The sequence below is a fragment of the Clupea harengus genome, chromosome 4 (genome assembly GCF_900700415.2).
Source record: "Clupea harengus chromosome 4, Ch_v2.0.2, whole genome shotgun sequence".
Lineage (NCBI taxonomy): Eukaryota > Metazoa > Chordata > Actinopteri > Clupeiformes > Clupeidae > Clupea > Clupea harengus.
The window spans coordinates 19131578-19243099 of NC_045155.1; the positions used below are offsets into that span (position 1 = coordinate 19131578).

At 41.9% G+C, this 111522-nt stretch overlaps 7 protein-coding genes across 15 annotated transcripts; 3 read left to right on the forward strand and 4 right to left on the reverse strand.

Annotated features, from left to right (window-relative positions):
• The first annotated feature begins 9357 nt into the window (after window positions 1-9357).
• On the forward strand, window positions 9358-18650 carry hmga1b (high mobility group AT-hook 1b). 6 transcript variants are annotated; one of them, XM_031566587.2, is made up of 5 exons: window positions 9358-9485; window positions 10649-10755; window positions 13072-13158; window positions 14239-14295; window positions 16854-18650. In XM_031566587.2, exons 2-5 carry the CDS (start codon window positions 10666-10668, stop codon window positions 16917-16919), a joined length of 300 nt encoding a protein of 99 aa, XP_031422447.1. In that variant the 5' UTR covers window positions 9358-9485; window positions 10649-10665; the 3' UTR covers window positions 16920-18650. The 6 variants fall into 6 exon arrangements, with proteins under 6 accessions (XP_031422447.1, XP_012676298.1, XP_031422449.1 ...); XM_012820844.3 differs by lacking the exon at window positions 9358-9485 and adding an exon at window positions 9496-9627; XM_031566589.2 differs by lacking the exon at window positions 9358-9485 and adding an exon at window positions 9682-10125 and having other exon boundaries at window positions 16857-18650.
• Window positions 18651-19390: 740 nt separating this feature from the next.
• Window positions 19391-25667, reverse strand: smim29 (small integral membrane protein 29). 3 transcript variants are annotated; one of them, XM_031566584.2, is made up of 5 exons: window positions 25646-25667; window positions 24474-24788; window positions 23711-23736; window positions 23482-23587; window positions 19391-21787 (listed from the first exon to the last, which is right to left on the reverse strand). In XM_031566584.2, exons 2-5 carry the CDS (start codon window positions 24579-24581, stop codon window positions 21719-21721), a joined length of 309 nt encoding a protein of 102 aa, XP_031422444.1. In that variant the 5' UTR covers window positions 24582-24788; window positions 25646-25667; the 3' UTR covers window positions 19391-21718. The 3 variants fall into 3 exon arrangements, with proteins under 3 accessions (XP_031422444.1, XP_031422443.1, XP_012676295.1); XM_031566583.2 differs by lacking the exon at window positions 25646-25667 and adding an exon at window positions 25323-25616; XM_012820841.3 differs by lacking the exon at window positions 25646-25667 and adding an exon at window positions 25153-25616.
• A 7781-nt stretch (window positions 25668-33448) lies between these two features.
• LOC105894268 (suppressor of cytokine signaling 2-like) lies at window positions 33449-38047 on the reverse strand. Its single transcript, XM_012820747.3, has 3 exons — window positions 36968-38047; window positions 36157-36434; window positions 33449-35858 (listed from the first exon to the last, which is right to left on the reverse strand). The coding sequence occupies exons 2-3, from the start codon at window positions 36425-36427 to the stop codon at window positions 35362-35364; spliced, it is 768 nt and encodes a 255-aa protein (XP_012676201.1). The 5' UTR covers window positions 36428-36434; window positions 36968-38047; the 3' UTR covers window positions 33449-35361.
• Window positions 38048-41745: 3698 nt separating this feature from the next.
• LOC105894319 (diphosphoinositol polyphosphate phosphohydrolase 1) lies at window positions 41746-54116 on the forward strand. The gene is made up of 5 exons (XM_012820820.3): window positions 41746-42226; window positions 43011-43121; window positions 48161-48205; window positions 48564-48648; window positions 48951-54116. The coding sequence occupies exons 1-5, from the start codon at window positions 42128-42130 to the stop codon at window positions 49121-49123; spliced, it is 513 nt and encodes a 170-aa protein (XP_012676274.1). The 5' UTR covers window positions 41746-42127; the 3' UTR covers window positions 49124-54116.
• Window positions 54117-55377: 1261 nt separating this feature from the next.
• On the reverse strand, window positions 55378-58607 carry rps10 (ribosomal protein S10). The gene is made up of 6 exons (XM_012820861.2): window positions 58499-58607; window positions 57608-57757; window positions 57024-57198; window positions 56239-56319; window positions 55893-55948; window positions 55378-55460 (listed from the first exon to the last, which is right to left on the reverse strand). Exons 1-6 carry the CDS (start codon window positions 58541-58543, stop codon window positions 55416-55418), a joined length of 552 nt encoding a protein of 183 aa, XP_012676315.1. The 5' UTR covers window positions 58544-58607; the 3' UTR covers window positions 55378-55415.
• Window positions 58608-62581: 3974 nt separating this feature from the next.
• On the forward strand, window positions 62582-97571 carry LOC105894204 (protein kinase C and casein kinase substrate in neurons protein 1). Of its 2 annotated transcripts, XM_031566599.2 has the most exons (11): window positions 62582-62774; window positions 69680-69753; window positions 85425-85551; window positions 87466-87622; window positions 87945-88180; window positions 89164-89319; window positions 90847-91022; window positions 92833-92953; window positions 93191-93306; window positions 95130-95404; window positions 96313-97571. In XM_031566599.2, exons 3-11 carry the CDS (start codon window positions 85492-85494, stop codon window positions 96420-96422), a joined length of 1407 nt encoding a protein of 468 aa, XP_031422459.1. In that variant the 5' UTR covers window positions 62582-62774; window positions 69680-69753; window positions 85425-85491; the 3' UTR covers window positions 96423-97571. The 2 variants fall into 2 exon arrangements, with proteins under 2 accessions (XP_031422459.1, XP_031422458.1); XM_031566598.2 differs by lacking the exons at window positions 62582-62774; window positions 69680-69753 and adding an exon at window positions 79869-80165.
• Window positions 97572-103266: 5695 nt separating this feature from the next.
• On the reverse strand, window positions 103267-111117 carry LOC105894205 (SAM pointed domain-containing Ets transcription factor). The gene is made up of 6 exons (XM_012820685.3): window positions 110698-111117; window positions 107693-108160; window positions 106378-106575; window positions 106166-106207; window positions 104624-104758; window positions 103267-104136 (listed from the first exon to the last, which is right to left on the reverse strand). Exons 2-6 carry the CDS (start codon window positions 108144-108146, stop codon window positions 103958-103960), a joined length of 1008 nt encoding a protein of 335 aa, XP_012676139.1. The 5' UTR covers window positions 108147-108160; window positions 110698-111117; the 3' UTR covers window positions 103267-103957.
• Window positions 111118-111522: the final 405 nt, after the last annotated feature.

A 111522-nucleotide genomic window follows, 5' to 3' on the forward strand; every position in this document is an offset into this window, starting at 1 on the left:
AGACCGTAGGTCATCAGGGAGAGTGCACATGTTGCAGTCAACATAGATGATAGAATGGTGGAGTTGGTTACTTACATATAAGTCTTCATTATTTTGTGCTATATGGTTTTATTTATTCATGAACTTGATACAAAATGTAAGAGAAACACACATACAGAGAGAGAGAGAGAGAGAGAGAGAGAGAGTCATTCTTTTGTGTTTGCTAAAGACATCCTATTCAGAGGCCAGTAATCAGGTTCCTATTTGCAGACATTCTGACTGTGAGTTAGAAATGTCAGAAATGACTTGGCTGATGAGAACAAAACCAACATAGTGTTGCAAAACTGAAAGGACAAAAACACTATTGAGATTAGCCTGCTAGCACACTAGCTAATAACATTTAAAATTCTCCTTGAGGTGGCAGCTGTATGTGTTTTAATTCTTCAATTACTAGATAAGAAACCTCAGGGTGGGTTTTTGTGACTATGCTTTCCCGTAGCCTCTGCCGTCGTTATCAGTAGGTGCAGTTGGTCTCTCAGCGGAAAGTAAAACAAACTGTATGGTAGTGGTACATTGTGTGAAACAAATCCAATTTTTGACATTTGTGCCGTGGCAATGAATCCATTGTTATAGCTACCCTGGGTACTGGAGAACTAAACCTCAAAAGACCGTGTGAGAGGAAATAACAGCGTTACAATCAAATTACACAAATGTAGCACCGTGTGCTGCTATGATCTTCCTGATGTTGGCTAATCACTGCTTGATTTAGCTGATAAAGACAGCATGCTAAGAAAGCCAGATAAGCCGGCGCTTAATCAAGGACAACGTCACACCACATGTTCACGCATTCTGAGGATGTTTTGTAATATCTAATTAGCCATGTACTTCATTGCTGGATGAACACACTTGAAAATATATTTACCTTTGCATGTCTCTCTACCTATTTTCCCTTCCCTGTCTCAGAGCAATATCCATGACCTTTCCATGGCTACAGCTGCTGTCTTCAAATCCTTTGAAAGGAGAGGGGGAGTTGATAGATATATGGGAGTCATTATAAAATACAAGTTCGAAGGGGCCTGTAATCTCAGACAAAACAAAGGGCCTCGCCAGCTCTTCCTGAAGGCAGCTTCATTAAGGCCGATCTTAATTGGTTCCTGTGGTCTGTCGAGCCCTTGACATGAAGACTTGAGGTGACACTTACAGTATGGCAAGTCTTCCTGTGATGTTTGCCCTTTGTTCAAGTCCCATTAACCTTTCCGTTCCACTTCATTCCTCAGCTTTTTATGTTCAATTAAAGTCTGTATTACAATGAGAAGAAATGGAGAAAGAAAATTGACAGGTTAGCCATGGATCCTGGGAAGAGAATGAGAAGAATGAGTCTGGTGGGTCTGCATGAGTATGATACCCCGTGGGGCTCAACCGGAGCCCACTGCCTTCTGGGTAGATAAATACATTAGCAGTGAAATGATTGCAGAGGTGGAATGTTACAAATTGTAAAGATGCCATGAGACTTATGGTCAGGATGCAACCACTGCCAACCCCTCCTTTTGGCTAGATCTGATTGTCTATTGTGTTTTAATTGTTACTATAAATTAAAGCCAAACTCAGTCTAGAGGGCAAAGGGAAACTCATTTGATTTGATAAATCTGCACTGTGATAATGTGTGCCACACAGTGTCCTGAGAGCAGGAAAGTACAAATATCAGGCCACTTGAGTGTTAAATGAAAGTGCAAAAAGAAAAACTTTATAGAACAGCATTATTCTCTTTTAGTGGTATAGCACTTTTGTGGCATTTCCATATCTCTTTAAGGTTGTTTTCATTCAGGTGACTCCAAATTACCAGTTTGGCATTTATCAAAATGTCAAACTGTGCGGAAAATTGACTCTTTAGTTTTTCTGTGCCAAGTGGGTATATTGTGTCTGCACACTGCCTTTAAGTTTACAGGCAGATAACACATTAGAAGAGTGATCTCCATCAACTAGTCTGTAGTGTAAATGTGTTGAACTCTGTGTGTGTGTGTGTGTGTGTGTGTGTGTGTGTGTGTGTGTGTGTGTGTGTGTGTGTGTGTGTGTGTGTGTGTGTGTGTGTGTGTGTGTGTGTGTGTGTGTGTGTGTGTGTGTGTGTGTGTGTGTGTGCGTGCTGATGGGCTGTAAATGTACGTGTCCCGCCACCTTTTTGCCATGTATATTTGGTGCACAGCAACAAGATGGATATGTGAAGACAAAGTGAAGCGATAGTTTTAGCATTGCCCTTTGCCTTTGCATTTTAGAGTAATTAATCATGGGCACTAAATGCATTCAGAGGTTCTTCCCTGTGGTTAATTGGGCTTCAACTGCAAAATGGATTAATGGGATGATTTATTCAGAAGGAAACTCTAATGCCATACAGCCCCCGTGCCAGTCCCTAAGTGCCACTTGGATGAATGACTTCCTCGTGTACCCCCAGCCTCGACCTGTCTACACCGGGCCTCTCCACAGAAAGGTCACTCTTCACCATAGTGACAGGATGGGGAAGGTAGCAAGGATGGGTCGGCATAGCAGCACTTTCAGGTGAAACATTTCAAAGAGCAGAATTACTTTTGAGTTAACTTTAAAGAATGTATCCAGTGGCCAAAGCATTTATCTGGACTGCATTGGAAGGTTATCACCCCGCTACATGGAGATGTGGGCGGGCGGCTCAGTGTTGGGTCCCACTCAGCCCCTGCTTTTCAAGGTGTGGAAGAGAAATAAGGTCTTTATTATGCACTGCCTTTTCTACAATGAAACTGCATTTATCATTAAGTATTGCAAATGCGATTGTTAGCCGCAAGTCATGCAAATACATCACTGTAATAATGATATTATAAACACAAACAACAAAGTGACAAAAAGACAGGCAGGTGGCATTTGCTGGACCCAGGGTTGTACACTTCCCGAGGAGGGGAGGGTTTTCTTTTTTCAAACGATGGAGTGCCATTACCCGCAGATAACCACACGTTAATAGTTAATGCTGCTGAGGGGCTTTCTGAATTACTAATGGGCTAATCCATCTACCCAACAGCCCTTGAGGCCCAGCTACCTCAAGCCGTCTTCAGCAATCCTACACATTTATCAATATACTGCCATTCGACACCCAGTGTCCAGCTGATACGATGTGGTCTCAAGTCTGGACAGAGCATGGTTTCTCTGAGTGGCTGGTATAGTAGCAGTTTAGTGTGGAGAGGCTAGATGCAGTTTGTGAATATTGGCTACTATTAGTCTATAAGGTTGTTGTGTTATATGCAGGGGCTTGGATGGAAAGAGGGCAACTATTTTAACCTGTATGTTACTGGATGATTAAACTCAAGTCAACTTCCTCTACAGGGAAATGTTTTCACTGCGTAATTAATGTCACCACCAGTGTATTATTATTAGTTTATCAGCCTTACAAATTGATGTATCATTTTCTATCTAGAATAGTTATTTGAAAACCAGATGCAGGCGAAGACTCTCAGAGGCTGAAGAGTAATTAAGCTTTGAGCGCATAGTTAGTGCACCATCCCCAAACTATTTACTGATGCATGACCTGCATTATGAACTTCCTCATCATAACTAACTTGCATAATACTGTGAACGAATCGAAAGTCTCTCCACACGATTGGTCAGAGGTCTCAGACTCCATAATTCCCAGGATGTGAATTATAAGCCAAGGCAAGCATGTACACATTTTTCTAATCAGAAACATCTTTCGACATAATTTCTTTTTAATAATTATAAAGTGGGACATATATATGATGTTATTATAGTCTTTTATAGGGTCTCTACAGAGACAGCCTTGCAAAGGTGGCATGTGTACATGTCTCCATCGGCATTGACACCGACAGGGGCTAGACAGGCTCAGGAATGGGTTAAGAGTAGGCAGAGGGGCACCCACTCGCTTCAGATCAATCAAAGCACACACCGGATGGAGGGGCTCTACACCAGATGCCCCATCACCAAGGTCATTTTCATTGATTACAGCACAGAAGCCCCGAGACCCCCAGACACACTCAAGGTAACATTCACCTGTCAAAGTGTCTTCTTTGATTCTCTGGCTCGTAATGTGGAACAGATGGGATGTCAGGCACCACATATCAAGAGTGGAATTTTTGAGAGATTTGCCGAGTTTGTTGAAACAGGGGAGTTGTTGAAGTTCAAGGAAATAAACTACTGTCCTCCCTTTCTCTCTCTATCTCTTTCTTTTGCTTTATTTTTTCCTTTTTTTGTATCATATCGCCAATAAATACATAGCCACAAGAACAACTAAATAATTCATGTTTGTTGTAATACAGTATACCTGCTATCCAAGTGCAATGGAGACCTGTCTAGCCTATCCAGTCTCCAACACACTGCTGGCCCAAAATTTGATGTGACACTAATGGACAGTTCAAATTCACAAACACACCCAATTTCAATAGGCTACAGGTGTATTCACATCTTTACAACTCACTAAATTAATGTATTACTATATCCCATTTAAAACGTGGTCAGATCTGCCCGTTTTTTGGTATACAGTGCCATCTGTTGGACCTCTTGAGAAGAGCAATCCTATTTCTCTGTGGCTGACATTAGAGACGAGAATCTCCTGAAGAGAATGGGTTTCCGTGGCAACAGTGAAGAGCTGCTCTTCTTTGGTTTCTTTGTGAGCGTGCATTCTTCTTGTCCAGAAGGGCATGTGAAAGGACATTTGTGCACAATGAACTTCATTAGCAGTATCCGAGTTTGAAAAAAGGACACCTCTGAACTAACCTTATGAACAAGCTTAGAAAACAAACGCTTATCTGCAGTACAAGCTAGAACTGGAAACAGTTAGCCAACCATAAATAAATGCCTCTTATTATCCTACAAATAACGTTGGCATTAACATAATGATTGCCCCTCGGCACTTTGCCCTACCAACCAACTTGCCCAGATAGATAAGAGCAATTAATTGTGCATGTGTATCGGGACGCTAGTAGAGAGGGGGGTGCCCCTAATACATGTTGCTGTTTACTGTTGAATAAAGACACGAATATATCTAAGTCCCAAAGATGTATGAATCTGTTGTTCAATTGACATGAAATACCAGATGTGGAGGTTCTATAAATCAGGGCTGTTCAATGTGCTTCAATAAATCATGTTAATATGGTATTAACATTGCAACGCGCGAAAAGTAAACCGCATCGTGTCATGTGACATAAGCTTCCATCATTTGTATTTCATTTCCCTATATACTCCACTAGATGTCGCCAGCTGAAAAGAACGTGAAATGGAGCTGTTGTTCATACTGGCAATGTTTCCCCATTCTTATCATCATTAACGCGAAGACCACCAAGTCGGCAAATAATTACGACCAGGGTATATAAAAAGGGGTTCTTCAACTTAGATCTCGGTGATTAAGTAGGCTAATATCCAAATTAACCGTAACATTATCTGATTACAAATAGAGCTTTGCTAAACTGAATTAGCATATTGCATGTATTTTCTTAGAATGACTACTTAGCATGGCATTCACTGGTGATGAGAGTATACTGACTCAATAATTTATCAGGCTCCTCCACACTGAAAATATTTGTTTCTAATGCCAGGTGGGGTCACAGGTGGGTCAGCAAACTGACAAAGTATTTCTTTCACATTTGAGAAACACAAGCCACATTAGATTAGGAAGGGGAATTTCCCTCTCCCGTTGCTCACAGTGTTGTCTCATCTCTACACCGGTGTAGTATATGACAATCCAAGGCCATGTGTTATTAAAAACACATTGTAAAGTATGTTCTTCCATCTAAACTGAACCTAGACCTATGCATCTATCTGAATCTATCTATCTATAGATAGTCTATCTATTGTTGCATTACAGGTATAACGGTTTCTAGGGATATGTCATAGCAACTGTGATTTAGATATGTTTGTTACTGGCCAGTTTGTGTGGTAGTTTGTCTATGTGTCGTCTTGTGTTACCTACCTACTTAATTAGTTTAACACTCCAGAAAACAATAGCGAATAAGCAACAGCAACATCAAGGTCGTGGGTTGAGTCCAGAGAGCATCCACATACTTATAAAGTGTGGACCTTTGCTATATGGCACAATAAAGTGATAAATATAGCAGATAAAAGTGTCTTATTCATGACTGCATGAAGGACATACAGAGAAATTGTCATGATAGTCTATAACTATATACTACGTTCACTTGGAGTAAAGAAGTTTGTAATTCCAAATCATGTTAGCCACAAAGTGCATAATGAGCAATGAGATGGCATTATTTCACCAACTTTCATCTGGGATAAGAAAATGATTGGCAGTATTGCTCACCAAGTACTCTACCTTGTTTTTCACTGCCATTATGGAATTCAGAATGTAATTGTAATTGCAGTTAGAATGCATTTTGGTTTGTTTTGTTTTGTTTTCTGCCAAGCTGACCACATCCTTATTCAAATCACAGATGGAAACACTTGTATCAGGTGACCTGACTCGATGCGGACGCTGGTGTTGATCCCATACATCCACGCGGAAGAAACTTTTTGCCCAAGTGATGCATCACAGCTAAGTGAGGGAGTGTTTGACTTTGCTGCTGCATGCGTATCGGTTTCAAACACACACGCACACGCAGGCTCAGTTTGTTGAACCGTCCGCACACACACACACACACACACACACGCCACTTCCTGTGTTTGTGTGAGTCAGAGAGGAGTCATGTGCGAGAGCGGTGAATCAGCCTAAAAAAATTGTAGGCCTGTCCCTGTCCCCCAATCCACCAGACCCTCCCCACCATCCACCCCCTAAAGGAAAAGAAAGGAGGGAAAAAAGGCCAGTGTTCCACCCCCACCCTCCTCCTCAAGTGTGACTCTGATTGCCCTTCCTTCTTTTAGCTATGCCTGTCTGGCAGCTCTCTCTCCCTCCGTCTCTCTCTCTCGCGCTCTCTCTCTCCCTCCCTCCCTCCCTCTCTCTCCCAGGCTGTGTGTGTATTTGAGTCATTTCCACTTCCAGGGGCCAGAGCCAGATACTACGCACAGGGAAGGGGGAAACCCAAGCACGGTGCAGGAATAGGATGTTTTTGACCAGCATCTGTTAGTTGGTTTGGCTGCAAAAGCTCTGTGGTTAGGAAACGGCCTAAAAATGGACAGGCAGAATGGCTTGAGGAAAGTGTTAGAGGAACAGCAACGGTGGAAGTATAGAGGGGGGTAAAAAAAGTCGGAGGGAGAAAGGGAGGGGTGCGGAGGGGAGCGGAGGGGTGGTGGGGGTGGAGTGGGTGTTCTCATGCCACAGTGGGCCAAGACCACCCCAAAGTTTAATGGGATTCCCACACCCCAAAAGCTGCTGCAGATAGACAAGCCAAAAGAGATATCTTCAATACAGGCTAGAGGGAGCTTGCTTTGTAAGGCCTGCTGTCTTTCTAAGGAGATGGTTTCATTAAGTATTTTTCTATTGAGTATTTATTTATTTTGTAGCAGGTAACAGGGGTAAATAATCTTCCAAATTTCTGGAATAGGTTTTCTTTTACTTTGGAACAGGGGTAGAATGACTTAGTACTACATTTTTAAACAAACACTCATATTTATTGGAATGCAGAAAAAAGAGAGTTAATGCATGTCCTGTAAACTAAAGAAAATTATATATTTTGGCCATGTTGTCATAGCTGTAGAAATTTGGCACCTATGTGGGAATAAATTACTTTCATTTAACATTAAAAATACATATATTTTCCACATAAATAAGTCCTGTTTATTTTCAATAATAGTCTTATCTATTATACAGACTAATTTGTTTTCTACAGTTAGAGGTGACATTCCATGGCCGTTTCAGTAAGCAGGCCGAATTCCACACAGAGGAAGGAATATGGCAAGATGGGGGATGGGGGATGGGGAAGCGCAGAGCAAGAAAGGAAGGAAGTCTGTGGAGTAAGAGAGAGAGAGAGAGAGAGAGAGAGAGAAAGGCGGAGTGAGGAGCAGAGGGAGAGAAGTGCAGGCTTACCATGTGAGCACATGCTGGGTAGAACATTTGACTCATTGAGAAAAAAAGTGTGCAGCTCTTCATTCATGCTGTGGTCTCTCTCTCTCTCTCTGAAGCAGCCCCCAAGAGACACACTCACCTGTTAGTGAATTGCATAAATATATTTTCTTAGGAACATAAGGTCTGAGTTCATTTCAACTCCAATACCATAGGTACTCAAGTGTACCAAAGGCAAGGTCAAATCAAGGTGAAGTTGTTAATGCTGAAAAACCTCATTGAATTGTTGAAAAAAAAGTGTTGAATAATACAGTATACTGCAATAAGGAAATAAATCTTACACAAAGGTTGTGCAAGCTTCACTTTTTAATTGTGTTTTAAGATGATGATTAAAAGGTTGAAAGTTTGCCAAGTAAAGGAACACAGGAATGCATTTAAAATTGTACATGAAAAATAAATTAAAAAAATATATTGCCCAGTTTTATTTACACACCTGTGACATAACATTCAGATATGACAGCTTCATGTAGGCAACTAAGTATGTTTCATGGATGTTGAACATGACAACAAATACCTGTCTTTCCTGACTCAGTTTTACTTGTTCTTTGGCTCTCTTGGGGGGGGGGGGTAACATACTGAAGAGCACACTGGTAACATACTCAAAAGGTACAGTAGTAGTAGATAGCAAATGTTAGTTCATTGTTTCTGAAATTGAAATACTTACTTACGGAAGTAGACTATAACTTCATGATGTGAAGGTCATGCAGGTTGATCGATACAGGTTTTCAAAATGAATTCATTTCGTTAATAAACTTAAAAAAGTTGTGTGGGGGTAGCTAAACATATGACGGAGGTTTGAGCACCACCTCAATCGTCTCAAATGTCTTGCGTATATCAACACATTGACATTGTCATGAGAGGGGCTGATAAGCATCAACCTGTAAAGAATGTCACAGAGGTGTGACATTTCCCAGTTTCTCCCTAATCTCAACCCACTGAGCTGAATTGAAGTGTAAATTCACACTGATTTCTGGGCATTGACCTCCAATCTAGGGATGTCTGTCTGCATCTGTTCGTCTGTTAAAAAAAACAGGGTTACAATATATCTGATTTAAAACACATTCCAGATTAGGCCTATGTACATGATGATATATGAACACCGGGGAACAATGAATTTGTGGTAAATTATGTAGTAAGAGAACAAAAGTATTCATGACATCTGATGTTAATTCAGCATAAATACGGAACAGGTAAGCAGTGTATAGGTTCAACCCTGACATCTCCGAACACAACATAACGTTAACTGTTTAAACACGATGGTCCGTTTTTGTACCACGGGCCATGTATTTACATGTTAGAGCACCGGAGAATTTGGCGGGGAAATGAAAACATAGTGAGAAGAGCTCAGAAAGACCTGCCTACTTATCATATCTCCGCCTACCGTTGTTCTATTTCCCGTGTGGAAGCCCCCTTAAATTGCTCTAAAACTCCCTCAGGCAGCCGCCTTTTTCTTTCATTCGGAGGACACAGTGCTCTATTTTTAGCACAGTTTGGATTGTCTCCAGGACCGGGTGCATTTTATTTGGTAATTTATTTATTTCATACTTTCTGTGACCCTCTCTCCTTTATTTCCCCTCCCAATGCAAAGGGATTTAAAGGGCTGGGTTATGTAGCTTTCTTATATTTTCAGTCCCAAAGACGTGAGCATTAGGTCAAGACCAACCCGGGTAAGGCACTGGCACCCTTTCGATTAAATCTGATCAGAAAGTATTAGCTAATTTGGATATGATAGGGATTATGAGGTCTGACTTTGCACTGGCATATTGGAGAATTCGACATAGGCCTATTAACGCATCAGTCGATGTCTAAGGCGACCTTGCTTTTGTAAAAAACAAATTATTACCTTTCTTTCCATTTTGCGAGGAATTACCAAAGCTATCGCAACATTGTTGCACAAACATGTTAAGGAATGCAACATCTCAATATTAAGCAGATTTTGTCGTGTTGTTACTTAAAAGTAGCGGAAACAGAGCGCGTATGAGCTTCCCCGGCACGAATTTAAAGGGACAAGAATCTTCGCCTAGTGATTGTGCGTATTGTACTTGTACTGTGTTTTCGATTGCGTATTCCGGTCCGCGCTGGAACTGCGAGGCATCCGTAGCAACTGATTTCCAAGCATTGGTGGAGCTAGCTCACCAGCGAGGATTTTTTTTCTCTGCGGAAAGGTAGGGTAGATTTAATCTTTGTCTGATCGATAATTGTATTCGTACGTAATTATGTATTGCAGCACTTTTATACTAAAGTGTCAAGGTTCTTCTCTCCTGTGTCGTTTTGTCGGGCTGTACCCCTTAACTATATTGTCAACATTGAGAAAGCCGGTAGCTACATGGCTCACCTGACATCCAGCTCTTGACTAGAGCCCCGTCTTCAGCAGCGACAGCTATTTACGTCAAGGCTATTTAAGTGCAGCCGCTCAGATTATGTAGGCTACTCGAATGAATAAACCGTAGGCTACGACAGCCTACATTTCATCTCTCCAAGTCGCACGTATGTCACTGAATTGCTTCTGGCTAACTTAGTGTAAGGCATTTGTCGCTGGAATAGTAGGGTTGACCATGTGATCGTCAATACAATAGCTTTTTTGTTTTCTTTAGTTTGTGCGCTCTGCGTGTAGTGTTCGCTGGCTTTTGTATCAAACATATTATGATGCATATGTATTGAAGCAATTGTTAAACCTTTTTCTTGTAGTTTTATAATACGACACCATGAGTGATTCCGCCAAGGATACAGTGTCTCCGAAGGAGAAGGATGGAGCCGAGAAGAGGGGACGCGGGAGACCAAGAAAACATCCACAGGTGAGGAGCAATTCACAATCACATTTTGCATAGCTGTTGGCATGAGTATGCCGTGGCCGGCGAACAAGTAATCACTTAACTGTTTACTAATATCACCCTTTTATGTCTTTTAATTATAATTTATTGTAATGAGTAGGTCAGGGTGTGATTAGTTGTTAAAGGTTGTCGTCAGGTAGTTGCTATGCACGATACAGAAATCCCTTTTTCCCTAGTCTGTCATGTCAACCTACTTAAATCCCAGGGCTGACTTTATTTTGTTGTGTTTCTGGTGGGATCACCCTACACATTTTCCCATGGGGAATTCCCCGTGTAGGCATACTGAGCTCTACACCTTTACAAGTGTTATCCATATAGTCGGTTCATAAGTACTTATTGTGTAAGGGTGTATGTGTGTTAATGTTGGACATCCTGCCCCATCCCCAGCCCACATGCGCACTCACACACCCACCCACACACCCATCCTCCTCCTGCATATTTGTAACGATCATCCCGCCTGGCAGGTTGACTGGCATGCAACCCGAACCGTTCAAACCTACACTAACGCACTAGTGTTTCGGCTGCATAGGCATTGGTTGGTCACTGGTGCTCACACTGTGGCTGGGCCGTGACTCTGTCACTAACAGAGGTTAATGCTGGTGTTGGGTTGCAGGACTGTTAATGGCTGTCCACTTTAGTCAGTCTGGGAAGGGAATAAAAGCCTCTTCTACCGTGAGCTATATCTGAATCAATTAATTAACTTTAAAATAATATTTTCTGTGTAAAACCTCACGCTGATACTATCCCTAGTATTTTTAACCTCAGACTGTTTGGGAAATACCACAGTGACGTTGTCAGTTACACGTTATTTTTTGAGCAGAACAACCAGCCCGGTTCTCCAAAACAACAAAGAAATTAGTTTGTCCCAAAGCTCTGTGTACATTCTTTCAAACGGAAATGCAAAATCTGTGGTAAAGCTTTGTTTCTCCACTCCATTCATCAACTGAAAGCTCTTATAAGTCATGTTTGCACATGCCATGCTTTTATAAACCGACTTGCCAAACGGGAGTCTCCGCCCCAGCACCTTCACAAGTGTCCACCCCCAGCGTGCTCTGACTCCGCTGCCCTGTGTGTTCGCTCCCATTACATGCCTCCTGCATCAACATGGGTGGCCAGTGCTTCCACCTCCTTTTGTTCTCCGCAACAAGCCCCCACCCTGCTGTCCGTCAGTCGCTCTCTGCTCTTACAGCAGCGAGCAGTTAATAAAGGTTTTTTTATGTGCGCATAGTTTTTTTTATATATATATTTTTTTTACAAATATTATAATTTTTTTGCAGTCCTGTCTCAATTTCTGGTCTCAACTTGGCCTCAGCCCCCTTACAAAGTGCTTGATACACTTCATGGAACTTGGCAACCCATGACTGTGTACCACCTGTTGGTCTTAAAGTAGCAACGGGTGTCAGTTGCACTGACCTTGAACAGGGCTTTCTTTGTGTTGCAACAAGGTTGTCTGCCAAAGAAACTGCATATTGTGACCCACGTTTGACTCCCGGACCTGGCTGAAGAATACTGGCTCAGATCCTTTTATTTTATATAGCCTACATGACATGTCAGACAAGTGTTAAGTTAAACTGGTGTTAGAGTGCTAAGTAGTCAACTTTTAAAATTCTACTTCTGTTCACATAACATGATGTAAAATTATGTATGAAAAAATATGTCTCGCTGAAGAGTCCCAGTGTAACAAATGAGTAACGTTAATAATTCTGCTAATCTTCAACACTGCATGCATCGCTGCATTACTGCATTACAGTCCTCGAAAGATATTAACCTGGATGCAGTTTTGGGAAGCCACAGATTATTCACACCTCTGCCTCTAACACTGCGTCAACTAAGAATGCAACCACTGCCATCAGCACCAGTATCTAGATCGATCTGTCCTGTCGCATTACTCATCGTGCATGGAGTGCAATAATGGGATCCACCTCTGTGGCCTAGTTAAAGCTGTGCTGTGGTTGCCTCTGCATTTTCCGTTGCATACGAGACAGGCGGGTAGCCAGAGTTTGTTCGTCTGAGCCACAGGTCATGGAGCTGGGGCAAGAAGACACCGCCAATCTCACTGAAATATTCAGACCACGTCCAACCGTGGGACTAAAACACACACACACACACACACACACACACACACACACACACACACACACACACACACCGTGTGTCCATAGACATCAACACCTCTCTGCAGGATGACATGATGCATTTGTCCCATTTTGTGGTTGGCTTGCAACGTGTTTTTGGTTACAACGTGAGGTTTCTCATCTTCATCTTGTCTTTCTTTTCCAGGAGCCCAGTGGGTCTCCGACTCCAAAGAGGCCCAGAGGGAGGCCAAAGGGCAGCAAGAACAAGACCTCCTCTTCCTCCAAGGGCAAAGTAAGTCCAAGCCGCCAGTCTGTCTAAGGAGATCATGTGCACGGGGCCGGGTTGAGTTGGTTTCTGTAATATAGGCTTAGCAGCTACCTTTCAGACATCCAATTAAGACCAGGTATTTTGATCCAGTAGAACCCGGTTAAATACAGGTCACATTAGCAGATATAACTCAAGCTGATGGCAGCAGGTGATGCATGGAATGCTGCAAGCAATTCACGTCCTGTTTTTTTTCTGAATTTGAGCTTTGAAATGTATGTTTTGAGAACAGTACACTTTGGCTGTAAAGGTTTTTCTTTTTCTTCCCCTACACTGGTTTTTAAGGGATGTTGTGGGTTAACTGTCATTATGTCTCTCACCTAAGCTGACGAAGAAATTATACAGTCAGGAGTTTCCTTTTGTCAGAAATTGTCTTACCGATAGCTCTTCAGATGAAATCGAAACACTCCAACTCTGGTTTATTCTCTCTATCTTTCTGCCCTTGAGTTTCCTGCTGGCAGTGTGTGTGCATGTGTGTATATGTGCATGTGTGTGTCTGTGTGTGTGTGTGCATGTGTGTGTTTTGTGCTGCAGGTGCACAGCCAGTAAGACTGTTTCCAAGTTGACAGCCCCCACCTCTCCACATGCGCTCCTCTCCTCCCTCTCCCCACCACTCGTTCTTTTCCATTTACTGTTGTCATGACAACAGCTAACCCCCCCCCACACACACACACACACACACACTCACACCCACACTTCCAGAGCGATATGTCCTGTATACTATATTGTAGTGCAGCGTGTGTGTGTGTGTGTGTGTGTGTGTGTGTGTATGAGTGTGTGTAAGTAAGGGTCTGTTGGCTGACGCTGGTGGTCGAGCTCGCCCAGTCCCACCAGCTGTCTCTGAACCCCAGACCAGGTGGCCAGCGAACTGGAGTGCCCCGCGAACAGTTCCTGTCCTTTCCAAGATAAAAGCCGATGAACTCGATGCCCTCAGGCCATCTGCCGGCAAATATAAATACCAGCTCCCTCTAGTGTCTGTCTGTGAGACTGCCATTTGTCAGTGGAGCTGATTCCTCTCTCTCCTTCTCCTTTCTTTTGCTCTCACAGAAAGCTACGGCACCAGCATCTGCAGGGATGAAACGCAGAGGAAGACCCAAGAAGGTGGTAAGGACTTGAACTTTTCCTCTCACAGCAAAAAAAAAGAAAAGAAAAAATGTCAACTGCCATGCACTCCCTTTTCATCGAACCGCCCGCTAAACAGGTCGCCTGTGCTGCCAAGCCGTTTATGGCTGGAAGGTGTGTTTGTGTGTAGAGGTTCTGTTGCCCATGGTAATGGATGAAAACATTTGCATTTGGAGAGATTTCACCCCAGCCTCCCCTTTGCGCGCACACACACACACACACACGTACGTATACGGTACACTAACAGACATGAGTCACCGGATGACTAATTATCTCTTTAATGAGATATATTGCATATCCATTTTGGACACCTGGAGCTGGATGCATGGCATTTTTAGGTAAATGATAATAAAGCACAGTTAGCAAAGGTACCTTATTTTTTATTGCAAGGTAATGGTGTACTGCTAAATGTTTAAATGAAATACTAAGCAGTGGTTGAGGTGTCTCAATTTGTACATTATTGAGTGCACTGAGTAGCTTTAGCAGTTCGTGCGATTAATCGTTGAGTTATTATGTTGACAGATGGGTAGTGTGTGCTCTAAGAGGCCTTTTACGATTAATCTCTTTGTGTTTGTGTTGCCTGTGAAATCATTTTAGGAAGCATACAACTCAACTACAGTTTTTATCCCCTCTCCTTTGTCATCCCTTTCCTCGAAGACTCATTCTTTAGTCATCAATAGCTTTCCTTTTCAACAAATTCCTGTCGCATGAAACTAAATACTGCCCCCCCCCCCCTTCCTTCCGACTCTCCCACATGTTTAAACTCATTTAGAAAGTGCCCATAGAAATCCTTTTGCCTTGAGTCACGGGCTGTTCTGCCAAACTGAGTCACCCTGGAGAAGCAGGTCTCCACTTCCTGTTTCCCCTTCCAGCTTCCAGGTCATTTACTGTCCAGAACAGAGTTTTAGATTTTCCAGAGCTCTATTTTAGATGATTTTGCTAATGCATTATCCAACTAATTCGGTGAGATTAGTTATGTATTTGGCTGTGGTAACACTCACGTCTGCAATCCAGTAAACCCATTTGTAAGTGTTCCATTCAGTAATACTTAGTTCAGAAGTCCTTGCCAGCTGAATGATCTGATTTCTTACCACAGTACTGACCGCATATGTTCAGCTTAAATCCAATGCGTTGCGATGAACCCTGGGGCAGGATCTCTCTCTGTGTACACAAGGCTGAAAACGGAGCGCTGCCCTCCTGCACGTTTCCACTCCTTATTGAAGGAGCACACAGCAGCTCGCGTCCAGCTGTCTGGGGGCCGTGCCAAGGCCCGCTTTAGTCACCGAGTGGAATGACCCCTGGCTACCCACGAAACTGGGCACTGGTTTTTATGAATGAAAGGTAGCAGCCCCAGCGGGGGAGGAGGCAAACGAGAGGCAAGCGGGTGGGCGGTGGAAGGAAGAGTGGGTAGGTGGTGGGAGGTGTGTGTGTGTGCGACAGCTCAGCCTGACTCACTACATGACTCATGTGGGATCCATTAAGCCAACAGTTCACAGGAAGCATTCATTAAGGTTTTTTTTTATTTGTTTTGGTGTAGGAAATGAATAGTTGATTTTAGTTGCTTTTGAGTACGTTTTAATAGCAGAGCACTTAACAACCGTTTATAGATGAAGATCGACACTGATATATAAAGGAACCTGTATAAGTGACAACACTACATTGTAACAGTGTAACACTGTGTATTAAGTGTTACGATGTAGATTCCTTGACCCACAGTCGGAAGCGATCACCTTTGATTATGCATTATGCATTATGTTAGCTTAAAATACATGCTTTTCTGTAGGATGTCAAAAACGTATCTTCCTGGCGTTATGTGGTTTTTAAATGCTCTAGAAGACTTTCTAAGTGCTGCTACCATCATAATTGTGTTTTGCTGTGTTTGGTTGGTCAATGGGGAAGTGTGCATTACATCTAGTTACAGCTAAGTTTGTTGAACACGTGTATCAGTTGGGTTATTTGATTGGGCCCATAGATGGCTGTTGGTAACAATGTGAAATGCACTGGAATGTATGTTTTGGGTGTCATCCGTGGACATCAACTTAGCAAAGTAGCCTGTGCACAGGTGATGGGTGTGTCGCTTGCTATGCAGTTTTATAAACGTGTACCCAGTCACTGGACTCGAACCCGTACCTTCGGACACTGGGGTTGGGGGTGCTAATGATTACGCTACAACCCCTGGGGATTAAACATCTGTCTATAGTTTCATGGAATTATGTTCTCACACTGGAGTTCTGTATCCGCTGTCCATGAATTGATAGGTGCTGCACACCACTTGTTTTAGTTTTAAAGCCCCACACCAACCCGGTAGGACCAACCTATGAATTTTGGTGCATTTGTAATTCGGGCAAGCTCAATGTAATAACGCAGACGCAGTGACGGGTGGGATCATGTCATGTGCCATCCATGTCCCCAGCACATTACAAACCAAAACAACATCAACGGTAAGGGTGTGTCTGTTAGACTCACAGCCTCCAGTTAATGAATGTTAACGATTCTAAGCCGTTTCTTTTTTTCTGTTTTTGTTTTTTTTTTTTGTCCAGGAGAAAGAGGAACAGGCCTCCAAGGAATCCTCTGAGGAGGAGGAGGAAGAAGAGGAAGAACAGTAACCGTGCAACTTATGCTACCTCACAATTCAATATGACGGCTTCCTGCCAGCCAGATCTGGACTGAAACTCTTACCCCAGAGCCACCCTAACCTCTCTCCTGTCGCTAACCTCTGTCTTCTCTCACTCCCGTACTCCAATGGGGGGTTCGCACAGAACTCATGCATTTGACTTTTTTCCTCTGCGACACCACTGGAAGACACAACTAGGCTATGTATATCCATACATATATCACGGCTTCCATGTGTATATGTATATGGGAGTTCTGTTCACTCTGGGTTATCAGCTTATATCAAATGTTATTGTCTGTGTACCTGGCGACGGTTCTGTTCCGTTGAGTCTTTTAGGCCTAAATGATTACTGTTATAGGATATTTTGCATTTGACAGTTTTAGAAGCGACAGATCGCAGGACAGCTTTTCTGCTTTCTGCTTATTTTCTCTGTACTCCTTCTACATCTATCTGAATCCGAGCTGGTTGGTTTGGGTGTGTGAACCATTAATGTCATTTTATACTGGACAAAGGTGAATTTACCTACTCTTTGTTTTTAATTTGATGTGTGTTTGTGGTGTAGTTATTCAAAATAATATTCACCTATCACTTTATCTTCTTCGTGGAAGAGCAAAGTTTTTGCGCATATTGTAGTTTGGTTTGTTTGTTTGTTTGTTTGTTTTTTTTGCCTCATTCTCAGTGCAACCTTTTATAAACCCTGACCAGTTTTCCACTGTTTTAATGCCCAGGTGTCAATTCAAGCCATCTTTCATCTAATTACACATAATCGCTTATGAAAAAGCCTAGAGGTAGACCCTGCACTCGAGAACGCTTGTACAGACTGATGTGAGGCTCTACGCTTTGTTGTGGACCTGTTTCGACAACTAGTGGGTGTCTGTTCATGAGTCGCCACAGCGACACCTGGCTTGTAACAGGCCTTCGTGTCACTGCCCTTTATAGCTTCTGTGATTCGCACTGTCTTACTGTGTAGTGTGGCGTTTCATTACTTTAATGCAGCCCAGAGCTATGGTACGTCTCTCACACGATTAAAAAAACACACACAGAAACATGCTTACAGACATGCAACTGGTCAGCAAGACCATCCTAGTGCAGGGGCTGAAGAGGTTCATGTCCATCCACATTCTGTTGGCACCTGACCCCTGCTGTCGTGTTGGCAAGCTGTGTGTTTACTTTTTTCTCGACTTGACTGTTCTTGAGTAGCTGATGTCATGGTTTTTTGACTAGGTGTGAAATGGTGGACCATTCCATGTCTTGCAACTCCTTACCTGCTTTAGACGTCCTCTTAAGTGTTGGCCACGGTGTACAAGAAGTGGATGTTCTGGTTTTTCCACAAGAAGGCAGCATTTTGGGCTGTATCTCATGTTTGTGAAATGTCCTGCCTGCTCTTGGTAAAAGGCTTGGTATATTTTTTTTGTAGTGCTTCTGGAAAGGTTTTTCTTCTCCGTGTCAGGGAAAAGGGATCACAGTCCAGTGATCTCTCCACAGAACTTATGCTGCTACAAACTCGGACATAAAAACCCAGAATACTGCAATGGGACCTAGTGCTCTCTGGCGCTGGTCTGCAAACTCATACCTCACTTGACAACAGCTTACTTATACCATATTAGTTTCAGCTGGTCTTAGAGCAGCCTGGCTGAGGAGCGTGCGATGATTCAAGTACAACGTCTGTATTATTGTGTTTTTAGTTTTAGTTCAATTTTTTTTTTGTCTAACATTTTTGGACTTTAATATGCTAAGCTTTTTCAAAAAAACAATAAAAACAAAACAAAACAGAAAGTGCACAAGCACATTCTTTCAGCTTTTCATGATTGGTCTGTGGAAATAACACACACCGTAAATGACTGCATCATGTCTGTAAGACAAATCTTTTTTTTTTTTTTTTTTTTTGGGCTAAATATGTTCACAGATTGTGGTAGTTTAGCGGTTTTGTGTTTTTAGTTTTATAATTAGATACTGTGGTGCACTGAAACGCAGCTTTGGTTTGGATTATCATGGATTAATGGTTTTACAATGTAGTGACAACGGGCCATGGTCTCAATTTTGGAAAATTGTCCCAGTGTGGTCGGGCACCAGCCATCTTTCAAGTGTATGCGGTACTGTGGCCGTTGACTTGCCATTGAAAGGAATTGTCCTTGTGCACCGACTCCATCCATGCGTAGAGTACACATGCACAAAAAAAAACTGTTTGGGATCAGTCTTTTCATTGTATAAACTGTATTTTTTATTGTGGCCTGCAAGTTTGTATTCCAAAATGGTAATAAAAGTTAAAAGTTTTTAATTCCTTTCACTGGCCCTTTGTGCTTTTGTGCTGTTGCTGTACTATATTTATTTTCAAAATAAATTGTGTTATATAAAACTGACAATTTACTCGAATGCAACTAGATGAATTTAGCCAAACAAAACAGATAGATCTTCAGAAGGAAAATAGAGAAATTTCACAAGAAAATTGCAGCATAGCAAGACTTTCTAAAAACAGTTTCTTTTATTTATTTGTTTTACATACATTTCCACTCATAAAAATTCAACTGTCATATGCTATAGAAGGGCCTGGATTCACTGAACCAAGATTATCCAGATACCTGGGTAGTCATGTTTGATTTTATGTAGTTTTCTGTTCAATTGCATTGGCATGACATTCCCATTAAGATGTATTGTGACCATTCATCTCACAGTCTCTAAATTACTTTGGCACAATTATTGTCAACACTGCTGAAAATGTAATGTAAAATGTCTTAAAACCTTTCCACCATTATTGTGTACATTTATGCAACATGGGCAGAAACACTTATCCAAAATGTGGTATACTGGCTTCATGCAACCTACCTAAAATGAGAAAGACCAATAAGCACAACTGGACACATCATCCCAGTGTGAGACCTAGACTTCACAATGCATGATTCTACATAACACGAGTCTGTTTTTGAGGAAAAACGATTAACCGGTAAAATAGTTGCATCCCTACAAAATGGTACTCAGTTGCAGAAAACAAAAAAATATGATTGAGTCTGGTTTTCAGAATATTAAATATGTTTCACAATGTGCCAAAGCAATTCAGACAAACTGTACTGAGTATGTGTTGGAAACAGACTTTAGAATGTCTAGTCTCAAATTATGAAGAATTACAAGGGGAGTCCCAAGCAATCTTTTCTTCAGAGCTCTTGAATTAGCTCAAATATTGCATGCGAGATGGCAAATACAGTTCTGCTCAAAAATCCTTAACCAGTTTGCTTGTCGGAGCTCTAATCCCATAAGACTGTAAACTGTTACATTACAGTATCTTACACTGTTTCATTTGTAGATTCTTCCCATTAAATCGAAATCAAGACCAATCACATTCCAAGGCCTTTTTATTGGTTCCTGTGTATCCAGGCCCTCGGGTGCATGTCTGTCATGGACTGCAGTGCAAAGCTGAGATGAGTCTTCCTGTTCACTCAGCAGAAGAATCCAGTATGAGAGACATACGGCAGTTTCCTTAAATAGCTTTAGCTTTAACTTTCTTCCAGCAATTTCCATGGGGTATCATACGCAGATGCCTGCACCTGTATGTTTGTTAGCAACAGTCTTTTTGGTGCAGGTCTATTTAGTATCTGACCCCCATGGCAGCCAAAAGAACATTCTTCTCCTTTCACAAATTAGCATACCAAGCATGTTCGTTCTTTGTGGGGAAGGGGGGGGGGGGGGGGCGGCAAAGCCGAAGCATGCTTTTGAACAAGGTGAGCCACTTGATTGCGATTTATTTTTTTCCTGGTGGTGTTCTTCGTGCCGCGCAGAAGGACTTTTCCTGATGGCTGAGCCCACTCAGGCCAGTGGTATGCCACAGAGCGGATGCTGCAGCCATCCTTATGAGGCTCTAAGTGCCGTGCCCCTCAGCAGGACATTCTTCCACAGCTAGTCACCGCGGCACTCAAACGGGATATGGTGGATAGACACGGCAGGGAAGGACAGAGCCAGACACGGAGGGTGGATAGACATACGGAAGGACAGAGATAGAGACAGCCCACCCACCCTCTTCTGGGATACAGGCCCATTTCTCCCCAGGCAGCACCCAGACCCAACTCAGCATCAGCCTCCCTCAAAGACTCCTCCAAGATCACTAAACCTCCATAACGCAGTCCTAGGGGAAATACAACTTCTAGCATCTAACTATTTTAATGCGGAATTAAAAAGTCTATAGTTTAATTGCACTCAAAAGGCTCAGACAAGTCACCTCAGTCATATTTGCAGAGAAGTCCTTTCGCGCACACACGCTGCCTGAGGAGGGGTAGATAAAGGATTAAGTCTTCACATAATGACTTTGTCCAAGCGCTCAGAATCAGTCGGAGTACACTACCTAACCGCGCCTATGCTTGAATGGGTTCTCCCAGGTTTCAGTAGTCAACAACACACATTAACACATGATAAAAATATTCCATAAATAAACATGTAACAAACAAACAAACAAACCAACACAATGCAAGTAAAATCCTCTCAACACACAGCAACAAGGTAAATGTGGCACTAACAGAAAGTTCTAACCATATACAAGAACGTGTAACAGCAGTGGTTATTTGCCTCCCATGAAGAGACGCGGTTGAAATGAGGACGGGAGATGGGGGGGGGACGGGGACGTGGTGAGGATTTAGTGGGGTAAAGAAAAACACACAGGGCGGTGATCAGGCAAAAGTGCCCTCAATGCAACAACATTCCTGCCCTTCAACAGATACCTGGGACCCTCCCTGATCGCGGCGGCCGGGGCATGTCGCCGCCTAGAGTGTGCAGTTGGCATGATGGCGACGGATGCCGGCCGCCCCCTCATCCTTGAGCTTCTTTCATCAACAGAGGGCGCTCTTGTTGGTAGTTTCTCACCCAGCTCTGCACTACCTGAGCACACAGGAAGTGTTGGAAAGGACATGAGGGTTAATGTTAGAGTCTTTGTCTCTCCAGCCTCCTGTCTCTCCGCCGATGAAGCGGAGATAAACCAGTAAGACCAGGATACAGCTATAAACGCATCATTGAAATATCTCCATTTTCTTTGCAATGGCAGTCAGTATTTAAACATGACAAGGTCATGAGCATAAAAGGCAATCTTCAGTCTACCCATCAGTATAAAAGGTGCATCTACAAAGCCTTTTTTGCATACACAACACATAAACCAAAGGCAGTTGATTTAGTCTAATTATACATCAACCTCCAATAGCTTTCACAATGCAAAATTTCAGGGATACATGACACATTGAAAATAAAGGATTATATGTATGAATAGAGCAAATCACTTCATGAAAATGTGTGGTAAATAAAGTAGCAATTCTGGATAGAGAAAAAAAAAAAAAAAAAGACTGCCCTGGAAAGTACAGTGCCACACTGCCACTTGCTGCACGCATGGAAAATAGCTTTTTCCATGCACTCCATGCACCCCTGCTCCAAACTGCACTCCATGCACCCCCGCTCCAAACTGCACTCCATGCACCCCCGCTCCAAACTGCTGGTCCCATGTTGCACAAGAGTCTATTTCAAAAGATTGATAACATGCAAAAACCGCATTGCTTGGATAGGCCATATTCAAACTAAACAATGTTTCAACCCTCTCAGAATCCTCAGCATCTCCACTCTGAGCTTCGCCACCACATCCTCTGGCTTTTCTTTCCCGAGCAGTAAAGGGCACTCATTATGGATCTAATCCATCACGGAGGAACTTCTAAATCATCTTGTTGCCTGGCAACTTTAAGTAGGTCTGATAGGAGTTACAATATGCCCACTGTGCCGCTTTGAGTATTGCAGCACTTAAATAGAAAGAGGTCCAGATTCAGCCAATATGATTTCACCAGACACAATCTGTCTTTTCATGCAGCATGATATGAATCAATGTGCGACTGCACATGAAGACTGCATGTAGTGGTGCATTTTGGCAACACAGCGGTTCTGTCTTAAGCTGATCGTGGTTTCAAATTTCAATTTCAAATTCACAATTCCAACACATTTCTGAAGCTGTATATTGCTTTGAAGACTATGTGGTTTGTTCATGTTCCTTCAGTGACCAACAGAATGGGGTATGGGGGGGGCATAAAAAGACAGAAAAAGACTGAAAGACAAAAGACATTGGTACATATTTTTATAACTAAAATGAGCCAACATCTAAGCGGTACCTAGGTACTATATGTAGTTTTTAGTCGACTAGAGCACAGTATAGCTCAAAATCATTGATACCAACACACTTTGCAGTAAGATTCTGAGCAAGCAAGGTAACAACTGCATTATTAGGGCCTGCTTCTACTTCCATGCCAATCAAATGGAGGAGTATTTAAATGTCTGGTCATTTTCCTGTTGACTGGATCTAAACAATGAAGCCTTGCATTGTAACCAACTCTAAAATATAGGGGTCCTTTACTGCTGCCATCATGGAGCTCAACTCCCTGCAGCTAATGATGATGGCGATGACGATGAGTATCCACCCGTGCTTTAGCCTGAGTATGCTAGTCTCCGTGCCAAGTTCAACAACCCTGCTTGCACATTAGTTATGCCAGTGTTACGCTGTTTTGGACAACACACCTATTTCACGACAAATGTTAGGCACCCACCTTAGTATCCTCCTCCCTCCAGAGCATTTCCTGTTCGGCTTCGTTGACTTCCTCTGAGGGGTCATATGTGTAAACTGGAAGCAGCTGGTGGCGGAGCCGGTCGAGCCTTTAACAGAAACAATCAAAGTCAATATGACATCCAATCTACATCTGCGGTGTGTCATTACAGTAACAATATGGACCACTGCAATGGTGGAATGAACATGAGGTTAATAGAGGGGAAATTCACCTTCGCTTCCTCCTTATGTAGAGCACCTGCAATCAAAGCAGAAGTCACTTTAAATGTTTCTGTTCTCTAAATACCAGCTTGCTCAGTGGAATCAATGTGACAATTTGATATCGTAGCTACATTATCTGACATGTTAAGTCAACTGGGTTAGTTTGAGATTTAAAGACAGTTTGCCCACTCCACCCTTCCCACCAATCAACATGCTTGTGTTTGACTGGCACTCTGAGTGTCCAATCCCTGCCTCCAGGCCCCTCTCGGGTTTTGGACCGGTTAAGGCCTGAGCCTTGCTGTCTAACTTTAGGGCAGAACATCTCTGGAATGTTCAGTGTTCAACGCACCTAGTTTACAAAAGAACGCTTGTCTGCATTTTAAGATATGATTTTGAGCACATCCCTAACAGAAAACAAAGCGTGCATAGATTGAATTTAATGCTCAAGCTAGCTTTCCTGCTGCAAACTACAATAATGAATGGTTGTGTGTGCACCTCATTACAGGCTAACTCATTTGAGTCATTTCCATCATGTGATTCAGCATTCTTCGCTCAAGTCTCCGACTGCCACACAGCCACGCAAACACACACATACACACACACACACACACACACACACACACACACACACACACACACACACACACACACACACACACACACACACACACCTCCTTTTAGTAAAACCGTCAGCTCAATGACTCATATATACTCTACACATACAGCAAGCCCTCCATACAGCTGTCAGCTAGCCCCTCAGCTGAGCCCCCTTACCACTGCAGTCACAATCCCGATGATGGTGACGAGGAAGAAGGGAACCAGCACATAGCCCACCGCCACGTCTTTGTCTGCGATGGAGGGAGGTTGTGTGGTAGAGTTCATGGTGCGATCCGAGGGGGGTAGGAGGAAGGGGAGGAGGGAAGGGGGGTGCACCCCTGGTTTTAGCAGTGGTGAGCCTCGTCCCCCTCACTAGTGGAGCATTTGTGAGGCAGCGCGCTCCTCAGGTTTCCTCCCTGTTGTTTACGCCTCATCGTTGGGATTCATGTGACTTCCACATGGTCTGAGCCCTCTCACTAATCAGTGTGAAATCTGTTTTAAAGGGAGGAGGAGGGGGTGGGGAGAAAGTACAGAGGGAGAAGGACATGTAGAGAATGACTGTTGGACTGGTTGGTCATGGTGGGGGGAGTCTGTTATTTGCATGACTGGAAAATGGGGTATGGAATTAAAGCTGATGTAATAATTTCTTGGTCTGCTATCTTTAAAAACAAAGTGCTAAAGGATTGCTAGAAAATCACATGGCACATATCTTAAATTACCATTTGAGTTATCATTAAAAACAACTAAACCTCTACAAACTAAATAAACACCAATCAAATAAAAACACATTTAGGTCATACTTAAAACTATGAAGTGAGTTTGCATTAATTGAATAACTGTAAATAAGCTTCATTACCTTAAATTGCAATTGGGTTTACCGTAAATGAATCTTAAATAATCTTCGAAATTATATTAGTGGCTAGGTATCCACAAACAGCTAAAGTTATGAACTAGCATACGTCCGTTCGTTTTGGCCTGTGAGGTTGGATTATATTGTTGATTATATTATATTTTGAGTTGATTTACCTAGTCAACAAACCTTCTATATCGTTAATTTGCCTTGTTTCTGCTTAGAAGTTAACAGGCAGACATCAATGAAACTGACCAGGCTTACTGGTCTTTACAGCAAAGATCCAATGTCATCTGACTAGATTGATTTAGCTTTAGCGTTAACGACAACACAATTCCGCAGTCACAGCCTAACTGAATTCCTTGTGCGACCTATAGTTACCAACAACATATTCCTGAGTATTGGTCACTTATGCTGCAAATGCCTGTGTCGTTCATCTTTATTCATACCGCCAAAGGAAGAAAAAAACGAAAGAGGCAGGAATCATACGGGCACTCACCTGATTGCGTTTCTTGAAACCAGGAAGAAAAACACGAGAGAGAAATAAGAGAAGTGGGCGTTGACAGAATCTTGCGACCAATAGGAGCGATCTGTCAAATCTAATGCTTACGTCGCATGTTGTGAAGGTTGTTTTCGCCAGGTGTCGCCAAAGGCCATCTGGTTTGCTCTAACCTGCTGTTGTGAAACTGAAGTGATTAACATTGGTATAAGATGTCCTCCCAGTGTTCTAGGCTTGACGTACAAGGATTTGTGAGTGTAGTCGTCTGTTAAAACAATACAATATTGAGGGAATTATATAATTATTGGTATATTTTGTTTCTATGGATTAAAGAAAGCTTTTTTGAAGAGGCACTGCACACTTCAATGTATTTTTTGAGCTGTAAACTAGATATGACTGTGCTATGATGAAATACAAAAATGCTGGTGTTAATATTGACAACATTTAAAAAATATATATAAAAATTAGTTAAAAATAGCTCAACACGCCATCTACTGTTCATCATCCTGAACCTTGCGAGGCTGATGCTGACATGTAGTCGACCGTTTGGGACTTACCTACGTCATGAAATTGGCGGCCCAACTTCCCCTAGCCCTCAGCGTGTGTGTGAATCTCATTTTTTATCATTCACACGAATTTGCATCCCCCTTTGCCCACTTTCTAGCGTTTTTGTTTTTTTTCATTTTTCAAAATGATGCAGTGGGTAGCCTTAGGCTCAGGGCTGGAGGTGAAGTAACACATTATATAGGCCTAATGCCCCTTACAAAGGGCTCTGTGCACAGGAGAATCATATATGTGGATTTCATTGGTTGCATCAGGTGACTGCTTATTGAATGTCATAGTTGTCATACAACTGTATAGGGTTTTAAAGTACTTATTATAGCTCATAAGGATTTTCTTTAGGTTAGTGAGATTAACCTAGTGGCATAGATCAATATAGAGACATTAAGATATCCTAAAATAAGAATATGACTTTTTTAAGACTATAAACATTGATTTGATAATTGAGTCTAACTACATCTGTTATTCATTTGATGAGGAAATTTGAAATTCAAGACTAGACAGATGCCAAATAGTACAAGTCCACGTCTGCCAAAGGTACAGGAGTGAGGCATCCCGAAAAACTGAACAGTAGGTTTCTTAAGGTTTCTTAAGACTTTCAGGGATGTTTTTGTTAGTCAGTTTACACAATTAAACTTTTCAAGGAGGGCCTTTTAATGCTGTGTTCCATTCACCAAGAAAACGTAATATCAAACCTTCAGTTTAAACAACCTGACTTACAGAATTATTCAAAGCAGAAATGACATGTACAAATGATATTATCAGTGATAGTTTGCACAAACTATTGGATTACTTGATGAACCAAATACCCAAACCACTAGTCGATGTTTTCAGCTTTATGGCACCTCATGAAGCTGTCTTACTCTGGCTCGATAACCCTGCGTGTCTATCAGAGCAATTTCACTGCCTATCAAAGTTCATGTTTGGTGAACTTTAACCTACAAATTGACAAAACTCAAATACGTTTTCACAATTGCAGAGCTGAACTCACAACTCGGACTCCTGAGCAGGAAAAAACAAGCTATTGACTCACTTTAACGTCCACATTCACTGCAGGACCTGAATGACTGTACACACTGGGAGTTTAATTTTAATAATTTGTTTTTGCATGCCTTCCCTGATGTTATAAAGTTTGCTAAGGTTTGCTAAGATAATTAGTACTATGGCGTGTGAGGTCAAAGTGCTATACAGTGCAACACAATGTAGGTTAATTGAACACAAACAGAAAATAATCTTTCCGAATGTTACATAATTTCACATATCTGACAGTGTGAATGAATCTATCCAAGAGAAATTGGTATTCACACAGTAAAGGGTGATTTGAAGTTTTGGTCAGTGACAGAAAGTTAATGTTGCTTTTCAGGTACCTGCAGACTCGAGGATGAGTAGAAAGACAGAAATATGTGACAGTATTGACAAGGTTTCCCTTGGAAACTTGAGACTAAACTGAAACTATTGTGGCATGGTAGAACCTTGGCGCCACTGACTGCACTCTGTGTGATATCTGATCTGTTATAACTGGATAGACAAGGGAGGCATGTATATTAATCTAGTTTGTTTGTATTTCTGTCAATCTACTCTTTAATCTCAGTGGACATCTTAATGGAGTTTTTAGCCTGAGCCCTATTTTCCCATCTTTTTAGGTCCTATTTTTTAGTAGGGACAAAAACTATGTCTGTCCATCTCTACCTGCAAAACAACTATACAATGTAATCCCATGGGACAAAATAAACTGATTGTTTTCGCCTCTGACAGGCTCATAATGTCATTATAAGTGTCTGACAGAGAGAGAGAGATGTCTGACAGAAAGAGAGACCTGTGTGTGTTTACCTCAATAGTTGTAAAGAAACAGACTATGAAAATGACTATTTCTACAGTTTGTAGTCTATAGTCATTTGTCATTTTCTACAGTTTATTTACAGTTATTGAGGTAAACAGACACAGGTATATCTTTATAGGGATCCTTTAAATGTTGTCAGACACTTATAATATTGTTTCTACAGTCATTAGCCATTTTCTACAGTTCAGTAAGTTACCAGTATCTGGCATTCTCAGAATTACTGGATTTTGCTATTTTAACAAGAAATCTTCCACAAATGTACAACTCATCTGAAGTTCGCCTCTTATGAGGGATGTATTCAGTAATTACATCACAATAAGATTATTTCTGTTGCATTGTAACTTTTTAAATCGAATAATGACTTCCAGACCCATGTGTGAAATATTAAGTATTTCAAACATCTATGTATACATCTAAGAAATATCAAATGTATTTATTCTTATTCATCCTTAAAACCTTTGTGTTGAATTGTATTCACATTTCCAATACAAGAAACAAAGACTAAGAATATCAGTGACCTTCTTACTACACTGGGACTAATCAGGTGCTTCTGCGTGTCTTGCCGTACTTACAGATGGCTACTCTGAGCGGCCCTTATGGAGGAAGTCTTTCTCTCACTTCCTGGCAGTCTCACTGTACTGCATTACCACGTGACCATGGCCAAGGTCATGGGGTTTATAGGGTGGTCCACACAGTGAGAAGAGAGGAAAAAAGAAAGAAGAAAAAAAAAGCAGAATGTCTCCCAGAAGCATTTCTCCCCCATTCCCAGAAAAAGAATACACAGAAGGGTAAGGCAGGCTCCCCTCCTTCTCCACCCTCCACCCCCCACCCCACCCACCCCTCACCAGCTGTGAGTTCCCCCTCCCTTCACCCCCCTCCAGCTCTTGCCCCCGCATGGGATATAGAGCAGGGTCTCTGGGTAAACAGATGGCCCTCTGTCATATCAGCCTGCCATTGGGATCATTTTACTCTGCAGTGAGGGGGAAAAGAGCAGGACATGAGAAAGGGGACCAGAGTAAGGACAACTGATCATGTGAGGTGGATGTTTTGATGAACCATGTTTAAAAGCATACACCAGTCAGGAGAAGGGAGAGATTAGGTATGCGTTGTGAATACTTCAGGTGAACATTTCATTGACTCTTTGGCTGTGTTTTTGTGTTGTGCTTTTTTCCTGTTTTCCTTTTATCCTCTCGATACATCGCCTTTCTTGGTTATTTCTGAATGAAGCTTTCAGTAGTTCCCAGAGTCTGTTTATGGCTTTACTGCATAGCTATTTGTAGGTTCGGAAATCCTTAAGGTTCTTACTTGTGATTTCACAACAGAGGCAAAGATGAGATCATATTTACCCAGAATAGCATACCATGAAAAACACTAGCTGTTCCAAGTAAGGTCTTAGTAGATGCTTACTGTGTGGATTCTGGCCATGGGGGCAACACTTTTCCCACAAACAAAACTATCGATTGCACAAAGTACAAAAATAGTATTTTTTTAATTTTTTTATAATGAAGTCAGTGTGGTAACCTGAAGTAGTTATTTACTATAAAATATAGTATTCGTGGGACTGATACGACAATTTGTACTTTTAACCAGTTAAAAGTAAATAAATCCTATTTTTTGCCTCTCTGTCTCAAGTCTTTCTGCTCTGCTCTGTTTCTCCAGTAGGCCCATTTCTTCATGATAAATGAGCAGTCCCATCCTTAGGAAAGCCAGTAATGCAAAGAGTTTAACAGGGTTCGTTCTTGAACCTGCGGATGGTGATCGTCCCTAAGCCCACACCATTCCTGGCTACTGGTTATGAACAAGAATAGAATCATCAAGTCTGCTGCATTGAGCAAAAACACTGTGAATCACAATAACACCATTTCAACCTCGAAAAACCACCCCCAATAAAATAACCCAGTTGAATGCAATTGAAATAGGACTGGCAATTCACATTAAAGAGGTCAAAATGATAACACGAGTATACAGTATTTTTCAAGTGGTGCAGTGGAACTTGAGCTTTAGGAACATTTTAAATGGTAACAATTGTAAAAGAAAGTGTCAAAGAAAAGATGGTCTTCAAATGTCATCATTCAGTAGCACAATTTTGTAATCATTTATGAGTCCTCAGTAAAGTGCCAGCCCTCTCCACATACATTGTTTATACATCTGTGGGAAAAAAGCATGCTCTGCACAAGATAAGATAAAAGGCCTTCTCATGTATCAAAAAGAAACTGCTTGCCTTTTTCTCCTTCTCTTTGCTGTCTCTCTTTCCTTTGTGTGTCTGCGTGTGTGTGTGTGTGTGTCTCTCTCCCTCGCTCTCTGAGCTGTGTGTATGTCTCTCCCTCGCTCTCTGAGCTGTGTGTGTGTGTCTCTCTCCCTCGCTCTCTGAGCTGTGAGTGTGTGTGTGTGTGTGTGTGTGTGTGTGTGTGTGTCTCCCTCGCTCTCTGAGCTGTGTGTGTGTGTGTCTCTCTCCCTCGCTCTCTGAGCTGTGAGTGCTGAAGACCTTTTAGACGGAATCAGGTGGGGGGCGGAAGGGGGGGGGGGGGCTGCTCTCAGAATCCTTCTTCCAGGAAAGGAGTGTGTCAGGAGTACACAGTAGCATGTGTGCACAATCTCACACACACACGGCACACACATCCATTGCCGCTGCCTTCTTGCCCTCTGTTGGTGTCAGGTAAATTGTCTTGCCGTTCAGTAAGACGTTGTTAATAGAAATGGTTTGGGACACACGTAAAAAAAATACACAACTTTAGTAAGGTGTACCTTTAGTCTCTTTGTTAAACACTAAGAGACACCATCACTGGGAAACGCACGCCAGTACGGTAACAGCCTGTATCCTGAAATGACACAATCATCCTATTACTTACAATGGATAACCCACTTAATTTGCATGTGGTTTTCCTCACAAACTTCTGTTGTGATTTTTCTCTATGAGAAGGCTGTTACACATTAGACTACCAAATTAGGTACTTCTGTGAAGAAACATTTGAATCTCTTGTCACCTTTCACAGATGAACATTCTCTCTGGATTGCATTCAGACTGTGCTCTACATTATGTTTGTGTGTTAGGTAAAAGTCAAACTGTAAGACAATAGCATGTTTCAAGACAACTTGAACTTGAGTTCTCACAAACTAGGTTTTCACAAGTTCAAAGTTCAGTACCATGACGTGAAATTTAACTCAAAAGGAATTAAAACTTTCTTTTACAACCTTCTGAAGTTTCATTCATCATGATATTTTATTTTCTGGCACAAAACATAAAATTTGAGTGCACTCTTGTATTGTTTTATTATCATTACTTCATGGCTTTTAAGGAAATAATGGAAAATGGAACAATATGTCCTCATCATGCAGAATTTCTTTTTGTGGAAATCGGATGGTGAACACGAAATCAGACTTTTTCATTACTCTCAGAGCACATAACACCCCTCCTCTCTTCCTTTTTCCTAGAAAGCATTGTGAGTCTGGGCAGCCATTCAGACAGTGCAGTAATCATGAGATTAAGCTCTATTATCCTCCAAAGCTCGGCTGGGCTGTAGGTACAGTGTTCTTTGTATCCAGTGAAAAAATAATAATAAAAAACGACGGGCTGGACGACAAGCAAGTGAGTGACAGAGAAAAACCTAAAATGGGTTCCATTAAAGTGTACCTCTTGTTCTTCTTTGTGAATTATGCAGCATCTGAGGGTAAACATACCCTCTAAGAATAGGTCAGAAATGTTGAACCCAATAGTATTAAACTAGATACACAGTTTGGGAATAGGGCCATTCTGATCCTCCTTCAATCTGTAATTAGCCTAATACTTGCCTAATACATGAACCTAATGTTACAAAACATATACCACCTAAATGTCAATATAAATAGAGAATACCTAATTAAACTCATAGTTAATTACCATTTTATTTTATTTTGTTTTGCTTTGTTTTCTTGTGCTGGGCAGTATCCCATTCAGGATTACTATTTAATTTCATATTTGTTAAATAGTATTAATGAAATTATAATTACATGTGTCAAAACTGTTGTTTCACAGCTTTGTAAAGTGATACACTGAGGGAAAACAACTGATGTCATTCTTTCAATGGCAATGAAATTCAATACTTGACAGCGCTTGGACTGGGTGGTATCTTAGGGAGATATGTATATGCAGTGTATCATATAAATTAAGGTAAACACATTGATATGCAGCCCTCCATATAGATTCAGGTATCTACATACTGTAATACTGCATGTATATATATATATATATACACTCATTTCACAAACTGCTGATATACTGGGATTTTCACACAACATCATCTCTAGGCTTACAGAGAATGGTCCGAAAAAGAAAACAAATCCAGTGAGCGGCACTTCACTGAAAAATGCCTTGTTGATGCCAGAGGTCAGAGGAGAATGGCCAGACTGGTTCAAGATGATAGAAAGGCAAGAGTAACTGAAATAACCACTTGTTACAACCAAGGTATGCAGATGAGCATCTCTGAACGCACAACACGTCGAACCTTGAAGCAGATGAGCTACAGCAGCAGAAGACCACACCAGGTGCCCCTCCTGTCAGCTACAAAAAGGAAATAGAGTCTCGATTTCTGCTGTGACATTCAGATGATAGGATCAGAATTTGGCGTAAACAACATGAAAGCATGGATCCATTCTGCCTTGTACCAATGATTAAGGCTGGTGGTGGTGCTGTAATGGTGTGGGGAATATTTTCTTGGCACCCTTTAGGCTGCTAAGTACCAATTGAGCATCGTTTAAATGCCACAACCTGCCTGAGTATTGTTGCTGACCATGTCCATCCCTTTATGACCACATTGTAGCGTGACAAAGCACAAATCATCTCAAACTGGTTTCTGGAACATGATAATGAGTTCACTGTACTCCAGTGGCCTCCACAATCACCAGATCGCAATCCAATAGAACACCTTTGGGATGTGGTGAAATGGGAGATTTGCATCATGGATGTGCAGCCGACAAATCTGCAGCAACCGCGGTCCGCGTGATGCTCTGATGACAATATGAAAAAGTACAGAAAATCTATGATGTTTCCAGCGCCTTGTTGAATCTATGCCACAAATAATTAAGGTAGTTCTGGAGACAAATGGAGGTCCAACCTGGTACTAGCAAGGTGTACCTAATTCAGTGGCCTGTGAGTGTATATATGCAATGCTGTGTTTTATAAATATGCTTCAATGCATTATGTTATGTAGACTAATATGTTTGATAAGATTTTATATCCTGAGTCATAAATGTTTCATGCCTAGTTTTGTGTAGGAATAGGAAAATGTAGAGTTACTTACTAATGTAATTAGTCACTGAAAAGGCAGTGCATATTACTACAATTACATCATTGGGAGGGTTAATAAGGCCACAGTGCAGAGTTTTGGGTTTGTTTTTTTTGTTAAAAAAAGACAAATAAACACTCATTCCAAAGAATCTATCTGACAGACGTCAGGTTTATTTAATGAGCTGCACATCAGCGTATTTCAGAGGCACTTCATTTACAGTTTGATTGTTTGTGGCCTGTTGGTCATTCTTCTTTCGGTATGTAGTCGTTTCACATTTGTAAAATGTCTCCAATGCCCACTTACTGAAAACATCCATGGTTGTATGACCAATTGCATCTAGTAATATACATAAGAAGTTACTATGATACACATCAATCTCACTAGGTCAATCGTTCATGCCCAAGCGATGCAAATGTGTGATGAATATAACTGTACAAGAACATTTCAGGTTTTTCAAAAATGTCAAAAGCAAAAGAGAGTTGTAAAAAACTGTGCAGTTGAATACAACCTTCTTACTTTACCTTCTCATAATTTTAACTCAATGATTCCTTAAGGATCTTGGTAGCTTACCATTTTAAGGCAAATCTATCAGAAAAAGGTAATGACAAAAATTATGACAATTCTTAAAATAATTTCTCAAACAAAAACTCATGTTGAAGACAGTACAACACAAGTTAAGAGAGAAAGTTGAGTCTCTTCAAACTCTCAACTGATAACACTCAGGATTGGTCTACCAAACCATCTGTCTTTGGCTACTTCAGGAGCGGGATACTTAACACCAGGACAGGCCGTCAAAGTTCAAATCTGGAAGCATGACAAGACACCACCTTTGACCTTAACCCACATCATGAACATTCCGAGCGTGCACTGATTTGATACCTGCACTCCCTTCTACACAAGTCTGATCACAGTTCGTACAAATCTACATAGAACTGAAGTTGATATCATTATATTGTGTACTGGTTGGAAACACATCTCAATGATAGGCATTCATATCAAGGATTCTTGTTTTATTCAAATGTTTTTTTCCCAGCTCATATACCAACAGGTGAAATGGAGACTACGACCTTGCAATCTTAATATTGTCACACATACACTATTGTTCATAAGTAGGTATCAGATCACTGCTGTATTGGAGTTTGCATTCAGTCAGAGCAGAACTATTCGAAGTTCTCTTGTGTGTATAAGTCATGTTATGTTTGATGCAAAATCATTTTGAGCATTTAAAGATACAGACCATGATTCAGTCTTGATTTTGCAAAAGGTTGCTGATATTTCAACAGCCAATTAAATGACACCCCTCCTTTCATGCACCTGAAGCACTGTGTTGATTGGCTGGGATTGTTTATGGCTTGGTCCGGACAACTATGTTTATTTTCCCATTTACAGAGCCAGAAGTGTGTATGAGCACCAGAGATTTTTTGAGCACAAACATTGGACAGACAGCTGGAGGACTGTGAGAAGCAATTCACAGAACTTGAAAAAAATGTGTGGGATTAGAATCACGGACTGTACCTTTAATACAGTTTTGCTCTGAAACCATCACATTAAGAAATTCAGTCCATTCTGAAACTGTGTATGCAACTAATGATGACTAGCTAATCATCTCTACCCTAATCTAAATTACTGCTTAATTGTTTTGCATGAACACTGCAACTATGGTCCAGTACTGGTAGGCTACAATACAGATATAACTGTCTTATGAACATGTATGTCAGATGGCAAATCATAATCTTTCACTTCAGGTCGGTAGTAAAGTGTACATACTTTTGGTATCTGCAATAAGTAAATGCAGTAAACTGCAATGTGGTTAACTACACTATGAGTACTCCTATTGGTCAAGCATTGTTCATTATACTGACAGTAGCACTGAACCACTCTGAGCAATAGGGATCTAACAAGACATAAATGAAGAATTTGCAGTTAGCCTTTTTTTGTTTTAAACAAACCACCAAGAGCACTCCTATTTGTACAGAAATAATGGTTCTGACAAACCTGATTTGTTTGAGGCATCAAGGCCATTTTCTGAGGGCTGCCAATGGTTTGTGGTCCTACAACAGAAATGGATACTCCAAAAGGAAATCCTTTAACCTTTCAGGCAGGGGCAAGTCCTTGTGACTGTGTGAATATTGGTTAATGGCCTTACGGCAAAGATGTTGGAGACTGCTAGGCTTTTTGTGGAGAGGTCTGGTGAGCTTGAGTTGCAAGGTCTCAGATGCCACTGGCAAGGCATTCTCCTCTGCCTCCTCAGCAGGCCTTGTCTCCTCTTTGGGGTTGGCTGTCCTCTGGTAAGCCAGGGCATAGTGCTGCACCAGTTCCACAGCACCTTTGAACTGCTTAAGCTGAGGACGAGCCATTGCCACTGAGTCAAAGCCAAAATTTCCATTCACATACTCAATGCGCAGGTGTGTGGGTCCGACACTGGTCCTTACAGAAAGGGTAAGCAGGTAGGCAGGGTTAGAGCTCTTTCGCAACAAGAAAGTGCCTTCAAGGGCTTCATCAAGAACTTGCTTTGCCTCTGCAGCGGTTAGAGATCCCCAGTACCAGCCTACAAAAAAATGCAAAAAAAGGTTAAAAAGTAAAGATTTGGTTCATAAATGTCAAGGACATTATAATCAATTTTAAAACACAGGATGTCTGCTATTACGGTTATATTCTCACATTGTCTTCTTTCAAAACCAATTTCTGACTGTCTATATGTCAACTAGCCTACATGCTTAATGCTGAGGGATTTCATGAAGGTTGCAAAGGAGGTCAGAATGCTCCTGAACCAAAATAAGGGAATTCTATTTTTGAGACCGCAGCAGCTGTTCTGTAACTACCAAAAACACCACATAGCACCGTACCGGAGTCGTTCAAGTGCAGCATTGCTTTCTCAAATCCCTCGGCATCCACGGTTGGTTCAAGTTGGCGACGCTCCAGTTGATTTTTTGGCCGCACGGCTGTTAAGGACTCATCGGATGCTGAGTTTGGAATAATCATAAGAGCCGTTGGTGATGATACACCTCTGCGTCCCAATGTTTGTCGGGCAAAGGGTCTGAGCTTCCTTCGCCAGTCTCTCCAACGCGTCGCTGGTTCAGTCTCGGCGGACTTACTCACGCATTGTGTATGCCCCATCCAAAATCTTTAAGAAACAAACAAATCATTAGGGCCTATTAGTTTATATCGGAGGAAATACTTTTTCTTTTCATGTAGACTTACGAAGCCACAAATTCGTAAATATGTGACAGATTCTAACGTCGCCGTAATTAAACAGGGTTAGTTTGGGGAAAAGTAATTCACAGAAATTTGGAAAGATCTGCAGTAAAAGGAGTAATTAGCCATTTTTTGTCCACTGGTAGACTACATAAGACAGACAAATGTTAATGAGACTATCAGAAGAAAATAACCTTACCCCACGGTTTAGATTTAGCATCAGGTGCGTCATGATAAGTAGGCTTGCGTTACATTTACTTTCAAGTCTACTTCGATTAAAAATAATTTCCAATCGAATACACAACACATCTCAAGCTCAGACAAATTGTCTTTTTGAGCTTGAGCAAATTTGGAAACTTGAAACTTTTATTTGCTCTATTTTTTTTACAACTAACTAAATTATAAGGAGAAATATAGGCAACAAAAGCGTTGAGGTTAATAATTTAGGCCTAGGCTACTCACCTATTCAATTCCTTGACTCCTCGAAATAAACCAAATCACTGCTTGTGACTTTAAAACCTTTCGGAGGTGTATCCTTTTACCGATTATGTCTCACAATTGTGTTTTATAAGTAAGCTTTGAGTTTCTCGACATACGATGAAAAATATTTTGTGAAGTAGTCTGTTAAAAACAAGTCAAAGCATCTGGTTTTCTTCTCTCAGGCAAGTCATTTGCTCTCGGTTCGTTACAGAATCACGTAAATGTGCGACTGGGGTGGAGTGCATCTTTTGGCTTGAGAACGATAAGGCGTGGAAGTGCAGAAGGATATAAGGTCGACCAGTCCTAGCCCAGTCGATCGTTTTTTCAAACTTCGCATAGTCGAGGCAAGCGAAATAATAGATATGTAACCTAATAGTTCGCATATGAAAGAGATTGGCAATTTCGTTAATCTGTTAACAATGGAATCGTTAGTCATATACGCACTACCCAAAACAGATTTATATTTCCGTTGTCACATATCCTCTGTAATATTGATAGGAGTTATCGCTGTCCGTGTAAGCCATTTTAAACAATGTTTTCCTTGTGTTCGGGCAGCGCTACACTTTCCAGGAACATTCTGAGAAAGGCTGGTCACGTGTGCATGATCTGATTTGGCTGAACTCCACCAATCCGGTCCCTAAGCGATGAAGTCACCAAATACATTTGGCGAGCGCGTATAACTGCAGCACTGCTCTCTTACCTGTATAAATGTGACAGAAAATACATATTTATTCAGTGAAATGAAATTATGTTATGGGTATCAAGACAGAATGTATCTAGTAGGCCTTTATTATTGCAAAATGAAACCTGGCTTGCCTACAGTGTTTATTATTAGTCTATCACCAACACATGCAGTATATACATGCACGTAGAGCCCTCCCTGACTTTGCAAAATACCACTTGTCATAAGAAGCTAAGGCCAAGTGCCATGTGGGTGTGGCCTTTACTTACCTTTCCAAGAACTTCAGTGTGGCTAAGACAAAAGCCTTCTCAATTAGATAGAGTCGATTTACATCGAAAAAACGTGTCAGTGGTTTCCTAACCACAAGCATTAACTACAGCGTTTACTAAGTGAAGTTAAGTGAGTGCTCCTCTTCATCAGCTTCAACACCATTTCCTAAAAGTGATATTTGTTACACAATAGGTAAATGTTTGCTATTCTTCTTCCTCTAATAGTAATAATAATGATAATGTTTAATAATAATACAACAATAATAACTATACGTTTATGGTTGTTATTGTTTATAATATTAATAATATATTAAAACTCAAAAGATTAACAGGTGGTAGGTGTAACATGAGTGTGTGTGCGTGTCAGCTTGGTGAGAGCCGCAGAGTGGTCATTCACCTGGTGGCTTGGTTGCACTCCCTGCCCAATAACTCTCCCTACAACTGGTCCTCGACCAACCCAAACATTGGTCCGTTTATAGGTCAGGGATTCTTTATTTCGTGGTGTAAATGTGGCCATGTTTTCATTCGAACAAAGTTACATGGAAGGACCAGTGGTAGCAGATGCAATGGTAACAGGCAATGCCATCCGACCTACCATGTGCATAGGATTGAAACAAACGTTAGGCTTCAGGAGAGAGATTTAACAGTTGGAAATGCCAATGACATTGGACCCATGTAATACACACATGTAACTCAAAATATACACCGGAAACACCATTACTACAGGTGAACAGGAACACACCAGTAGGAGACGCCAATGCCTGTGCACACCAATACCTCTAACAGGGTGCAATACAAAAGGTTGAAGTATATAAAGTAGCAAAATACTCTGTGGTTATCAATGTATCTGTGGCTACACAGGCTACACTATATAACATTCATTTTACCCAAAGGCAAAAGACAAAAGGTTGAAAGAGGCAGATGTGGCCATATTGTGAGATGCTGCCATATTTCACAAGTTATTAATGTTGGGATGGAGGTTTTCACAAAAGGAACATTTTTACTTTTTAGTCTATACTGTGATGGCAGAAGAGCTCATCGCGCAGCTACAGTGGGAGGGAGCACGGCCGAAGGCTCATATTCCAAGTGCCTTCATGAGACTACACAAGGCTATGCTCCCTCCAGGGGGAAGCTGCAAACAGAGCCAGCATTCCCCACCCAGGCTGCAGAGGGAGCACCCGATCACCAGCCGTGCTGGGTACCTTGGGACCGGCCACCGACCTGCCACCGACTTCATCCAGGAGCTGACCCTGTGGTGTCAGGAGCACCTCAGCGGGGAACGATGAAGCTGCCTTACTACAACTGGGAGGGGCCACTCAAGGCATACCTCATTCAAGTACAGCTGGTGGCCCAACTCAACGCGTGGTTGGTGGAGGAGACAGGGGTCCAGGATGCAAAGCCCTGCAGGTTCTTATCAACCTCCAGCCGGTGGAGTGGTCCAGCTGGCCAGCCATCGACAGAGCGCTGCTGCTCTGGTTCGGCTGACAGATCAGGGACAAGCTGTTTGCAGGAGTGGGGTGGGAGGTCTGGTTGCCACGCACCCAACCCCAACCTCCACCTCTACGACCAGCATGGGTATCCCACCTTAATGCTACAACGCAGGAGGAGTTTGCTCTCCAAGTCTTCTGCCACGGGCTCCAGCCGGGGTGACCCCGGAAGCACATCAGCCGAGGTGGGAGGCCACGGTGGATGTGCCCAGAGCCACGCTCTATTTGGGTGCTGAAGCTGTGGCACTGTATGCTGCTAGCAAAGGGGGCTGCAACTGACCTCTTCAGCGCCGCTACCAGCAGGAGGATCCACCACCCCGCCACCACTAGCCCAGGGCTCCTCCACATCACCGTTGTAAGCCCAGGGGTCCGCCACGCCATCACCAGCCCAAAGATCTTCCACATCCCCACCGCCAGAACAGGCACCCTATGCATCGCTGCTGCCAGCCCAGGGGGATCCTCCACACTGCCACTACTGTCATCCAGAAGCGCTGCTACCAGCCAGAGTAACCTCCACATCGTTGTCGAAAATCAGCAGGTCCGCCATGCCGTCAGCTAAAGGGCCCCCTGTACCTCTGCTGTCGGCCAGAGGGCTTCCACATAGTTCCACACCGCCTGCATGTTCCAAAACCTCGAGCAAGTGAGAAAGTTAATTATTTAAAAATTTAAATCATTATGTACTTAAAAAAGATTCTCTATCACAGAAATTAAAGTTCCAAATCATCAAACAGCTGTAAAAGGGCATAATACATAGTACACACATACAGTTACTGCCAACAAGCTTTGATCTTCGCACAGCGATACCTCTGATGCATATATGTATACGTACTTCATTGTGTGAACTGTGTGATTCATGTGACTGAGACCGACATATTAGCTGGGTTTCCATTTAACTTTTAAATATTCTTTTTGACCATTCGAATGAGAAATCATGACTGCAAACCCTTGAAATTTGCATAGAATATAATATACAGTACCAGTCAAAAGTTTGGACACACCTTACATTTTTTTGAGAAGTGTTTTCTTTACTTTTATTATTTTCTAAATTGTAGATTAATACTGAAGAAATTTAAACTACAAAAAAAACACATATGGAATGATGTACTAAACAAAAAAAGTGTTATCTACCATGTAGAAAATAATAAAAGTAAAGAAAAAACTTCTCCGAAAATGAGAAGGTGTGTCCAAACTTTTGACTGGTACTATACATTCAGATTTGTTGCAATTTTATCAGGTGTTTCCATTAAAGTTGCCCTGACAACCTTACATTTTGACCCCACAGCTGTTCTCAACTTCTCCCTTGATTAGGATCCGCATAGCTGACGGTAACGTGCATCGATCAACATTTTGTTTAGCCGAATTTTCATCAATGCGCATTAAAAGATGGGAATGAATGAGTTGGATGGAATAGCATACTGCATTAATTCTGTCACTTCACACACACACTCTCACATACATACACTCTCATACACGCACACGCACGCGCACACACACACACACACACACACACACACACACACACACACACACACACACACACGCTCATACACACACACACACACACACATACACACACACACATATATATACAATACAAACTGTTATTGGGTGGAAATGAATACTGTCTTGTTTGTTTAGAGTCCTATGGGAAGAGCCGGCCTGAGGATGTTTGGCTTAAGTGCCACTCATACACACACATGCACACCACACACATATATCAAACTGTTATTTGGTTAAAAATTATCCATCAATTCTCTTGAATATTAATGATTTCAGGTTCTGGTTTGAATTAAATGCTCAAGTTACAAGAGCACAACATGAGTTTTATCACGGATAAATATAAGGAACCGTTTGTGAACATTAAATGTATCTGTTTTGTAGCTGAGGTATTAATCCTTCTCTTGGCACTAGTTAGACTATTTTAACATATGGCATGAGTGAGAAATATGACAGTGTGCCAACCAACCCCACTTTCCTCTACAGTGGGCTGCAGTCACTAGCAGTTAATCACATAGATACTAGTATATTAATCACATAGATATAGTAGATTGTCATTACATCATGGAAGAAGCTCACTAGAAATTTATAGTGAAAAATTAAACATAAAAAAAAGCCTCATGCCATTTAAAAATGTACGGACACAAACACTTTCATTCTCACGGCCTTATTGTCAGTGTGAGTGTCTATTCCATTCCTATTGTGTCGATTTCAAAGTTTTTGTATGTGTTTTCCTTCTTGTGGCTGCTTCATAATAAAAGGCTTACGGCTAAGAGGGGCTACGTCAGTGTCGTCATTCAAGGGACAGCTCCAGAACGCCACATACAATTTTCTGGCTGCTAATGTAGAATTAACCGCCTCCAACATTGTGAATTCTTCGTAATTCTAACCTGTTCTGACTGATTTTTCTGGAGAGGTAAAGTAAGCCTATATAGTTCTCCGTTTAGTGTCGCCATATTGTATTCACAAAACCAGAACGTTAATGCCAATGCCATTGAAGTTTCAGGACTACTACGCACTTTACGTAACTAGACAGTACTCACAGTAATGGCGTCTGTGCTAGAGAAGCTCTGTGGTCTATCAACATGAAGCGAAGGAGGGGTTCCTTATAGCAATTTCAAGCCTTTCCCAAGGTTTCTTTGAGCAGGCTATATAACAATAGCATCGGCCTTCTCAAGTGATTCGAATTTTAATTTTCTCGTACGAAATGATGAAGTTGAAGTCGAACCAGACTCGCACCTACGACGGAGATGGCTACAAGAAACGCGCCGCCTGTTTGTGCTTCAGAAGTGAGAGTGAGGAGGAGGTAAGGCCGAGGTTGTGGGGTGGGTCTGGGCCGCAGTTTGTGGTTATTGGCAGTCAGATGGGGCTCCCTTGTTGTGTTAAGTGGTTGACTATGGGGGGGGATTACCGTCACAATGAGTTAAATAATGGTTAAAACTAGAGGCTTCAGAAAAGAGTCTCGACAACATATAGTAAGCTTTGTTTTAGTATTCTGCTTAGTCGTAGCCTCCCAACAAGGGTGAACGTCCAACTGTAGCTAGCTATGTCGCTGGGTATGCTAGCGGATGCTCCAAATTGGACCAGCATCAGTGTTTTAAGCCAGCATCGTGGACTTCGCTTAAGTTCCTGGGATTGTTTTACGTATAAGACATGATGAATACATGTAGTTATCATAGGCAGTCACATTTGAAGGTGCTGAGCGTGAATGTTTTTTTTTGTTTGTAGTTAGCTTTAGCTAGGTAGATCATCTATGATCGAGTTGGCTAATAACCGTTAGCCGGCGAGTCTCCATGCTAGCTATATGATAATGTGCCAGACCTCCAATTCATTGACAATGTCGCTTTGTTCAGTATATCAGAAGCTGTATGTATCCTAGCCAGTTAGCTGACTGATGATCTAGGATGCGTTGTAACAATATGTCTAAGACCTCCGATGAGGAGTAACGTAAGCCTCCACAATCCGCTGATTCGGGCTTAAAAGCAATAACAGTAAAATCTACGTGCTGGATCGCACACCCACAGTGACAGCTCCAGGTCGGGTCTGTGATCGATGTCTTTGTCTCACTGTAGATTGGTTCTCATTTGCAGGTGTTGTTGGTGAGCAGCAGCCGACATCCAGACAAGTGGATTGTCCCTGGCGGGGGAATGGAACCTGAGGAAGAACCTAGTGTTGCTGCAGTTCGGGAAGTGTGTGAGGAGGTAAGTCACAAGCTTTCTTGACGCATTCATTCAAAACCCCAGGGATCCCACTGTTATCCAAACAACTGCAAAATACTTAACACAAATTGCAGACTGTCTGAAAGCACATATGCTGTATATATATATATATATGTATATGTAATTAAAATATAATGCTTAGTTACAACATGGTATTGCAGTGGTACCCATCAATATTGGTCTATACAGAAACTTAACATTCAGTCACCAGAAGATCGTCATCAGTATGACAAAGTTTAGTTGCAAATTTCTGATGGACAATTGTTGAATGGTCTGATCATGTCCAATTGTGTAATGTATGTATAAAAGAATGAATAAGGACAATCAAATTGTGTTTCAAATGCTGTGAATTTGAGCTGCCAAAAATAAGTTTTCTTTCTTTATCATTAATTAATTGATTCTGTTGCTGTTAATTGGTTGTCATTTGCTCACATGAACATATTTTTGCTCCCCGCTGACACGTTTCAGCCCTTCGGCAATGTATTACCAGAGTTCCCCAGACAAATGTACTGGTTGAGAGCCTCTCATGTGTCCTTTCTTGCTGTAATGTGTCAGTAAGTTTTCTGCGAAAACGTATCAACACAAAGTGAATCGTCTTTCTGTAATACATAGGTACGCTGCCTGAATCCACAGAATATTTAAGTACACTATCTGAAGAGTATGTATGAGCCAAGGGACTATACTTGTTCACACACTTGCTTAAAACTGGAGGTGGGAGAAAAAATCCGTACAGTGCAGCATCACATTTTTTTTTTTTGGCACAATATTATATTAATATAGCTAAATGCTAAATATTGAGATATGATTGAAATTTGATTTTGGTACATATGTCTACTCTGATAAGGTTACTTCTGAAGACAATACTTTATGAAGCGTAATATATGGGAGAAATAAATTGCAATGTATTGCATAATCGAATTGTAATACTTGTATCGTGAAATTTAAAGCATTGCAATAATATATCATGGCCCAAATATTGTGACAGGATTGTAGTATTGTCTCTGTGGCAGTTCACCCCTACCTGAAACTGCATTCAGCTCTTCAGAAATAGATTTAGAAACCCACTTGTTGATGAGGCCTTGGGTAGTGAACAAGTTACTGTTAGATGTTTATATTAATCAAACTACATAAAATAACGGAAAACTTTTAACATAGTGTGGCAGCCTGTAAGCCCGTATTGTTCAGTAATGTTCAGCCTTGTAAAGTTCAGTGAGTGAGTCAAAGCCGGTTTGATAAATAGGACATTTCTGAGAATGTGTTAACCTCTGGGTGAATGAGCATATGATTGGTTTCTTGTTCTCTTTTTAATGGGCCTACGGCTTTGGCAGTTAATGATTAACTGTCATTTACAGCTTTGTAGTACAAGTCCAAGATGGCTGTCACCAAGTCAAACCTTGGTGTGGTCTGGTCCAGTTCATTTTCATAGGCGTTTTCATAAGTCATGAAAAAATGTGTTAGACTGTGACTAAAACTACATGAGGTGTGTGGGCACATATTTAGTATTGTACCATCAGGCCCAGTACACTTGAATGACTTCCCCGTAACATGGGCATGCATAAAACAAAACCAAAGGAGAGGGAAGCAACATTTGTTCTCTGGGCATCTATTAGACTTAGAGGATGATCCCTGTATGGAAACTAAGTAGAAAATCAATGTTAATTTGAATTAATTTGAACAATCAGTGTAATTGTAGCTTATGGTAGCATATTATGGTGTGCAGCTAATTTCAAGTTATTGATATTTTTATAGCATTTGCACAAAATTGTATTTGTACACTCGCATTTATTGAGGTCTTTCTAGTTTGTGCCTGTGGCAACAGGGACGAAGGAAATGTTCAACAAGGAGCAACAGTGTGGGCAGACCCCTATTTGTGGGGGTACTTAAGTGCCTCTCCTTCCACATATGTCATGGCTTTGGCAGTGCTTGTTGGCTTTGGAAGCTTCTCCTGCATTTCTGGGAAATGTATGACGTTGTCGTACTCCTGATTCAAAAACAAGGATTACGTTAACACATTTGTCATTTTGCGTTTGGAACATAGCCTGTCTAGGTGTGTTACATTTCTGACTTAAAAAAATATTGCGCCAATTGTGCTCTTTGAGGAAGATGCATTACCTGTGGTGGCCATTGGCAGAATTGTAGTCGTCAGGATTGCATTGACAAGTGTTCACCCAGTTTGCTTGGGCTGCTGTTGTGTCCATACTCCTCCCATTCTTGCATCAGAAACAGGGGATTTTACAGAAGCATTACTTGGAGAAGGGTTAGACGAGTGACATTGTCCTAGTTATTTATTAGTGTAGTGGTTTTTGTGTCACTCTGAACTTTATGAGCATAAACCTGTTTGTTGGGCACCCTTTGGCACCAGACAGAAGTGGGCTAGTGAGACTAAGCCTCCCTCTAGTTTGCCAGAACATAACTGTTAGATTCCCTCCCTTTTGCATTGGGTTAGAACTTTAATTCTCAATCTTATGGTAATGTCCACACCTGTATTGTAATACTTATCAACTCTAAGCTGTTGGTTCAGTCAGTCATATCTGCTTCTTATTCAAGTTCAACAGCCCACCCATTTAGGGCTAGATTATTGTGCATGTTTTGTCCCCAAATCCAGTATGGAAATGAAAAATCTTAACAACGAGGAGAGAATAGGCTATGTGATGTGAGAAGGCTGGGGCTGAAACAGAGACAGACAGCTTAAGGTTATTTCAATGGGTCTAATTCTTATTGCTGTAATGTAATCAAAATAGCCTCCTTTCCCTGGATTTGTCAGGTCAACAAGTTTGAATTTTGCAGAGGACCCAGATTGGATATTTGTTTTTGTAGGCTGACTCCTTTGATGTCAAGGTTTTGAAGAAATTCTGTTTCCTTCCAACATAGGCCATTTATTTCAGCTATTGCAATTCATTCATTTATTTTCAGCAGGCCTAAAATTCAGAAATGGAAAATACTTGGCAAATGGCAAATACAAAATCCTACTGTTTGTTTGTGATATTTGAATAGCCAATGCTTACTCCTTATGCAGCCAATAAGTCCCTGAGGTCTAAATCAATCTTATAATCTTGATTCTGCCCCTTAGTTTAAGGCAACTGGAATTTAAAGCAACTTATTGGAAACTATGTGGTAACAGTGTGAGCACAGTTCGGAGCTGTCAGAGTCGTGATGAAGTATACCTGTCAGGGGTTGTTGGTGTGGGAGGTTGCATGTGGTTATGTAGGGCACATTTGCCCTCCCTCCTACAGCCAGAGCTCAGTGCTGAGCACGTCCAACTTTATTCTATCAAACCACTTGAGGTGGTTTGAGACTCATTGTACCTGGAGGTTGTGAAGTCGTAAATGTACCTGTCTTTCCGCATTGCACATGTCAACTTGACTCTTCCCAGATAAAACTATATGATTACTCTTAAGTATGTTATTATTGCTAGTATTGTATTGTTTGAATATATTCAGTATTTCCCTACCAGGTTTTTCATAATACCTATGGTTATAGGAGTAGCACCTTATGATATACAGTACATATAAGAGGATGCCGCTAGATTAGTATCTGGCTAAATAGGATGCATTTGTAAGACCAGGTGTAAATATGATGTGGATAAATCATGGTTTGATGTTATCTGGATGAAAAGTGTATGAAATGAAATGTGTAAGTGGGCTCTTTCATTACCGCAAGGCTAAACTCATTTGGGACAGATTCCTTGCAAAGTGGACCCTGAAGGAAACTGAACAGAGACTCTTTTCACAGTCCTCTCGAGATCCTCTTAGATTGGTATGTGGTGTTTAATCTCAAATGAGAGAAACGTTTATCTCTAAGAAGACACCCCCCTCTCTTTGACTGCTTAAATGTGTATTAGCTTTGCCTAATTCTGTTTAGTGCTGCCTGTTACTATCTTGTGATATTAATCATCTCCATTTTTTTTTTTTCCATGAACGTGTGCTTCCACAGAACTGAAATAAAGCAAGTGTCTCAAAATATACTGGGTGCACTAAATGGACTGATGCCATTATGGGTTGTATGTGAAGTGTAATTGGTCTTCACTGTATGTTATGTTGCGAGCTGTGAATCATTGAATCGCTACTGACGGTCACATGGGGAGGTGGAATTGGGTTGTAATTTTACTCGAGTGGCCTTCAGAATTCTTCACAGAGAAGTTCATGGTAGTGGTGCCTGCTTTCCTTGAATGATTAGTGTTTCTGATTTAGTGAGAGTCTCCAACCCCCCCCCCCCCCGATTTTGCAGAATAGGAAAACCTCCGGGAATCAGACAGCGTGTGTGTTTTTTGTTAACCACCGTTTTGCCGACGGATTTCCTAGAAATCTGATTCCGACTAATCCTATATTGACCTTGCGTTCTTATGCGGATGATGCAGACCCTTTTTGAGCCATCTGTACGGGGGGGATAAACAAACGCTCTTTTCCCTAAACACTTTTAAAGTGTGTCTGAACTTCCACATCACTTGGGTGGAAGAACCCACTACTAACAGTTTAAAAATCAATAACAATAATAATATTTGAACCATTTGCTACTAATATTGTCCAGAAGCATGTGATTGCCATTTTCTCCAGTTATATGAGTAGCTGTATAAATAGGCTAATGTGAAACCGTAACCCCAAGGAGCGGATACATAAGTGACGGCGCCACTGGAAGCTAATCCTGGCCCTGTGCATTCCTGATGCCATTCATATGAGGATGGGGGCCGTCTCAGATTTCAGAATCAAACATTGGTTGACATGGAAAACCTGCCCCTAGTTGTTGCTAATTTGACAGTGTTTGTTGATTCTGATACAGGAACTTGCCATTTCGTTTTATTCACACCTTAGGGTACCAGCGTAGTTTTGCATGCACGCACGCACGCGCACAACTGTTAAATGACTAAATGTAAAATGTAACAACTGCCTTTTGGAAAAGGAGAACTTGTCATAAACGTTCAAAACTACATTTAATGCTAATTGGGTGACATTCCACTTTTGTATGTTAACTAGCGTGTCCCTGTTTATTTCGAATGTTTGCTAAACCCTCTGTTTCCCAACTAGGCTGGAGTCAAGGGGACGTTAGGCAGATTAGTAGGAATTTTTGAGGTAAGGTCCATTTGTTTATCTTGTTTTTTGTTGTTGTTTGTTTACTATTAAGTAAAATAGACTAGGTTTAAGATTGGAGGGTAGAACAAAAATACAGATTGGAATTGCATTCTTGGACTACCCTAAAGGTTTTATACTTTTTCTGCTGTCATATGGACAATAGTAGGTTGCCAAAATTAAAGATGGTGAATTGTTAACTGAAGCCCCAGTCAAACATGTACATAAGACATATTTAATACAGTCCTAGACGACTCTAGTGTGCCATTGAACATTTTCTGTTATTAGCTTCCCTTTTTTCAGAGCATCCTCTTTTTTTAGTAAGATCGTTTCATGACACTCCTCCTACTTTTCTGTCCAGAACAGAGACAGGAAGCACAGAACATATGTCTACGTCCTCATCGTCACAGAGGTCTTGGAGGACTGGGAGGACTCTTTGAATATCGGTACGTGTCACTCACTCATCATAAAAATCTGTGGCGTGTAAATGTAGAGTGAAGATGGAGATCTTCAATTTGTTTTCTCTGTTGTTTGTACCTCAAACTGAGCTGAAATATACATCTTAACTAATATGATGATACACAAATCACCTGTCAGACCTTGTATCATTTACAATGATTGCCAGATATGAATGAATGACAAGACCCCATGTACTGTGGATTTTATTTTGGCCTGTAAGACAAAAAGCAGTGAACTGGCACAGCCACTGTGTAGAGTCTATGAGCCTCACTAGTGTTTGCGTCCACAGGGAGAAAAAGGGAATGGTTTAAAACAGACGACGCACGGCGTGTGCTGCAGTGCCACAAGCCTGTGCAGGCCTCCTACTTTGAGGGCCTCCAGCAAGACTGCCTGACCAGCAATGGGACAACCCTCGTAGCCACCTACAACATCAATCAGAGCTCCCTCTCGGGTATCAGATAACTAGTACAACTACAACAAGCACAATAGCAAACAACTAAACAACAACAAGAAAACTTCTGGAAAGGCCTCCAATTCTCTACTCTTTTTTTTCTTACTTAGCCCAGTTCCTCTCTCTCTCCTCCTCTTCTTCTTCATTCTTCCGCTACTCTTCGTACTACTAGTACTACTTCCTATTCTGTTTCTTAAAAAAAAGAGAAGAAAAAAAAAACTGCAAGTACACACTGAGTACAACACAACAGCAAAAGATGTTTGCCTTGCCAGCCTACTGGTGCCAGCGTGAACGTACTGACTTCGTGCTGGACGAAGACGTTATTACTTTGTAAATGGAATGTTAAGCATTTTTTTCTTGCCCTTTTTCTCCTTATGAATAATTGCATGAAATGACTCCCTAACACCCTCTTTAAGCCCCCCGCCCCATGTCCCAAACGCAAGGTTTGTTGAATGCAACTTCTGTGTTACTGTCGTGTTATAAAGTAGTGGTATGAACCTAATGCGTTATGAACAGACTTTTATAGGGTCTTTTAAGAATTTCATGTTCTGTTTTTTTCTTTTTCTTTTTTTTTGTCTTGTTTATTTTTTCCCTCCAATCTCCTGTAGATATGCTCTTCGTATGTACGAGTGAATGGGTTCCTGGGGAAGTGATTGCTTTTTTGTTTGTTTGTTTTGTTTTGTTGTTGTTGTTGTTGCATGAGCACGGGTATTCAATTGTCTTACTATAAAAAGCAAGTCTTATATTTGCAGTATGTGATTGGAGAGCAAATAAGATTGTTGTGCACATCTAAGTCCTCTGACGCTAACTGGACATTTAGAATTGGATTGAAGGTAGTAGAGGGTCATTTTTTTTTTGTTGTTGTTGTTCTAAACCCTCTCCAAATTTCTTGCTGGCTCTTAACTTGGCTTTTGCCATAAATCAGTCCCAAACATCTGATCCATGCCACTGGTTTGGTCAGTTTCGGTTCAGTCCCTCTCTTTAGTTGCCTCTTACAGTATTATTCAATCACAGTGTACACTTTTGTATTGAGGAGGGTGCAAAGAAATTGTTCATTAAATGATATCAATATTTATTTAGCTGTGAAGGGTTTCAGAATGCCACGCACCCAAATACAAGATGTCCACAGTGGTATTACTAAGGTTCTTCGTTGTGTGTAATCCTAGGTTTTTCATTACTCAATTTGATGGCATTTGGTTGAAAATGGATGTGGGGAAGAAAAAAACATTACTGGAGTAATGAGTCAATTTAGTACGGATACACAATTTCATCCCTGACCATTTATGTCATCAGCAATTAGCTGGCTTAAACCCATTTCTTAATCCTGCTCACTTGACATAATTGACATGCATTCTTCATTCATTATTTTCTTGACCTAATTACTTTTAGGTTCTTATTCCTAAAAGCAGAAATGCACACCATGACCGCCATTGCTTTGTTCTAGAATCTGTTTTTTTGACTGAAGTAGTTATATTCAACCGGCAATCCTATTCAGATTCTAAATCATTTTGAGGACAACAAAAAACAAACAAACAACAACAACAACAACAACAACAAAGTACATCGATAGCGATGAGCCTTATGTATCTTTCAGATCCATTGATTGGTTAGGTCCTTTTTCTACCCCCTGTGCGGGCAGGACGTAGGAGGTGCTGGGCTTGCGCGGTATGTTTGTTGCACGGTAGGTGCTGCATCTTCAACTTGCACCCGCAAAAAAAACAATGCCTCTGCACAATCTACACAGTCTTGGTCCTCACTTGAAACCTCCACCCCTCCACATTTAACTCATGTACTTATCTGTAGCATAATTATTTATTTATTTTATTAGTATTACAATGATTATGGCAGATGATGAAGATTTACTTGTCTACTATTACGTGACCACTTGGAGCATGTGTGTGTGTGTGTGTGTGTTTGATGGTATTTGTGTGTGTGATCGTGTGTGTGTGTCTGTGTGTGTGGCTTGGAGAGGTGTATGTTGGTTATGTGTGCTCATGCCAGGGAAACGGGTGAGAGGGCAGTGGACTCGCTGCGGGGTTAAAGCACTCGGCTGTGTTTTAGTCTTCTCACTTGGCACATGATGGGAATATACACAGTTTGCTTTTTACGTGGTTTCAGCCATTTTGATATTCAAATCAAATGTTTACACTGTGATTGTAGTAGTCTCCCATCGAACACTGGATATCTCTGGTTATTTTGACTAGATACATTTGATCTCTTGGAAGGCACTTTTCTTATTTTTGTCTTAAAAGCATTTCTATTATTTTGTTTTTAATTTACTTTTCTTGATGGATCAAATGCTTATGTGGATGCCCTCCTCAAACATAAACTGATTTTTGAATTTGACTTTTCTCCACATCTTAACCATATTACATATGGTTTATTGCGTCAAATTGTTAATTTGATTTTAGCCTGTCTGTTCTGAAGTCGAAAGGAATGAAGATTAACATGAGCTTGTAAAATAATAGCCCAACTAAATTTTGTTTGTCACCGCTTATGCAGTTATAACTGCCCTATATAGTCCAACTGCTGCGTAGAGTGTAACAGTCCCAACATATTATCAACTTGTGAAGGAGACTTGTCTTGCTAAGTTTGGCACTACCTATACTGATAAAGACAAGCCCATGCCATGTCTGAAGGCAGGCCTGTAATTCCATTGCATTCAAGTTGCAGCTGTACCATCTCCTATCCACTGCAGTCGATGCAGTCAGGCTGTTGTGAACCGTTCCCAACCACCCACTTATGTTTCTCAAGAACGTTTTATTTAAATGAGCTGAAAATAAATAAATAAAACAAGACGGCACAGAAAAGAACATTTAAATGATCACTTGACATCTGTTTGTGTTAAAATGTAGTTTTACATTTCAATATAGAGTCAGCAAAGATTTTTAAAGGGGTAAATTGATCTTGTACCATAGGTTTCAAGCACATTTCATACCCAGGCGCAAAAAGACTATTCCTATTTAGTGAGGAAATATGATGGAGGCAATACACTAAACCATTGTCTCTCTCTAATGGTTCCATACAAATATTGCCATGGCGGGGTGCTGGTGAGATCTGTAATCTACTTCACCTTGAGATCCAAATATCCCTTTGGCTCCCTTATTGTTGGTCCAGTATTTCAAAAGATGGGAAATATGTAAGCTGAATTATGACCGCTGTAATCAATGTCATGCAACATCTTGACAGAGGAGACATTCTTCAAATGTTTTACCTCAAGACAAGTCATTTTAAAAACAAAGCATTCAGCATAGCAATGGGAAATAGTGTTTTTTATTTTCTTCAGTCCATTATTCCATCCATCATTTACTCATCCCAGTAGAGCCCAGTATACGCTTTCTGTTGTCAATTACCTACAAACAAAATGCAAAACACAATCGATTGTTAGTGCACCTTTCCTTCCTACTAGCCGTAGAATTTAATGGTGACCAACTCAATCCTCAGTTTGTGCTGAATTGACCAGCAGAATCCATTTATGAGTAACCAGGGGTCTGAGGTTTAGTAGATGTTCATTTCTGATTTTTTATTTTTTGTATTCACCATTCTTTAATACAAAGTATTGGACGTTACTTTAACATAGACATTTTAATATAATGATAAGTAATGTATCTAATCAACTGTGAAACATACCATCCGAGGTTTTTAACTTGACATCACATTCAGTTGAATCAAATTAAGAGCAGTATAAAATACTGACATCTACAGGAATACAGTGGACAGTGCATAGTATATATTGAAGGAGCCACTTCATTCAAATCAACTAAGATACAAATGTGCCAATAAGCCCCTTATTTGTAAGCACTCAGAAGCAGAGCAGTTCTGTTTCATACTGGCGTGGTAAACCAGACCTACTCATAAAATTCCTTTTTTTCACCCTTCTCATCTGTTTCGCCAGAACACCACCCTGAGGGATTCTAATGAAGCCTGCTTTTAGGAGTCCCTTGTTTTGCATATTTTTTCTGAAATCCATGTGGTCTTTCTCCTGAACAGGTTGCACTGTTTCAAAAGTGACCAGATATAACAAGGAGTTTGTAAAATAGAACGCTTGAATCTCGTCAAGAATGTGAAGTCATTGGTTGCTCCAATCAGATAACAATGAGGTTATTTTAAGAAATTCCACCTGTGTTGCAGGTTTTTGCTTAATTTGGCAAGCATAATCCAGGATTCAGCAAGTTTCAGTTTATTGGTTGATCATAAGAAGCAGTATGACGACCTCAGTTGCAAAACTTGAATACACCGCAAACATCTGACGCACACGTGTCAAAATGACAAAAGTAGCATTTTGTAACATTGCAGATTGTCAACTATCAGAATATGAATTATTGTGGTTGTAATCCACCTTTTCCCATCACATTAAATGCTGGGTCAATATACCAACAAAATATACTCCCTTTGCGCCAGTCAGAGTGACTGAACACATTGTACAGTCTGTATAAACTGGGTCCTCCATTGTTGACCTAAATAAAAATGGTCATCCGCAAAACCATAGCTGTCACACACTGATCACACAGCTGTCCTCATAGCCCGTCTGCCTTTGTGAGCACCATGTCGGAAATGAAGTGACAGTCAAAAAGACCTGTCCTACCTGCAGTTGTGTTGCCATCCTTGTTAGCAGCTGTGCTGTGCTGTAGACTCTTTGGGAGAGGAACTTCAATTGAATGGTGACAAAAGGCCCCTTTAAAAACTGATTCAGTGATGCAGGGTGACCTTAGGACCTTGGCTTTCTCAGTTTGGATAAAGTGGTACCACACCCCCATTTAGGGATTAGAAAATTGAGTAATTTGTTCATCCTGAAGCAATTTTCTCTCCTAATTCACTGTTGTGTTGCCCTGTTGCCAGCTAATCTGGCTGAAGGACAAGTTTGACATATCCATGAATTATTTCACTGAATTAGTTCAAGTACCCTTTCAACAACAATCTGTCAGCTGGAAAATGTAATAATTGCAGAACTCCTAATCCCTTTTTTATTATTATTGTAGATTACAGATCAAACTGTTATGAAAAGACAAAAGATTGTACAATAGCTGTGCCAACAAATAAAAGAAACAGTATTTCACAAGCCTTCTGTGTTTATTTTAGAACCAGGATTCCTGTAATTCATTGCCAATTACATGCTTGACAGGATAATACTTCAATGATCTTGACCGAAAACTAAAGCGTTCTAAAGATAAAGATAGTATGGTCTTGGAGAGTAAAAGGACTACTTACACTGCACAGGCAAATGCACATTGAATGCATTGAAAGCAGCTAAAGAGCCAGTTGGAAATGCGGAAAATGTTTCTATCATAGATGTGGCATTTACACCAACATGTAGAAACAAAGCATAATCTTTTCTGGATCAAGCACTTTTCATTTGGAGGATCACTTCAGGCTTTGTTTGACAGCACCGGCGTAGGCCACTTTTAAGAGTGAACTAAATGGGGACACCACACCACCTGTCTTCAACACTGCCATGGAATTCAAGAATATTGCAGTGATCGATGGGATCTATGCGCCGCTAGCGTCTAGTTAAGTATCAACTTGGTGGGTACATCCTAATGAAGGGGAGAAATGTCAGCTTTGCAAGAGAACCAAGATACAATAAAAGTTGGGACACCAAAATACTGTACACACTGATAAATCCAGTGTCCTCAATGAACAATGATTTGCTGGTATTGTATCCGTCAGACTCAAATTAAGATGGGGCAATCTGGAGAAAAAGGAGGGCGTGTCAGCAACAAGTTCTACATTCTGTCAAAAACAGTTCTCAGGCGTCCTCTTTGGATCTCCCCACCTTGTAAAGCTTCCATCTAAAACAGTTCCAGGATTACCCCATTATAGTCAGTAGTTATAATGCTTTCAATTAGGTACGTCAAGGAACTAAGCAATAGCCCACATATTAAAAAGGGCTGCCAACAGACGGGTGTTCGGAGCAGGATTAAGAATCACGTCTAACCGTGACATAAGTACCGTTTTGTCCCCAAATTAAAATGGCCGACAAGCACACTACACAAAAATGAAAGTTCGAGACCAATCCTTTAGAGTATGTACTGTAAGCGTCTCTAAGCAATGGACACTGTCAGATTCAGTGGCATATACTCAGAGTCCACATCCAGGGGTCAGTATACCCAACACCCACCTTCCACAACAGTAGATGGCAGTATAGACCTCCAGTGTGGTCACAAAGGTAATGACTTACACTTTTATTTCCTCTTGCTCATGGGGGGAAAAAACATTTACCCCAAAGCACATGCCTTCACAATAATCAATAAAATACTGAGACGTGTCAAAGTTCAGTTTTTATTTTACAGAAACACAGTGGATTTACTGTGGAGGCTGCTGTCCTCTTCCACGGCCAAATCCTCCTCTCTGTAGACCACAAAAAGGAGTCATTACAAAACTACACTTAAATAAATGAACATCCACATAAATACACTAAAGTCGCCCAGTTCATTTCATGCTAAAGGGAAAGTGAAATACCCAGTAAACATTAGCTGAGGTTGTCTTAGTTTAAAGTCACATTTCCAGCCACTAATTCCATTGTAATAAATACAGAACACGTTTGTCTTTACAACTATGACACACTTGATTCAAACTTAACCGACATATCCCCCATTTCCCACTGAACTCCCCATGTTCATATGTTCAAACCAACTCAAATATTTGCCATTGGAGTGAGGAAACCCTTTTCACCAAACTTTGGAAAACATATTCTATAGAAATATTTACTACACAATTCAGTTGTGTGGAGATCATGCTCCACTATGTTAAGTACAGGATTAACAAAGGGAGATGACTTACAAACTGGAATTCTGTGGCAGCACCAGCACCAGCCTCAGCCTTCTTGTCAGCACCAGCTAAAACACAAGACATTAATTACTCAACAGAACAGGCCCGCCACTCTACTATTTATCCCACATTTCAAGACGTAATTCCAACAATCAGTTTTCCAATAGCTATATAAAAGAAAAGCAATGAATCATAGGCTTTCTGTACCAGCGTACAAGACACCTAGCTAGAAATGAGCAGTGACAACACAGCTCACTTATACACCCAGCTTAACTTTAGTGTGTTCTAGAAAGGTGGCCTATTTGGTTAAACAGTTGCAAAGAATCACATTTTCCAGTAGTATACAAAAGGCACTTACGGGGTGCTGCAGAACGTCTGTACGAGTCTCTGTCGGCTTCACCACCGCGTGCCAGGCGAGCAGGCCTCTCACCCTCCATACCTAAGGAAAACACAACATTCATTTTACAATTGAAATCAAAGAAACCAAGGCAAGCAGTCAGCTGTTGCAGTTAAGACAGATTTCACAACATAAACACACTAGATCCTACTGTTGAGTGAACAGTAGGATCACACAGGTTACACACTAGTATAACAATCTACTTTTAGACCACCCATAGTATGGGTGCCATTCATTGTCACTTAAAACCATTTACTTTGAACAGGCCTTTTGACGGATGCTAAACCAGCCACATTCATTTGTGTGTCATTTATGGATGGCCACTTCTGAGAGAAAATGTCAAAGGATGTGGTTACGCTTTGGTCCCAATGCACTCTTTTACACTGCAGTGCAATGTGCTAGTTGCATTCCATCTTTGTAAGCGTTCCCAAGAGTACGGAATCCATGGTTGCATCTCGGTCCTTGGTCATCAATGCTCATCTTAAAGTGAGTGCAACTAACAATGGCCTGATAAGCTTTTACTGCCTTGGAACTAGTAGTTGTATTGCTGCCAACAAACCAGCACCAGTGTAGCCACCTTTGTGTAGATTAAAAAGCCAACAAGTCTGCTCAATTTCCCCCGCAGGGGCATCCAAGTCTGAAACTAGCTGTACCCAAAAGTTTGTGAAAAACCACCCCTGACAGAATGTTAAATCTTGAGTAACATTTTGATTAAAAATTAACAAACAATCAAAGTTTTCGGTTACCTTTAGGTCTGGGACGGGCAGTCTCAGGGCGAGTCTGCCTGCGGAGGGTGGCTGGCACAATCTCTGGGGGCAGATGCAGGAAGTCCCTCAGATACTGGATGCCCTCGTTGGTCAGGTACCAGTAAAAGTGCCGCCAAGCAAACTGCTCCTTGACGTACCCACAGGACTTGAGGGACTATGGAGGAAAATTAGCCAAGTTAGCACTATGTAGTAACTCAATGAGGAGTTCAGTCGCCCGTTGTAATGTTCTTTAATATCTTCCTGATGAATGACAATCACTGCTGTGCTCTTACTAGTTCCAAAGACTAGCCCAGTCACTGGATGGCAGACAAGATCATTTGATGCAGGAGACTACCGAGGTGAAGATATAAAGGCCATCGTAGTGTGTTGCAGTCAGTCGTTTGTGCAATAAAAAAAAAACTGACAGCAGTCAGCCTTGTTTGTATTCCTTGAGTAAACACAGTCCATAGCCATGTCTATGGCTACAAAAGTTATGACTGTTCTGCCCAGTAAATATCCTTAGCTGCCATCGATATGAAAACTATCACAAATCCAATCAAGTAACCATTCAATCGTTAACTGACCTGCATGGCCTTCATAACGTGCAAGTTGGGCACGTTTTTGTCAGCCAGCTCTGGGTGCTTGGCCAGATGAACATCCTTCTTGGCCACCATGACACCCTCCTTAAAGAGGAGCTCGTAAATGGCAATACGGTTCTTCTTGGGCATCAACATCTGTGAAAAAAAATACACGCTGTTATTGCAGCCTAAAACTGAACGATTTGTTTGTTTTAATGTACAAATCAAGGACAGGTTCCATGCTCCGGAGAGCAAACTACCCCAATCATGACCCGGAAGTCATAAGTAGGTTGGTTAGCAAGCAAGCTAGCCATTCCACAAAGTAACCTGGCTAAATAGGCACCCGTTCACAGATTTCAAGAGCCTTGAATGCTCACGCCACTGAAAATGCAAGTACATTGCAAGTACTTCGCCAACTTACTTCACAACGCAAGAGTAACCATACCAGCAAACATCACGTACGTTTTAGCTACGATACCGGCAACACTTCATAGCTTAACTAGATAGCATGGTTAGCCAATAGCGTCTACTGAATCAGTAAGTCACACCGATTTTTCCAAAAGCAACGATATGTTGAAATCCAAATAAGATACTCAACCGTGCTACACAATACAATTCAGACGTCAGTGACTTTTTAAAACCATAATCATGGACCACTATAATGAGGCAAGGAAGCTCATGAGGACACTCAAAAAGGACCATTCTGCCCACTTCCATTAGCCACCATGTCGAGGCAGCGCGAAATAAGTTATTTCTCATCATACCAAAACCACCGACGAAAATGACGGAACATATCATTTCTGTATTGAACGATCTAAAGTAATATGACAAAAAAAACCTTCCAAAGTAAAAGATGCAAGAGATTTATGAAGATTTGTCTGGCACCATTTCGCCTACCTTGTCGCTCTGTTGTGATACCGGAGCAGAAAAGGGGTTGCGCATGCGCAGAGCGCCACTTTATCTGCCCAAATGGTGTCCTAACGGTGCCAGTACTACCAATGATTATTAACATTGCACATGAACAAACTAACTGGCGGGTGGAAACTGTATTCATTTTTGAAAAAAATACACCATGACACTAAATGAAACACACTAGATCTTCTCATTTTATTGTGGTTAAAAAGGCTTTTTGATCAGTCATAATCCGTGAATCTTAACTATGCACAGCCCTGTCAATGGGCATCAGGTAGCCAATATGGAAGCATTGTTCTGATAAAGACTGTCAACTAAATGGAGAATTCTTCGCTAATTTGATGAGAAATAAAACTAAGTATAAAACATAGAAAGATGTGACTTTAGCGGCTCACTCAACTGTAAAAAAAACAATGATGTACCACTACTTACATTGAAAGATTATTTTAATTTCAATTTTGTCCAATGTAATTTTTGTTGCATAGTATACTGTAGTTAAGATTTAGTGTACTTTCAGTCTGTTCTGGTTCAATAACTTTGAATGATGTGTCTATTTGTTCTATGTAAGCTATATGAATAGGTTGGCTAGTCAGCAGTCTGCTTCACTGTGTGCCTGGTTGAGGATGATTGTTAAAGCATTGGCATGTTGGTTTGTACTGATGGAGAATGAAAATTATTTCAGTTAAATGCTAGAAAAATTATTTCTATGCTATTCACATGTAAATCATGTGGCTGCCATCAATTTGTTTTCAATTCATGTGTTCATTTCTTTCCATTGCATGTCTGTCATATAAATAATTCATGGCAGCTTCGGTTTCAAGGTGGTTGTGAGCCACTTTCTTTGGAAAGTATCCCCTGAACCAACTCCTAAACCATCATGATGTGTTAATGCTATGAAATATTATAATGTACAATGACATGCTTTTCAGATATACTGATGATTTCTGAACGAACTCTTCTAAGTCTGTAGGAGGGAGGCTGAGGAAGGTAAAGGGAATATGTTGAGGCCCATGGAAGAACATCTTTAAAATTGGAACTTGCCATCAGATGTGGGAAACTGATGACAAACTTAATTAAAAAATCTAAATTATAAATGCAGATTGTAGTTTCATCCTTAGCAAGTCAACTTATCAAAGCTAAATAGATTTTGTGTAAGAGCATCAATGATACAACAAAACACAGGCATCAACATAGTAAAACGCTGGTGAAGCTAAGAAAATTATGTTTTTATATCATTCACTAACTTTAAATTAGTGGATCATTTATTTCATTTGCCACCAAATAAACTAAACTAAACACGACCTAATTAGGTCTAGAAATGGCCTTCTTCTGTATACAAACAGGTTTTTCTTATTAGACTATAAGGGACAGGAGGGTGTGTGCCTAGATAGAACACCCACTGTTCCACTGACTGATAATTTGTAAAAAAAAAAATTATTACTAAAATCTTTTAAAAATGGCACAATGTGCCCCTCAAACTGTAGGTGCAGATCCCCTCACTGGCAGTGGGGATTTCTAGGCCTAATACGCAATTCATACTAGACTACAACACTCAAGTTTATACAGTAGGCTACATGAATCATATATAAAATAATATGTACATATTATTTGGATGGCATACTAATATTCAATTATTATTAGTAGTAGTAGTAGTAGTAGAAGTAGTAATAGCAGTCAGAATCAGAATCAGAATCAGAATTCTTTTAATGGCCAAGTATATTTACATATACAGGAAATTATCTTGGTGGTTGGTGCATAGGACATAAAACACATAACATAACAACAAAATAGCAAAAACACAACAGTAATTTGTAAATGTATATAATTTGTAACAGTAGTAGTACTAGTAGTTGTTGTTTTTGTTGTATAGTAGTGTACAATGCTGTGTAGTCTGTGCGGCTGTGTGTAAGTCTTTTGGAAAAAAACACAACAAATGTACAAAGACTGGCCTACTAAAATATATGGAATTTTAATTAGTCAGCAAATGCAATGTTATAAATCACAAAGAAAAATTAAAACAAATGAAAAATTATTCTTGTGTTTTGGCTTTTCCCATAGCAAAGGTGATTTTCTCATATAATAGCTATCATTCTGATAATTGGTTCGCTAGCTCAGACTTTTTGTGACCGTTTTCATTAACTGCTGTGGCAGTATGAGAGGTGTTCAGCGCTGAGACGATTCAGGGAGACTTCAAAACAGAGAATATGGTGCAGAAGTGGTCAATTATGAATGAAGGCATACCATCTGTATTCAAGTTAGTTGAAACACCTCACAGTGTGTTTCATGGTGAAAGCCACAGATAGTTTGCCCAGATCATTTTTTAATTGTTTGGTCATTAAATAAATGTAGGTGAATAATTGTTAGTGTTTTTTTAAGGGTATGTTTTTGCCTCATAAAGCTACAAAATGGCACCTAGCTCCAGCTGTACTTCATTAGGTACTACTTTTGTACCTTTCCAATGGGTACATTTTTGTACCAGGACATAGACGTACATTTCTTTTCCTAGGGACGCAGAAATGTTCTTTTTGGGTACACACAAGAAGGTACAAAAATGTATGATAAAGGTACAGTGCTTGCACCCTGGTAGGGTACAGCTGGAGCGACAAAGCACTTGTACCTTTTTAAGTCCATGCCTGTACTTGACTTATTTCTTCGTGTTTTCCATCACATTGTACCTGATGTCTCATTACCTGAATCTGGCCAAAAATGGTTTCTATGCTTTTCACATGTAAATCATGTGGCTGCCATGAATTTGTTCTCAATGAATGTGTTCATTTCTGTCCTTTGCATGTCTGTCATATAAATAATTCATAGCAGCTTTGGTTTCAAGGTGGTTATGTTTCACAAAGAACTGTTATGTACAGACTACAGTTTCTGAGAGGTTGTGAGCCACTTTCTTTGGAAAGTATCCCCTGGACCCACTTCTAATCATGATGTGTTAATGCTATGAAATATTATAATGTACACTGACATGCTTTTCAGATATGCTGATGATTTCTGAATGAACTCAGAAGTCTGTAGGAGGGATGCTGAGGAAGGTATAGGGAATATGTTGAGGCCCATGGAAGAACAACTTTAAAATTGGAACTTGCCATCAGATGTGGGAAACTGATGACAAACTTAACTAAAAAGTCTCAATAAGTTTCATCATCAGCAAGTCAAGTTATCAAGGCTGAATAGCCGTTGTGTAAGAGCATCTTTTATACAGGACATTTGTTATGATACAACAAAACACGGGCATCAACATAGTGAAACGCTGGTGAAACAGTACAATTACTGGCAGAATAAGCTAAGAAAATGTTGATTTAATATCACTCACTAACTTTGAATTAGTGGGTCATTGATTTAATTTACTACCAAACAAACTAAACTAAACACGACCTTATTAGGTCTAGAAAGGGCCTTCTTCTGTGTACAAACAGGTTTCTCTTAGTAGACTATAAAAAAGACTATATATAAGTTATGTAAAATAAATCTTTTAAAAATGACACAATGTCATTGGCTCCCACAACAAATGGCCAGTTCCAATGCAGTTTTAGTGGAAAGATTACCTAGAGATTGCGCCCCTCAGTGCAGATCCCCTCACTGGGGATTAATAGGCCTAATCCGTGAGAACGCCATTCATACTAGACTACCACACTCAATTACAGTTTCTACAGTAGGCTACATGAATCATGCATAAAATAACATGTACATATTTAATGATTCAATATTCAATTATTGATATTACAATTATTGTTATTATTATTAGTAGTAGGAGGAGTTGTAGTAGTAGTAGTAGTTGTTGTTGTTGTTGTAGCATAGTAGTACATAATGCTGTATAGTGCTTTTGAAAATAACACAAACAATGTACAAGACTGGCCTATTACAGTATATGGGATTTTAATTTTAAGTAGTTTTCATGTCGAGCTACTGCAGTGCAATTGTCAATTTTATTTCTCCTTGTTTCATTCTGCATCCACAATTTTCAAGAGAAATGTAAAATTCATGGCTGAGATACAATAGGCTTACCACTTAGACGGCCTTAAAATGTGGTGTTCCCCTTCAGTTCGTCATCATTTACAGCAAGTAACGACAGCCATGAGTTGAACCATCCCCCATCTACGAAGTGTGCCTGAAAGCATCGCAGCTCCCCCTTGCTGCATACATCGTGATCTGTGGATGCTGTGAGACTCGCAGGAGCAGGGTCACCTTCGGTCTTTGCGTCGGAGAGAGGACAATCCTTCAGAATACGAAATTGAAATTTAACATCACATTCCTGGTAAGCGGCTAATGATTGGAAGTCAGTTTACAGTTCCATCGTATCATTTGTTTAACAGGCATGTCATAACTCAGGTGTAAGGGGTTGCTTGTTTTCGACCCCATCTTGTGCATTTGTTATTGTATTTCATGGCAGCGTCAGATTCAGTGCACCAAAAGCAAATGGCTAAGTGTCAGGTTTTGCTCTTAGCTGATTACTGGCCTTTAGTAGCCTAATATGATCTCTGGCCACCCTTTGTAAATAGCATACATTATGTGATTTTGTTACGCATATGACAGATGCAAGGGTCGCCTACCCACTATTGCATTCAAATGTCTGTCATTGCGTACGGACTTTCAATGGCTAAGTGTCATTTTCTCAGTATATAGTATTGCATAATTTACATGAAATACTACGCGCTCCTTTTAGTTGTATTCTGGTTGAGTTCGTAGGTTGGTAACAATGAAGCAAAATCATCTCAGGGTAAATGTGATGAAGTGCGACTCTTGAGTTCAGAATATTATGTCATGGTTCTCAATATCTCCTTGCTTTTTTTCAGCCAATAAGGCTACTGGATGTTTACGACTACCGCGATGGTGTCTTTTTAACACAATTGAGAGCCCAAGGTTGTGGGATTGCCATTTGCTGCCCTTGGCTGGAGAATGATAAACAATGCCTTTGACGATGAAATAAGCCTAAACATTGAACGAATGGTTAAAAGAAGAAAATCTTCCATTTTGCTACAAGCATAGAGCAAACACGACGATTTGAATACCAATGAGGGCTTTCCGTTTCTCGTTATGTAACAGCTTGTCATAAAACACATGGCTGTCAATGCATTCCAATGGCTGGTATGGCGCCCAAAGACCCGATGTTCTTTAATCAGTTCTTGTGATGCAGAGGAGAATAATAGGGTGCTTCGGTTGTGATAGTGTATATTTGATAGATATTGGATAGACATAGACATGGATCATCAGCAGAAATACATTTACTGATTTAATAAGAGCATTCTTTTGCTGAGGCAGGCAATTCACATACCTTCACTTCGAAAAGAAACATTTGTAAGTCGGCTTGCAGAAAACATTGGTGATACGACATGTTAGCCTGTTTTTGCTTTGGTTCTATTGCAAATCAATATAAATGAAGTAACCTAAAGGAGTATACCCTCTTCTAATGCCACTACTAAAGACTTTCTTGGGGTTGGAGGTATACACATTAAACATTTATTTAATTTATATTGGTCAATTGAAAAAAGCCGTTTAGGTCTGATTTCAGAACGAGTAAAGTATATAGACCATGTTTGTAGATTGCGGGAGAGTATATACGTGTGCCATTTTATTGTATATCTGCTGTGAAGGCATGTGTTTCTGTTTTTGTGTGTAGTTTTGGAGCTTTCCAGTTTCCAATATAGGTGGTAGCTGTCCAGGGTGCTGAACCTAGCTTTACCACCCTCTCCTCCATCAGAATGGGTCTCTAACAGCAGTGTGGTGGTGTTCGTTTGAGAGACGGTTGCAGTGAGGGGAAGTAATGGGTTTGATCTAATTGTTGCGTGCCAACAGATGCTGTGGTCTATGTGCTTTTTATTAAACTAGCCTCATGCCTTTTAGATCATCTGGTAATAGGCGCTGCATTCAAATGGTCCTTCACATAGAGTCTTTACCTGGAGACTATTGATTGCCGAGTTCCCTGTGGTATAGATGCCATCTCTGAGACTCTTGGATCCTGTTTGCAGGATATAAATCTTTGTGTGCTTCATGAATTAGCACTGCAGGCTCTTTATAATGTTTTATCTGTTGATGGCAGACAGTGCTCTGCAAAATAGCAGAACTGATCCAGAGCTCTTGGGTTACCATTGGTCCTTTGTGTTTTGAAGAGAGACATGTCAGAATCATCATCTTTGGATGTGACAGTAGCCAGGGTTGTAACCAAGGTGACCTTGTTCCAGAAGTAGATTTGTATTGTACATTGAACCCTCACACACCCATTATAGAAGAAAAGTTGGCTTCTTTGATCTGAGTGATAGCATTGTGCTAATGGAAAAATAGTCTGAGCCAAGGGTGTTTCAGGAACAAGCTACATTCCCTGGATAATTGTAGTTTCTTTTTTGAATGGACAGGCCTTACAGGACATTGTAGTTTAAAAACTGCATAGTCCTCCCGAACATTTTTTTTAATAACATGCCACTAAATCCCTTTTCTTGATAAAACAACATATCCAGATTCAGATGCAAAGTATGTTTCCTTTTTATCATTGCTATTTTTTGAATTGCAGTGATTCACACAGTTGATGTTATCAGGGTTGATTGAATGCTCTCCATGTCTCAGGCACCTCTTCACCCACGGGGAAGCTATGGGAGAGGTTCTTTGGCTTGATTATGTCAGGCCGACAGCACTGAAAAGGGTCACTCTAGGAAGCTCCTAATCTGTCTCTGTGCACTCGTTTCCCTATGATCTGTAGTGATAATCAACGACACTAAGTGGGGGAGGGGCACTGTATGATTACTAGAGATCTGAACTGAGATAATTTACGGTTGAGCTTTTTGTTTTTGCAGAATGTTTTTAATGTTTTTTTTGTTTTTAATTTCATTTTTGCACGTTAGCTGAGAAATGTAGTGTGATCTTGAAGCCAGTGCTTTAGGCTGAAACATATATACTGCTGCAAAAGAGCCCTGTGCTCAGTCAATTTCTCCCTGAATAAACAATGATGATGATATATACACTAATTTGATTACATACACACAGCATTCATCCCTCAGCATTCCCTTAAAAAATGCATGTGTTCATGAAAAACTAGGATGTTTTTTTCTGGTGAAACAGAGGCGGTCTAGCTTAGTCTCTGGGGCTTGTTTGTGAGTGTTTTTTGTGTTTTTGTGACAGCACTCACTACCTTCCTGTTCTCTGCATGGAAGGTGCTAGTTTGTCTCATGTTTATGGATGTTTTGCCAGCAGGCTCGCTCTAAACTTTCATAGCTGTAGTGATGAAAATCAAAACATTCACATTCCATTAAACTGGGCTCTTCTGTGTCTGTTTCTATCTAATTACACCTTTAAAAAGGAGAATTACAGTATTTTTTAACCTGGGCCCTATTTTTCCATCTTGTTACTAGGGACAAAAAATGATCAAAATTGGTCCAGTATTGAGTTAGAATGCTTAAACTGGCAACCGCAAAACGTCTAAACAATATAATATTATGGGTCAAGCATCTGTGCCAAGGTAAACTACTTGTTTTTGCCACTGACAGGCTCATTATGTTATAAGTGTCTGACAACATGAAGGATCTCTACAGAGATAGACCTGTGTCTGTTTACCTCAATGAAACTGTAAAAAATTACTGTTTCTACAGTCATTAGTTCTTCTCGACCGGACTGAGAAGAGAAATGAATGATTAGAAACCATATGCCTGATACATATTTGATCCTTTCATGTTGCTCAAGTGTATAAAATGAGATGAGGTAAAAGAGTTGTCAATTATCTCGGTATCAAATCAATGCTGGAGATAGAAAGGATTCAAAACAAACTAATGACCAAAAAAAACTCAGATCCTCGAGACAGTTCTGATGGATGAGGCCCTCTGATCTAATTAACTTGCCCACTCTTTTTTCCAGCCATGCAATTTTTGCCCTGACACTGTTTATCAACACGCTTGTCTTTTATGCTTTTTATAACATGCTCGTCTCGCATTCTTTCCGGTGTTAATGCAAGGTGAAGTTTTCAAATCAGGCCGTGCCAGACACCAGCTAATAATTCATGGCTTTTACACCTGCCAGGCTGCTTAGTGATGTTATCAAATTTGTGACCATGCACCCCGTGTGGTGGGGTGAGAGAGGCAGGGTAATGAAGCATGAGTTGTCAAGCAATCACACAGCATCTGATTGCACTTTGGAGACGATGTGTGTTTACTTCCGCCCTTATTATAGATCAGCACTAACCATTATTTACTCTGCTCTTGAATAGGAACTTTTAAATTAGATCTGGGTTATATCATCATAGTATCTTCATATAGTATCATCAGTTAACTATAATCTTACACACCCAAATTAACAGACTGAATCAGTTGTCAAAGCAACTGAGGTAAAATTGAAGGCAACAGCATAGAGATAGAAAAAAGATCATGGTGTACATACTTCTGTGACACCTATCCTGTCTGAATCAACACGGGCAAACATTCCCCCGTACGAGAGGGGAAATGACGTGACAGACGATGCCTCTGATCGGAAAACTGCCGGAGAGCAGGTGTAGCTCTTTGAGCCTTGGGTCTGAACCTGGAGATGTGACCTTGATGGTACAGCATCGCAGAGTTGCCACTGTGCTTCCTCTAAACAGCGTTCAATCACACAGTTCTCTGAGGGACTCTGAGGTGTCTGACAACCTGCAAAAACGGGAGGAAGGTGAGGGCACACTGTGCCCCGCGGTTTCGCTGGTTTACCACCCGAAGCCCGAGGGAATGGGCCTCCTCCTCCTCCTCCTCACGTCTAGACCAAACACGTCCATCAAGTATTTTACATTTCAGACATTTTAGACTGGCCTAACAGGAAGATGCTAACAGGCCCTAATGTATCACTATCAGGGTATGAATATTGTCATGATTAAATGTCCTTTTAAGTTCCTCCCTGTGGAAGTACCACTCTGACTTTATGATCTAGTGAGCCACAGCCATCCCTGAGCAGAAGTGTGATTTTGGACCAGTGTAAGGGTTACAGGAAATAAAGTGCAACATCCTAACCCCCTTAAATACATCAACTACTTTGGTAAAATATAGTGCAAAAATGCACAAGAAGCAGCCAAATCTCCCAATTCCCAGATTCCCAGTTTTCCTTCCTCTCTCTCTCTGGTATTATTTTGTAAATCGAAAATGAGGAGTGAAAATGTATTTGCACTCTGGGGTGATTCTGAAGGACAGCGTGAATGGGTGAGTAATGGCGACTAGGGCTAGGCACTGGGAAAGGTAATGTAGTGCAACACACAAGCCCCAGGAAGTGAGGCAAGCATTATGTGTTTGGGTCTCGAGCATGACCAGAACCGCTTACGGGGCTGTTTGGGATTGGAGAGACACCTCCGGAGTGCGCTGTGCCTTGTTCAGTGCACCGCTGTGATCATGAGTCTGCGTGTGTGTGTGTGTGTGTGTGTGTGTGTGTGTGTGTGTGTGTGTGTGTGTGTGTGTGTGTGTGTGTGGGTGTGGGTGGGTGTGGGTGGGATATGATGATGTGCCATTCGAGGCAGACTACTAAGTGGTTATGCAGATACAGAGAGAGAGAGAGGGAGAGGGAGAGAGAGAGAGAGACAGAGAGAGAGAGAGAGAAAGAGAGAGTGAGAGAGACAGAGAAAGAGAGAGAGAGAGAGAACAAAAGCGAGAGGTTGCATTCACGCGTATGTTTGTGCATGTGTGCTCATGACTACGGTTTTAGGTATGAATGTTGGTGTCATTCTGCCCATATGCACACATGTGCATCCACACAAATACATTTTTGTGTGTCTGTTTGTCTGTTGTTGTTCACGTTATTGCATTGTGCATGCATTGTGCATGCATTTATTTGTGTTTGTGCATGTATGTATTTTTTTGCACGTGTGTGTGTGTGTGTACGTGTGCGTGTACATGCACGTGTGTGTGTGTGTGTGTGTATGTGTACTGTATGTGTAAGGGCTGTTGTGCTGGATGATTCACAGGCATGTCTCTGCTCTGCCCAACTTGCAAGGGCTGTCTGAGTCAGCATGTGTAATACCCAAAATGGCTGCCCCGATTTCCTGTCTCTTACGATCAGTCCACAATTAGTGCTTGCTTGCTAGTGCAATGTTATCGAAAATGTAGACCTTTACACTATATTGTGATCTCTTCAGTTGTTAAGAAATTGGTAAATAGACATTTAGTAGGCTAAATTCTTTGTTGCTGTGTGCCATTAGTTTATTTGATTGAAGGTCTGTCTTCATATCTACAGTCTTGTCTAGTATGTGCTTTTAATAGCCTATTAAATTATTAACCAATGTGTGAAGAGTTATTAGACCCCATTGATTATTGTAAACAAAGATCTTAAAGAGAAAGTTGTGGTTTTAGTTTTATAAATAAACATTGATAAATCAACAGTGTGCTTGCTTACAGAACCAGGGCCTAAAGATATCAGAGACATCAGATTTGAGAAAGGACTTTAGGGAGCATTATTTCATCAAATATGATTACATGTTAACCTGAAATAGCTTAACAACAGAATCGAAACATCAGTGAGCTATTCTCACCCTAGGACCTCATATATAAATCAGGCCTGCAAGCCAACAGCAGTGTGACGTCTTTGGAGTGTAATACAATCATTGTCACCTGTCATGGAGATAGGGGGTGAACTTCACTGACTTTCTGGTTTGTCATCACAGCACCAAGGCCTCAGTCTAGTGGGGGGGGGGGGGGGGGGGTCACTCTAAATGTTTAATATACTGCACCCAGTCTTACCTGGACTGAACTGCCACATTTGGAATGGCCCCAGAAATGGCTCCTGAAACATTTCCCACTGTTGTAGTTCCTCGTCAGAGTCCCTAGTGCTGCCATTGACATGCAGACTGTTTGCTTTGGTGTGTGTCGTAGATGGCTGACTAGACACTACATGTGTACTGCTTACAGATTGTAACATCTATGTGCCTCAATGGGGGGAGTTGGGGACAACGGCTGACTGAAGCACCATTACTTAGCGAGGCTAACTGACTCGTGTGTACTCCTCCATTTTAGAAAAGATATGTGGAGCTTTGACTATTAGATGATATTGTTCACAAGCTGATGTTCCTCATGAATAGATCGTTAATGAACTGTTATATGATATTGTTAATGAAGGTATTGACATTAGCTAATGGAATTCGTTTTTTTTTAAATACCTACCAATTTACCATAAATGGTCATTGAAGGGTTCTGTGTGTTTATTTGTTTATTTGTCTTCTGTCTCTTCCAGGTGGTTGTCCACAGAGCCTGAGTGCAGCCGTCCCTGGGGTGTATGGAAACCTGTTTTGTCCTCAGGTGCAGAAGGTAAGTCCTGCAGTGCCGCTGCTCCCCAACCTATCCTGCCCCTGCCTCTAAATATTTAATGAAGAGGGCCATCTCTTTCCGCTAACTAAATGCCTGTTGGCTATTCCGCTGATACTCGATCGCGTTCTCTCTGCCTCAGTGATGATGTGTGGCTTGACATAGCCTGGTCGGATAATACTGCACTTGTGAATGTTGTTTAGGCTGTGTGTGTGTGTGTGTGTGTGTGTGTGTGTGTGTGTGTGTGTGTGTGTGTGTGTGTGTGTGTTGGATCATTTTGTTTGGGGCTTCAGGAATAGGTACGATTCTGTTGGAATGCTGCAGTTTTGTATCAATATGGAGCAATTACAGCTTTTAATTGACACTGTTGGTAAGAAAATATGATACCATGGGTGATACAGATGTTGTCAATACAATGTCTTGCTGTCACTGAATCACTATATTCTCAACTGAATTCACCCAAATATTTAAAACAATTCAGAAGAACAAAGCAAACTAATGAGGGCTAGTAGACCGCCATTAGGCAGAGGATAGAAGAATCACTAAAGGTCAGCTTCATCTCCCCATCTGCTAATTGCTGCCATGTTATGTGGGTTGTCCAGAAGTGGACAGCTGCTCCAACAGATATCTAGCTTCCCCCCGCAGCACTGGTATTATAGTGATTTGCTGCCATCACTGATTTACATCTACACTGCATTTTACTTTTGTTCTGAAGCACATGTCACAAATAGGAGCGGTCGTATGCTCTCTCTTTCTCTCTCTCACTCTCTCTCTCTCTGTCTTATCGTCTGGTAAAATAGCACAGCTTTGCTCTGACATCAAAGGGAAATGATTTTGGAATAGTAATCGCTGTGCCATATTTTTATCAGTTTTTCAAAGCAGCCTGATGTGACAAGCCATTTTACCCTCCTGGGCACAGGGATTCGTTTATTTGCGTACGGGAGATGGCTGCTTGCAATAGGAACAGGCCTCAGTGTATTTCAGATCCTGCAATTTCCCATGGTGTCCCAGTTAAAACTAAAACTGGACTAGGGAAGGTGGGCAGTTAAGACAAGGGCAAGAATACAGCTGTACAGATGAAAAAGCGTAAACCATGTTGTTTTTGTTGGTGTTGTCCCCAACGTATTTGAATGATTATTTCTATTTACAGTATTTGTAGGTGGCCATGAACCATAAAAGAGCAATATGTTATTATTTTGCTTGACACACGCTAAGGCTACCAAACCAGCAGTAAAGCTAAATAAAGCAACTTTATTGTTGCCCTCCTGTGCCTCCAATGATTGTTTTACTCTGTGTTGGTGTACCACCTTATCGGTTTCTATATACCTAATGGTCTTTGTGGAGCACTTTCTAGCATGGCTCTATAAATAAAGATTATTATATATTCTCATATATACTCCGTATATGATGAAACAGATATAATGAAGGGCACTATTCTGACACCCATGGCTAAATCAGGTCTAATTAGTCCACTAACAGAAGATATAAATAAAGTGAAAGTTACCGGTACGTGTTGAACTATTTTTAAAGCATCTCTAGAATGAAGTATAAATTGGCATACATAGATTTGACCCAGCCCCTGTTCCACCACAGATTAAGTCTACTACACAGCCCAAATGACCAAAGGAAAGAATCAAGGGAAAAACACAACTAAGTTGGTGTTCATTAATGGGATCTGTTAATGGAGTTAATGCCTGTTTAACATTCATGTTTTTGGTGAGCCCTCTGGGTCTACGCTACTGAACAGAACAGAAACCTGCGAGCTCATCATTGTGAATCTGAGGAAGGCCCATTTTTCCCCGACAGAAGCAGGAGAGGCTTGAGAGCAAGTCTGAGTCATTCGTGTGATTTGCACTTCAGAGAGGCGCACGCCACTGCCGCCGCACCCCCCCCCCCCTGCCTCCTCTCCAGCCCAAAGCTTCATTACTCACGGTGCGCCTCACCTAACCTCCCACTGCTAATTATCGGGGCGCATTTGAATGATACACTTCAAGCCCAGTGGGTGAAGGCAGGGAATCAAAAAGATAGAGGTTGGGGGGAGGGGAGGGGAGGGGGGGCTGAGTTTATAGGGATGTACAAACACGCACACACACACACACACACACACACACACACACACACACACACACACACACACACACAGCCACCCACCCATACACAAACCTTCACAAACTCATACCAATCATGTGAAGCAGGCTGAAAGAATCTGGCAACACATGCACCAAAAGTGACACACACACACACACACACACACACACACACACACACACACACATATACAAAACTACACACACACACACAGCATGCACTAAGCAGTGATCAAATAATCATCATCTGCTTCTTATCTTGGTGCTATGCAGCATCAGGGAGCCAAATAGCAGGGAGGTAGTACAGCTACTGCATCCACCACCACACTCCCCTTTCTCTCTTCCATTGGCTTAGAGAGCTATGGCAGGCAGCATGAGATATGGCAACCCTGCCTCAACTCTAAATCTCCTTGCTTAGTATCAGTGGAGCATGACTAGCCATTCGATTGATGCCTCTTACACCTCCTACCTTCTTGCATGCACACTTTCTCTCTCTCTCACACACACACACACACACACACACACACACACACACACACACACACACACACACACACACACACACAGTCTTAGCATGCTCTGTCTGCTCACTCCCTCACACTGACACTCCCTCTTTTCTCTCTCTCACACACAAACACACACACACACACACACACACACACACACACACACACACACATACAGACATACACACACACACACACACAATCCCTCTCACACACAATGTCTCTCTCTAAAACTCTAGTGTCTACCCCCCCCCCCCTCCCATTCTCTCTCTCTCTCTCTGTCTTTCCCACTCTCGCTGTATGCAAGCAGATTATGTCCCTTTACTTCTCCTCTCCACCCCTCCCCCCTCCCTCCATCTCTGTCACTGTCACCAGAAGGCTCGTGGCTGGTTGCGTAACCACTGCAGTGCTCAGGACACTGTGGAACACCAGGACTCCCGTGCGTGGGGCAACACAGGAGTGTGTTTACGTTTGCGCTCCTCGATGATGCCATCAACACCGTGCTTTTCCGCTTTCTGTCATTCAGATGCTTCGGCATGAAATCTGAAGACATCGTTGTACCAACACACCCACCCCCACACTCACACACATACACATACACACACAGGTTACTCTGTTGTCTTAAAGGAAGCTTAGCAGCGTGTCACTGAAGCCTCTGACCTTTAAGTGTGTTAAGGCGTCATGCTAGATGAGTAATCCAGACAGCTGTTTTTGCCACTGTGTCAGATGCTGTGTTTCAGCCCACTGTTTGAGGCTGAGGGGGCTGATTGGCTGATTGCTTCGCAGTGGAGGCTGCTTGTGCGCCTATGGATGCTATGATGGAGAGCTAGTGACTGCAATATTTCTCTCCCTCTCCCTCTCTCTTTCCCTCTCTCCAACCTTCTCTCCTTTCCTCTCTTTCTCTCTCTCTCTCTCTCTCTCTCTCTCTCTCCTTACCTCTCCCTGGCCTCTGCACGTGAACAGCATAGATTACTCAGTTTGGCAGTGAAGTGTGGAGGCAGTTGAAGACGAGAGGAGGAATGAAAGAGGGCTATTGGGAGAGTGGCAGAGACAGAGGGGAAGTGAGAAAGATGGAGGGAAAGAGAAAAGAAGCAAGGGATAGAGAAGGAGGGAGATGTATGTGTCCCTGTGTGCTTGGCTGTGTATATTAACTGTATGTGTGGGTTACTAGGGAGGTATTCCCTGTTGCCATGGTGACACCACAAATGGTTTAGAGTCCATAGGGATGCAACAGGGAAATATGGTACCGCCAGAAATAACAATGTGTTCAGGTCTGATAGAGGGAGATCACTCTTAATGGTGTTGAATAGCACTGCCACTGTATGATGAATCAACTGATGAATGGCCACCAACCCAGACCTATTGGTCTGTTCTCTTAACCTAAACATACTGCTCTCTCTCTGTGTGTGTGTGTGTGTGTGTGTGTGTGTGTGTGTGTGTGTGTGTGTGTGTGTGTGTGTGTGTGTGTGTGTGTGTGTGTGTGCCTCAGGGCTTCCATTACCACTTAAAATGATCAATTCAAAATGTTTAGGTCAAAAGGTCTGGTTAAAATGCTCATAGCCTTCAAAACTTAAAAAGTATCCTTAAAGGCACAGTCCGCAATTCTAATCCCTCACGGTCCACGGCGAAACAAACATATTGGCTCGGACTGAGCCAATAAACAGTCCCAGCCAATCAATACGGTGCTTCAGAAACACGAAAGGGAGGGGTGTCATCTGATTGGCTGTTGAGCAAAATATCAACATGCTTTTGCAATACTGAATCATGGACTGCATCTCTAAACAGGACATTTGTGTTTTAGCCAAGCAAATAAATCAATAACGGAACTATATCTTATTGTTCATTTCTTATTTTATTGATTAATGCGAGGGCATAATCTATGAGAGACACCAGCGGCTCCCTGGGTTTGTTTGATAGCCTATGACATGGCAGGAAATGCCAGCAACCTTAAGAAGTAAGTATGCTTATTCACTTAACTGGGGCAGTTATGTTTACCTAAACCACGTTTTTGGTGACGTTGACAAATAAACGATTTATAGGATTCATCTCGTCTCATAGAACCATTGCTTTGATAATGATCTTGTCATCATGTGGCGCGTGTTGCGGCTGTCACCAGCCAGTTGTGTGTTGTTGCATCCTGCTGCTCAGGATCTATGGTTGGGCAGTTATACTTAACATTATACTTTATACAAATATATAACATTATATTTGCGTTTGAAACCTAGATTGAAACATGTGCAGGCAATCATTTATTTGCAGACACTAGTGAAAACCCTGGTGAGCCTGTGTGTGCTGAAAGAACCATCCTTTCGTATTAAAACAGTGGACAAGCCAAGTGTCCAAGCCTTAGATTTCCCCAAATTATTATTATTATTATTATTCTTTTTCAACCTGATGAGGACCTGTGATCCCACTCGACCCCCCCAGGAAAGCCTGTAGGTTATCACTGAGATGGAAATATGTCCTTCCCCTGTGCCTCAAAATAACCTTCATTTCATGAAGCCCTCACATGCTTGCAAACCTGTTGTCCTTGGTCCTTGCTTGACCACAGTGGCCGGTCGTTTCAAGACAAATATACCCGCGCCACGGAACACCTAAGAGGATCATGGCACCCGACGCTGGGGAAGGGTTCAGCAGACCTACACCTGAAACCTCTCCCACATGACCTGGTCAGTCAGCGCTTACTTGGAGCTCTCAGCGGACCGCAGGTAGTGCTGCTTTTCACAGGAATGACATCATCCAGGCATATGGGCTGGACCATTGTCAGGAGGTAGGGCGGGGGTGGGGGTGGGGGCGGGGGGAGTGGACGGAGGCCAGGGAGAGTCTTAGATCTTCGGGGTGCTGGTTTGGAGCGTGTCCCATTCTGCCAGCAGGATCTCCAGATTCCAATCGGAAGCAACATGTTCCACCATGCCAAATGCTCCGATGATAAGAGTGTTCTCAATTAGGAATCTGGAAGAGAGTGTCTGTTGGCGGACTGAAATAGTTACACATGCGCACGTGTATTTGTGTGTAGAGAGGGGAGGTTTTGCGTTTTCTTTGTTTCTTTATGTTTCATGCAGACCACAAATGTATTGAGTTTTGTGTACAGAAACCACGGAAAACAATATGAACACAGTGAATACAATCCATGCTTTACATCTGACTTTACAAGCATGTAAAATCAACCCTTATAGAGACTTGGAAGAATCATCTTAACCACCAGAAACAAGCCTCCACTTGACAGTGTGTCTGCACATGATCTTACCCTATGAACAGTGCATGATCTCAGCCTTGCTGAAACACTCTTGTTCTCTGTAATGTAAACCATATTTAGCACTTTAGCATCCAACTCACCCTGCATTCGTGTAAATGCTGCGGTGTGGTGCAGACGAGGTGCGAGGATGACAGAGGGTTTCGTGGAGGGATGGAGATAAGGAGAGGGTTTTTGCAGACAGCGTGCGCGGCAGTCCTCCTCTCTCTGAGTCCACCCGTCAGCTCCCATCATGCCTTTCACCTTCCACACCAACGAGCAGTGCAAAAAAGCCCACGGCACTGCATATCCCACATATAAACCAGGACCTTCTCTCTGTCTCTTTTTCTCTCTGTCTCTCAGGCTGTCTTTGTCTCTCTCTCTCTCTCATGCTATCACTGTCTTATTCTGCTTCATCCTCCCTTTCGTCTCACACACACTCACGACAGACCAAATGGATTCATTGTTAAAACTTCCACCCCCATCTGTTCTCCTCCTCTTCCCCTTGAGCGGGCTGCTGTCGTCCCTGGAGACGTGAGGAGGTCCTCAGATTTGATAACAAGGTGCCCTGCCTGACCGTTCCCACCACACGCCCGCCTAACCAACCACCCCACACACCCCCAACCCCCAACCCCCAACCTGCCTCCGCTTCCACTGCCTCTCTTGACTGATTAATCTGTCTAATGGCCCGCTTCCCTCAGCCATCTCAATCACATATGACCTCTCAATCCTCCAACACACATACACCCAGACTCACACACGCTCACATACACACCTGTCATGTGACTGCCTTTATCACTGTCCTGGGCCAGCAGAGAAGCTCTGATCTGGGTCTGATCTCTGTCTCCAGGCAACACTCAACAGTCTGTTGTTATTCCACTCTCTCACTCTCTCTTCCTGCGTGTGTGTTTCTCTCTCTCTCTGCTCCTCTGAATCATGCCTCTGTTCTGATGTATTTAGTAAACAGTGTGACTATGTGCTGCTCGTTCTGCCCCTGCTCTGCTCTGCTCTCTCGCTCCACAGCCTCCCACTGAGTATACACCTGCTGCATGCACTCGCTCTCTCGCTCTCTGGCCCAATCACTCTTTTCTCTCTTTCTCTCTCTCTCTCTCTCTCTCTCTCTCTCTCTCTCTCTCTATCGCTCACTTTCTCCCTCTCTCTCTATCTCTCTCTTTCTCTCTCTCTTGCTCTCTCTCTCTCTATCGCTCACTTTCTCTCTCTCCCTCTCTCTATCTCTCTCTTTCTCTCTCTCGCGCTCTCTGGCCCAATCGCTCCTTTCTCTCTCTCTCTCTCTATCGCTCACTTTCTCCCTCTCTCTCTTTCTCTCTCTCGTAGCTCTCTGGCCCAATCGCTCTTTTCTTTCTCTCTCTATTCCCCACTTTCTCCCTCCCTTTTGCTCTCTCTCTTTCTCTCTCTCTCTCTCTAACACTGTCACTCACTAACCAACACACTCTATACTGTCTCTCTCTCCCTCCCTCCCTCCCCCTCTCTCCCTCCCTCTTGCTCTCTCTCTCTCCCTCTCTCTCTCTTGTTCTCTCCCTCCCTCTCCCCCTCCCTCTCTCTCTCTCTCTCTCACACAGACACTGGCTCCCACTTATTATCTGCCTTTCTTTCTCTTCTTTAATAATTCAATCTCCAACGGCCACGGCTCCTTGAAATGCCCTCAGCGCTCTGTTTTCTAACCAGAGCTCCGTGATACTGCCTGCTCACACCGTATATCTGTGCCGCCACGTCTTTGACGGACCCTCCTAGATGTTCCTTCGACCAGTGACGCAGTATTGCCTGGGGAGTGAGAGTCTATTGCACTTAACCCCCGCTGGTCAGTGCTTCGTAAGATCCACGTCAGTGTAATTGGACCATGGGGACTGGACTGCATACATCAGTCTTGTTGAGGGGGGTGTGTCTCTCTGTGTGTGGCAAATGTGCAGGCTCTGTCTATCTTCGGTCCCTGTGCTGCAAATCTCCTTGCTTTGATAAGCTACCCGAGACATGCGTCTTTAAAAAGATGGCCGTGTCCAGGCGCAGTCACAGCAAAGAGGACGGAGGATGGAGGGGGAGGGGGAGGTGGTGGGGGAGGGGGAGATAAACTTGGAGCCTTCCTCTGAAATCTACTTACCGTAATAGGTTTACTTGCGTGTTGTGGTTTTCATTCAGCAAGGGAGAAGCCACACAAGCTTACAGATTGTGTATGTGTGTGTTTTACAAATACCACCATAATTACTTTAGTGTAGGTTTAGTCCATAGTTTTGACCGGTGAGATACATTTACAAGAGCGTGCTGGAATCACTGTGTTATGTGCAGCTTTCAGCTTTCTGGCGTCTCTTTCACCTAGAGCTGCCTGGTGCATGTGCTGAGAGGTGATGTCACTCGGTGCTAATGCCAAGCTGGGCCATCAGATCAGGATCATCAGCGGATGCGTCCACCTTCCAGTTTGAGCCTCGTGTCCTGCAGGTCTTAATCGCCCAGGACACGGACCACGGACCACGTACACTCCCCCCTCTCCACTCCTCTTTCCCCTGCACCACTGTTTGCAGACGGGCCTAAAATGCCACACCAGTTGCTGATGAGTGTTTGCAGCAGTGGTGGTGTCATTGGTTATGGTGGCAGATGGTCTCCTTTTGTTTGTGTTCTCGCCGGAGTCATATGACAGCGAGGCCCTGGCACTCTCAGTAATAACATGAGCTTAACATCTGGCACAGACAGGGGCGACCAATTGCTGTGTTGGTGTCTGAGCTGTTTGGATGATTCTTGTGGCACATTTCCACCGAGGGGTAAAACCCCGGTGTTTGGAGGAAAGCAACAGATTTTGTTTTGTTTCCATCTCTGAGGCCCAAACGGCCTCAGCTCACTCCTGGAGTGGGGCAGGGGTTGAATTAGGAACTTTTGGAATGGATTACAGCACAACAATAAAGACAGAGAGGTAGCATTAGCTTAGGTTGCCTAGCAATGGAAATCACAGGATACAGAGGCTTTTCACCAGTGCTTAAGGATCTATATTCTGTCATGTGCCAAACTCATCCATCAAGTTCACTATCATTTTGGGATGTGTCATGCCGTAACATTGTTTGCTGGTTACAGCTCTGTAACAAGCATTCTCCTCAAATACATGTACATTCATGATTAGATGTGAGCTTGATATTGGTCATAAATGGGATATTTCATGTTTTATAGAGGTTCTTTAGGATTTTGTTTCTAGGTTTATACATATTTCAGACAAACAGGCAAACTTGTCTATATTAGGAAGGACTATTGGTAGCGGTTATTTGAAGATCATTAACAAATCAAAAATGATTAACAAAACAAAATCACGTTAGGAGAGTTTGCCCCTTTTATGATGCAATGCAAACTGGTTTCTCCACACAGGCTAATTAAAAACAAGCATCTGGTCCCAGTGCTTATGTCATACAGCCTTTTAGGGAATCACTTGTTTTAGAGCGCAAGTTTCCCATCCAGACATTTTATGACAAAAGTAGATTTTGTTTTCCTTCTTTGTCTTTTAGTTTCATCATTGGTACTTCACCTGCTGCCATTTTCCTGATTTATATCATGCAATACCATTTGTCCTTCTAAGCATCACAATTCCCTTGGCATTCATGTTCAACACATCCTGCAAATTTATACCCATCTTTTGGAAAGGCACCAATTCAATTAAAGCATGCATTTCCCCTGGGCTCAATCCATTACTTTCATTGGGCTCCCCATATATTTTGGCCGAGTTTGATTTATGCTAAGTGTATTTCTTCCTTGCATGGTTCTAAATTGAAGTGACACGGGGCCCTCCCCTTCTCTTAAGCCTTCCTCATGTGATCACTTCTTTGTTATGATGTGGTTGACAATGCACTGCACTGCACCATGGCTGATGTCAAGTTTCTGCTAACAGGCAGGATGTATTTAAAGAGAGAGGGGGGGGGGGGGGGGGTCATGTTACAGTTAGCATCCGTTGCTATTTTATCATTATTTATCCTGATTGGAAAGTGTGGCTTCCTGCTAACAGCGAGCACCACTAGCATGGCATCCATTGCATGTAAACGCATGTTCAGCCTCTCACTCTCGATGCTAGCCAGGCAGCCACTTGTCACATGTTCTCAGTGTAGAGGCATTGTCTCAGACTCTCTCCAAAAACACCATACATGTCTCTCCCTCCCTCCCTCCCTCCCTCTCTCTCTCTTCCTCTCTCTCCCACCCTCTCTCTCCCTCTCTCTCTCTTTCCCTCTCTCTTCTCTGTCTCTTTCTCCCTCTCTCGCTCCTCCCTCCTCCTCCTCTCCCTTCCTTGCTTTGTATAAGCCATTCAAGTGGAACATTGGGAGATTATCCTACCAGCACTGAGAGCTAGGCTCCTGCTAATTTACCCCCATCCCTGCACTTCAGACCCAAACACAGTTGCAGACGCAGCCAGTGATCGCCAGCTCTGTTTTTATTTTGGAGTTGTTGACATGTGCGTGTGAAAAGGACACTCGGTTAACGTCGGAAAAAGGAAGACTTTTTTTTTTCTTGTGGAGAACGCTGCGAGTGGATTTTAGTTGGGAGCGTGTGGATAAAGTATTTCTTTGTAGAGGTCTTCTTTTGTCTGTCCGGATGGGTTCCCTAATGGTAAGCTGAAGGAATGTGCTGCATTGGGACAGATCACGGGACGAGGCTGGGCTTTTTATGACACTGCTCCACTGTTAGAGAGTTGGTATTGGGAAGTTTGGTCAGTTGTTTTGTCCTCTAAGGGTGGCAGTAGAAAATGCTTCCATGAGACACTGAGTGGGAGGCTGAAATGATGACACCTGCTCCACTGGCGGTTTATAGAAGCAGGATATTGTCTGGCATCACTGATTTACTAAAGTTTGGTCATTTACTAAATTGAGAAGTTTGGTTTTAGAGGGAGACTAGAAGATAAGTAAAGAGACAGTCGTTCATTGATCTGACCTATGCTGTATCTGCTTTGATACTTTGGTGCTTTGATTCATGATACTCCCCTAAGGAGCTTTTTTTAGTTCCCTTGTTTAGTCAATAATCTGTGCAAATTTGTATTGTCCTTGGTTGAGTCCTTAGAGTATGTGTGTGTGTGTGTGTCTGTACTATGCACAAAGTAAACAATCCAAGATCATCCCTGTTATGCTAATATCTGTGTATCATATCTTTCGTAACTTAAAGCAGACGGCACTTCAAGTCAAATGGCTCCAAGAATCCCTCTTTTCTTACTCACTTGCCTAATTGTTGTGCTCCTTTGGTCTTCAGATCCTTTGTCATGAGGATGCTCGCTCGCTCACTCGCATTGCATTGCCCCGGGTTGACCCAAATATCCATGTGGCATAGTCCCCTCCCCCACAATCCCAAACCCCTCTTTGTTTGGAGCCAGTCTCCCCTCACTGCCTCGTGCTATTCAAACTCACGGGGGCCCATTGCGCTGTGGAACCAGGCCCAGAATATGAGGGGGTTTAGTCTGTGGGGCTGTGATGGGCCTGCTCTCCACTGTGTGCGCTTGTCTGTGTAGTTTTGTTCCCAGCTATGCTGTTCCCATAGGATCTCTTTTTGTGTGTCTTTTTCTGTGTCAGGAGGCGTAGGCACAATGATGTAGTCCACTTTAGCATAACTACCAAACTGTTTTACAACCCACGCTTTGTTCCTGCCCTTCAAACTCACTGCTACTGTGGTTTAGCTATGGCCTGCTTGAGCAGTGATCCTGTAATGAGCACGATTTCATATAGACCAGGATTCTCAGAGACACTTGCTGTTCAAATTAATGTAAACATCAGAGTATGCATCATAGTGCTATGCACATCAAACATTATCGCAACCTTCAGTACACCCTGTACGTGAATTGAACGTACCCGGTGGTACTGTCCTGCTTATAGCTGAGTTGGAAGCCTGGGCCGAGGTCTTATTTATGGAGCCTGGCATTGGCTTAGCTGCCTATGAGAAAGCTGGCTAATTGAAGGACCAGACACGCTGACAGGTAGGGGTAGATTACTCAGATTAACAGAAGTAATAGGTGCGAAATTAGCCAGGCTTTATTTCCTCTCCTCATACTTTCTGAAAACAATGTGGTCTAACACAGCCCAAGGACTCTGGCACTCACATCGGAGTGGACGTGTGGCGGTCCAAAACAAATGTGTGCATTGTTTGCTTGCCTTCTGCAGCTGTGCTAGCCAGCAACAAAGAGGCAACAAAGGGGCTGAAGAAGTGTTTGGTCTGTAGCAAACTGCAGCAGGCACAGTGCTGCATGGCAAGTTTAAGAATTCTTCTTAAATGTCTTGCAAATCAATTCTGTCCTAAATGTTTTCCACACAACATTCTCGAAGAGTGGCACAACAAGTCTTGCCACTCGACGCATTACGAACCAAATGAAGTCACCATGCTCTCACTTCGGCACTGTTTGCTAAGCACTTTTCCTGAAGCCCTGAGAAGATGCACATTGGAATACGTTCTGTTTGTGAGGCCATCCGCAAGACAGCCCTAGAAAACTGTCCCAGTATGCAGCGTCAGGTCTCTGTGAATGCTGAGTCATTGGGTCTTGTTAGCATAACCGAAACACATCTTATTGATGTGAGCGGCTAATGAGGATACAGAGCACCATGCCCTCACAATTCAAAGGGAACTGAAAGAGTAACTGCCATCAATTATGTCTGTGATTCTTAGACTATTTATTGAGTTCAACAATAGGAACTGTCTAGGAGTCAATGGTAGATAGGGTTTGAGATGGCTTGAAGTACACCAGCCCACAAAGGTGGCTGTTATTTCAAATGATAAATTAATTAATTCAAATGATTTCAAAGGTCTGATTTAGTTTCACGGTGGATTGCATGGCCTGCATTGAGCTGCTGACGTGTCAGTCAATAGAAATCGCAGTGTCCAGATAAAAGATGTAATACAAGATGTTAGATGGCAATCACTCCCGGAACACACCAAAATAGGATGAACTCTGAACTCTGTCGGCAGATTGCTCCAGGTAATCATGTTTACTGCTATTCTTGCTCTGTCATGAGAAAAGGTCAGTCTCACAGCTGTTTGCCTGTTTGGACAATATGATCATTACAGAAGTGAATCACGGCGAGCAAAGAACAGGAACAACAGTAGGCCGAAGCCTTTTTTGTTTTTGATCAAGCGCTCCCCTGTTTGTGTGTTGTCCTGCCACCCCATCATGGTCCTTCTGCTGATGCGTGGAGACAGTGTTCTCAGTTGACAACCAGATTGGTGCGGGTGACTGTGGATGATTGGGTGTTGATCTGCCCGTGTTCCCTGCCAGAGGCTCAGAGAGTCGGCCGTTTGTCCGACAGGACAGACCACCCAGAGCTCCAGAGTGAAGACATTAAAGCATGACCCCTCGCATGAGCTGCTTTCATTTATAAACATGGCAGACAGCCTGTCGGAGAAGCCGCTGACAGACTTCAGGTGTCTGAATTGCACTGAGGAGTGGTAGACCGAGACAAACTTCTGCCTAATAAAAGCATCTTCTCAATGCTGTCCAATTGTCTGTGTATCATAAACCCTTTATTCAACATCCAGTTTCTCCCCACTTCCACCACTGGTTTATTCTGTGGTTCGACAAAGAAATACTTTGTAAGAGCCTTTCTGGTCCACTACTCACTTCACATATGAGTATAAGTAAGGTTCAGCAGCGTAGCTCACGTACACAGTGCATGTTTTGGTGGGGATTGTGCTGGCTCAGAGGAGTACCCAAGACTCTGATTGAACTCCTCACCAAGTAGGAATGACTCCAGTCATTAAAGCAAAATGGATTAAATATCCATTAAGTCTGGAGTACAAGAACAGAGCCAGCCTGTCTGTCCTATTTCTTTTACTTAGAGGGGGAAAAAAAACTATGGAATCGCTTTCACAGACGGCGATACTGATCTCTTTTTTATTTTGGGTCTTTGCAAATGCCAGAGAGATCCCACTGTGACTGTGGGCGTTCTAAAAGTAACAAATCATTTAATCACATCAAAGTTAAGAAGTATCCGATGACAACTCATGGTTTGAAGATGTGACTGTGACACCTCTAACACCTCAGAACTGAGGTGTTTGCTCTAGGCTGATGACATCAGATTTCTTATTGGTTCCCCCATCTGTAGACTCAGTGTGTTTGATGTGGCTGAAATATTCAGTCTGGATCTTTGTTGTGCCGTTTGAAGTAAAACAAAGCTTTTGAAGTTGTCAATGTTATTACTACGTTGTATTTACGTATTTACGAGTCTAATCCGGCCTTTAGTTTTACACAGTACTGAAACTCTATAGCCTGTCTACATCTACTGAAAGCAAAACTTCAGGACTTATTGATTCAATCAATTGATTCCATCATTGTGTTTCACTTAAATGACTTTAAAAGCTTTTAGACGTATGATATCTGTGACTCCGTGCAGTTCATGTGTGCTATGGACTGGCCTACTTTGTTGTGGTCCCTATTTCTTTTCCTGCTTTTAATTTCTCACCAGATTTTCATCTTCAATTTGATTTTGTCCAGAGGGCACTGTTTTGGATTAAAGACATTTGAACTCCATAATCAAATAATAAATAACAAATGAGAGATTCGGAGAGTAGAGATTGCATGATTTTTTTCAACCGTTTTAAATGAAGGTGGTTCTTGATTTTGTCAGTCACAATAGCAAGCAACATGTGGGAGTGAAGAAATGCCACCAGGGAGCACACTGGTTTGATGCTAATGCTAACAGGCCAACATGGCAGGCAATTTGTCCCACGTGTCTACGATGACAGTCATATGGCCATACATCTCTCTGTGGCATCCTAATCCTGGACATTTTCACAGACAGATATAATAGTAGCCTCCTCTGGAGGAGTGAATGGACACCGTGCAGGTGAGGCAGAGAGAGAGAGAGAGAGGGGCTATTTATGTGCCGTGATTAGACCTGTCATTGAGGCTCCTTCAGACAGATGGGCTGGCGTCTGCAGACGTTAACTGGAGGGCGTGAGGACTCAAGGGCGGGGGGGCAGGAGGTTGTTGTCTCTATTTGTGTTCCATCGACCACCCGTGATGGCAGACTGATGAGGGCGATAGCCACGGCTCTGAGCGGGCTGCCCTCCGCGCCCGGCAGTGTGTGCATACACACACATGTAAACACAGACATACATCTGCACAGACATACACATACACACAGACATACACACAGGCACAAACAAACACACACACATACACACACACAGAGACATTCACACTCAGATACAGCTGTGCCCTTACAAACACAGTCAAAACATTCCTCATCAGAATGAGTCTGATCTTTGAGATGGAACCTGAAAGATTTAAGAGTAGCAGAAAATGTTTTACACCCAACCATTACCAATTCTTTGTTTACCTGGATAGGCTTGGATTACTCTTGGATTTCAATTATACAAAGCAAATTACTGCAAAATGTGCACAATTTGAAAAACAAAATGAGGCTGTCACAGAATGCTGTGTTAAAATGGCATTCTGGTAGTGGGTGAGGTTGAGGCATACAGCGTGTTCATAAACTGCTTGGAAATTTCAGCAATCTCCAGTTGCTACACAAACAGCTTTCTCTCCCGCGATAAACAAATGATTCGTAGCGCCCAGGGGGGCAACATGTACTGTCACATTAGATTCATTTAAAACACTGATATATAAAAACAGCTCAAACTGAAATATGATACCATGATGATTATCTGATGTTTCATAAATGGAATTTTATATCAGTATTAGCAACCTCGCTGTTTCACCCCCTCAAGTGACCCTTACACCTCCCGATTGAACACTTCGTTATCCTCTGTCAGTCTCTTTATTGCTTTCCTCCTCTGTCACAATCGCTCTTTCTGTCACCTATTCATTAATGCTTTTTCTGTTCTTCTCTCTCTCTCTCTCTCTCTCTCTCTCTCTCTCTCTGGTGTATTCAGTGCATGAGGAACTTGGCCCTGCAGCCGCCACTATCAGTCTTCAGCCAGTGTCACTCCATCCAGGAAAATGTCCACTTCATACGATGAATCTGCTGCTGTTGATGAGACGATGGACAGCTTTTGGGAGGTACTGTAGCACATCACATTGACTGCACATTCACATGCCATTCAATTCAAAGGTCTTTCTTTTGTGTTTGTTGTTTTTTCTTTTTCTAATTTTTCATGGCAATAACGGATGCCAGTGCATGCAATTAGAAAATAAAGGGTGGTTCTGTTTTGGAAATCTGGAGCTGCCAGGCGGTGCACAAAGGCCTCTATTTATTCAATATTGGCTTCACACTCCATTAAGCTGTGTGCAGTGCTTGCAGAAGATGACAATTTTCTCTCAGCTCTTCAAACGGTATTTATATTTCATTCGTGTGTGTCTTTACATTCTGCGGAGGGGCCAGTTAGCGTTCCTAAGCGCTTGTTGAGGAGATTCTCTTCTGGGCAGCCATAATGAATGCATACGCAATACAAGGTCATCTTTGTGTGGCCACAGTCAGCCTGAGCAAATAACAGAACGTCTCTTTGATGAAGAGATGCAGTGACAAGGGGGTCGGTTTGTTTTCTTTCTCTTTCACACTCTCCTTCAGACTTCCTCTGGATGATCTGATAGTGATTGATGGGGGAAAAAGTGAAGGTGAACATTTGATCTACCTCAGTGTGTTCATAGCCATGCTCTTATTCACATTAGCACCTGAAGGGTTGATAAATGAGGCACTGATAGAGTATTATGGAAGCCCAAATATGCTGATAACGGATTTGATTACTGTTAAATTGCGTTATGCTAAATCGTTTAAGAACAGTTGATAAATAATGGTGCTGTTCCCACATCACAAATGCAACACAATGCCTCAAATGAATGCTGTTGTTTTTGTTAAATGTAAATGGGAACAGGGAAGCTGCTTATATAGGAGAGTTGGGAAGGTTCGTATAGTGAATGCTGTTGTTGTTTTGGTTTAATATTCTGACTGTGCGGTAGGGGTGCCCAGGTGTTGCTTTCTCTGTGGGGTCTGGCATCCTGTGCCCAAGGGGAGGGCGGGTGTTGTGGTTGGTGCAGGCAGTTAGAGAGCCTCGCCACCTGTTTTACTGCTCGTCTCGTCTGCCCCGGTCCCACCAGGGCAGCTCTCAGTCGTTACAGCACTGGAGATACAGGGGATTACGGCGGTGAAGAGCTCACACACACTCAAACACACACACACTGTACCATTACACAAGTACACACACTCTTCCATCTCACAAAGCCGCGGCCATTGCATAACTCTGCATGCTCAGGCACGAGCCACTCCGTTCTCCCTCCCCCTCCCCTCTCCTCTTCCTCCTCCTCCTCCTCCTCCTCCTCTTCCCCCTCCCTCCATCATGGGCCATTAGCTCACGCCCCCTGCAGGCTTTGGGGGTGGAGCCACAGTGTGTGTGCAGCCACTCTGAAGGTGGAACAGGACAGATCGCTGTGAGAGCACAGAGACAGAGACAGAGACAGAGAGTTTGCACTGCGCAGCCTTGCTCATCTCCAGACTGTGCAGGGGGTTTTATTACAAAGAAATGAGATCCCCTACCCACTCCAATGACAGTAAAAATCATTGCACCATATTTGTATCGTCATATAAACTCCAGCGTGGTTTGCAAGAGGAGGAACTATTCTGTGAAGATGTAGTTTCATTTACCAGTAGCCGTGGAGTGCAACATTTCTTCTTATACATTTGGATACAGTGAAGGATAGGTGTAAATATCTACGGGTCAGCTAGGATGAAAATGGAACGGGTCTGATGAACTGGAAAATGCATGCTATGAATAATAAGACTCCTATTATCCTAACTGTAGTGATCTATCATAAGACGAGAGAGACTATATCATTTTCAATCAAATAATAATAAACTGTATAGAGCCGATGACATTCTGTGCTCTCTGTCTTTTTCTGATGATTATGTACCAGTTCTACAGTGACATTAGAGAGGCCTTTTTCACAGCCCTGTATTTTGTCCCCCTCTCTGTCTCTCAGGTGGGAAACTACAAGCGCGCCGTCAAACGGATCGATGATGGCCACCGACTTTGCAATGACCTTATGGGCTGCCTTCAGGAACGTGCCAAGATTGAGAAGGCTTACAGCCAACAGCTGACCGAGTGGTCAAAGAGGTGGAGACAGCTCATTGAGAAAGGTCAGGACACTTGGTGGCGCTGTTTCCATGCCCTTACACTCACCAAGCTCAAGATGTGTGCATGAAGTTTATAATAATAAAGTTAAATGTCAACAGGCAATGCATTAAATTGCACAGCCTTGAAAATTGATGAAACAAAAGATCAGAAACTGACACATTTTAAACACAAGCTCAGTATTTACACTCTTTGATCTATTTGTTGATTGAAGGAAGTGTTTTGATCCATTTCACTGAAATGACCCATGACCCAATATGAAACTGTGCAGAGGATGTTCTGTCATGCACTGACTGAGAGGCATCCTGTGTTGTGTGGTGGTACCAGGACCTCAGTACGGTACTGTAGAGCGAGCCTGGTTGGGTGTCATGACGGAGGCAGACAAGGTTGGTGAGCTGCACCAGGAGGTGAAGAATGGCCTGCTCAACGAGGACACTGAGAAGGTCAAAAACTGGCAGAAAGACTCCTTCCACAAGCAAATGATGGGGGGTTTCAAGGAAACCAAAGAGGCAGAGGAAGGCTTCAAGAAAGCCCAGAAGCCCTGGGCCAAGAAGTTCAAAGAGGTGAGATAGGATCAGGAGGAAATCTACGCCAATGTTGAGAGTAGCATGAATCTTCCAGAGTTCATTAAGTCGTACTATCTTTTCTATATACAAAAAAGTATGATATGGTCTTTCATTTTTTTCATGATAGCAATACTGATAACTAATAATAACTAATAATCTCTGTTGAAGTCATGCCACAAATACACTTTAAATATAGGCTCATAAAATAACTTCCTCAGGTTCCCAAAACAGTCAGTGTGAATGAAATTGTGAAACGAAAGGTTGCCTTTGGTATTCGACTGTTAACTATTGTTAACAAGCATTTTATGCACTTTGAGACCACAAAACATGTGAAGGCATATGTTTTATATCTATATGTCATCGCATTATATCACAGTTGTTGACTGTAGTTGTTGAATTGATAGTTCTGGCAGCCAGTCATGTGTAAACGCATGGTGAGAGTCAGTCTGGTGAAGGGTAGGCATCCGTTGGTTAGCGTGGGGTTGCACAAGGAGAATGTGGTGACGCAGGGTGGACTGCAGCCCTGGTGCTGGAGACGAGCCTAATTGGGTTTACTGAGATAACCCTGACTCTGGCACTTCCTACTGAAATCATTGAATGAAATGAGTCATCAGCAGAGACATTAACACCAAGGTGAACCACCCAAGGGAGGGATAGAATGCAGCGGCTCCCTCTTCCTTTGTAAACTTCATTTCATGTAAAGGATCGGTGTGTCTTTTCCACCCCGGATTGAACAAAGTTGTCTTTTGAATACAGAAACTGACAAGCATGATCGTTTTAAGCTTTATAGTACCATTTAGAGTGAAATATTAAGTGCATTATAATGTTATGAGGATATATTTGATATAATCTAAATAGCAACTCAACAGAGAGTTAAAAATGACTGATTATTTAGCTGTATGATCCTGACTGGAGCCGTATTGTTCTGCTACTTGATAAGACACAGCAGGTACGGTGACCTTGTGTGTTTGTGGTCACAGATGGAGACCGCTAAGAAGACCTACCACTTGGCATGCAAGGAGGAGAAGCTGGCTGCCACCAGGGAAGCCACGGCCAAGGCTGAGGCCTCTGTCGCTCCTGATCAGCAGAAGAAGCTCCACGAGAAGGTGGAGAAGTGCAAACAGGATGCGGGGAAGGTGAGTGGAGAGGAGATCAGCGAGCGAAAGCAGACATCTTTTTTAGTTCTGTGTGGCCATTAATGAGAGAAGGAGTACACTGCAGATTCACATGTTCAGTTTGAAAATGACAAGCTTCCATCTGACAAGATTTTACCAGAGTTAACTTAGTTATGTGAGATATGTTGTTTTGCTAGATGTGAATTAGCGTGCTAGCCTGTGTCACATTCAGGCCTTTCTTGTCATAAATCAATGTGATTCGGTAGGAAAAGTTGAAGAGATAATCCCAAAGATTGCCCCCTCTATTTGAAGAGAACTGATGATGTGAGGAGCTTATTACTTTTTGCAAAGGTGTAAGAGTAAGGTGCTTACCAGGTGCTCCCTGACGCAAAGGACCTTAGGTTCTGTTAAATTTAACAAGTTTAATTTGGGTTAATCTGCCAATTTTCTTCTTTAGCACCATGTAATTATGATTATGAGAAAAAAGGGAACATATAGTTGTGAGAAATAGATTAGATATTTACACCTCACATTAAAATATAGAATACTAATGCTATTGTCTCAGCTAATCAAAACACAAGCACTTCAAAGCACTACAATTCATTTTTTGGAACTTCTGTTGTTTCTCTACTGTTTTTTGTTTATATAAAAAAACAGGAGAAAACAGAAAAGTCAACAAAATAGAGTCTGCTCTCGTGACCTCTCACCAAATGATCTGCAGGCACAGCTGCATAGCCTGTTAGCTTAGGTAAGCTGAAGCTAAACTGCTGTCAGCCATTTTAATCTCAGCTTGCCTTTAAGTGCTTATATCGTGTCCTGGGATCAATACCATTTTACACAATCGGCCTCTAAAGAGACATAGTATTCATTAACAGTGGTCTGACCGTGCATAAGTGTAATGCTCAGAAAATGATGCTGTGGCAGTATATTAATATATTTATGATTGAGGTTATCTAATCAATTGGCCCATTAAATTATTGAAACTAGTCATTAAAAAGTAATATGTTTAAATATGGCTCTTCAGTGCTGTTTTAGGTAAAAGGTAATAGATTCCTCAAACACATTAGTCATTGTAATTGTAAATCTACCTGTGTTGGTTTAATATTCAGCCCCAGCTTAAATTTGTCCTCAGGGAAATTTTGGATGAAGACTTTCACAGACTCGGTGCCTTTGGTTTTGTGATCCCTAAGTACTGGTAAAAACTACCACTGTAAATTATTCAATTAATCTTGTTAAAGCAGTGAGCTAAAATGATAATTAGTGCCGCTGTCCGTGACAGATAGTTTACAGCTTGTTTATGTGTCTTTCTCCGGATGGTTGCCTGTGGTTGTTCAACTGACAGCGACAAACACAAAGCTGGCAATCAGGTTACATGTTCATTACACTCCATGGAGGCAGGTCATGTGCATTTTGGGAAATCAGCTATGCAACCCTTGTGTCTCTATGTCTCTCTGTTTCTGTGTGTGTGTGTGTGTGTGTGTGTGTGTGTGTGTGTGTGTGTGTGTGTGTGTGTGTGTGTGTGTGTGTGTGTGTGTGTCGCTCTCCAAGGCCAAGGAGAAGTATGAGAAGTCCTTGGACGAGGTGAACAAGTGCACGCCTGTGTACATGGAGCAGATGGAGCAGGTGTTTGACCAGTGTCAGCAGCACGAGGTGAAGAGACTCAACTTCATGAAAGAGGTTCTGCTGGACATCAAGCGCCACCTCAACCTCAGCGAGAGCCAAAGGTGAGTTTCGGCCACTGCCAATCAACACCATACCACGACTAAGACCTGTGCAAATAGGTCAGATGATATCCTGTACCCTGCAAATGAATGCAAATCAGACCCATATCTCTGGAAAAGTGCTTAGTGAGAATAGCCTATGGCCATGGTCGGAGAAAAGAACATTAAAGAGGACCTATTATGCTTTTCCGTTTTTTCCTTTTCCTTTAGTGTGTTATACTGCTTTTTGGGCAGGTAATGGTTGTGCAACGGTCTGCAAAGTTACAAATCCCAAAGTACACACCAGGGGGAGTAACTCTCTCCCACAGAAACCACTTTTCTCAGCAGCCTGAAACACCTTGTTGGAATTCAAGCCCCTTTCCTTTGTTACAAGATCACACAATCTCGTAGCACAATCCTTATAGCCTGCCTAGCCGACCAATCAGAGCACACTGGGCTCATTGGGAGGGGGGTGGCTTGAGGACACAGGAGCTCTAATGGTGTGTTCCAGTTGTACTCGGAAGTCGTAATTTTCCTGTTCCAGGTCAGAAATTTCATCAGGAACGCCCCTGAATTCAGAATTCCAACTTAGAAAGGCGGACGAACCTCACCAACCCCGATTTCAAACTCCAAAAACTTTATTAGCACTTCTGTCTTATTTGTGTCTCATTAAATCAGTCGTACACACAGTACAGTCCAGCTTCTATCTGTGGACATGTTGTTACAGTATGCACAAAATACCAAGTAATGCATTGTCATCAGCTGGTTTTGCTAACATCTGCTAACAACAGTTGTGAACAGTAACAATTGGTATTGCAATTGTTTTCTGACTTGTTACTGGAATACGGTCAACTCAGTAGTGATGCTCCGAGTTCCGAGGTAAATGGAATGCACCATGACAGAGCGTTTCAGACAGAGGGGGGATAGAAATAATAAATATTACGACTTATTTGTGTACAGTTCTGAAACTTGACTCCCAACTGGATGTTTGGAATAATACCAAACGTTTTAGTGTATAAACATCACATAACCACCAACATATCACATAATGTTCTGAATATCTGTACAACTATATCTATGTCATCCACAAGGAGGTTAACAAAAAATAGAGCTACAAGCATATGACTATTGCTAAATTGTATGCAGAAATGGCATTTAACTTCCCTAGGGGTGTGGAGCCTCTGTCTGTTTTTCTTCTGTAATTAGCTGCCATGACAACTGTTATGCTAAATCTAAAATATGAAATATAATGTCAGATATTCATTGTTAGGATGCAACACTAATTTCAACACCAAATATTTGACTTAACTTCATGTAAACACGAGGGGGCCAGATGAACCACCAGTTAAACTTACCCCCAAGCCTCTTGTTAATTTTGCCCCACTGTCCTAACCTTGACCCAGAGCTAATTCACTGTTGCTAATTCACAGATGTTTACACACTAGGTCATCAACATATCTGATATAAAATGTTCATCAACATATCTTTTTGAACTGTGATGCGTTACTTTTGATGTAAGAGTGATTACCATACCTGATATGCCAAAAAAAGCCTTCAACAGACAAAAAAAAACTTCATCGACATGGTTTTCTTCCACAGCAAGATGAAAATGGAGAATGCAAACTAATTTAAGGGTCCATGACAGCAATTGTGTATGGTTGCCTAGATACAGGTGGTGGGTCAACTTACCCACTGGCCCTTCTTACCCACTCTCCCCTATGTATGTGTAACATGTCAGGAGGAGGCCATTATGAAATCTGTTGCGTGTGTTAAGCCATTCAAAACTGTAATGGTAAGATACTTACATTATTGTTGCATGCTCATCTCCCTGCAGTTATGCCACAGTGTATCGGGAGCTTGAACGCACCATACTGGCAGCAAATTCACAGGAAGACCTGAAGTGGTTCAGCAACAACCATGGCCCGGGCATGCACATGAACTGGCCAGCGTTTGAGGTATTCCACCTATACCTTTGGAATGTGTTTTTATAGGTCAAATAAGCTATGTAAAATGCACATATGACAAAAGTCAATAACAGTTTGTTTTCTTTAAAATATACTTAATTTCAGTTAAATAAGGCGAATGTATTGTGCTTAACTTTAACTTTAACAACTGAGAGCGGGGTAGTTATAGTTTGAACTGCTCCCATTCACTGCTGGTGGTGTTCTTTCCTCTGACCTGGGCCTTTGTAGGAGTACAACCCCGATGCCACGGCCGCTGTGGCCAAGAGAGAGAAGAAGAAGCCTGATGGTGTAGCCCCGGCCACCCCCAACACAGAGCACACCGGACAGCCTGGAGACCGTGGCAGGTGAGACATTACTGGCAGTGTGATACCAGAGCACACTCAGGGGAAAATGACTGCTGTTCACAATGGGTGCTGTTCTTTGGCTGGTCTATTAAGACTCTTCTTGTTATAAAGACGATCTTTTCATCAAATCATTTCAGTTTAGCCTTCTCACTACAGTTTGGACCAGATCCTTGAAATGTTTTGTACGGAATTTGAATAATGATAATGTTATAAAAAAAAACTCTGGATGCTTTAAATTAGGGCTGTCAGCGTTAACGCGTTAATCTATGCGATTAATGCGGCCCCGATTAACGCGATGAAATATTTCAACGCAGTTAACGCAACTTAAAAAAAATAATAATAATAATTTAATTTTTTTTTAAATTTTTTTTTAAACTTTAGTTTAGTTTAGTTTAGTTTAGTTTAGTTAGGGCTGTGTAGGCTACGGTTAACTCGCCTTGCTCCTATATTGATGTCAGGTGAAAACTTATGAGTGAAACAATAATACACAAGAAACAAAACACAGCAAGTTACTATTAGATTCATTACACCAAGAATCAGAGCAACAACAGATTACAACACAGCTGGCTAATAAGTGCTAACGTCTGCCACCAACTGGGTAATGATTGAATGGTGTGCTAACGGTCACATATTAGAACGTAACGTATCTAAATTAATAATAATTACATTTTACGTTACAACGAACTAACACAGTTCATAGAATTTAAACATAGGTCACTTAAACATATTCATCACAGTGTGAGACAGCTAAATAACTTAGTCATTGTTTTTCAGCGTGCAAGGGAAAGCATCATTTAATAGAGGCTTACTAGACATGTGCGTTACTAACTGTCACAGTTGTCAAAGTAAAAGTCTGTCAACAGAAATTAATACAATAGTGTGTGCGTGCAGGGATGGATTACCGAACGGGCTGAACGGGCCCAGGCCCAAGGGCCCCTGAGCTCAGGAGGGCCCTAAACCAGAGCCTCTGCGTGAAGTCGCTGTTATTAACTTTGCTTGCTGTCAATTGTTTTTAGACGTTGTATTTGTTAATATCAGAAGTGGCTTAAATGTAGCTCTTATTTGTGGTTGGAAGCGGTGTATTTTGTTACACGTCCTGACCAATGGTTTCATAATCCGTCCATGTGTGCGTGTCCATAGCAACAATACACTACAACATGAAACATTAAATCACTCCAAGCAATATACATTTGCTGACCTAAATAAGATGCTATTTGTTTTTACTTGAGGTTATTTCAATAATTGACAATTTTAAGCTTGGCCTACCATGTTATGGGAGCGATGAGGGACAGGTGGGGCTTGAAAAGCCCCCCTTGTTCAAAGTGGGGAATGACAGAAAAAGTTTGAGAACCACTGTGGTAGTTGAAGATGGAGAGCGATGAGGGATTGTTGGGCGGAAAGTCTCTGTTTAAGAGCCAAAATGACGGAACAATCGACAAAACTGAAGTTGTATGTAGCATTTGTCAAGCTGAATTTAGCTATCACAGAAGCAGCTCGTCTTAAAGTTATCACCTTAATGCAAAGCACATTAACGATCTTACGATTTACCGTCGAGGGGCACCATTGTGTTTACATTTTTTTTTTAAATACAATTAAACAACAGTGTCTAAAATTCACGCTGTATGAAGTGATTATTAGTTAATTTATAAGATGTAGTTTTAAGAAGAAAAACAAACTTTTAATCGCGATTAATCGTGCGATTAATGTGCGATTAATTAGTTAATTTTTTTGTATCTATTGACAGCCCTTCTTTAAATCCATTCTATGTATTACCCATCTCTTCTTAAATCCATTCTATGTATTCCCCATCTCTTCTCCCCCAGTGTAAGCAGCTATGACAAGAACCAGGCCTACTCGACCGAGTGGTCCGATGACGAGCAGCACACAGCGTACTCGGGCAACGAGACCAACGGAGGTGGCAACTCCTTCGAGGAGGACTCCGGCAGTGCCAAAGGTGGCGGCGGCGGCGGCAGCACCGGCGGTGGCGGCGGCGGCGGCAGCACCGGCGGTGGCAGTGGCAGTGGCAGCGGCGGGGTGCGCGTGAGAGCGCTCTACGACTACGAGGGACAAGAGCAGGACGAGCTGAGCTTTCAAGCAGGTGCGGCTCGTGAAGGCGACTCTCTCTTGAAAGACTATCAAGATGATCCTGTATCTAACCGAGTGTAGGGTGTCACTGTCGCAAGTGAGCTCAGTTCCCCTCAGACTACTAGCGCTGAGAAAATGAAACATCACTGTCTTGTGTAGTGACTGGGACCAACCATCTCTGCTACATCATTAAATGTAGATGTGGCTTGTCACTCCAAGACGATGTCATTTGAATATTGTGCCAATTCTAAGTCTGAGATAACCATGGTACCTACCAGTCAAGGGAGTGTATGAGACAGTCTCATACTCTATTCATTGGCTTGGCACACAAAGAACTGGCATAGAAATCCCCCTCAGAGAGTCCGCATGAGCAGCTGCAGTGAATTGCAGTCACGGGGCCAGGCCCATTGGGAAGTCAAATAAGCTGTTGTGCAGTATAGCACTTACAGGGCTGGCCACAAAAGGGGCTGGGAAGTGGGCACGGGAAATGACCATCCATTTCCCCTGGTTCTCCAGAATAAAACCCTCGTAGAGCGGGAAGGGAAGAGAGGGCAGAAACGGCCGTGGTTGGCCTTATTAGGCAGATCTCTCAGTGCTTGTGTCTGCCACCTGGTGCTTATTAAGCCATGTGACTTCTCTGGCTTTATCTGAAATGCATGGTAGTTTTGAGTTATGTTGCTAGTTGAGTTCTATGTTCAGTGAAAACTGGATTCATCTACTTTTCTGTTTCTTGTATCAATCACGTTGGGCAGCCTCGCTCTGAAGTACTATCCTGTGTTTATTCAGACGTGATACATGTAGAACGTGGAGCATGTCAGACATACTGTAGTCAGCATATCTCTTGAATCATACCAGTCTGATAGTAGGTAATGATGATGATGATGATGATGATGATGACACAATGCCCCTCTCTTCCCACAGGCGATGAACTCGCCAAGATTGAAGACGAGGACGACCAGGGCTGGTGCAGAGGTCGCCTGGACAGCGGCCGGACAGGCTTGTACCCAGCCAACTACGTGGAGGAGATCTAGCCGTGACTGAGGCAGTGCGAGCCACGGGGAGGCAGCTCAGATTGTCCTACTGAAGAGCACTGCGCCTAGCCAGAGACTTAGGAGAAACACATATCTTGCCCAACCAATGTGTGAAGCAGTTTCGTTCCAATTCTTAGTAACCTAAAGAAGAAAAAGTCTAACGTATCTATACAGTATATATTTATCCGCTGGGGGGAAGCGCGTGGGAATGGAGGCATTTATTCAAGTGTTCATAGCACTCACACATAAACACACACGTATTACTTCAGCAACTCCACAGTGCTGTTATATAATTCCCACTAGCTGTGTGTGTCTAGTGCACACACACAGCTGTTCCTAAGGGTTGATGCAACAGTACAATACCTTACAGGTTATGGTTAAATATCACAAGCACCAGTAAAAGTAATAGCACCCATGTAGCCTAAAGGGAGCTACAGTGGATGAATACGGATCTCTGTAATGACATATTTCTTATGCAGTCTCCATCCTTGCCCGTACAGTGGCAACCCACTTTTCATGTTTTTGTTTTTTTTCGTCTGTTCATGTGGTGTTCCCTCACTGGTGAAGTGTGTGTTACAGTGCTGTTGTCTCTTTACACTGGATTCTGGTTGCATAGTAGCATGCGCTATGCAAAAGAATTGACTTGAATCATCAGGCCATCGCTTCAGGATGCTATGCTCACCATATCCACAGATGGACAGGGGAGAGACACAAAAAAAAAAACAGACTATAACTGACCCCTGACACCTTCAGGAATTGGCAGGTGTTTCATTTCGTGGCATTTGTTTCTCTGTATCCTTTTTCTCATTTTCTATATGCATATCACAATGGTTCATGTTAAAGTATGTAAGAGTTAGCATAGTTTAAAAGAAAAAAAATGCTAACATTCCTGTATTCAACTAACAAGTGTTGGGACTACATAATATCACAAGCATCTGATCCAATGCTACTTTAAAAGATGAACTTTTGAGGCTATGAAACAGGAGTATGGATATTTAGTATGCCTTTTGCCTACTAGGCATTTATGATGTGATTGCTGACAGCAGTGCATACTGTTAATTGCATGTCGAGGTGTCAATTGCTGTTTCGAAGTGCACAGATCAAGTCGTGGCTAATTGTATTAAAGTCTTCTCCTCCCTTTTGACCTGATATGAATGTAGCCCGTTGTTGTCAGAGAGCGATGCTCCAATAGCATTCGGTACTGGTGGTGAGGGAGACAGCCCAATCCACTGGGACTGAATACTGAAAAGTCCCCCTGTGTGTGTGTGTGTGTGAGAGTGTATCATATGCAAGTGTGGCATATGGCTCCTAAGTTGGTGTCATATTTCATTCCATGTTCTCTTTTTTTTTTTTTTTTTCGTTGACCCCGTCGCGACGACAGTATTGCTGATGACTCCACCTAAGCACGTGAAACAGACCTCCAGCTGAGCCACCTTAGTTTCGTGTGTTTTTTCTACCTTTCAACTGAACAACCATATCCTTCCAGCATCAAAAAGATGACTACTGTTTGACGCGTAATGTTCAGTAGAACACAGCGACTGTGATTCAGTGCACCAGAATATAACCTGGGATTACGATTCAGATGCTCTTGTGTGTGAAAAATCTGAGCACAGCCCTGCGTATGGAAGAGTACAGTGTGTGGTGCTGTGGTATCTATATACTGTATATTGGGGCTTTAAATATCTAGTTCCCTCCGGGCACATCCAGTACCTACAGCTATAACTTAGTAGCTATGCTTCAAATGGTGACCTGCAGTGACAGGTAATGCTACTGTGACTGCGGTTGAAAAAAAAAACACAGAAGCGATCAGTTTAACTCCAACTATTCTCATTGCCAAAAGTGAGATGGATAAACTTAAACTGCAAAAGTGCGTGGCAAATGATGAGAAGTCATGCAGCCAAAAAAAAACTAAGGAAAACATGGAGAAATATAGCAAAAAACAAAACACAGAAGAAAATAAAGTGGCGTGAAGAAGAGAAGGGAGACATGAAACTTGAGAAAGGCCCATCACCAACTCCCAGGGGTATGTTTTAGGTCAAGCTGTCCAGCCGAGCAAAAAGCATCCATGGCATTTATTGTTCAAATATCTAGCGTCAGCTGCACAGTATATATAACACATGCTGAATACAAAGTAACGCGTACAGTGCTCACACATGTACAGACACACAGGCAGGCACACACACACACATACACACACAGGCAGGCACACACACACACACACATACACACACACACACACACACACACACACACACACACACACACACACACACACACACACACACACAAACTGTTTTGGGGAATATTTTTGGGATGAAAAAACATCTTTATCATGTGTGTATGAGTTGTGTTTATGTAGACATATTGAAGAAAAAAAGAAAAAAAAAGACTGTGATTGAACACAGACTAAATAAATAGTGTCATACTTGTAAATGTTATCAGAAAAATAACAGAAAAAAGGACATACTGTAACAATCAATAGGCACCATATTGTATTAATTTCATTTGGATTGGAATGGAATTGTCAATGTACCATACCTGTATAAACGCGTGTGGTTCACGCCGTCACATTTGTATATGATGATGTAATTTAAAGATTATATTCTATTGTAACTGTACAACTGTGTTGAGTAGAACATGACAACCTATGTACGTTGAAGCAGTGAAGAAAAAGTGTACATGTAAATGCTTTTTTATGTTTTTCTTCCTTATGCACACTTAAGAACAGATGACGGCTTATGTTGTGTAAACTCTATTTTAGCAGTTCTAGAAGATGTAGGTATGTTCATAGTTAGTGATGTAATTTGATCTCCTAACTGGTGTAGTGCCTGTCCATCTCAATATAACATGACGTTCATTTAAATATGCATAAAGACCATGATGATTACGATTATGATGATGATGATGTTAAGACATCGGTGATGACTATTAGAATGATGATGATGATGATGATAGTAGCGAGCAACCTGGATCTAAATTGTTGTAGTGATGTTAATATTGCAATATTGGTTTGAGAGGGGAAAACAAGTTTGTTGAGAAATCATGCCACAATCGTGTCCGGGGGTGTCTGTCATGTGTGCGATCATGTCTACATTATTAGTAAGCACTTAGTAGAACCTATTTTCAGAAACATTGCTTTTGGAAATTTCTTGGAAGTGTGGTTCAACTGTAGGTAAACTGTAATGCTTGTGCAACAGGCATCCCCCCCCCCCCCTTTACTCAACTTGGCCCAGTGCCCCTCAGTATTCCTATGGCTGAGTTACTGTCTTTGTATTTTCGGTGCTCCCAGCCATCCCTGAGGGCAACTTAATTTGGCAGTGAGACTCAATGGAAAATCTACAGTTAGAGAGGAGATTGATGTTTTGATCTACTTCTGCATTTGACCGGCTGACTGCCACAGATTCCGTTCCACTGAGAGTTCAGCCACAATTAACACATCAGATTGGCAGACGCAAAACTCCAGGAGAGGGCTTGAATTTGTAGGCGCTTGAGATGATAATGATGGTGTTTGTGTCAGTCAGTAATTGGCCACACAAATCCATGCACTCACAAACTAAGTACCTCCACACACTATCTACTGTTTAAAGTCATCATGAACCTTGCGAGACTGAGGCTGAAGTAGAATCAAGTGTTTGGGAGTTATCTATGTCATGAAATGGGCGGCCCACCTCCCCCAGCCCCGGTCTGTGTCTCATTTCCTTTTGCTGATGGAGACTCATCATTCACAGGAGTCAACACCCCCCGCCGTACACTTTGAGTTAGGCTCATGGAGGCTGAAGTTACACTTCATACTTCAGAAGGAGCGTGGAAGCAAGTTATATATTTTTTCTAACAGTCTAATATTTACCACAAGAGGGCAGCAATGAACAAAGCTGACACGAGTTGACACCATCACCACACGTGATAAAAACATGCAGAAAGATGATTTCTAAATTAAAGGGATTTATCCACACGATTTTAAGAACATGACAAACTCAACAATAACAATTTAAGTGAGCAAAGACAACCTCTAGTCTAGATAGTGTGCCGCACATCTAGCTGTGATTAAAGTATTGCTTGTACACCTGGCTGTGGGATTCTAAGAATTGAGGCTTTACAAAGTGTTAAACATACAGTATCATCTGATAAAACATGGTACACTCTTAAAAATCAACAGTCTTTGTTATTGAAAAGGAATTTTATTGCAGGAAGTATTCATGTAGACTGAGTGTGAGCAAACAGTTCTGATGCAGTAAATGGCAGAGGTGTAAAAAGTACTGAAATGTTGTACTCAAGTAAAAGTACAATTACTTTGATGAAATTTTACTTAAGTACAAGTAAAATTACCCATCTAAAAATCTACTCAAGTAAAAGTAAAAAGTAGTTCATTTAAAATGTACTTTAAGTAAAAGTTACTTAGTTACTTTCAACAACTTGATGGGGGCCGCTCCTATATAGTGCAAAAAAGGACAAGGGGTCATAAATCCAATACAAAAACTAGTTATTTTTTATTAAAGGAGAATCTTTAGAAATATAAGTGCAATGACATTAAACATGTCAAACATTAAACATGTCAACACAACATTTAAGAACTTTTGGGAGGACATGTCAAGACATGACAGCTAAAATAAAAAGTTAAAATACCGCTGCCCCACTTAAACTTTGGTTACTTTACTTGTGTCCACCTTTAGAGCATTAGTCTACAAACTTCTTGTTGAGTTTGAGCAGCAGCTGATTTTCAAGATGAGTAGAGTTCATCCGGGCTAGCTTTGCATTGAACAGCAATCCAGCACAGCTGAAGAGTCGCTCGCAGGCGGCCGAGGCAGGTAGGCCAGTATTGAGTTTCAGGGACAGTTTTTTGATATTCTGAAAGGCGTTCAGCAGATCCATATTTACTGAGACACAGGCTAGGTACCCTTCTAACTCCCCTGTACCTTCTGGACTTCATTGAGGAAAATAAATCATCTTCATCTGATGAATGTTGTCCAACTTGCTCCAGCCTCCAACATCCGGTCAAGGTGTTGTCTGACATAGACTAGACCTGTAGAATGACAAACAACATTTCTGACAATTAAGTATTGAGCTGCCATCAAGATTCAAGAGTGCATCATAACACAGAAATAGCTATAAATAGCTACTTGAGATGACAGACCTACAGTATACAGAATTATAGCATTATTTTCTATTTCTACATGCATCACAATTCATAATCCTCAATTCTTGCTAACCGGGACCCCTTAGCATGAACATGAAAGACGTGCACGTTGCAAAGCCACCACTTATCGTTATCAATATCTGACTAAACATCGTGATAAATTGCAGATAACGACATACACATTGACTTGTCCAACTGTCTGAAAACGATGGTGTGCGCATTCACATTGTTCTGTTTCAAGGCATGGGAGGCAGCCAAATGATTAGCCTAATATCAGTTTATGTGGTGTATTTCATTGCTGATGACTGATCTGCGGTTTTTAACACAATATGAGAGACTGAACATAATAATTCTATGACCTGAAACGAATGGAAGACAGGAATGGTATTATTAGTCTATGACCGCTGTCGACGTTAGCATACTCAGGTCGGTTGCAAGTGCTAGCCAAAATTAGGCTACTACCTACTAGTGCCATGAAACGCATATTTTGCTTAATGGAGCAAAGCTAACTAAATGACAAAAACGCTGTCTGAACTACTAATGGAAAGGAACAAATACTGTACTTACCAACACATGCTTGCGCAGATTTGAAGATGAATTTGTATAAGCAGAAAGTTCTGACTGACGGATTAGGCACAGTTTACACAGCATATAGCTGTTGCCTCTTTTACGTTGGAAGGCAAACTGCTTGCTGAGATGTGGCCACGGGTTTTCTTCATCTTCTTTAATTTCAATTGGCGGAAAGTTCGGTGCTTCAGCTTGTTGGTGGTCCGCAGCTTGTTGGTAGTCCGCACTATCATCTTCCTCCATATCTATCTCTCGTGACTCGGCACCGTAGGCTACTGGTGCCTTGCATCGACTCCATCATCCACTCTATGCAGCATCCACCACTGCAGTGAGCATTGTGGTGCGCGATTCCTGCCTTGAACTATGTTTTTTTTTTTTACTCAGTAACGGATGTAATTTCCAATGTAGCGAAGTACAATACTTCAGTCAAAATCTACTTAAGTAAAAGTAAAATTACCGATTTAAAAAACTACTTAAAAATTACAAAGTACACAAAAAAACTACTCAATTACAGTAACGTGAGTAAAAGTAATTCGTTACTTTACACCTCTGGTAAATGGAAGGCTCCAGGACGGATAAACAGAGCAGCAGAAAGTTTGAAACTTGAATGAAAATCAACTAGGCCTATGAACAGTTGCAATAGGTTTAATTATGACTATTGCTGGTCCAAATTGATTTCAGATTTGATATTGATCCAAGTATGTGGTTTAGTAACAAATAGGTTAACTCAAAGTGGTGAACCTCTTAATAGAAGAGCCCTATAGTTTCATTCTCTTGGGAAAACCTCTACTATAAGGTTTACCACTTAGACTACTCTGAGTTAACTTACCCAGGTTTGTCACTAAACTTGGAATTCCTCCCTGGTAGTGTTTTGCCTATTAAACAGTCAGTGGATTTACTCAGAGAAAACAACAGAGATAAGATTCTTCCTGAGGCTCATCATTTTGCATATCCTCAAGTAAACTTGACATTTGGAAAGGAGGAAACACCCTCCTTAAGGTAGGCTTCATCTATGATAAAATCAAACAAAGATTACCCATGTCCAAACTGAATGCCCACCCCCACACACACACACACACACACACACACACACACACACACACAGAGGGGGAGGGAGGGAGGAAGTAGGGGAAGAGTCAAATGTGTACCAAGACGTTTTATAATCATTCATTACGCACAAAAACTGAACCTACGAATGTTTGCACACATGCACCTTTTTCCATAATATACTTTAAGACTCTCACAGAAGCTGAATGGACGTAAGTCAGTGTTTGCTTTTCAACCAGACCGTAAAGTAACAAAAAGTCATAAACCACCCTTTAAATAAATAAACCCGGAGAAAAAAGATTGAAGGTGATCATATGGCCTAAGCCTATTTCAAACTCTGTTCTTTTCACTTTCACGCAGTTAAAGGACATAATCAGTTAATGGTCTAAAAACACAAGTGACTGAAGGGTCTCATCTACAAGCACTTTTTTAAAGGATATATTTCATAAACAAAACATTGAAATGCTAGTAGGAAGAAAAGTCTACTTAAACCCTAGAAGTAAAATACAGTAAATATAAAGGCAGGATATGCAAATTAACAGGCAGTTCTGAAATGCTACGACTGCAGCAACAGTTACCGTAGTAACCCGGCAGAAGGTTGTTCCACCTCCATCTTTGGGCTACAAGCTTCTTTAATGCTGAATATGTAACAACAGAGAAGAGGTGGCTACCCACGACATGTAATCATTCAGCATAACTATGTAAGAATTCACTCCTTCAGCACAGTTCACAGTTTGGCATCAGCACGGAGTAGCAGTGGTTTCGTCCGTGGGGGAACATGCGTCCATCATACGGGATGGACAAACTGATACACTAGTCTTTGTGACACGTCCGGTTTCTTAATAATTCCCTTCTTGTAGTACTGCCGAATGGAGCGGCTCAACTTGTCATAGTTCATCGCTGGACGGTTTTTCCTGATACCCCAGAGTTTAGCCACATGCGCCGAATCCTCTATTTTGAAGATACCTGTTGAAGACATCACCATCTTTATGTCAGTGCCCCAAAAGGGAATCAGCTAAAGAACATGGAAAGTTCGGATGACTCAGATTTTCCAACACTGGATATATTACACTGTTTTTGCATTTTTGCTATTTTTTATTATCTGGGAGTCTTTTTCACACACACACACACACACACACACACACACACACACATTCACACACCCCCACACATATTCATACAAGCCCTAGAGTCCTGTCTCTACGTCATAACTTACAGTAGAGACCAGGCAGAGTCCCATGTGGTCACCATTACATGGCAACCACATAGGAGAAGTCATGACTCCCGTTAACACACACGCACACACACACACACACACACACACACACACACACACACACACACACACACACACACACACACACACACACACACACACACACACACACACACACACACACACACACACACACACACACACACACACACACACACGTTGTTCTCCTTCACGCACCTTTCTCTTTGTTGAGCCAGCGAATGCAGCGGGCATAGGTGTGAGGCTTGAGCAGCAGCTCCCTCAGGAACTGCCAGAGGTGAATGGGCTGCCCAGAGCAGCAGGAGTCAGCCTCTGGGACGAGCTCGTCTGTTCCTGGAACAGTTAAGAGAGACCACTTGTTACAAATACACTGTGTGCCCTCAGCAAAGCTGTACTGTTCATGAGACAGTCTAAAGAGATTAGTTGTTGCACACTTTCAGAAAATCACGTCTTCTTCCCGAAACAGTCAAAAGCCACCTCTAATTGCTCACTAACACTGTGCTTCTCCATACATGGAACAGTATAAACACTGCCCACTGAATAAGCACACCTAATATTTACCTGCTCTGGAGTCAGACAAGTCACAATTCATCCGATTACATAAGTGTAGACATTCATGTAGCAATATGATACCAGCAAACAGTTATGGTCTTTCCTGTCAATACATATTAAGTACTGATAGATTGTATGTGATATAAACAATTTGACCAAATTTCAATTGTAACCAATGTTATTGCTCAAGTTTCAGCTTTCAGCTTCAACCTGCACATTGGTTAATGATTGATTCCATTAATGATTTAATGATCCTTTCAAAAGCTACAGCAAACTCTTGGGATTCTTTCAAGCAGCCACCTGGAAGTTTACAGCACTTCCCATTACTCTCTGTTGTTCCTGATCTCGAGCCACTGACATGAGAATTTAACAATACTGTCAGTTGTGAAGATAACATCATGTGCGGCACTCACCGAACTTGATCCCCCTCACCTCCTCCTCCCCCTTCTCTATCTCTACCTCTCTACTCAGCTGGCTCCAGGCAGATGCCGCCCCCCCCCCCCCCCCCCCCCTTATGTCCCAAGGTTCTGTTTAAGGTTTCTTCTGACCGTATCGCCTTTGTTTTGGCGCTATATAAACATTGAATTGAACAAAACAATGTTAACTGTAACCGAATGGATAGCCCTTCTTTATGGCGCTGGGAGTAGTGTCATTTCCTGGTCGTGGGGATATCTGGTTGGTCGTGGGGATATCTGGTTTGCTAAACAGCTGGTAGATGGGAATGAACCTGCGTGTGCAGTGAAGGTGTTTGTTTATAGGTGGATCCACTGCTGGGAAACTGGGGATGACGTGTGAGCCCTTCGTGAATGACCTCATGTACGCTTCTCGTGTTTCTCGGCAGACACATAGACTTAAACGGCATCATAAGCTTTGCCACCTTATATCATTGAAATTCATTGTGGTGGTAACCAAAACCCTAACCTAGAAATGAGTATTCTCCTCAATGTGTACGGTTGGCCAGACCAATCTAAATCAAGTGCAGTCGAGAAAAAGGCTTCCAGTATGCTGTAGGCTATATTATAGCTAGTGAGGTAAGTTATCTTGCCCCTTTGTACTAAAATGTATCAGCTGATACAACACTTCAGTGGTGATGCTAATTAGCTAGCTGTTGCTTAAACAGTCATGTTAGCTGCTTTCATTCTACTGGTAAAAAAGAAAGAAAGTGAAAGAAACCCCAAACATTCTTACCAATGAGGTTGTCACCAGGGGAACGTTCTTTCATCCAAGCAGCTAAAGAAAATGATGCAAAGCACATGAGTCAGCGGTTTGGTTTGAGCAGTTAAGACACATTTCTGCGTCATTGCCACTGGCATGTATATCTGGCATGGTAAAGTGTTTGTCTAGGCCATGAGCCTCTTCCTCTTTTTAATCCACCGGTCACGAGTTGCTATAAATCATACCTGACTTCCAGATGTCGAGGTGGGCGTGCAACACATCTCCGCACTGTGGCGATCTCTGCTTGAAGTCGTCCTCGCTCATCACGCAAAGATCCTTGCCCGTGAGTTCCTGGAAGGCCTTGCCCACCTGGGGCAGCCGGTACAGGTGCTCCGTCCACAGCAGCCACTTCTGTACGTTACCTGAGCTCCACTCCATGGGGTCTGTGGAGGAGGGGCCAAAGGTCTTTTCACTCATCTTATTTGCTCCGTCATACCAAGTGAGCTGCTCCTCTGTTGCTCTGTTCACGCTAAGCTAAGCTAAGCTAAGCCTCGATCCTGTTTAAAGCCCTTTCGTTCAGATCTTTGAACACAGACACAGAGAGGCACGCCACATGGACAAGTGTTCAATTTATGCCAACCACCAACACCAATAACCCCCCACCCCCCCACACACACACACACACGCACCACCAAAGTGTGCTCATTAGATTAAGAGCAAAAGATGGCATGTCAATATTTCAGCATAATGCAGCATTAGTCTCTTAACGTGAGACTGTCACCTGAAGGCAGGTGAGTTACTGTGTGAACAGGTGAAAAGTCAACAGAGCCATTTGCACAGGGTGGGGTGGCTAAGAGCTGTTGTCTTCAGCCACACACATTTGGCAGAATTAAGCAAGGGCTTAGCAGTCCTTGCCACTGAAGCCCCGAAATGAGCAGCAAAAATGACCTGACAAACATTTGCTACAGGCATCTCCTTCAGGACCACTGTGGGACTATTTGCCAAGCGACGGTTTTGAACAAGACCAAATATCAGTTAGACCACACAAGAAAAGATGCAGCCGTATGTCAATACGCTGGTTCACACCGAGAGCCAATGCTTCCTACACATCATAATCCATGATTCATGGCAGAAATACAAATGATTTCTCAAACCTGACATCTTGACAGAACATTTTTGTGTTTTCAAAGTTAAGTAAATGAAAGCGTTTAATGATATGACCATTTGGATTAAAGTGCTAAGTAATGAACTAAAATAGCTACTTCTTTGAATAACATGTTACAAACAGATCACCAATACATTCAGTATTCTGTGTCTAACATTGGCACAACATTAGAAAAGTGTGATTTGCTGTGTTCAGCCTACAAAGAGTTAGACTAAATTAAAAAGCTCGTACCCTATGCGTAATCTGCTGGAACAAACAGAAGTGTTGTTCAGATTTGAATCTGGTAGGCTCCTTGTGAAGTGTAACATATTACATAATCATACTGGAGTTTTATGGTTCATATAACTTTCCTGAACTGAAACCTGTTATGTCCAGTCATTTCCAGTGTATTATACCTGGGGTGATGTTGAGCAGCTTGCAGGCCATCTCGATGTCTTTCAGCACCTCTCCGACCACCAGACTCTGCACCTGCTCCAGGCAGCGCTCCTCCACCTGCCCCTCCAGCTCAGGCGAGAGCCCCCCCAGGCCCTGGCTGTCGATCACCGGACACTGCTCTGGCTCCTTGCAGTGGGGGGCCTCGTGGTCGGGGTTGTGGTCGCAGACGCACGGCACCAGGGGATTAGTGACTTCCGCTCGCTTCAGGAGCCAGGCGGTGTCCTCGGACAGGTACATGTCGAGACGGGAGAGGTAGACGCCCGGCAGGCCGCGCTCGGGCACGCTGGAGAGGCCGCGGGGTGGCTTGGAGTCTTCCATGCTGGTCCATGAGTCAGCTGAGCTGGGACCAAACCCTGTGAAGTCATAGGGCAGGTGCAGAGCGCTGGCTGCCAGGTCATGGGCTGGACTCCCCATGGTCTTCTCTGCTCCTGGTAGAGAAAAGCAAAAACATAATTCTATATTATATTCTATGTTATATTCTATATTATATTCACCAGAATTGTATTTCTGTACTACTATGTAGCTATACAAGTAGACATATTACAAGCAAATGTATAGAGTGAAAAGAAATGTTTTCAATGCAATGACTACTGCACCACACTATATATTAGGTAGCACTAGTTACTGTGTAACTGTACTGTAAGGACAGTGCAACATATTTATAATAAGACATTCATTCCTTATACTTTCATCTAACTACAGTTAGGCTTATGTATTGCAGGGTGATACACTGTTACACTGTACTGAATTAAATAGTTACAATGTGTGAAAGGTTATGTAAAATAAAGAGACCTTTGACCTCAGTGATGCTTACCAGAAAAAACTTTTTATGATATAACTGTTCACTGGCTGTGACAATCATCATAATCTATGCTCAGGTTAGTGGCAATGAGCACAACATTGATCAAAGAAATGGGATTAAAAAGATCAATACAAAAGGGGTTTTTCAGTTTGTAATGTATCTCTTTTTTGGTGACATGCCAATGTCCATTAATCTACCTGGTGGAAAATATTTTCCTTTGTTTGAACCCACGTCAGAGATGACGCCAGGGCCATCCATTTACCCACTGACATGACTGAAATGAACCTTTTTGTTGGGTGCACTCTCAGGTCGAAACCATTCCCATCCATAGCTTTCCAACCATATTTGCCATGTCACCATGGGATTCTGGCAGGCACCATTTGTGGAAAACGGAAAGCAGCTAACGCAGTCCAAAACCCTCACCTTAATCCTCTGTGTGTTCTGAGGGAAAGCGCTTCATCTCTCTCAGTGTGCTGTGGCCAATGTGTTTGTCAAGCGGGGTGGAACTGTTTGTCATGCCGTTGCCGAGAAGTTTCTCTTTCATCTTTTGGGGACTAATGTTAGATCACGTGTCATGGGAGAGAAATGCTGCCTTCAACACATGATCAAGCTCAAGATGGCTTATTTACCAGCAGTGTTCTCAAATGTTTTCAATATATACTGTATATTTTTATATATTTTATATACTATATATATTTTTTTTATCTCATCAGCAATTAATTTGATTACAGTCAGTCAGTTGTTTCTACTAATTTGCAGGAAATAAATATTTGGCAGCATTTATACCTACCTCATCAATTGCCTCCTCCTTAAAGCAATATTTATAAGTGAGTAAGTAACGCAAGTTAAACATGATTCAGTCATTTCAAGAGCATTGCGGTTGGCCTCAACATTGGTCAAATATAAATATATCCAGTGGTTTACACTTTGATAGGAATATGAAGTCATACTGATAATAAACACCAGTTCAGTTAACATCACTGTAGCTATGTCAAGCATTATTCATAGAGTTCCCTAATGGCATCAAATGGGAGGGTTTGAAATGGACTCACAGGCACGCCTATGTATTTATTGATTTATTTATGATTTTAGCTATTCGTTTTTTGTTTGTTTCGTGCGTGTTTCTGTGAGTGTGTTCATGTTCGACAGGTGTATTTGTTTTTTGCATATGTCTGTCACTATCTTAGTCATCTTTGCGAATACAAAGAAGACAATGAGTTTAAAAACCTAATCCAAAAGCGCCTTGAGACAATTGTTTTGGCGCTATAAAAAATACAATTTAATTGAATATGGTTAATCAAACACCCACACATGTGAACAAACACACACTGATGGAATGAGATGTCTGACTGATGATAGCTTAATCCTTGTGGCCATTTGAGTTGTTTGTCTAGTCAAATCATAAAATCAGATAGGGATCTCTGGATGTTAAGAGGGTGCTAATCCTTAGTTGAAATGTCACTTCAACAGGAAAAGCTGTTCAGTAAACACACTGAAAGCTTGTTTGTACCATCTAGAAACAATAACAATGATCGTTTGGTAAAGGTTTGGTGAATTTTATCGAAATCCATTCACTGTTAAAGTGTAAGTGCACCCTAAAATATTTTTCCTTAAGATTGGCATTTCATGGGTTGGAAATGGTTCAACACACCATCTACTGTTTAAAATCATCCTGAACCTGGCAAAGGCCGATGCAAGGCCGATGATGACGTAAAGTCATCAATTTGGGACTTCTCTACGTCATGACATAGACTGTCAGTCTTGTAAGCTTTCAGCCCCCCCCCAGGCCCATTGACCGCGTCTTAGCATTTTTTTTAAAAGTATGTATGTATGAACTTACACTTCAACAGTTCCTGTAAAGATGTTATCAGTCATTTGTTATTTCTTACCAACTGTATAAAAAAGAGCTATAATGGCCTGACTGAAGAACAATTTGAGGTACTAAGTCTTCAAGCCCAAACCTTTACTGTGTACTATTTGTTTCCACAACTCCACTTCAAAACAACAACTATCCACTTGTGCGGAAGAAAGTATTAAAAGATGTAAAGAACATGTGACAAACCCTTATCCATTAAACAGTGTGATTATGTGTCCTTGAACTGAGTGAGAATCGATGACATATGTGTCCAGGTAGAGCCGAGTCCTGCCAGCACCTGTTCTTACCTGATTAGAAGTTCAAATTCCTGGATCTGGATTCCTGGACTATTGATGGTCTGTTGGCTGGGTGAAGGTGAAGATCGACCAAGAAGACTTTCACTGGCACTCGTTCCGCTAGAGAAGATAAAACAGGCCACTTGTCTCTCACAGTCTGGGGTGGGGTGGGGTGGGGATCCTCGGCACCCTGAAAGAGTTTACCAGGTGATAATGCCTGAGATCCTCAGTCTTCTCTCACCTGGATCCAAAAACACCTGAAAAAGCCCAACCTGCCAGATAATTTCAGGGAGCTCACTGGAGGAGGTGGGGGGGACTGTTAGCACACTCCAGGCTTTAGCTGTGGAATAAGCAACCAGGGCACACGTAAGGAAGCTAATAGCCAGTCTTATCAGTACAACAATTCCCAGGCAGGCATTTCTGGCAGAGAAGGGCGTGTTGTGTGAGAATGTGTGAAGGAATAACTGTCACCACACAGCCCTTAAGACGCATTTATAGGGACGCCTTGTTTACTCGAAGCAAATGACTGTGCCTTTGTGAGTGTGTGTGTGTGTGCGTGCGTGTGTGTGTGTGTGTGTGTGTGTGTGGCATGCACAGGTGCATGTGTGTGTATATGGGCGTAATTTGGTGCCTCTCTGTGTGTGTGTGTGTGTGTGTATGTGTGCGTGTGTGTGTGTGTGTGTGTGTGTGTTTGTGTGAATGTATATGTGACAGTGTTCATGGCTATTTAGTTTGGTTTAGTTTGAATTGAACACTTCCTATACATATTAAAGAAGCAATAACTAGCTCTGTTCCAAAACTAGCAAGCTAACTACCTTAAAGGCATTCAAAAACCTT

Excerpts from the sequence above, each read along its gene's own strand:
- hmga1b (XM_031566587.2), top strand. The coding sequence starts at position 10,666 with ATGAGTGATTCCGCCAAGGATACAGTGTCTCCGAAGGAGAAGGATGGA. Across the intron at positions 10,756-13,071 it reads GACCAAGAAAACATCCACAG|GAGCCCAGTGGGTCTCCGAC; the intron begins GTGAGGAGCAAT and ends TTTCTTTTCCAG. Across the intron at positions 13,159-14,238 it reads CCTCTTCCTCCAAGGGCAAA|AAAGCTACGGCACCAGCATC; the intron begins GTAAGTCCAAGC and ends TTGCTCTCACAG.
- smim29 (XM_031566584.2), bottom strand. The coding sequence starts at position 24,581 with ATGAACTCTACCACACAACCTCCCTCCATCGCAGACAAAGACGTGGCG. Across the intron at positions 23,737-24,473 it reads TCGGGATTGTGACTGCAGTG|GTGCTCTACATAAGGAGGAA; the intron begins GTAAGGGGGCTC and ends CTTTGATTGCAG. Across the intron at positions 21,788-23,481 it reads GGAGGGAGGAGGATACTAAG|GTAGTGCAGAGCTGGGTGAG; the intron begins GTGGGTGCCTAA and ends CTGTGTGCTCAG.
- LOC105894268 (XM_012820747.3), bottom strand. The coding sequence starts at position 36,427 with ATGGGGCATACACAATGCGTGAGTAAGTCCGCCGAGACTGAACCAGCG. Across the intron at positions 35,859-36,156 it reads GCTGCACTTGAACGACTCCG|GCTGGTACTGGGGATCTCTA; the intron begins GTACGGTGCTAT and ends ATTTTTTTGTAG.
- LOC105894319 (XM_012820820.3), top strand. The coding sequence starts at position 42,128 with ATGATGAAGTTGAAGTCGAACCAGACTCGCACCTACGACGGAGATGGC. Across the intron at positions 48,206-48,563 it reads GATTAGTAGGAATTTTTGAG|AACAGAGACAGGAAGCACAG; the intron begins GTAAGGTCCATT and ends TTTTCTGTCCAG. Across the intron at positions 48,649-48,950 it reads GGAGGACTCTTTGAATATCG|GGAGAAAAAGGGAATGGTTT; the intron begins GTACGTGTCACT and ends TTGCGTCCACAG.
- rps10 (XM_012820861.2), bottom strand. The coding sequence starts at position 58,543 with ATGCGCAACCCCTTTTCTGCTCCGGTATCACAACAGAGCGACAAG. Across the intron at positions 57,199-57,607 it reads ACGTTATGAAGGCCATGCAG|TCCCTCAAGTCCTGTGGGTA; the intron begins GTCAGTTAACGA and ends TTTCCTCCATAG. Across the intron at positions 55,461-55,892 it reads CTGCCACAGAATTCCAGTTT|AGAGGAGGATTTGGCCGTGG; the intron begins GTAAGTCATCTC and ends TGTGGTCTACAG.
- LOC105894204 (XM_031566599.2), top strand. The coding sequence starts at position 85,492 with ATGTCCACTTCATACGATGAATCTGCTGCTGTTGATGAGACGATGGAC. Across the intron at positions 88,181-89,163 it reads GGGCCAAGAAGTTCAAAGAG|ATGGAGACCGCTAAGAAGAC; the intron begins GTGAGATAGGAT and ends TTGTGGTCACAG. Across the intron at positions 95,405-96,312 it reads CGAGCTGAGCTTTCAAGCAG|GCGATGAACTCGCCAAGATT; the intron begins GTGCGGCTCGTG and ends CTCTTCCCACAG.
- LOC105894205 (XM_012820685.3), bottom strand. The coding sequence starts at position 108,146 with ATGGGGAGTCCAGCCCATGACCTGGCAGCCAGCGCTCTGCACCTGCCC. Across the intron at positions 106,208-106,377 it reads CCTCGACATCTGGAAGTCAG|CTGCTTGGATGAAAGAACGT; the intron begins GTATGATTTATA and ends CATTTTCTTTAG. Across the intron at positions 104,137-104,623 it reads CTGGCTCAACAAAGAGAAAG|GTATCTTCAAAATAGAGGAT; the intron begins GTGCGTGAAGGA and ends TGTCTTCAACAG.